At 36.4% G+C, this 139840-nt stretch overlaps 1 protein-coding gene across 1 annotated transcript; it reads right to left on the reverse strand.

Moving 5' to 3' along the window:
* Window positions 1–50651: 50651 nt before the first annotated feature.
* On the reverse strand, window positions 50652–92406 carry CHIC1 (cysteine rich hydrophobic domain 1). The gene is made up of 6 exons (XM_030847190.2): window positions 92024–92406; window positions 81215–81269; window positions 75296–75451; window positions 58670–58726; window positions 58355–58414; window positions 50652–57030 (listed from the first exon to the last, which is right to left on the reverse strand). Exons 1-6 carry the CDS (start codon window positions 92308–92310, stop codon window positions 56980–56982), a joined length of 666 nt encoding a protein of 221 aa, XP_030703050.1. The 5' UTR covers window positions 92311–92406; the 3' UTR covers window positions 50652–56979.
* Between the last annotated feature and the right edge of the window lie 47434 nt (window positions 92407–139840).

The following is a 139840-nucleotide window of genomic DNA, read 5'->3' on the forward strand; positions in this document are numbered from 1 at the left end:
ACTCAATGGTGAAAGACTAACAGCCTAATTCCATTAGATGAGGATGTTCATTTTTACCACTTCTATTCAATATTGTTATATAAGATATAGCCAGAGAAATTAGCCAAAAAAGAAATAAAAAACATCCAGATTTGAAAAGGAGAATGTAAAACTATCTTTATTCACAGTTGACATATTCTGTTTTTGCATTTTAATTTTTAATTTTTTGAATTTTTATTGTAGTATAGTTCATTTAATGTGTTGTGTTAGTTTCTGCTGTACAGCAAAGTGGATCCATCATACATACATGTATATCCACTTTTTTTTAGATTCTTTTCCAGTATAGGTCATTACAGAGTACTGAGAAGAGTTCCCTGTGCTATACAATAAGTCCTGATTAGTTATCTATTTTACATATAGTAGTGTGTATTTGTCAATCCCAATCTCCCAATGTATCCCTCCCCCTCTTCCCCCCCACCCCCCCCGGTAACCATAAATTTGTCTTCTACATCTGTGACTCTATTTCCGTTTTGTAAATAAGTTCTTTTGTACCATTTTTTAAATTCCACATATAAGCGATATCATATATTTGTGTTTCTCTGTCTGACTTACTTCACTCAGCATGACAATTTCTAGGTCCATCCATGTTGCTGCAAATGACATTATTTCATTCTTTTTTATGGCTGAGTACTATTCCATTATATATATGTACCACATCTTCTTTATTCACTCCTCTGTCGATGGACAGTTAGGTTGCTGCCATGTCTTGGCTATTGTAAATAGTGCTTCAATGAACATTGGGATACAACAGATGACATATTCTTATACAGAGAAAAGTTTTAAAAATCCACAAAAATTATTTCAGATTATAAACACATTCAGCAATGTTGCAGGATACAAGATCTACATATAAAACTCAGTTGTATTTCTATACACTAGAAATGATTAATCCAAAACTGAATTGAGGAAATTCGTCCGTTAATAATAGCATAAAAAGAATACAATATTTAGGAATAAATTTAATCAAGGATATGCAAGACTTGTAAATTGGATACTACATAACAGTGAAAGAAATTAAATAAGGTCTAAATAAATGGAAGGACATCCAATGACTATGGATTGTAAGAGTTAACATTGTAGATGGTACTACTTCCCAAAGTTATCTACAGATTCAATGCAATCTGTATAAAAATCTCTACTGTCATTTTTACAAAAAAGAACAAGCTGATCCTAAAATTCATATGGAATTATCAGGGACCCCAAACAGTCAACAGAATGCTGAAATAGAATGTAGTTAGAGTACCCATAATTCTTGATTTTAAAACTTACTACAAAGCTCAGTAATCAAATCTTGGTGATATAGGCATAAGAATAGACATGTAGATCAATGGAATAGAATTGAGAATCCAGAAAAAAACCCATGCATCTGTGGTCAACTGAGTTTTGACAGGGTGCCAAGACCATTAAACCATCGAACCATCAACAAATGGTGTTGGGATAACTGGATATACCCTTGAAAACGATGGAACTGGACTCTTACTTCACACCCTATTCAAAATTAGCTCAAAATGGACCAAAGACTTAAATAAAAGAGCTAAAAGTATAACAAAATTTAGAAGAAGATGTCCAGGTAAATCTTAATGAACTTGGATTTGGCAGTGGATTCTTAGATCTGACACCAAAAGGACAAGCAACAAAAGAAAAACAGATAAATTGGAGTTCAGCAAAATTAAGAATGTTTGTATATCCAGATAACAGAAGTTGGTGAGGATGTGGAAAAAAGGGAACCCTTGTACACTGTTGGTTGGGAATGTAAATTGGTGCAGCCACTACAGTTTCTCAAAAAACTAAAAATAGATCTACCATATGATATATCATATAGCAAATGATATACCCACTCCTGGGTATATATCTGAAAAAAACAAAAACACTAATTCAGAACGATACATGCACCCCAATATTCATAGTAGCAGAATTTATAATTGCCAAGATATAGAAGCAACCCAAGTGTCCATCAACAGATGAATGGATAAAGAAGATGTGGTATATATATGCAATGGAATACTACTCAGCCATAAAAAGATGAAAGATTCCCCATTTGCAGCAACATAGATAGACTTGGAGGGCATTATGCTAAGTGAAATAAATTAGAGACAGACAAATACTGTATGATATCACTTATATGTGGAATCTAAAAAAATACAACAAACTAGTGAATACAACAAAAAAAGAAGCAGACTCACAGATATAGAGAACAAACCAGTGGTCACCAGTGGGGAGGGGGGAGGGGCAATATAGGGGTGGAGGATTGGGAGGTACAAACTATTGGGGGTAAGATAGGCTACAATGATGTATTGTACAACACAGGGAATATAGTCAATATTTTGTAATAATTGTAAATGGAGTGTAATCTTTAAAAATATATAAAAATAAAAAATAAACAGTAAAAAAAGAAAAAAGAATGTTTTTGTATCAAAGGATGCTGTCAAGAAAAAATAAGACCTATAGAATGAGTGGAAATATTTGCAAACCCTACATTTGACAAGGGTTTAGTATTTGGTATATATAATAAACACTTACAACTCAGAAAATAAAAGACAACCAACCCAATTAAAAAGTGAGCAAAGGGGCTTCCCTGGTGGCACAGTGGATGAGAGTCCGCCTGCCAATGGAGGGGACATGGGTTCGTGCCCCGGTCTGGGAAGATCCCACATGCCGCGGAGCGGCTGGGCCCGCGAGCCATGACCGCTGAGCCTGCGCGTCCGGAGCCTGTGCTCCGCAACGGGAGAGAGGCCACTACAGCTAGAGGCCCGCGTACCGCAAAAAAAAAAAAAAAAAAAAAAAAAAGTGAGCAAAGGAATTGAATAAACATTTCTCTAAAGAAGATATACAAATGGCAAATAAGCACATGAAAACATGTTCCACATCATTAGTCATTAGGGAAATGCAAATCGAAACCACAATGAGATGCTACTTCACACACAGTAGGATGGCTATAATAAAGAAAACAGAAGAAAGCAAGTGTTGACAAGGATATGGAAGAACTGATACACTCATATATTGCTGGTATGTATGTTAAATACTGTAGGTCTTGTGGAAAACCTTTTAGCTGTCCCTCAAAAAGTTAAACATAGCATGGTCATATGACTCAGCAATTCCACTCCTATGTACGTACCCGGAATTGAAAACTGGTGTTCAAAGAAATAGTTGTAGACATATGTTCATAGTAGCACTATTCACATTAGCAAAAATTGAAAACAATCCATATGTCCATCCACTAATGAATGGATAAACAAAATGTAAATCCATACAGTGGAATATTATTCACCCATAAAAGGAATGAAATACTGATATATGGTACAACAAAGATGAACCTCAAATACTTTATGGTGAGTGAAAGAAGCCAGACACAAAAGTCCATATATGATTTCATTTATATATGAAATGTTCAGAATAGGTCAAATTAATAAAGACAAAGTAGATTAATGGTTGTCAGAGACTGGGGGGAAGGGGAAATAGGTAGTGACTGCTTAATGAGTATGAGGTATTTTGGGGGGGCAGTGATGAAAATGCTCTGAAATTAGACTGTGGTGATAATTGTACAACAATGTAAATGTTCTAAAAACCACTGATTTGTTGACTTTAAAATGGTAAAAATGGTGACATTTATGTTATATAAAGTTTACTTAAATAAACAAATGCACTGAGTATTCCTGCAATTAACAGAAAAGTAGTTTGGTTTTGTTTAGCTGATAGATCAAAAATTAATATATAGGATACTCTATATTCATCATCCTAAGTAGGATAAACACAAAGTAATATATATCCAGACACATCATAGAGAAATGTCAAAATCCTAAAACAAAGAGAAAATTTTGAACAGAGCAAGAGAAAAACAACTTGTCATGTACAATGTGTAACCCCAGTAACATTCATAACTCTCTAGTAATCAGAAACAATGGAGGCCAGGAGGCAGTGGGATGACATACTCAAAGTGCTGAAAGAAAAAAACCCATCAAACAGTAATGTTTATCTCTCAAAACTATCTCTTAGAAGTGAAGGTGAAATAAAGACAGTCCTAGAAAACAAAGACTGAGAGAATTCACTGACAACAGATCCTCCTTATAAGAAATAATAAAGGAAATTCTTCAAGCTGAGAGAGCAAGTGTGATAGGCTGAATAATGGGCTCCCCAAATATGTCCATGTCCTAATTCCCAGAATCTGTTAATATGTTACCTTACATGGTAAGATACTTTGTGTGATTAAGTTAATGATCTTGAGTTGGGGAGATTATTCAGGAATATATGGGTAAGCCAGGTATAATCACAAGAGTCCTTGTAAAAGGAAGTCAAGAAAGTCAAACATAATAAGAAATGTGACAGTGGAAGCAAGAAGCTGCAGTAATATGAGGAAGGAGTAAAGAATCAAGGATACAAGCAGCCTTTAGAAGATAAAATAAAGGATTCTCTCCTGAATTCCAGAAGGAACAGAGCCCCCTGAACCTTGATTTTAGAATTCTGATCTCCAGAAATATGAGAACAAATTTGTGTTGTTTTAAGTCACTAAATTTGTGGTAATTTGTTACAGCAGCAATAGGAAACTAACAAAACACATAAACACAGACACAATTCAAATTCACATTAAAAAAAAGAGTGCAGTAAAAGTAATTATGTTAGCAATTCCAAAAGACAGTGTAAATATTTCCACTCCGTTCTTCTCTTAACTGATTTAAATAGCAATTGAATGAAATAATTGTTATATAATTGTATTGATGATTCTATATAGAAATATATTTGGCAATAACAATGTAAGGGAGGTGATTAAGGACAAAGTTTCATTTGAGTAGCTAAATGATACCAGATTGTAACTCAAATCCAGAGGAACAAATGAAGAGAACAAGAAATGATAAATAAAAAAGTTAATATAAGAAAGTATCAATATACACTTCGGTCTATCCTCAGCTTTTTAAAAGACATAAAAGTATATGATACAAGTTATAACAAAATATTGTTGTTTTTTATAAAATACACAGATGCAATATGTATAACAATAATAGGACACAAAAAGAGACAAGAGCTGAGTTGCATAAGAGTATCATTTGTGTATCTCACTGGAATTAAGTTAATATAAATATAAAATAGATTTCCATAATTTCAGATGTATAAGCCCCAAAGCAAACACTGAGAAAATGAGTCAAAAATACAGTGCATAAAATGTTAAAGGAATTTAAATATTACACTAGAAAATATTTACATAATACAAAATAGGTAAAGAAGTAAAGCAGAAAGAGGAACAAGAAAAGACATGGGGCATATAGAAAACAAAAAGTAAAATGGCAGAAGTGAATCCAACTATATCAAACTTAACATTAAATGCAAGTAGATTAAACAATCCAATCAAAGGAGATTGTCAGGTTGATAAAAATAAAACAAGAACCTACTATATACTGTCTACAGTAGACACAATAGATTCAAGGATGCAAATAGGTTGAAGATAAAGGACAGAAAAAGCCATATCATGCAAACAGCAACCATAAGAAACCTGGAGTGGCTTTAAAACAAACAAAAAAACTACTACTATGATAAAGAGGGACATTCTATAATGATAAACAGGTCAATACATCAGGAAGGTATTATAAACCTATATACACTTAACAAGAGAGCTACAAAATACATGAAGAAACCAGTGACAAAAATGAAGGAAAAAATGGACAATTTAATGATAATATTTGGCATTTTCAATACTACACTTTCAAAAATGGATAGAACAATTAGGCAGAATATCAACAAGGAAATAGAAGACTTGAACAACAATGTAAATCAACTAGACATAACAGATATCTACAGAACAACAGAACTCTACTCAACAATGGTAGAAAAACCCTTCTTCTCAAGTGCACATGGAACATTCTCCAAGACCACAAAATAGGGCATAAAATAAATCTCAGTGATTTTTAAGGAACTGAAATCATACAATGTATGTTCTTCAACCACAATTGTATGAAATTAGAAATCAACAACAGAAAATTTGGAAATCCACAACTATGTGGGTTCTAAACAACACATTCCCAAATAACCAATGGACCAAAGAAGAAATCAGAAAGGAAATTAGAAGATACTTTGAGATGAGTGAAAATGAATACACAATGTAACAAAACTAATGGAATTCAATGAAAGCAGTAATTAGAGGAAAATTTGTAACTGAAAATACCTGTATTATAAAAGAAGAAAGATTTCAAGCCAGTAACCTAACCTTCCAATTTAAGACACTGGAAAGAAGAGCAAAATAGCCTAAAGCAAGCAGAAGAAAGAAAATAATAAAGATTTTAGGGAAAATTAATGTAGAAAATTAATAGGGAACATCAATGACACCAAAAGTTGGTTCTTCGAAAAGATCAACTTAATTGACAAATTTTTAGCTAGACTTAGCAATTAAAGGAGATAACAAAATCAGTAATAAAATGGAAAATGTTACTACCAATATTACAGAAATAAAATGATTATAAGGGAATATTATAAACTGTATTTCAACAAGTTAATAACTTATATGAAGTGGAAAAATTACTAGAAAGAATGTACCAAAACTGACTCAAGGGAAAGTAGAAATAGACTCATAAAAACTAAAGAGATTGAATTAGAAATTGAAAACTATCCACAAAGAAAAGCCCATGTCCATGACTTCTCTGGTGAATTCCACCAAACCCTTAAAGTGGAACTAGTATCAATCTTTACAAACTCTTCAAAAATATAAAAGAGCTAACACTTCCAAACTCATTCTATGAGGCCATTGTTACCCTGATACCAAAACAAAACAAAGGGATCTCAAGCAAAGGAAAACTGTAGACGAATATTCCATATGAATACAAAGGTAAACATTTGTGAAACAGTAGTAACAAGCTGAATCCAACAACATTAAAAAAGATAATAAACTATGACCAATGGGGATTTATTCCAGGAATGTAATGTTGGTTTATTGTATGAAAAAGCAATCAAGGTAATACAACACACTAATCGAATGAAGGAAAAAAAACTACATGATCATCTCAATTGATGCAGAAAAAGCATTTGATAAAATCTAGCATTCTTTCATGATTAAAACACACACACACACACACACACACACACACACACACACACACACACACGCTCAACAAACTATAGAGAGGTGAACTTCCTCGACCTGACAAAGGATGTCAATGAAAAATCCACAGCTTATATCATATTCACTGCTGAAAGACTGAATGTGTTCTAGCTACAACTAGGAACAAGGATATATACCATTGCTACTTTTATTCAACTTTTTATTGTAGGTTCTAGGCAAGGCAGTTAGGTAAGAAAAAGAATTTAAAGGTATCCGGATTAGAAAAGAAGGGGTAAAACTGTATTTGTAGATGACATGATCTTATATTTAGAATATCATATGGAATCCAATAAAAACATATTAGAAGTAATAAACAATTTCAGCAAAGTTACAAGATACAAAAGTCAACATATAAAAATCAATTTTATTTCTATACACTAGTAATAAAATCTGATAGAAAATTCTATTTACAATGGCATAAAAAAGAATAAAATACTTAGGAATCAATTTAACAAAAAAGTGCAACACTTCTGAAAGAGGGGTCCAAGATGATAGCATAGGAAGACCCTGAGGTCGCTTCTTCACATATAGAGCAATTCCTCCTGAAGAACAACTGAATGATTGAGCAGCTACTGCATAGAGAAGGATCACATAGAAATGGGTAGGAGAGATGGGAATATAGTATCCATGAGGACCCATCCCTGATGTAGAGACCTGAAATAGGGAGGGATATTGCTGAGAGGCCTGGGCACAGACTCACCCACCTTGGGACACAGTGAAAAAACAGCAATTTAAAGGGTACCTAGACTATAAGGGAAGGAAATCTATGCATTAACCCTAGAACTTTGGCTGAATGGGCAGGGAAGAGTTGGAACCCTCTCCAGGGTTGGAGGTATCAGTGAATGGCATTGTTTGAGTTCCATAGGCACTCCCCCAGGCCCATGCCCTCTCCAGCTCCAGCCATCCCACCAAGGCAGCCTCAGGTGAAGTATGCCCCCAGACACTCCCAGGCCTGTGCCTGATCCAGCTCCAGCTGTTCTGCCATGGAGGCCTTGGTGCAAAATTTCCTGAGACTGCCCCCAGCCAAGGCCCACCCCAGCCCTAGCTGCCCTGCCAAGGTGGCCCCAATGTGGCACTCCCCAGGGAATTACCCTGACCCAGGCCCACTCTATCTCCAGCCTTCCCACCAAGGTGGTCTCAGGAACAGCAGTCTCTGGGGACCACCACCAGCCCAGGCCCACTTCAGCTCAAGCCACCCTGTCAAGGCTGCCTCAGTTCAGCACTCCCCAGGGACTTCTCCTGGCTCATGCCCATTCCAGTTCTAACAGTTGGCCAAAGTTTCCAGGTGCAACAAGTCTACATGAGGGATGCTCCCACACAAGGCCACTCCTTCAAGAACAAGAAAGGTAGCTGTTTCACCTAATTCATAGAAGCAAAAACAAAAGTCACACAAAATGAGGAGTGTCATAGGAATATGTTCTAAATGGAGGAACAAAAAAAAAAATCCCAGAAAAAAATCCCTAATGAAATGGAGATAAGTAACTTACCTGATAAAGAGTTCAAAGACATCTTTGTCTGGTTTTGGTATCAGGGTGATGGTGGCCTCGTAGAATGAGTTTGGGAGTGTTCCTCCCTCTGCTATATTTTGGAAGAGTTTGAGAAGGATAGGTGTTAGCTCTTCTCTAAATGTTTGATAGAATTCGCCTGTGAAGCCATCTGGTCCTGGGCTTTGGTTTGTTGGAAGATTTTTAATCACAGTCTCAATTTCAGTGCTTGTGATTGGTCTCTTCATATTTTCTATTTCTTCCTGGTTCAGTCTTGGCAGGTTGTGCATCTATTTACAATAGCCAAGAGATGGAAGCAACCTAAGTGTCCATCATCAGATGAATGGCTAAAGAAGATGTGGCACATATATACAATGGAATATTACTCAGCCATAAAAAGAAACGAAATTGAGTTATTTGTAGTGAGGTGGATGGACCTAGAGTCTGTCATACAGAGTGAAGAAAGTCAGAAAGAGAAAAACAAATAACATATGCTAACACATATACATGGAATCTAAGAAAAAAAAATGGTCATGAAGAACCTAGAGGTAAGACGGAAATAAAGACACAGACCTACTAGAGAATGGACTTGAGGATATGAGGAGGGGGAAGGGTAAGCTGTGACAAAGCGAGAGAGAGGCATGGACATATATACACTACCAAACGTAAAATAGATAGCTCGTGGGAAGCAGCTGCATAGCACAGGGAGATCAGCTCAGTGCTTTGTGATCACCTAGAGGGGTGGGATAGGGAGGGTGGGAGGGAGGGAGATGCAAGAGGGAAGAGATATGGGAACATATGTATATGTATAACTGATTCACTTTGTTATAAAGCAGAAACTAACACACCATTGTAAAGCAATTATACTCCAATAAAAATGTTAAAAAATAAAGGGTTCAGGGCTTCCTTGGTGGCACAGTGGTTGAGAGTCCTCCTGCCGATGCAGGGACACGGGTTCGTGCCCCAGCCTGGGAGGATCCCACATGCCACTGAGCGGCTGGGCCCGCCTCCGGAGCCTGTTCTCCACAGTGGGAGGGGCCGCAATGGTGAGAGGCCCGCGTACCGCAAAAAAAAGAAAAAAAGAGTTCAAAGAAACAATCATAGAGATACTCAATGAACTCAGAAGAGTGGAGGAACTCAGAACTTCAACAAAGACTTAAAAAATATAGGAAAGAACCAACCAGAACTGAAGAATTTAGTAACTGAAATAAAATATACTCTAGAGGCAATCAACAGCAGATTACATGATACAGAAGAATGGATAAGCAATCAAGAAGATACAATAGTGGAAATCACCCAATAAGAACAGAAAAAAAAAAAAAGAAAAGAAAAGCAAAGAAAAAGAAAGAATTTTTAAAGTGAGGTGAGTTTAAGGGACCGCTGGAACAACATCAAGCATACTAACATTCACATTATAGGGGTCATAGAAGGAGAAGACAGAAAGGAAGGGACAGAAGACTTATTTGAAGAAATAACGGCTGGGGCAGAGTCAAGATGGTGTACTAGGAGGATGCGGAATTCGCGTCTCCTCACAACTAAGGCACCTACCAAGTACTGGTGGGGGACCACAGACACCTAAGAGGATGGGAGGAACACCCAGTGACTGGGTAAGAGGTGGGGGGAGTGAAGGGGGAGGAGAAGTGGAGGCAGGATGTGACTGGCATCACAGGGGCAGGGATCCTATGCCCGAAGGGGGAAATTGAGGAACCATTGGGAGGGTAGAGTATCAAAAGTGGGCATGGCCAGGTTTCCCCTGCCACTCGGGGCCCCAGGAACCTGCTGAGATCCCGGGCCAGATCCTCTGCCCACTGAGGCCCCCTCCAGCCACGTGGGTCCTGAGGGAGTGGGAGGGAGGGAAGGGGAGCAAAAGTAAAGCCCAGACCTCCGGGACTGGCACCCTGAGGGGTGGCTGGGGGAGGGGAGGAGTTCCTACACCCAGCGGGACCCACCCATGGTTAGGGGGTCCAGCAGTGATGGGAGAGACCCTGGGGGAGATGGTGTGGGAGGGGTGCAAAGGAAGGGAAGGGAATGCAGCCAGTGCTTTCCCTGTCCACTTAAGCAGCAGGGAGCCTGTTGGGCTCCTGGGTCTAAATCTCTGCCCTCAAAGCCTCTTTCCTGCTGCACAGAACCCAAGCCCCGCCCCTACACCCCCATCCAGGACCCTACCTCTACACTTGGAGACCCCCTACAGTGAGCTGGGCCTAAACCCCACCCACACACCCACAGCCAGGGCCCTATCTCTACACTCGGAGACCCGAAACAATGTGCTGGGCCTAAACCTCACCTACACAGCCTCACTCAGTGCCTTACCTCCAAACTCCAGAATTCCACACTCCAGAGGCCCTCTTCTGGACCTGCTGCCTTTCCCCTTCTGTGCAGGTCCTAAGCAGAGGCCCCGCCCCAAGCTTGAACATCGCCCTGCCTAGGCCCTGCCCCACCCAAAACACTGCCCCTGTCTAAGTTCAAACCCCACCTAAACTCCACCCCCATAGCCAAGGCTGTTTTTTTTTTCCTTTTTCCTCTTTCAGATTGGGGTTCTCTTTTACCTTGTTGATTCATTGTTGTTGATTCTTTTATATTTTTATTTTTCCCAATAAATCTTTTAATTTTCTAATTTTATTTTATTTTTTATACTTTGTTATTGTTCTCTCCTTTTGGCTTGTTCCGTGACCTACACTTGTTTTTGTTTTTCTTTCTGTTTTCTGTTGTGGTTTTATTTTACCTTGTTGCAGTTGTTCAGTTATAGTTTTATTTTTTTGTGTGTGGTACGCAGGCCTCTCACTGTTGTGGCCTCTCCCATTGCAGAGCACAGACTCTGGACATGCAGGTCCAGCGGCCATGGCTCACAGGCCTAGCTGCTCCGTGGCACATGGGATCTTCCCGGACTGGGGCACGAACCTGTGTCCCCTGCATCGGCAGGTGGACTCTCAACCACTGTGCCACCAGGGAAGCCCTATCTTTCTACTTTTATTTTGTATTTTATTATTTGATATTGTACTGCTCCTTTTTCCTTTCTTCCTTTTCTTTTTTTAACCATACCATGAAGCTTGTGGGACCTTGGTTCCCAGGCCAGAGGTTGGGCCCAAGCTCTTGTGATGGGAGCTCCGAGTTCAAACTGCTGGACTAACAGAGAGCCTCAGACCCCAGGGAATATCAATCAGAATGAGTCCTCCCAGGGGTCCTCATCTCAGCACAAAGACTGGGTTCTACCCAATTGCCTGCAAACTATGGTGCTGGAAGGTTCAGGTAAAACAACCAGTAAGACAGGACTACAGAACAACCCATCAAAAAAAAAAAAAAAAAGGAGAAAAAAATGAAATGACAAAAATATGTTACAGATGAAGGAGAAAGGTAAAAACCTAAAGAACAAATACATGAAGATGAAATAGGCAACCTACCTGAAAAAGAATTCAGAGTAATGATAGTAAAGATGATCCAAAATCTCAGAAACAGAATGGAGAAAATACAAGAAACATTTAACAAGGAACTAGAAGAACTAAAGAGAAAACAAACAGTGATGAACAACACAATTACTGAAATTAAAAATACTCTACAAGGAATCAATAGGAGAAAAACTGAAGCAGAAGAATGGATAATTGAGCTGGAAGATAAAATGGTGGAAATAACTGCCAGGGAGCAGAATAAAGAAAACAGAATGAAAAGCATTGAGGACAGCCTCAGAGATCTATGGGACAACAAGGAATGCAACAACATTCATATTATAGGGGTCCCAGAAGAAGAAGAGAAAAAGAAATGGTCTGAAAATATCTGAAGAGATTAGAGTTGAAAAGTTCCCTAACATGGGAAAGGAAATAGTCAATCAGGTCCAGGAAGCACAGAGAGTACCATACAAGATAAACCCAAAGAGAAACACAGAGACACATATTAATCAAACTATCAAAAATTAAATACAAAGAAAAATATTAAAAACAGCAAGGGAAAAGCAACAAATAACATACAAGGGGATCACCATAAGGTTAACAGCTGATTTTTCAGCAGAAATGCTGCAAGCCAGAAGGGAGTGGCAGGACATATTTAAAGTGATGAAAGAGAAAAACCTACAGCCAAGATTACTCTACCCAGCAAGGATCTCATTCAGATTTGAAGGAGAAATTAAAACCTTTACAGATAAGCAAAAGTTAAGAGAATTCAGCACCAACAAACCAGCTTTACAATAAATGCTAAAGTAACTACTCTAGGCAGGAAGCAAAAGAGAAGGAAAGGACCTACAAAACCAAACACAAAACAATTAAGAAAATGGTAATAGGAACATACGTATTGATAATTACCTTAAATGTAAATGGATTAAATGCTCCCACCAAAAGTCACAGACTGGCTGAATGGATACAAAAACAAGACCTGTATATATGCTGTCTACAAGAGACCCACTTCAGACCTAGGGACACATACAGACTGAAAGTGAGGGGGTGGAAAAAGATATTCCATGCAAATGGAAATCAAAAGAAAGCTGGATTCTCTATGTATAGCATCATGTTATCTGCAAACAGTGACAGTTTTACTTCTTTTCCAATTTGTATTCCTTTTATTTCTTTTTCTTCTCTGATTGCAATGGCTAGGACTTCCAAAACTATGTTGAATAATGGTGGTGAGAGTGGACATACTTGTCTTGTTCCTGATCTTAGAAGAAGTGCTTTCAGTTTTTCACCATTGAGAATGATGTTAGCTGTGTGTTTGTCATATATCACCTTTATTATGTTGAGGTAGGTTCCCTCTATGCACACCCTCTGGTGAGTTTTTATCATAAATGGGTGTTGAATTTTGGCAACAGCTTTTTCTGCATCTACTGAGATGATCATATGGTTTTTATTCTTCAATTTTTTAATATGGTATATCACATTGATTGATTTGTGCATATTGAAGAATCCTTGTATCCCTGAGATAAATCCCACTTGATTATGGTGTAAGATCCTTTTAATGTGCTCTTGGATTCTGTTTGCCAGTATTTTGTTGAGGATTTTTGCATCTATATTCATCAGTGATATTGGTCTGCAATTTTCGTTTATTGTAGTATCTTTGCCTGGTTTTGGTATCAGGATGATGGTGGCCTCATAGAATGAGTTTGGGAGTGTTCCTTCCTCTGTAATTTTTTGGAAGTTTGAGAAGGATGGGTGTTAGCTCTTCTCTAAATGTTTGGTAGAATTCATCTGTGAAGACATCTGGTCCTGCACTTTTGTTTGCTGGAAGATTTTTAATCGCTGTTTCAATTTCATTACTTGTGATTGGTCTGTTCATATTTTCTATTTCTTCCTTGTTCAGTCTTGGAAGGTTGTGCTTTGTTAAGTATTTGTTTATTTCTTCCAGGTTGCCCATTTTACTGGCAGTGTTGCTTGTAGTAGTCTCTTAGGATGTTTTGCATTTCTGTGGTGTCTGTTGTAACTTCTCCTTTCTCTATTCTAATTTTACTGATTTGAGTCATCTCCCTCTTTTTCTTGATGGGTCTGACTAAAGGTTTATCAATTTTATCTTCTCAAAGAACCAGCTTTTAGTTTTATTGATCTTTGTTATTGTTTTCTTTGTTTCTATTTCATTTATTTCTGCTCTGATTTTTGTGATTTCATTCATTCTACTAACTTTGGGTTTTGTTTGTTCTTCCTTCTCTAGTTCCTTTAGGTGTAAGGTTATATTGTTTTTTTGAGATTTATCTTGTTTCTTGAAGTAGGCTTGTATTGCTATAAACTCCCCTCTTAGAACTGCTTTTGCTGCATCCCATACATTTTGGATCATTGTGTTTTTGTTGTAGTTCGTCTCTAGGTATTTTTTGATTTCCTCTTTGATTTCTTCAGTGATCTCTTGGTTAACAACCAGAAAACTACTAGAGCTAATCAATGAATTTGGTAAAGTTTCAGGATATAAAACTAATGCACAGAAATCTCCTGCATTCCTATGCACTAATGATGAAAAACCTGAAAGAGAAATTAAGGAAACACTCCCATTTACCACTGCAACAAAAAGAATAAAATATCTAGGAATAAACCTATCTAGGGAGACAAAAGACCTGTATGCAGAAAACTATAAGGCACTGATGAAAGAAATTAAAGATGATACAAACAGATGGAGAGATATACCATGTTCTTGGATTTGAAGAATCAACCTTGTGACAATAACTATACTACCCAAAGCAATCTACAGATTCAGTGCAATCCCTATCAAACTACCAATGGCATTTTTTCCAGAACTAGAACAAAAAATTGCACCATTTATATGAAAACAGAAAAGACCCCATATAGCCAAAGCAATCTTGAGAAAGAAACATGGAGCTGGAGGAATCAGGCTCCCTGACTTCAGACTATACTACAAAGCTACAGTAATCAGGAGAGCATGGTACTGGCACAAAAAGAGAAAGATAGATCAATGGAACAGGATAGAAAGCCCAGAGATAAACCCACTCACATATGGTCATCTTAACTTTGATAAAGGAGGCAAGAGTATACAATGGAAAAAAGATAGCCTGTTCAATAAATGGTGCTGGGAAACTGGACAGTTACATGTAAAAGAATGAAATTAGAACACTTGCTAACACCATACACAACAATAAACTCAAAATGGATTAAAGATTTAAATGAAGGCCAGACACTATAAAACTCAGAGGAAAATATATGCAGACCACTCTATGACATAAATCACAGCAAGATCCTTTTTGATCCACTTCCTAGCATAAGGAAAATAAAAACAAATATAGACAAATCAGACCTAATTAAACTTAAAGGCTTTTGCACAACAAAGGAAACCATAAACAACATGAAAAACAACCCTCAGAATGAGAGAAAATATTTGCAAATGAAGCAACTGACAAAGGATTAATCTGTAGAATATACAAGCAGCTCATGCAGCTCAATATCAAAACAACAAAGAACCCAATCAAAAATGGGAAGAAGGCTTAAATAGACATTTCTCCAAAGAAGATATACAGATTGCCAACCAATGCATGAAAAGATGCTCAATATCACTAATCATTAGAGAAATGCAAATCAAAACTACAATGAGGTATCACTTCACCCCAGTCAGAATGGCCATCATCAAAAAATCTAGAAACAATAAATGCTGGAGAGGGTATGGAGAAAAGGCAACCCTCTTGCACTGTTGGTGGAAATGTAAATTGATAGAGCCTCTATGGAGAAAGTATGGAGCTTCCTTAAAAAACTACAAATAGAACTACCATATGACCCAGCAATCCCACTACTGGGCATATACCCTGAGAAAACCATAATTCAATAAGAGTCATGTACTACAATGTTCATTGCAGCACTATTTACAATAGCCAGGACATGGAAGCAACTTAAGTGTCCATGGACAGGTGAATGGATAAAGAAGATGTGGCCCATATATACAATGGAATATTAGTCAGCCATAACAAGAAACAAAACTGAGTTATTTGTATTGAGGTGGATGGACCTAGAGTGTGTCATACAGAGTGAAGTAAGTCAGAAAGAGAAAACTAATACTGTATGCTAACACATATATATGAAATCTAAGAAAGAAAAATAGGTTCTGATGAACCTAGGTGCAGGACAGGAATAAAGATGCAGACATAGAGAATGGACTTGAGGACACGTGGAGTGGGAAGGGTAAATTGGGAAGAAGTGAGAGAGTGGCATCGACATATATAAACTACCAAATGTAAAATAGATAGCTAATGGGAAGCAGCCACATATCTCAGGGAGATCAGCTCTGTGCTTTGTGACCACCTCGAGGGGTGAGATAGGGAGGGTGGGAGGGAGACTCAAGAGGGAGGGGATATGGGGATATATGTATGCATATAGCTGATTCACTTTGTTATACAGCAGAGACTATTACCGCATTGTAAAGCAATTATACTCCAATAAAGATGTTCAAAAAAAAAGAAAAAAAGAAATAATGGTTTAAAACTTCCCTAATCTGGGGAAGGAAACAGACATACAGGTATAAGAAGCACTGAGAGTCCTAGTAAGATGAACCCAAAGAGATCCACACCAAGTCATATCACAATTAAAATGGCAGAAGTTAAAAATAAAGAGATAATCTTAAAGGCAGCAAAAGGAAAACAACTAATCACATATAAAGGAAACCCAATAAGTCTATTAGCTTAATTTTCAGCAGAAACTTCATAGGCCATAATGAGGTGAAAGGATATATTTAAAATGCTGAAAGGGAAGAAAAATCTTACAACCTGGAATAATCTATTCAGCAAGGTTGTCATTCATAATTGAAGGACAGATAAATATTTTCTCAGATGTACAAAAATTAGAGGAGTTCATCACCACTAAACTGGACTTTTACGAAAATGTAAGGGACAACTTTAAGTGTAAAAGAAAAGGACACTACTAGAAATAAAATATATGAAAGAAAATATGTCACTGAAAAATGCAAATATATAGGAAAGGCAGTTGATCAGCCACTTAAAAAGCTAGTATAAAAGTAAAGACAAAAGTTGTACAATCAACTATAACTAAAAATAGTTAAGGGCATGGCAAAATCAAAAGGTGTAAAATATGCCATCAAAAACATAAAACGTGGGTTGGGGAATAAAAATGCAGTACTGTTAGAATGCCTTCAAATTTAAGTGGCTGTTAGCTTAAAATAGATGGCTACATCTACAGGATGGTATATATGAACTTCATGGTAACCAGAAACCAAAACCTACAATGAACACACGAAAAATAAAGATGAATGAATATGAACATAACACTAAAAGGTTAGATGACATGTTAGGCCACAAAAGAATTCTCAATAAATTTAAGAAGATTGAAAGCATGTCAAGCATCTTTCTTGACCACAATGCTATGAGACTAGACGTCAACTACAAGGAAAAAACAGGAAAAAACACAAATAAGTGTAGACTAAACAACATGCTACTGTACAAACAGTAGGTGAATGAAGAAATCAAAGTGGAAAAGAAAACTTTAGAAAATTGAAAATGGAGATACAACTGTCCAAAATCTATGGGATGCAGCAAAAGCAATTCTAAAAGGTAAGTTTATAGTAATACAGGCCTACCTCAAGAAAGAAGAACCTTAAATAAACAATCTAAATATACTTTTAAAGGAACTAGAAAAAGAAGAACAAGCAAAACCCAAAGTTAGTGGAAGGAGGGAAGTAATAAAAATCAGATTTGAAATAAATGAACTAGGAAGTAAAAACAATAGAAAGGATTAAAGAACTAAGAGTTGGTTCTTTGAAAAGATTAACAAAATTGAGAAACCTTTAGCCAGGTGAGAGAGAGAGGGCAGAAATAAATAAAATCACAACTGAAAGAGCAGAAGTTACAATCAGCACGACAGCAATACAAAGAATCATAAGAGAATATTACAAACAGTTATATGACACAAATTAGACAACCTAGAAAGAAATGATAAATTCCTAGAAACATACAATGATTCCAAGAATGAATCATGAAGAAATAGATAACCAGAATAGACTGATTACTAGTAACAAAACTAAATCAGTAATTTTAAAACTGCCAAAAACCAAAAATCCAGGTCCAAAGGGCTTCACAGGTGAATTCTATCAAAGATTTAAGAAAGAATTAATATCTATTCTTCTCAAATTATTCCAAAAAATTGAAGAGGAAGGCAAGTTCCATACTCACTTTATGAGGCTAACATTATCCTGATACCAAAACTAGACAAAGACACCACACACAAAAAATATTACAGGCCAGTATCCCTGATGAACATAGATGCAACAATCCTCAACAAAATATTAGCAAACCAAATTCAACAACACATTAAAGGATCATATACCATGATCAAGTGGGATTTTTCCCAGAGATGCAAGGATGGTTCAAAATCCACAAACCAATCAACATGATACACCACATTAATAAAATTTTTTAAAAAACATATGACATCTTACTAGGTACAGAAAAAGCTTTTGACAAAATTGAACATCTGGGACTTCCCTGGAGGTCCAGTGATTAGGACTCAGTGCTTTCACTTCTGTGGCCCTGGGTTCAATACCTGGTCTGGGAAGTAAGATCCCACAAGCCACACAGTGCAACAACAACAAAAAATTGAACATCCATTTATGACAAAATCTCTAAATAAAGTGGGTACAGAAGACATAATATAATAAAGGCCAAATATGACAACTCACAGCTAACATCATACTCAATGGTGAAAAGCTGAAAGCTTTTCCTCTAAGATCAAGAACAAGATAAGGATGCCCACTCTCACCACTTTTATTCAACATAGTATTGGAAGTCCTAGCCACAGCAGTCAGAGAAGAAAAAGAAGTACAGGAATCCAAGTTGGAGAGGAAGAAGTAAAACTGTCACTATTTGCAGATGACATGATATTATATATAGAAAACCCCTAAGACCAAAATACTATTAGAACATAAAAATGAATTCAGTAAAGTTGTAGAATAGAAAATTAATCACAGAAATCTGTTGCATTTCTAAACGCTAACAATGAACTATTATAAAGAGAAAAGAAGAAAACAGTCCCATTAACAAATGCATCAAAAAGAATAAAATACACAGGAATAAATTTAACGAGGAGGAGAAAGACCTGTACTCTGAAAACTATAAAAAACTGAGGAAAGAAGTTGAAGAAGCCACAAATAAATGGAAAGATATATTATGTTCATGGTTTGGAATAATCAATATCATTAAAATGTCCATAACTACCCAAAGCAATCTACAGATTCAATGCAATCCCTATTAAAATACCAATGACATTTTCACAAAACTAGAACAAATAATCCTAAAATTTGTATGGAACCACAAAAGACCCAGAATAGCCAAAGCGGAAAGAAGAACAAAACTGGAGGTATCATGCTCCCAGATTTGAAACTATACTACAGTACCATAGTAATCAAAACAGTATGGTACTGGCACGAGGACAGGCACAGAGATCAATGGCACAGAATAGAGAGTCCAGAAATAAATCCACACTCATATGGTCAATTAATCTACAACAAAGGAGGCAAGAATATACAATGATAAAAAGACAGCCTCTGTGGTATATGGTGTTGGGAAAACTGGACAGCTACATACAAAAGAATGAAACTGAATGACTTTCTTACACTATGTAAAAAAATAAACTGAAAATGAACTAAAGATTTAAATATAAGACCAGAAGACTCCTAGAAGAAAACATAGGCAGTAAGCTTTCTAACATTGGTCTTATCAATATTTTTTGGATATGTCTCCCCAGGTAAGGGCAAAAAAAGCAAAAATAAACACATGAGACTACATCAAAATAAAATCTTCTGCACAGCAAAGGAAACCATAAACAAAGCGAAAAGACAACCTACAGAAACGGAGAAAATATTTGCAAACAATGCAACCAACAAGGGGTTAATAACCAAAATATGCAAACAGCTCACACAACTCAATATCTAAAAAACATACCAATCAAAAAATGAACATAAGACCTAAATAGACATTTCTCCAAAGAAGACATACAGATGGCCCACAGGCATAAGAAGGGTGCTCAACATCACTAATCATCAGGATACTGCAAATCAAAACCACAATGAGATACCACCTCACACTTGCCAGAATGGCTATTGTCAAAGACAAGAAAGAAAAAATGTTGGCAAGTATGCAGTGAAAAAGGAACTTTCATGCACTGTTGGTGGGAATGTAAACTGGTGAACCCCCTATGGAAAACAGTACAGAGGTTCCTCAAAAAAGTTGAGAATAGAACCACCATATGATCCATATATTCCTCTTCTGGATACTTATCCAAAGAAAATGAAAATGCTAATTTGAAAAAATATAGGTACCCTTATTTTCATTGCAGTATTATTATTTTTTTTACATGGATCATCATAGCATCTTTATTTTTTTTTCATTGCAGTATTATTTACAATAGCCAAGATATGGCAGAAACCTCAGTGTTCATCTATATGGATACAGAAGATGTGGTATATATATATATATATATATATATATATATATATATATATATATATATATATATAATGATATATTACTCAGCCATAAAAAAGAATGAATTCTTATTGTTACCAGAAGTGGGGTCTGGCTGCTTGCTGCTCAAAAGCCAATTAAGAGGCAAAGTTGATGGAAAGGAAAGTTTGCTTTGTTTTGGATGCTGGCAACTGGGGGTATGTGGGGAGGGCGGGTGAGAGCTTTTATAGGCTAAAGGAGGGGGCTGGATGCAGAAACAGCACAGTCAGCTCTGACAGTCATCTTGAAATTGGTCATCAGTGGTCTGATCAGTGTCATCTTGATTGTTTTTTTTTAATGTTTTTTTTTATTGTGGTAAAAGTCACATAATATAAAAGATACTATTTTAACCATATTTAACTGTACAGTTCAGTGGCACTAAGTACATTCACATTGTTGTGTAACTCTCACCACTATCCATTTCCCGAATTTTTCAACTTCCTAAACTGAAATGCTGTGCCCATTAAACACTATCTCCCCATTCCCCCTCTCCACCATCCCCACCTCCCAGGCCCTGGCATCTAGCAATGTACTTTCTGACTCTATGAATGTGACTATTTTAGGTACCTCATATAAGTGGAATTAAGCAGTATTTGTCTGCACCTAATGTATATAGGAATACATTTTTAAGGTTAACTTAATATAGGTCTGGCAAACAGATTGTACCTTCTGTTTTTTCCCCTGTGCTATACAGTAGGCTGTCACCAGCCATTTAATTCATACATAGTAGTGTACATATGTCAATGCCAATCTCCCAATCCATCCCACCCCCCACCCCCACTGGTGTCCATACATTTGTTCTCTACGCCTGTGTCTCTACTTCTGCTTTGCAGATAGGTTCATCTGTACCATTTTTCTAAATTCCACATGCATGTGTTAATATACGATATTTGGCTTTCTCTTTCTGACTTACTTCACTCTGTATGACAGTCTCTAGGTCCATCCACGTCTCTACAAATGACACAGTTTCATTCCTTTTTATAGTTGAGTAATATTCCATTGTACATATGTACCACATGTTCTTTATCCATTCCTCTGTTGATGGACATTTAGGTTGCTTTTATATCCTGGCTATTATAAATGGTGCTGCAATGAACATTGGGGTGCATATATCTATTGGAATTATGGTTTTCTCCAGGTGTATGCCCAGGAGTGGGATTCCTGGGTAATATGGTAGTTCTATTTTTAGTTTTTTAAGGAACCTCCATACTGTTCTCCATAGTGGCTGTATCAATTTACATTCCAGTTAAGAGTGTAAGAGGGTTCCCTTTTCTCCACACCCTCTCCAGCATTTATTGTTTGTAGATTTTCTGGTGAAGGCTATTCTGACTGGTTTGAGGTGATACCTCATTGTAATTTTGAATTGCATTTCTCTAGTAATTAGTGATGTTGAGCAACATTTCATGTGCCTCTTGGCCATCTATATGTCTTCTTTGGAGAAATGTGTATTTAGGTCTTCCACCCATTTTTTGATTGGGTTTTTTTTTGATATTGAGCTGCATGAACTGTTTGTATATTTTGGAGATTAATCCCTTGTCAGTTGCATTGTTTGCAAACATTTTCTCCCATTCTGAGGGTTGTCTTTTCATGTTGTTTATGGTTTCCTTTGCTGTGTAAAAGCTTTTAAGTTTAATTAGGTCTCATTTGTTTATTTATGTTTTTATTTTCTTTACTCTAGGAGGTGGGTCAAAAAAGATCTTGCTGTGATTTATGTCAAAGATTGTTCTTCCTATGTTTTCCTCTAAGAGTTTTATAGTGTCTGGACCTACATTTAGGTCTTTAGTCTATTTTGAGTTTATTTTTGTGAATGATGTTAGGGAGTGTTCTAAATCATTCTTTTACATGTAACTGTCCAGTTTTCCCAGCACCACTTATTGAAGAGACTGTCTTTTCTCCATTGTATATTCTTGCCTCCTTTGTCATAGATGAGGTGACCGTAGGTGCGTGGGTTTATATCTGGGCTTCCTATCCTGTTCTACTGATCTATATTTCTGTCTTTGTGCCAGTACCATACTGTCTTGATTACTGTAGCTTTGTAGTACACTCTGAAGTCAGGGAGCCTGATTCCTTCAACTCTGTTCTTCTTCTCAAGATTGTTTTGGCTATTCAGGGTCTTTTCTGTTTCCATACATATTGTAAATATTTTTTGTTCTAATTCTGTGAAAAATGCCATTGGTAATTTGATAGGGATTGCATTGAATCGGTAGATTGCCTTGGGTAGTATTGTTGTTTTCACAGTATTGATTCTTCCAATCCAAGAACATGGCATGTCTCTCCATCTGTTTGTATCATCTTTAATTTCTTTCATCAGTGTCTTATAGTTTTCTGCATACAGGTCTTTTGTCTCCCTAGGTAGGTTTATTCCTCGGTATTTTATTCTTTTTGTTGCAGTGGTAAATGGGAGTGTTTCCTTAATTTCTCTTTCTGATCTTTCATTGCTAGTGTATAGGAATGCAAGATATTTCTGTGCATTAATTTTGTATCCTGCAAATTTACCAAATTAGTTGATTAGCACCAGTAGTTTTCTGATACCATCTTTAGGATTTTCTATGTATATAGTATCATGTCATCTGCAAACAGTGACAGTTTTACTTCTTTTCCAATATGGATTCCTTTTATTTCTTTTCCTTCTCTGATTGCCTTGGCTAGGACTTCCAAAACTATATTGAATAATAGTGGTGAGAGTGGACATCCTTGTCTTGTTCCTGATCTCAGAGGAAATGCTTTCAGTTTTTCACCATTGAGAATGATATTTGCTGTGGGTTTGTCAGATATGGCCTTTATCATGTTGAGGTAGTTTCCCTCTATTCTCACTTTCTGGAGAGTTGTAATCATAAATGCGTGTTGAATTTTGTCAAAAGCTTTTCTGCATCTATTGAGATGATCATATGTTTTTTATTCTTCAGTTTGTTAATATGGTGTGTTACATTGATTGATTTGCATATTTTGAAGAATCCTTGCATCCCTGGGATAAATCCCACTTGATCATGGTATATGATAATTTTAATGTGTTGTTGGATTAGGTTTGCTAGTATTTTGTTGAGAATTTTTGCATCTATGTTCATCAGTGATATTGACCTGTAATTTTCTTTTTCTGTGGTACCTGTGGTTTTGGTATCAGGGTGATGGTGGCCTCATAGAATGAGTTTGCAGTGTTCCTTCTCTGCACGTTTCTGGAAGAGTTTGAGAAGGACGGGTGTTAGCTCTTCTTTGATAGAATTGGCCTGTGAAGCCATCTGGTCCTGGACTTTTGTTTGTTGGAAGATATATAAGCACAGTTTCAATTTCATTACTTGTGATTGGTCTATTCATATTTTCTATTTCTTCCTTGTTCAGTCTTGAAAGGTTATACCTTTCTAACAATTTGTCCATTTCTGCTAGAATGTCAATTTTTTTGGCATATAGTTGCTAGTAGTAATCTCTTATGATCCTCTGTATTTCTGTGGTGTCAGTTGTAACTCCTCCTTTTTCATTTTTAGTTTTAGTGATTTGAGTCCTCTCCATTTTTTTCTTGATTAGTCTGGCTAAAGGTTTATCAATTTTGTTTATCTTCTGAAAGAACCAGCTTGTAGTTTCATTGATCTTTTGTATTTTTTTTTTCTGCTCTATTTCATTGATTTCTGCTCTGATATTTATGATTTCCTTCCTTCTACTCACTTTGGGTTGTTTTGGTTTTTCTTTCTCTAGTTGCTTTAGGTGTAAAGTTAAGTTGTGTACTTGAGATTTTTCTTGTTTCTTGAGATAGGATTTTATTGCTACGAACTTCCCTCTTAGAACTGTTTTTGCTGCATCCATAGGTTTTGGGTCATTGAGTTTTCATTGTCATTTGTTTCTAGGTATTTTTTGATTTCCTCTTTATTTCTTTAGTTATCTCTTGGTTATTTAGTAGCATATTGTTTAGCCTTCATGTGTTTGTTTTCACAGTTTTGTTTTTCTTGTAATTGATTTCTAATTTTATAGCACTGTGGTTGGAAAAGATGCTTGATACAATTTCAATTTTCTTAAATTTACTGAGGCTTGATTTGTGACCCAAGATGTGCTCTATCCTGGAGTCTGTTCCATGTGCACTTGAGAACAAAGTGTATTCTGCTGTTTTTGGATGGAATGTCCTATTAATATCAATTAAGTCTTTCTGGTCTAATGTGTCATTTAAGGCTTGTGTTTCCTTATTAATTTTCTGTCTGGATGATCTGTCCATTTGTGTAAGTGATGTGTTTAATTTCCCCACAATTATTGTCTTACTGTTGATTTCACTTTTATTGCTGTTAGCATTTGCCTTATGTATTTAAGTGCTCCTATGTTGGGTACATAAATAGTTATAATTGTTATATCTTCTTCTTCGATAGCTTCCTTGATCGTTATGTAGTGTCCTTCCTTGTCTCTTGTAACAGTCTTTATTTTAAAGTCTAGTTTGTCTGATATGAGTATTGCTACTCCAGCTTTCTTTTGATTTCTATTTGTATGGAATATCTTTTTCCATCCCCTCACTTTTATTCTATATGTGTCCCTAGGTCTGAAGTGGGTCTCTTGTAGACAGCATATATGAGGGTCTTGTTTTTGTATCCATTCAGCCAGTCTGTGTCTTTTGGTTGGAGCATTTAATCCATTTACATTTAAGGTAATTATTGATATGTATGTTCCTATCACCATTTTCTTAATTGTTTCGTGTTTGTTTTGGTAGGTCTTTTTCTTCTCTTGTGTTTCCCTCTTAGAAAAGTTCCTTTAGCATTTGTTGTAAAGCTGGTTTGGTGGTGCTGAATTCTCTTAGCTTTTGCTTGTCTGTAAATCTTTTGATTTCTCCATTCCATCTGAATCATATCTTTGCTGGGTAGAGTGAACTTGGTTGTAGGTTTTCCCTTTTCATCACTTCAACTATATTCTGCCACTTTCTTCTGGCCTGCAGAGTTTCTGCTGAAAAACCACATGATAACCTTATGGGTATTCCCTTGTATGTTATTTGTTGCTTTTCCCTTGCTGCTTTTAATATTCTTTTCTTTGAATTTTATTTTTGTTAGTTTGATTAATATGTGTCTCGGTGTGTTTATCCTTGGGTTTATCCTGTATGGGAGTCTCTGCACTTCCTGGACTTGGGTGACTATTTCCTTTCCCATGTTAGGGAAGTTTTCGACTATAATCTACTCACATATTTTCTCAGACCCTTTCTCTTTCTCTTTCTGGGACCCCTATAATTCAAGTATTGTTGTGTTTGATGTTGTCCCAGAGTTCTCTGAAACTGTTCTCATTTCTTTCCATTCTTTTTCTTTATTCTGCTCCTCTGCAATTATTTCCACCATTCTATCTTCCAGCTCACTTATACTTTCTTCTGCGTCAGTTATTCTGCTATTGATTCCTTCTAGTGTAGTTTTCATTCCATTATTGTGTTGTTCATCACTGTTTGTTTGTTCTTTACTTCTTCTACCTCCATGTTAAACGTTTCTTGTATTTTCACAATCCATGCCTCCATTCTATTTCTGAGAGTTTGAATCATCTTTAGTATCATTTCTGTGAATTCTTTTTCAGGTAGATTGCCTATTTCCTCTTCATTTATTTGGTCTTGTGGGGTTTTACCTTGCTCCTTTGTCTATACCATATTTCTCTGTCATCTCATTTTACTGATGGGTGGGGCTGTGTTCCTATGTTGCTGGTTGTTTGGCCTGAGGAATCCAACACTGGATTTGCAGGCAGTTGGGTACAGCTGGGCATTGGTGCTGAGATGAGGAACCCCAGGAGAGCTCACAACAATTAATATTCCCTGGGACCTGACGTTCTCTGTTAGTCCAGCAACTTGGACTCAGTGCTCCCACCACAAGGGCTCAGGCCCAACCCTGGGCCTGGGAACCAAGACCCCACAAGCTGCATGGTGTGGCAAAGAAACAAACAAACAAAACCAAAAACCCGACAACTACAACAAAAGAGCAGAACAATAACAAATAAAAAAATAATAAAATTAGAAAAATAAAAATATATTAGAAAAATAAAACTGAAACAACAAAAACAGAACAAAACAACAGCAACAGAAAAAGAAAAAAATTGAAAAAACATAAATAAACAAAAATGAAGAAATTAAAAAAAATAACAATTCCTTGGTGCATCCACTATCAGTGTCTTTGACCCCAAAGTGAGCTACTTACAACCTCCGCCTCCCCAGGAGGGCCTCCAAGACCTGTAGGTAGGTCTCTGGCCCTGCTTTGTCATCCCCACCTCTGCATGTGTTCCTTTCACCAACATCTGCTGCTGAAACTGGCCTGAAGCACACATACCCATGCAGGCTGGCTGGGGCACAAGCTTCCACAGGAATGTCCACAGCAGCTGGAACAGGTGGAGGAGGCTTTGGAGGGGGGCAGTGCTTGGCCTGCCTGGACCCATTTGGGCAGAGGAGACTTTGTCAGTGGTGGCATGCAGAACACTAGGATCTGTGCAGCCTACAGAGGCTTTGGGGGATGCAGTTCTCATGTCCACTTGGACCTGTGCAGCTAGAGGAGGCCTTGGTAGGGGTGGGGCTGAGGCCCAGGACCCATGCGGCTGGAAGAGGCTTTGTCAGGGGTGGCAGGTGGGCCTCCAAGACCTGCGTGGCTCTCGGAGGTTTTGGTGGGGGCAGAGCCCAGGCCCAGAACCCTAGCAGGCTCACTGGGGCTTGAGGGGCAGGTGAACCTGCTCAGGTGCGTGCCCCTCCCACTGCACAAGGAGGCCAGGCTGGAGGGCAGGGAAGGGGACCACAATAGTGGCTCTGCCCTTTGCACATCACTGAACAATGGCACCCCACTTCCCTGGTGGCCCCAGCCTCCTCCGCCACCCTTTCTGGCTGTGGAGCCCTTCCAACATGCTTCCTCAGGCCTTCCTCCCCACCAGGAGACACACGACCTAGCCTGGGGTGTGCAGGGCTGCGGCATGGACCACCGGCCCCTCTCCATCCTGCCCCCTACAGACCAGTAGCCGCATTCCCTTCCAATCTCCAGAAAGTTCCCCTCTGTCCCTGCCAATCCCCCCACTGCTGCGAGTGCCCCCCCCGAGTACAGGAGCCTCTCCTCTCCCCTAGCCCCTTTCCAGGGGCACCAGTCCTGTGCCATTTTACCCCTCTTCACTCCCTCCTTCCTTCCCATGTCCCACCCAGTGGCACAGGGACCCCTCTTGTCCACTTAAGTGTCTGAGGTCCACAACTAGCGCCCAGCAGGTGCTCCATGAGAACTGCTCGGACGCTCCCCTGTTGTACCTGTGAGGAGACATGAACTCCACGTCCTCCTACTCCACCATCTTGACTCCACCCCTTGATTGTTTTAAGTACAGTTAATCGTCAGTTCCAGGGTTGTTTTTATTTTTTATTTTTAACAACAATGTGGATATATTTATTACGGAATGGTACACTGAAAAAAAATGGTTAAGATGGTACATTGTATGTTATGTGATTTTACCCCAACTGTAAACCAAGCAATCAGTAAAACACATGCTTTTGAAATAAACACGAAGGATACAAAATCTACACTCCACTTCACAAATCTACTACACTCCACTCCACTCCACTCCACTCCACTCCACTCTACACTCTACTTCACAAATCTACACTCCACTCACAAATCTACTACACTCCACTACACCCCACTACACTCCACTCTACACTCCACTTCACAAATCTACACTCCACTCACTGAATTCAAAGGTGTTTACAATAAAGGTCACAGCCTTAAACAAAATCTTTTGTTTTTCTTAATGTCCTTCCTACATGTGTAAATCTCCCTAACCCAGTATTGGTTTTGAACTTTTTTTTTTTACATCTTTATTGGAGTATAATTGCTTTAAAATGGTGTGCTAGTTTCTGCTTTATAACAAAGTGAATCAGTTATACATATACATATGTTCCCATATCTCTTCCCTCTTGCGTCTCCCTCCCTCCCACACTCCCTATCCCACCCCTCTAGGTGGTCAAAAAGCACCGAGCTGATCTCCCTGTGTTAAGCGGCTGCTTCCCACGAGCTATCTATTTTACGTTTGGTAGTGTGTATATGTCCATGCCACTCTCTCGCTTTGTCACAGCTTACCCTTCCCCCTCCCCATATCCTCAAGTCCATTCTCTAGTAGGTCTGTGTCTTTATTCCTGTATTACGCCTAGGTTCTTCATGACATTTTTTTCCTTACATTCCATATATATGTGTTAGCATACAGTATTTGTCTTTTCCTTTCTGACTTACTTCACTCTGTATGACAGACTCTAGGTCCATCCACCTCATTACAAATAGCTCAATTTCATTTCTTTCTATGGTTGAGTAATATTCCATTGTATATATGTACTAAATCTTCTTTATCCATTCATCCGATGATGGGCACTTAGGTTGTTTCCATCTCTGGGCTATTGTAAATAGAGCTGCAATGAACATTTTGGTACATGACTCTTTTTGAATTATGGTTTTCTCGGGGTATATGCCCAGTAGTGGGATTGCTTGGTCATATGGTAGTTCTATTTGTAGTTTTTAAAGGAACCTCCATACTGTTCTCCATAGTGGCTGTACCAATTCACATTGCCACCAGCAGTGCAGGAGGGTTCCCTTTTCTCCACACCCTCTCCAGCATTTATTGTTTCTAGATTTTTTGATGATGGCCATTCTGACTGGTGTGAGATGATATCTCATTGTAGTTTTGATTTGCATTTCCCTAATGATTAATGATGTTGAGCATTCTTTCATGTGCTTGTTGGCAGTCTGTATATCTTCTTTGGAATGTCTATTTAGGTCTTCTGCCCATTTTTGGATTGGGTTGTTTGGTTTTTTGTTATTGAGCTACATGAGCTGCTTGTAAATTTTGGAAATTAATTCTTTGTCAGTTGCTTCATTTGCAAATATTTTCTCCCATTCTGAGGGTTGTCTTTTGGTCTTGTTTATGGTTTCCTTTGCTGTGCAAAAGCTTTGAAGTTTCATTAGGTCCCTTTTGTTTTTATTTCCATTACTCTAGAAGGTGGGTCAAAAAGAATCTTGCTGTGATTTATGCCATAGAGTGTTCTGCCTATGTTTTCCTCTAAGAGTTTGATAGGTTCTGGCCTTCATTTAGATCTTTAATCCATTTTGAGCTTATTTTTGTGTATGGTGTTAGGGAGTGATCTAATCTCATACTTTTACATGTACCTGTCCAGTTTTCCCAGCACCACTTATTAAAGAGGCTGTCCTTTCTCCACTGTACATTCCTGCCTCCTTTATCAAAGATAAAGTGACCATATGTGCGTGGGTTTATCTCTGGGCTTTGTATCCTGTTCCATTGATCTATCTTTCTCTTTTTGTGCCAGTAGCATACTGTCTTGATTACTGTAGCTTTGTAGTATAGTCTGAAGTCAGGGAGCCTGATTCTTCCAGCTCCATGTTTCTTTCTCAAGATTGCTTTGGCTATTCGAGGTCTTTTTTGTTTCCATACAAATTGTGAAATTTTTTGTTCTAGTTCTGTGAAAAATGCCAGTGGTAGTTTGATAGGGATTGCATTGAATTTGTAGATTGCTTTGGGTAGTAGAGTCATTTTCACAATATTGATTCTTGCAATCCAAGAACATGATATATCTCTCCATCTATTTGTATCATCTTTAATTTCTTTCATCAGTGTCTTATAATTTTCTGCATACAGGTCTTTTGTCTCCTTAGGTAGATTTCTTCCTAGATATTTTATTCTTTTTGTTGCAATGGTTAATGGGAGTGTTTTCTTGATTTCACTTTCAGATTTTTCATCATTAGTGTATAGGAATGCAAGAGATTTCTGTGCATTAATTTTGTATCCTGCAACTTTACCAAATTCATTGATTAGCTCTAGTAGTTTTCTGGTAGCATCTTTAGGATTCTCTATGTATAGTATCATGTCATCTGCAAACAGTGACAACTTTACTTCTTCTTTTCCGATTTGGATTCCTTTTTTTTACTTTTCTACTCTGATTGCTGTGGCTAAAACTTCCAAAACTATATTCAATAAGAGTGGTGAGAGTGGGCAACCTTGTCTTTTTGCTGATCTTAGTGGAAATCCTTTCAGTTCTTCACCATTGAGGGTGATGTTGGCTGTGGGTTTGTCATATATGGCCTTTATTATGTTGAGGAAAGTTCCCTCTATGACTACTTTCTGCAGGGTTTTTATTACAAATGGGTGTTGAATTTTGTCAAAAGCTTTCTCTGCATCTATTGAGATGATCATATGGTTTTTCTCCTTCAGTTTGTTAATATGGTTTATCACATTGATTGATTTGCGTATATTGAAGAATCCTTGCATTCCTGGAATAAACCCCACTTGATCATGGTGTATGATCCGTTTAATGTGCTGTTGGATTCTGTTTGCTAGTATTTTGTTGAGGATTTTTGCATCTATGTTCATCAGTGATATTGGCCTGTAGTTTTCTTTCTTTGTGACATCCTTGTCTGGTTTTGGTATCAGGGTGATGGTGGCCTCGTAGAATGAATTTGGGAGTGTTCCTCCCTCTGCTATAATTTGGAAGTGTTTGAGAAGGATAGGTGGTAGCTCTTCTCTAAATGTTTGATAGAATTCGCCTGTGAAGCCATCTGGTCCTGGGTTTTTGCTTTTTGGAAGATTTTTAATCACAGTTTCAATTTCAGTGCTTGTGATTGGTCTGCTCATATTTTCTATTTCTTCCTGATTCAGTCTTGGCAGGTTGTGCATTTCTAAGAATTTGTCCATTTCTTCCCGGTTGTTCATTTTATTGGCATAGAGTTGCTCTTAGTAATCTCTCATGATCCTTTGTATTTCTGCAGTGTCACTTGTTACTTCTCTTTTTTCATTTCTAATTCTATTGATTTGAGTCTTCTGCCTTTTTTTCTTGATGAGTCTGGCTAGTGGTTTATCAATTTTGTTTATCTTCTCAAAGAACCAGTTTTTAGTTTTATTGATCTTTATTATTGTTTCCTTCATTTCTTTTTCATTTTTTTCTGATCTGATTTTTATGATTTCTTTCCTTCTGCTATCTTTAGAGTTTTCTTGTTCTTGTTTCTCTAATTGCATTAGGTGAAAGGTTAGGTTGTTTACTCGAGATGCTTCCTGTTTCTTAAGGTGGGCTTGTATTGCTATAAACTTCCCTCTTAAAACTGCTTTTGCTGCATCCCATAGGTTGTGGGTCGTTGTGTCTCCATTGTCATTTGTTCCTAGGTATTTTTTGATTTCCTCTTTGATTTCTTCAGTGATCACTTCGTTATTAAGTAGTGTATTGTTTAGCCTCCATGTGTTTGTATTTTGTACAGATTTTTCCTGTAATTGATATCTAGTCTTATGGCGTTGGGGTTGGAAACGATACTTGATACAATTTCAATTTTCTTAAAATTGCCAAGGCTTGATTTGTGACCCGAGATATGATCTATCCTGGAGAATGTTCCATGAGCACTTGAGAAAAATATTTATTCTGTGGTTTTTGGATGGAATGTACTATAAATATCAATTAAGTCCATCTTGTTTAATGTATCATTTAAAGCTTGTGTTTCCTTATTTATTTTCATCTTGGATGATCTATCTATTGGTGAAAGTGGGGTGTTAAAGTACCCTACTCTGAATGTGTTACTGTCAATTTCCCCTTTTATGGCTGTTAGTATTTGCCTTATGTATTGAGGTGCTCCTATGTTGGGTGCATAAATATTTACAATTGTTGTATCTTCTTCTTGGATCGATCCCTTGATCATTATGTAGTGTCCTTCTTTGTCTCTTGTAATAGTCTTTATTTTAAAGTCTATTTTGTCTGATATGAGAATTGCTACTGCAGCTTTGTTTTGGTTTCCATTTGCATGGAATATCTTTTTCCATCCCCTTGTAGACATAATATATATGGGTCTTGTTTTTGTATCCATTCAGCCAATCTGTATCTTTTGCTGGGAGCATTTAGTCCATTTACATTTTAGTTAATTATCGATATGTATATTCCTATTCCCATTTTGCTTTGAGTTCGTTATTGTAGGTCTTTTCCTTCTCTTGTGGTTCTTGCCTAGAGAAGTTCCTTTAGCATTTGTTGTAAAGCTGGTTTGGTGGTGCTGAACTCTCTCAGCTTTTGCTTGTCTGTAAAGATTTTAATTTCTCCATCAAATCTGAATGAGATTTTCGCTGGGTAGAGTAATCTTGGTTGCAGGTTTTTCTCCTTCATCACTTTCAGTATGTCCTGCCACTCCCTTCTAGTTTGCAGAGTTTCTTCTGAGAGATCAGCTGTTAACCTTATGGAGATTCCCTTGTGTGTTTTTTGTTGTTTTTCCCTTGCTGCTTTTAATATGTTTTCTTTGTATTTAATTTTTGACAGTTTGATTAATATGTGTCGGCGTATTTCTCCTTGGATTTATCCTGTATGGGACTCTCTGTGCTTCCTGGACTTGATTAACTATTTCCTTTCCCATATTAGGGAAATTTTCAACTATAATCTCTTCAAATATTTTCTCAGTCTCTTTATTTTTCTCTTCTTCTTCTGGAACCCCTATAATTCGAATGTTGGTGCATTTAATATTGTCCCCGAGGTCTCTGAGACTGTCCTCTGTTCTTTTCATTCTTTTTTCTTTATTCTGCTCTGCAGTAGTTATTTCCACTATTTTATCTTCCAGGTCACTTATCCATTCTTCTGCCTCAGTTATTCTGCTATTGATCCCATCTAGAGTGTTTTTCATTTTATATATTGTGTTGTTCATCATTGTTTGTTTCATCTTTAGTTTTTCTAGGTCCTTGTTAAATGTTTCTTGCATTTTATCTATTCTATTTCCAAGATTTTGGATCATCTTTACTATCATTATTCTGAATTCTTTTTCAGGTAGACTGCTTATTTCCTCTTCGTTTGTTAGGTCTGGTGCATTTTTATCTTGCTCCTTCATCTGCTGTGTGTTTTTCTCATTTTGCTTATCTTACTGTGTTTGGGTCTCCTTTATGCCAGCTGCACGTTCATAGTTCCCATTGTTTTTGATGTCTGTCCCCAGTGGCTAAGGTTGGTTCAGTGGGTTGTGTAGGCTTCCTGGTGGAGGGGACTAGTGCCTGTGTTTTTGTGGATGAGGCTGGATCTTGTCTCTCTGGTGGGCAGGTCTATGTCTGGTGGTGTGTTTTGAGGTGTCTGTGGACTTATTATGATTTTAGGCAGCCTCTCTGCTAATGGGTGGTTTTGTGTTCCTGTTTTGCTAGTTGTTTTGCATAGGGTGTCCAGCACTGTAGCTTGCCGGTCGTTGAGTGCAGCTCAGTGCTGGTTTTGAGATGGAGATCTCTGGGAGATTTTTGCCTTTTGATATTTTGTGGAGCTGGGAGTTCTCTTGTTGACCAGTGTCCTGGAGTTGGTTCTCCCACCTCAGAGGCACAGCACTGACTCCTTGCTGCAGCACCAAGAGCCTTTCATCCACACGGCATATCAGAGCCCCTGTGGATTGGTGTGTGGCACTTTGTAACTTGATCCTGCTTAAAAACTCAACCACAGACCCCCAACAGCTGGGCCCTCAAGAAACTTGGTGGCAGGCATCAGGAAAACTGTAGCTGTCTTTTTAGTATCCTCCTCAGGTTTCTTATGAGCAATGTCTAGCTTCCCATTCAAGATTCGCCCTCTAGTTCCCCAGCTCCAGGACTCCGCATCCACTCAGTCTGGTCTCCACGTAGCGCTTCCTTGGCTATCAAGCCACAGATTTAGAGAAAATATTTATAAAAGAAGTATCTGATAAAGGACTATTATCCAAAATATACAAAGAACTCCTGAAACTCAATAATAAGAAAATGAACAACCCTCAGTACAAATTGGCAAAAGACCTGTACAGCTCACCCAAGAATATATACAGATGGCAAGGAAGCATATGAAAAGATGTTCCACATCATATGTCATCAGAGAAATATGAATTAAGAAAACGAGATACCAGTATACACTTATTAGAATGGAATGCTGACAACACAAAATGCTGGTGGGCATAAGGAACCAAAGTAACTCTCATTCATTGCTGGTGGGAATGCAAAATCATACAGCCAGTTGGAAGATAGTTTGCCAATTTCTTACAAAACTAAGCAGTCTTACCAATGTAATCTAGCAATTTCATTCCTTGGTATTTACTCAAATAAGTTGAAAACTAATGTCCACTAAAAAATCCACATGTGGATGTTTATAGCAGCTTTATTCATAACAGCCAAAAGTTGGAAGCAACCAAGATGTCCTTTAGTAGTTGAATTGATAAATAAACCATGGTACATCCAGACGATGGATTGTTATTCAGTACTAAAAAGAAATGAGCTATCAAGCCATGAAATGACATGGAGGAAACTTAAATGTACATTACTAAGTGAAAGAAGTTAATTTGAAAAAGCCCACATACTGTATGATTCTAAGTTTATGACATTCTGGAAAAGGCAAAACCATGGAGACAGCAGAAAGATCAGTAGTTGCTGGAGTTGCGAGAGGAAGGGATAAATAGGCTGAGCACAGAGGTTTTTCAGGGCAGTGAAAATATTCTGTATGATACTATAATGATTGATACATGTCATTATAAATATGTATAACCCCACAGAATGTACACCAACAGTGAATCTTAAAGTATGGACTTTGGATGATTATGATGTGTCAGTATAGGTTCATCAGTGATAACTAATGTATCATTTTGTGGGTGATGTTGATAATGAGGGAGACTATGCATGTGTTGGAGTAGAGTGTATAGGGGAAATCTCTGTTCTTTCCTCCTAATTTTGCTTTGAATGTAAAACTCTAAAAGTAATATTCAAAATGAAATTTAAAACAAGACAGTGAATTGTCTTAAAAATCTTATATGAGTTATAAGTAGCATTGGAGTTGTGAGTATATGGCAAAAGTTTTTAGTATGGTACTTGGACGACTTAGAGTATGAACAACTACACTACAGACCTATGCAGTAAAGATTGTTGACTATCCAGCCATAACTGTGAATTAAAGAATTGTTGCACTTACTGCAGGCATATACAGTATGGAATATCTTTTTGTCATCTCTTCACCTTGAGCATATGAGTGTTCTTAAAGCAAAGTGGACCTCCTATAGGCAGCATGTAGGTTAAAATTGTTTCTATCCACTAAGCCACTGTATGTCTTTGGATTGGAGGGTATAAGCTATTTACATGTAGAATAATTATTGATAGATAAGGACTTACTAATGTCATCTTACTAATAGTTTTCTGGTTGTTTTATAGTTCTATTGTTCCTTTCTTCCTCTTGTGCTGTATTCCTTTGTGAATTGATGATTTTGTGTAGTTGTGTGCTTTGAGTCCCTTCACCTTTTGTGTATCTACACAAGTGTTTTGCTTGTCGTTACTATGAGGTTTACTTTATATTTATATAACAGTATATTTTAAGCTGACAACAACTTCAATTGCATAAAAATTCTACCCTTTCTCTCCCTCCTTTTATGTTTAAAATTTTTTAATACAATTTTTAAAGGTTACACTCCATTTATAATTATTACAAAATATTCGTTATATTCCCCGTGTTGTACATCTTTTTTTAAAATTAATTAATTAATTAATTAATTTTTGGCTGCGTTGGGTCTTCAGTGCTGAGCACGGGCTACTCTTCATTGTGGTGCGTGGGCTTCTCTTGCTGCAGAGCACAGGCTCTAGGCACGCAAGCTTTAGTAGTTGTGGCATGTGACCTCAGTAGTTGTGGCTTGAGTGCTTAGTTGCTTCATGGCATGTGGGATCTTCCCAGACCACGGCTCGAACCTGTGTCCCCTGCATTGACAGGCGGATTCTTAACAACTGCACCACCAGGGAAGCCCTACAATACATCTTTGTAGCCTATCTTACACCTAACAGTTTATACCTGTCCATTCTCCACCCCTATATTGCCCTTCCCCTTCCACTGGTAATGACTAGTTTGTTCTCTATATCTGTGAGTCTGCTTCGTTTTTGTTATATTCACTAGTTTGTTGTAGTTTGTAGATTCCACATATAAATATTACACCATATTTTTCTTTCTCTGTGTGACATTTCACTTAGCATAATGCCCTCCAAGTCCATCCATGTTGCTGCAAAAAAAGAAAATTACAGGCCAATATCGCTGATGAACATAGATGCAAAAATCCTCAACAAAATATTAGCAAATTGAATCCAACAATACATTACAAGGATCATACACCATGACCAAGTGGGATTTATCTCAGGGACACAAGGATTTTTCAATATCTGTAAATCAATGTGATAAAACACATTAACATATTGAAGAATAAAAACTATGTGATCATTTCAACAGATGCAGAAAAAACTTTTGACAAAATTCAACATCCATTTATGATAAAAACTCCAAACAAAGTGGGTACAGAAGACACATAACTCAACATAATAAAGGCCAAATATGACAAACCCACAGCTAACATCATACTCAATGGTGAAAAGCTTAAAGCTTTTCTTCTATGATCAAGAACAAGACAAGGATGCCCACTCTTGCCACTTTTATTCAATATGATATTGGAAGTCCTATCCATAGCAATCAGAGAAGAAAATGAAGTAAAGGTATCCAAATTGGAAAGGAAGAAGCAAAACTTTCACTGTTTGCAGGTGACATGACACTATGCATAGAAAATCCTAAAGATGCCACCAGAAAACTAGTAGAGCTCATTAATAAATTCAGTAAAGTTGCAGGATACAAAATATACAAAAATCTGTTGCATTTCTATACACTAACAATGAACTATCAGAAAGATAAAGTAAAGAAACAGTCTCATTTACCATTGCATCAAAAAGAATAAGACACTTAGGGATAAATCTACCTAAGGAGGTAAAATACCTGAACTCAGAAAACTATAAGAGGCTGATGAAATAAATTGAATATGACACAAACAAATGGAAAGATATAATGTGTTCTTGAACTGGAAGAACTAATATTGTTAAAATGACCATACTACCCAAGGCAATCTATAGATTCAATGCAATCCCTATCAAAGTACCAATGGTATTTTTCACGCACCTAGAATGAAAAAAATTTAAATTTGTATGGAAACAGAAAAGACCCCAAATAGCCAAAACTATCTTGAGAAAAAAGAACAGAGTAGAAGGAATCATGCTCCCTGTTTTCAGACTATACTACAAAGCTACAGCCATCAAAACAGTATGGTACAGGCACAAAAACAGACACATAGATCATTGGAACAGAATAGAAAGCCCAGAAATAAACCCATGCACTTATGGTCAATTAATCTACAGCAAAGAAAGCAAGAATATACAATGGAGAAAAGACAGTCTCTTCAATAAGTGGTGCTGGGAAAAATGGACAGCTAGATGTAAAAGAACGAAATTAGAACATTCTCTAACACTCTACACAAAAATAGAGTCAAAATGGATTAAAGACCTAAATGTAAGACTGATACTATAAAACTCCTAGAGAAAAACATAGGCAGAATGCTCTTTGACATAAATCGCAGCAGTATTTTTTATTTTTGGATCTGTCTCCCAAAGTAAAGGAAATAAAAGCAAAAATATACAAATGGGACCTAATTAAAGTTTAAAGATTCTGCACAGTAAAGGAAACCACAAACAAAATGAGGATGACCTACTGAATGGGAGAAAATATTTGTAAATGATATGAATGATAAAGGATTACTATCCAACATATATAAAGAGCTCATACAACTCAACATCATAAAAAATATGAAACCCTATTAAAAAATGAGCAGAAGACCCAAATAGACATTTTTCCAAAGAGGACATGCAGAAGGCCAACAGACACATGAAAGGATGCTCAACATCTATAATCATCAGGGAAATGCAGATCAAAACCACAGTGAGATATCACCTCACACCTATCAGAATGGCTATCATCAAAACACAAATAACAAATGTTGGTGAGGATGTGGAGAAAATGGAACTGTTGTACACTGTTTGTGGGAATGTAAATTGGTGCAGCCATTATGGAAAACAGTATGGAGGTTTCTCAAAAAACTAAAAATAGAACTACCATATGACCCAGCAATTCCACTCCTGGGTACATATCTGAAAAAAACAAAAACACTAATTCAAAAAGATACATACACTTCAATGTTCACAGCTGCATTATTTACAATTGGCAAGAGATGAAAGAAACCTAAGCATACACCAACAGATGAATGGATAAAGAAGATTGGTATATATGGAATGGAATACCACTCAGCCATAAAAAAGAATAAAATTTTGCCTCCTTTTGTGTTTTTCATGTCACAATTTATCTCTTTTTCTATTGTGTATTTATTGACAAATAATTATAGGTATAGCTATTTTTAATACTTCATCCCTTAATCTTATTAGTAATATTTAAGTGGTTAACACACTTCTATATTACAGTATTAAGATATTCTGAATTTGACTATATACTTACATTTACCAGTGCATTTTATATTTTTTATATGTTTTCATGTTACTAATTAGCATACTTTAATTTGAGCTAGAAGAACCCCTTTCAGCATTTCTTATAAAAAAGTTCTAGTGGTCATGAACTCCCTTAGCTTTTGTTTATCTGGAAATATCTTTATCTCTTCTTCATTTCTGAAGGACAACTTTGCCAGTTAAAGAATTTTTTTAGACATTTTTTTTCTTTTAGCACTTTGAATATAGCATCCTATTTTCTCCTGGTTTGAGAAATCTGATGATAGCTTTATGGGGGTTCCTGTGTAAGTGATAAGCTTCTTTTCCTTTGATGATTTTAAGATTCTCCTTGTGTTTGATTTTTTTTTTTTTTTTTTTTTTGCGGTATGCGGGCTTCTCACCATTGTGGCCTCTTCCGTTGCAGAGCACAGGCTCCGGATGCGCAGGCTCAGCGGCCATGGCTCACGGACCCAGCCGCTCCGCAGCGTGTGGGATCTTCCCAGACCAGGGCATGAACCCGTGTCCCCTGCATCGGCAGGCAGACTCTCAACCACTTTGCCACCAGGGAAGCCCCTTGTGTTTGATTTTTGACAGTTTTATCGCAAAGTGTCTTGGAGAAGATCTTCTTGAGTTGTGTTTGTTTGGGGACCTATTAGCTTCTCAAACTTGGGTGTCCAAATTTCTCCCCAAATTTGGGATGTTTTCAGCCATTATTTCTTTAAATAAGCTGTCTGTTCCTTTTCCTTCTCTTTTCCTTCTGGGACTCCAATAATTTGCTCATTGCTTATTTTCATTATAGTGCATGGTTTACATAGGCTTTCTTTACTTTTTTTTTTTCATTTCTTTTTTTTTCTTCTCTGGCTGGGTTATTTGAACAGTCTGTCTGCTACTTCACAGATTTTTTTTCTTCTTGATCCGTTCTGATGTTGATGCTCTCTATTGCATTTTTCATTTTATTCACCATATTTGTCAGCTCCAGAATTTCTGTTTGGTTCTTTCTTTTTTAAATGATTTTGTTATCTCTTTGTTATATTTCTTATTTTGTTTGTGTGTTATTTTCCTGATTTTGTTGAATTGTCTGTGCTTTCTTGTAGCTCATTGAGTTTCCTTAAAACAGCTATTTTGAATTCTTTATGAGGTAAATTGACTAACTCTATGTCTTTGGGGTTGATTACTGGAAAACTATTGTGATCCTTTAGTGGTGTCATGTTTCCTTGATTTTATGTGTTCCTTGAAGTCTTGCATTGCTATCTTTGCATTTAAAGTAGAAGCCACCTCCTCCAGTCTTTACTAACTGACTTCAGGAGAGAAATACCTTCTGTCGTCTTATTAGAGATTCTAAGGCTTTCTCAGACCTTCTATGAATACAGCTGCTTTGTGCCTCTTGCTCCCTCTTGTGGAAGAATTCTTAAGCTTGTATGCTTTCTCTCAATCCTGCAATGTACCAGTCCAAGTTCTGGCAGCCTCCCTTTTGCTTTCCCAAGGGTGGTACTAAATGCCCAGATTGTGGTCTCTCCCTGGCCTGCAGATTTGGACAGGATTTCTGTACATGCTCACTAGCCAGCTGCGAAAATTCACTCTTGCTGCCACTGGGAGCACTCAGAGGGGGTCAGTCATGAGGCGGAGGGTGATGTGGGTGAGGTATATAAAACACTGGGATAACCTTCAGCTACCTGGGGAGATCTACACAGAAGAAGTCTCAGGGGCTCATTTGAGGGCCTCCCAGTGTAGTCCATGATGTCATTATTAGGATTCTGTTCCTTTGATACTTTCCAAACACTGGCTGCTGTTCTCCCAGCTGCTCACTGCCCCTTAGTTGTCCAGCTCACAACTCAGGACTCTAGATGGAATGAGAGAGAAATGGGTCTCTTTGGCAGTGTTCTGCACAACTGGAGAAGTCACGCACTCACACACTCTCACTTTTCCCTGCAGGAGAAATCATGAGCCAAGGACTCTCTTGGCATTGAACACTGGTAAAGTCAATGTGTTCCTCACCCTCCCCAATGCATATAATCTCTGATTTTTTTCTCCAAAAGTGTGCTGGGACTTCTCCACTGGACTTCCACAAAGGCTCTCTCATTTGTGGGTGATTATCTAAGTGTGTTTGTTCTCCAGGGGCTCTCAGACAATGGCCTAGAGGGGCTGGAGTTGGTTCATGGTGCATTTCAGGGTCCACAGCTGGGACCAAGTACTGTATGTCTATTATCGGACATATGGGTGGGCAATATTCCTCCTGGGCCCTTAGGCATCGGGTGCTGGATCCCACAGCTCCCACAAAGGTACTTTTGTCCATAGATGGATGCCAAATTGCTGTTGCTGAGGGAGGTATACAAGTGAAGGACATGTTTTTTCCTTCCAGTTTTATTGAGATATAATTGACATAAAGCATTGTATAAGGAGTACAGCATAATGATTTGACTTATATATATCATGAAATGATTAACACAATAACTTTAGTAAATATCTATCATCTGATATAGTTGCAAAGTTAAATAAATTTAAAAATTTTTTCTTGTGATGAGAACTCTTAGGATTTACTCTCTTAACAACTTTCATATATAACACACAGCAGTGTTAATTGTATTTATCATGTTGTGTATTACATCTGTAGTACTTATTTATCTTATAACTGGAAGTTTGTACCTTTTGAATGCCTTTATCCAATTCCCCCTCCCTCCACCCCCTCCTTTGGTAACCACAAAGCTGATCTCTTTTTCTATGAGTTAGTTTGTTTTTGAAGTACAATTGACCTACAACACTGTGTTAGTTCCTGTTACACAACATAGTGATTTGGTATTTCTATACATTTCAAAGTGATCACTATGATAAGTCTAGTTATGATATGTCACCATACAAAGATATTACATAGTTATTGACTATATTCCCCACACTGTACATTTCATAGCTGTGAATCATTTATTTTGCAACTGGAAATTTGTACCTCTTAATTTCCCTTACCTATTTCTTTCTTCTCCCCACGCTCCTCCCCTCTGTCTACTACCTGTTTTTTCTCTGTATCTATGGCTCTGTTTCTGTTTTGTTATGTTTTCTTTTGTTTTGTTTAAAGTCCACAAGTGAGATCATACAGTATTTGTCTTCCTCTGTCTGACTTATTTCACTTAGCATAATACCCTCTAGGTCCATCCATGTCATTGCAAATAGCAAGGTTTCATTCTTTTTTATGACAAGTAATAATCCATTGCATATATATATACCACATCTTATTCAGCCATCTCCCTGTCATCACTCCCACTTCTTTCCCTTTAAATTACTTTGATGGACTTTCTCTGGTCCTAGGTTTTTTCTTCATGTCTCTCTTCAAAGTATGACAGTTCCAACTGCTTGGGTTCTTACTAGGCCAAGGAGTTCTTGGTTGTTTTAACATTACCAGCCACAGTGTAAATAAGGAGTAATGAAAGCATTAGTTTATGCCATATCTACACTAGACATCAAGGCAATTGAACTGACCCACTATGGGAATCAAACATTTAGCGCCCATTAGGATCTATGATATCGTCTAATTTAATTTTCACATTTGACTTACAGGAAATAGAAGGGAAAAAGGGGTTCTCTCCCAGACCACTCTGGACTACTAATAGAACTCAGGTCTTCTGTCTCCCAACCCAGTGCTCTTTTAATTATATATTGCTTATAAATATATTTCTTAAATTTATCAAATATATGCATGGCAAGAATCTGACTGCCATTTTGAAAAAGGAAAATCTAGTCTTTGGCATTGCTGTACCCAGGGGCTCTCATTGGGAGATTATCCTATATTCTGGGCTTCCCCCCCATAATTTATTAATATATCTTTACCCTGAGCTCAGTTCTTCAGAGCTCTGTCTGCTGCTTTCCCAGGTGACAGCAGGTGTGTTAATAGCTCACCCTCTATTCCTTGCTATATAATTGACCTTCTGGCAAGACTGCCCTAACCTAGAAGAATGATTAATAGTATAAACTTTAGACATTGTGGCAGGTAAGCTAGAGGGATGTTTAGGGATGAGGCACCCTGCAATCGTTCTCAAATCATACTATGTGTAGTGATGTCAAGGTTTTTCACATTCAGGGTCAGAACTTATAATATTAGGGGTAAAGCAAAAGGATCTTTGCAGTTGATAGAGACATGTCATTCGTCAACCTTATCAGCCTTTCTCTTTATGGCTGGAGGCATATGAGGAATGAAAAATGATAGACTATTTAGCAGATTTTGGGACATCTCATAGAGGTGTGGAGAAAAGGGAAACTTGGTACACTCTTGTGGGAATATAAATTGGTGTAGCCAGTATGGAGCTTCCTTAAAAAACTAAAAATAGAACTATCATATGACCCAGCAATCCCACTCCAGGCCATATACCCAGAGAAAACCATAATTCAAAAAGACACATGCACCCCAGTGTTTATTGCAGCACTATTTACAGTAGTCAGGACACAGAAGCAACCTAAATGTCCATCAACAGAAGGATGGATAAAGAAGATGTGGTATATATATACAATGGAATATTACTCAGCCATAAAAAGGAATGGAATTGGGTCATTTGTAGAGATGTGGATGGACCTAGAGACTGTCATGCAGAGTGAAGTAAGTCAGAAAGAGAAAACCAAATATCGTATATTAATGCATATATGTGGAATTTAGAAAAATGGTACAGATGACCTTATTTGCAAAGCAGAAACAGAGACAAAGATGTAGAGAACAAATGTATGGATACCAAGGGGGAAAGGGGGGTGGGAGGAATTGGGGGATTGGGATTGACATATATACACTATTGATAGTATGTATAAAATAGATAACTAAGGGAGGTACCAGGAGAATTCCCATTCTCCTTTGCTAGCACAGATTTATTTGTTGACTGTTTCCAGTACTTTGAGCAAAAAAAATGTTGAGACAGAGATGAATAAAAGCCAAAGTTGAGACAGAGATAAAAGCAAACAGGAAGATAAATAAAATTAAAGATTTTATAATACAATGTTATAATTTATTACTCATTAAGCTCTTTTACTGATATTAAAAATATCATGGAAATTGGGGCTCAGACTGTAGGTAGGTTTCCCTTCAAATATGGATGTTAAGAGAATCTAGTTGAAAGGTTCATATATTTGAATTTTCCCCTTCAGCCAGAAGAAAATGGGTCACTGAAAATTTCTCCAACACCCAAGATTAACAGCCCTTGTTTGTAATTCATCACTCTTGCTGTCTGGCCCCCATTGTGTACATCCTATCTTAGTTCATTGAAAATTCACTAATCATTGAAAGCATTTCAAGGTTTCCTTTGATCTCCCTCTGCCTATCATTCTGATCATCATCTATGCCACTCTGAACATCTGCATTCCTGCCCACTTTTCATCTGTGAAACCCCTCGCCAAACCATAAGCATTTCCCAGACAAGAGAAATAAAGACTGGATTCCCAGCTATCTCAGAGTTCTGCTTGTTGATTGGCTTCACTCCTGCCCTCTGCCTCCTACCAAGTGACTCAGTTCTAATCCAAACTGCTTAAAACATTAAAAAAAATCACAACAAAAGGAGAATGCAAAGTTGATCTCAGGAATAATGTTTTTGCTATTTAATCTACTTTATTGTGCATATATATAAAATATAGAAATGTGTACATGTGTATACTCATAAGCAGTACGTGATGTCAGAATAGCATGGTGATTAAGAACATAGGCTTAAACAAAACAGTGTAGGAAGAATGCTTAATGCTGAACCTGGCACATATTAAATGCTTACTAAATACCGACTGAATAAATGAAAGAATGAAATAACGAAATGTGCCACCTTAGAAGTTAGCTCCCAGAAGGTAGAGATCACATGCTGTGTAGACATGGCAGGGGCCATGCACATGACAGGTGTACAAAGAATGGCAAAAGAACCTGAGGAGAACCCCTAAGTAAAAAGAACTAAGACCCACTACCTTGGTGGAGTTTTGAATGGTCAACATGTTTAATATAAGCAGTGTAGACAATCCTGATGAAAGAATTGGATTAACATACCGATCAGAAGGCATAGATTGTGAAATTACTCTTCACTAGAAACAAAAATATTGTGATTTGGTATCTTCCCAGCTCTTTCGCATAATTGTTAGTCCTAACAATTATCTTAGGTGTAATTATTCCTGTCACACCAAGGCTAAAAGAGTTAAACTACTTTCCCAAGATTGTCTAGATGGAAATGGCAGGCAGGAAGCATAAGGTCAGGTCTACAATAAATATAATATAAATCCAATGCTTCTTTCTCTGAATCATGACAGCCTTCCTACAATTGGTAAAGTGTTAAGAGACAGCAATTTCAAGGGAGTGAGAACGCTATAGGAACACAGAATATGGCGAATAATTTGTGACTAAAGTCTCTTCCATAAAGTCAAATTTAAAAAGCTGTCAAGGGAAGCAGTAGGCAAACATGGCGGTCGAAGCCTGTGGTCGATGTTTGAGAGGGAATTAGGCAGCTTGCTTTCCCATCTGACTGCTGAAAGAAGGGAGTGGAGATAATTCTAGACTGTCACAAATTGTATTTGCTGATGCTTTTCATTGAGCTATCAGAGGTCTGTAAATCATAGAATTTGAGAGCTGGTGACTTCCTTCAAGGGATAAGGCCACTAGCACCTACTTTTACGGACAGCTCTGCAGGGCTGAGGATGGTGTTCCACGTGCCCTCGATTGGAGGAGAAAGGATCCTCTGTTCTATTTGTAGCTGCTGGGGATGCCAGTTTGATCCTTCCAATTTTCGCCAGTACCCCATCTCAATTAGCACCTCTAAGTGTGTGTGTGTATTAATAAGTAGTGTGTCTATATTAATTCCTGCTCTTAATTCTCCCCATCTATCCAGAGGAAGACAGAAATACTCAGTTTCTGTGTGTCATATCTCTCATGCCTCTCCTAAAGCAATTTTGAAATATATACCAAGAGCTATAAAGACTTCAAACCTTTCACCCAATTATCAATTTGTAAAAATATATCCAAAGGAAATGATCAGATTCTGGTAAGGATTTATGTATAAAGATGCTGATGAAGTCATTATTTATAATAGCAAAACACTGAAAACAGACTAAATACCAAAGCAAAATGACTAAATTATGGCATATTCAAACATTGTTCTGCTGTTAGTTTCAAAGATTATGTACTGACATGGGAAAATATGAAAGTGTAAAAGCAGCATACAATATAATTAAAACTGTAAAAATTGCACTATACACACATATAAAAATGTTATGCAATTTAAAGATATTAAAATGGAAGCATATGGTAAAATTATGGGAGATTTTAATTTTATTCTTCATACTTCTATTTCATATATTTTCTAGTGGAAGCAAGTATTTTTATAATAAAGAAAAAGTTATCTTAATGGCCATACTTTCCATCCATCAGACCCTAATACAGACCCTTATTAAATCATAAACTGACAGTTCTGGTTGCATTATCTAAACATATTGAGTCTAAATTATGTTTGAAATGTCTTTTTCAAAAAAAATTAATATCATTTTGGTTCAACATAGTGTGAGAAAAAAACAATCAGGAGTCCTATCTAAATAACAATACATAGGACAGGTTTTATAGATTCCTACCTAGAGTTCTTAACATGGTGTTATCACCTTGGGCAATATTACTCTTGTGAGATAACAAGGCAGGTGCTGCTTTGGATGGATGACCAAATTTTGTTGAAAGTTATGAAGTAAAGGTCAGTTCTAAAATAACATGTTGGTCCTCCCTGCTTGTGGCTGTTTCACTAGATGGGGTCTTTGATGCCACTATTGTACTTGGAAGTGTGACCAGTTTTATTAACACCAGCAACTCATCATCATATACAGACCTTAAAAGGCAAATAATTTGAAATATACCAATGTTATAAAATCACCTCATGGACACTCAGAATGTCAGAATTAAATGAGGCTTTACAGATTGTCTAGTTTATGGAATCATTAAATCAAGTGTCCATTATCACCAGGTAACATCAATGAATGCAGTAGGTGTCAATGGAAAAAAAATGCACAACCTAAAAGTTGAGAATTATGTTTTATTTGGTGGACAAAACTGAGGTCTTAAACCCAGAAGACAGCCTCTTAGAGAGCTCTGAGGGACTGATCTGAAGAGGTAAGGGAGGAGCCAGGATATATAGGAGTTTTGCAATAAAAACTAGGTAGTCAGAACATCAAAAGATTACAGTTAAATAAAGAAAGCTGGACATCTCAAGTTAATGAATTTAGCTTTTTTTCTATATGGGTAGACGCAAGAGTCTGGGCTCATTGAAATCATTCTTTTGATAAGCAGTATCCTGCTTTTCTCCATCTTGAATGCCCTCAGGGTGCACAGTTGGGGGTGGCTGCAGTGGTTGCTGGTTTGATGACTGCAACATCCTCTGTTTACTGTTATGGCAGGCAACAGTTTTCAACCGCATAGGTCATTTGTAAGAAAACACTTCCTTTCCACAAAAAAGGCACTCTCTCCATCCCCCATCCCACCAAATATTAAAAAATAATACACGTAGCTATCATAGTCTGTATTTTTCCCATAATTTTGAAAGAGATATGGGTTCAGGAAATATATTGCTTCCTTTCTAACTATACCATAAGACAAACAAAATAACCTGAGTTTCAGGGAGACAAGAGGGAATAGTAATGATATTGGAAAAACAGAAAATAAATGCTCCAACCTCACACAAGTCAGAATGGCCATCATCAAAAAGAATAGATGCTGGGCTTCCCTGGTGGTGCAGTTGTTGAGAGTCTGCCTGCTGATGCAGGGGACACGGGTTTGTGCCCCGGTCCGGGAAGATCCCACTTGCCGCAGAGCGGCTGGGCCCGTTAGCCATGGCTGCTGAGCCTGCGCGTCCGGAGCCTGTGCTCCGCAATGGGAGAGGCCACAACAGTGAGAGGCCCACATACCGCCAAAAAAAAAAAAAAAAAAAAAAAAGAACAGATGCTGGAGAGGGTGTGAAAAGGGAACCCTCCTACACTGTTGGCAGGAATGTAAATTGGTGCAGCCACTATGGAAAACAGTATGGAGGTTCCCTAAAAAACTAAAAATAGACTTACCATATGATCCATCAATCCCACTTCTGGGGATATATCCAGAGAAAACTCTAATTCGAAAAGAAACATGCACTCCAGTCTTCATTGCAGCACTATTTACAATAGACAAGACATGGAAGAAATTTAAGTGTCCATCAACAGATGAATGGATAAAGATGTGGTATATATATATATATATATATATATATATATATATAGGAATATTAGCCATAAAAAGAATGAAATAATGCCATTTGCAGCAACATGGATGGACCTAGAGATTATCACACTAAGTGAAGTCAAATATATCACTTATATGTGGAATCTAAAAAAAAACGATATAAATGAACTTATTTATAAAACAGAAAGACTCACAGACATAGAAAACAAACTTATGGTTACCGAAGGGGAAAGCGGGAAAGGGATAAATTAGGAGCTTGGGATTAACAGATACACACACAATATATATAAAATAGAAAAACACCAAGGTCCTACTGTATAGCACAGGGAACTATATTCAATATCTTGTAATAACCTATAACGGAAAAGAATCAGAAAAAGAATATATATATAATAAAATAAAAAGAATATATATATATATTTATATAAAACGGACTCACTTTCCTTACACCAGAAACTAATACCACATTGTAAATCAACTATACTTTAATTTAAAAAAAAGAAAAAAATAAACCAAAACACAAATTGATAGCATTGCATTGTGTGAATGTACAGAAATTTACTTACCTGGTACCTCTTAATGGCTATATTTTCCAAATGTTCTGTTATTATAATGAGTAATGCTGATGTCAATATTCTTATTACACATGTATTTGCACAAATGTTCTCCACACCCATTTGTTGGCATTGTCTTTGTTGGTGGCATGTGTAAAGATCAATTTTGCTTCAACTCTACGTGGTCAAGTTTATCAATCATTTCCCCCGGCACCCCCCGCTACAAAAAAAGTAAGAAAATGAATGCTCCATCAAAAAGGGGCAGGTTGCTATTCAGCTCTTGCTGATTGTTCACATGTGGAATTTCTCAAGGGAAGCCAGAAATCTGGATTTCTTTCTTTCTTTCTTTTTTTTTTTTTGTGGTACACAGGCCGCTTACTGTTGTGGCCTCTCCCGTTGCGGAGCACAGGCTCCAGACGCGCAGGCTCAGCGGCCATGGCTCACGGGCCTAGCCGCTCTGCGGCATGTGGGATCTTCCTGGACCGGGGCACGAACCCCTGTCCCCTGCATCGGCAGGCAGACTCTCAACCACTGCGCCACCAGGGAAGCCCAGAAATCTTGATTTCTATGTGAAGTCTCTTAAATGCTGGCAACTAATTCAAAATGTGTGAAAAAAAATTCTGCAGGTCAAAAAGACACGTGTGTCTGAGGACTGGTTATAGCTTAGTTTGCAACCTTGATCTAACCCAACCTCTTACCTTGGAGATGATGGATAAAATCAGGCTCACTGAGTGTCCTGATTTTTGCTAGAGGTCACTCAGGTGATAGAACAGTGATTACAACTCAGATTTATGGTAATTACAACTGAAGAATTCTCTATCTCCCAGAGAATTTCCTACATTTAGGTAAGTGAAGCATCCCATAAAGTGGTAAATGTTATTTAATGACAGATTTAAAGGCATGTGGCTTCTGCCCTCAATACTATTAAATGCAATGTAAAAGTATTTCCTACATAGCATATCCTACTCCACATCCAAGAAGTTATCAACGAAAAGTATAGATTTTTATCCATCCACATAGTAAAGTTTCAAAAAAGAATTTTTTTTTTTTTTTTTTTTTTTTTTTGCGGTACATGGGCCTCTCACTGTTGTGGCCTCTCCTGTTGCGGAGCACGGGCTCCGGACGCGCAGGCTCAGTGGCCATGGCTCACGGGCCCAGCCGTTCCGCGGCATGTGGGATCTTCCCGGACCGGGGCACGAACCCGTGTCCCCTGCATCAGCAGGCGGACTCTCAACCACTGCGCCACCAGGGAAGCCCCCAAAAAGAATTTTAAAACAAAACATGAAACCCCTCTGTAGGTTTAAGTGTGTCATCTCTGCTTTAACATTTTAAAATTTATAGTCTTTTTGAAATATTCAGTACAATTACCAAAGATACTGGGAAACTTCATACAGTTTTTCTTATTATGTTACATTTGCTGTTTTGCTAAATTTGCAAAAGTTTGGGATAAGTTTTTAAAAAATCTAATATTATTGCATGTTAATCACCTTGAGTAATAATAACTCAAGTAGAATGTTAACACTTGAGTGTCTTATATAGTCTGCTAACAAGAGTCAAAACTTTTGCCCCAAGTAGCTTCACATTTCAACATTTCTTGCACTAAAACATTATGCTTGGTAAGGTGGAACTCCACTTGTACTTTTATTATTTTTTTTTTTGGCAGTACGCGGGCCTGTCAGTGTTGTGGCCTCTCCCGTTGCGGAGCACAGGCTACGGACGCGCAGGCTCAGCGGCCATGGCCCACGGGCCTAGCCGCTCCGTGGCATGTGGGATCTTCCCGGACCAGGTCACGAACCCGTGTGCCCTGCATCGGCAGGCGGACTCTCAACCACTGTGCCACCAGGGAAGCCCTGTACTTTTATTTTTATAGTTCACAAGTAGGCATGCAGGGTGAACGCAAAGTTGTTTAGAAACAAATTCCTACTTAGCCAAATGCCAAACGCCGGGGACAACAAAGGCCCCCAAAGCCAACAGATAGCATGAATTACTTACAGGGTTAGACATAACACTAGCAAATGTGGGAAGGGGCAATATGCAAAACAAACATTTTAAAAGGAATCCTTAATTACTTTATAATGATGAAAGCAGGAAATGGAAGGAAGAAAGGAAGATGCACCAAAGAACACACAATTCATTAATACAGATTTGCACTTTATTGTAATTTTGTATCCTGAGATAATAAAATTTAATATCTGACAAGTGAACAACGACAGAAGCAGCAGTGAAAGTTTCAGAGAGGCAGGTATCCTTCATTTTGGCACAGCTGTATATAGGTTGAGTTCTTCCAGGGGAGTCACTCCCGAACTCAAGGGAAAAAAATGATTCATTCCACAGGCTATATAACAATACAAGATGCATGAAAGTTCTCGGCTTAAATGGACATATTCATTTTTATCCTTTTCTGGTAAAACTGTCCCAACAGGAATCCTCTGCCAAAAAGTAGAAATCCTAGGCTTTTCAAACAAATATTTCTATCAATGCCCACCTTCTAGCTACCAGGATTTCCTGTTTTTGTAGCTGAGACTCATATTTGTACGTGGCTAGTTCAAGGATGGCAAACTAGCTTGTAGGTTATATAATTTCAAACATTTGTAACTTGTTTCAAAGTCCAGGTATTAAATCAATTTTACACTATTTGCTTACTATAAAAATTAAAAACTTAAGCAAAGACCAAAGCAAACAAAATAAGCAGGAATAAAAGGAACATTTGAGAAATTATTGCCTTGACTCATCATGTTGACTTTATAAACAGAACTACTTTGAGACTCAGATATTGATATTTACTCCAATGCTAGAACATGACATTATAACACTTTCCACATCTGCGATCCTATATGTGTGTGTATGTATGATTTACACATACACACCCAGATAAATTAGCTCAGTTATATCATCCTGAAACAGAAAAAAAATGAAGACAAATTCTAACCTGAAGTTATATAGCCCAAACTAGCCAAAACACACACACACACTCTAGCATTTCATTATTTAGGGACTAGGTAAGCAACCTGTAGAGGTCAAATAATCTTGGTTCCTTTATAAAAGTGGCTCCCAACATTTTTACCATAAGGATTCCTTTATTATTCCTTCCCCATATTTTCAAGTATTTTATTTATTAAATTGCATGTAACAATAGGCTTTCTCATTTAAAAAATTAATCAAAAGCATAACCACCATTCATAGTTTCTGATCAGTGTATGATAACCAGTGTTAGAATCAAAGAAATATAAGCAAATGTGTGTAACTCAATGTCTTAGTTGGCTTGTGCAGTAGGAATATTTTGGGTAAATGTATGGTTTCTAGTATAACTTTTTGAAATACTGAAAAAGGTTCAAGAACGACCCCACTGCTATTTTCATCTGCCCCAAGTTGAGAACCATTGGTTTATATCCACATGCTTTTCCTCCCTAAATCAAGTATTAATATAACACAGTTACCCATGTTAACATATAAGGGATTAATAACAAAAATTACAAAAAGAATAGATTAACTGCAATACTCATTCTGTAAGGTGTGACTGAGAAAGAAAACATAACAACATAGACTTAAAGGACTCTATTTAGAAATTACCAAATTATGATGTACAATATATCCTTCAGTCAATTTCAAAAGCACATTAATATATGAAAAAATCCTCAATTCCCCTGTGAGGTAGGTCCAGATTATTGTCCCCACTTCCACAATGAGGACATGAGGTACAGAGGAATTAAGCAGCAGAGCTACCAATTAAACCAGAAGTGACTTGGGTTTGACTTCTATACCACTTTCCTTTCCATCTAATATTACCAATTTGTTCCAACAGATGTTTTTGAGGAGATGGAACTAAATAAGACACTGAAGCAGATATTGGATAGGATATGAAACTCTTTTTCACATTAATGTCAAAGTGGGTCCTATCATATCTCCATTGTTGTCACAGCCATAATTCTTGCCCAGGTACCAACTGCATATAGTCAGATTCCATGTAGGTAAAGCCCATAGATCTCATTCCTCAGTTCCTAGGGAAACTGCAATCATTCATATCACTATGGAGGGGCTGAGGTCTAGCAGGCATCAGGTTGAGTCTGTGTGATATGAACACACATCAGCTAGGAGCCAGTTGGCAAATCAAACATTTACTGTGTGCAGGGCACTGAGAGTTTCCACCAAGGGTAGTAGATTTGTGAAAAATCATTCTGAGATCCTGTAAACATTCCCTAAGGATTCCTAGAATCACAGAATGTCAGGTGACCTCTAATTTTCTGTCCAGCTCTAGGTTCAATCCCATGATTTTACAGATGAAGAGACTGACATGTAATGTAAGTGACTTGCCTGGAGCCCATTAGATCATTTCCTCATATAGTATGAATCTGACAAAGTCCACAGAAAATGGAACATATTCTCAGGCTGCCATCATAAACATGAAAAGGCTGGCTCAGAATCAGGAAAGAGAAACTGGGGGCAAGATATGGAGATGTATACATATACATACATATATATGTATCTCCTTATATTCAGTCCACATATTACATCAACAGGTATTATTAATAAAATCTATTCATTTTTTTGTGGAAAATTTTTCAATAGTTCACCATTTAAAGTAACCCAAACAATTTGACAATTGTTGCAAAATGGATTAAAGCAGAATTTTATAGGCATAAGAGGACCTAATTTCAATGAATTTGAGCATCTTATCAAATTAGCAGAAAGTATTTCCACTATGTGAAATTGCTCCAATTAAATGGGTGTATACAATTTCTATATCCCCTCAGGTCAATACAGTCAATTCTAATAAAATACTAGTTAGAGGCTTTATGTTTAAGTAGTGGGGTTTGATTTTTTAAGTGGCAATTTATATGTAAACAAAATAAAATTCTAATGAGTTTTTTAAAGCTCTCTTACATTAAAAAAAATCCCTATTTGTTTGAAGGCTTACAAATGTCATGGAATTTCACTCAAATTATGAAAAAACAAGAAAAAATTTCATTAAGATGGTAGAGTGCTAAACAGTAACACAGTTTGATTAGCTGATCAGACATTAGTGTTTACAGGTCATAATAATATGAATTGCAAGTGTGTTAAATACTTAAGTAGGTTTTGCTAGAGCTTCAAAGACATTGTTTTTCCTGAACCATGTTAAATTGCATGTTTACTAGCATTAGAATTATACTAGTTATGTAAGTGACTGACAGTCCTGTTCTGTAATATTTTCTCACTAATATATCTCATGATTGGGGGAAACCAAGGAAACAAGCTTTAAATAATAAATAGAAGAAATATAATGTACTACCAAAATATTCTTAACACTTAGCTGAAAAGGATGGCTTTAAATATAATGATTTACCAATTCATTCATTCTGCTTCCTTCAGCATAAAATGATATCTTTATTCAAAGAAGACAAGGCACTTCTCCATCTACTTCTAACATTTAACTACAATGGTCTCTTTCCTAAATTAACATAGCAGGTAGAAGGGAACAAAAAGTAGCTGAAAAATGTTAAAGCTTATTTCATTTTATACACAATTTATGGAGGTGGAGATGCATAATGGAAAGTCAGAGAAGGAACAGTTTTAACTTGTAACCTCAAAGCTTTGTAAGGTACATGTTATTTTCTCTGGAAACATCTACGCAGGTTTCATAAAGAAATATTATGCAACAAAGAAATTCAAAATTAGCTTCTTCAATCTAAAAACAACGTCACAAAAATACTTTATTAACTTGACATGTTGTATCCTGAGGATGTAAGAAAAAAAGGTCAATGGGGGAGAAGTTAATGTCCACAGTGTACTCTGTCATTTTAGCATTCACTGCTGCCAATACCACTGAAACGAAAACAAATCCCTTAAAGGACTCCAAAATACTCAACTGCTAATCAGTCCCCTCCAAAGGAAAAGAGTTTGAAAAAGCAGTCATAGAAGAAAGAAAAAAAGAAAATTGCGTATTTTCTGAGTAGTTCAAGAAAATGAGTTGACCAGCATAATGAACAGTAAGATAATAAATTTAAGAGCTATTAGAGTAGGTTTTATTTTTTTTAAAGATTTTTTTTTGATGTGGACTATTTTTTAAAATCTTTATTGAATTTGTTACAATATTGCTTCTGTTTTATGTTTTAGTTTTTTGGCTGCGAGGCATGTGGGATCTTAGCTCTGCAACCAGGGATCGAACCCACACCCTCTATATTGAAAGGCGAACTCTTAACCACTGGACCACCAGGGAAGTACCCTACAGGAGGTTCTAAAATTAAGTTTACACATGCTGGTAAATGCTTTTTATGATAAATACTACTGTAACTTGAATTATATACTCTGTCACCTCCAGATGCACTCTATTTCTGTCTCATTATTTGTTTTATGGAAACAATTCACTACTTCCCGCTATTCTTTGAGCAAAACAAGTGTGATTTATACATGGCAGAAAAAGTTACTATGACCATCATATGGCCAAATTCTAAGTTTACAGGAAAAAATGAGATTATAAGGGTTGACACTTAAAAGTAATTATTCTATCAGTGATAATTAGAAATTCTGTACTATGCTAGAAATCAATTTTGGTATTAAACTGTCACAGTTTGAAGCATAAACCTGATGATACTAGCTGGAACATAAACCATAGATACAATTTTTCCCTGACCTTATCTAGAAAACAAGACATTTGGTATGCATTTTCAGAGGTTTCCACTTTGTCTATAAAAATACACCTTCAGTTTTGCAGCAGACAGACAAATGATTTTTGCAGGCACACACAATATATTAAAAGTTAGAGATTCTGGGTATGGAGGTAATAATGGGGTCCTACAGAGGGAGGTGGAAAAGTGTTTGCACAAAAAATTACAGTCACATATCAAATAGTATCTTTTTTCCCCCCCTCTTCTTTTACTGGTCTAGGACTGTGGATTTCAAATTAGGCACAAATTTTAAAAGTGGCTTTAAAAGGCTTGACCTTGTATGAAGAAATGATTGTTCTCTTTACTGGGATGAATGTTTGCCTTAAAAAGTTAACTAAAAGCAATTAAGACTAAGATGATAAATAAAATATTCAGTCCCAGATACTTTATTTTTAGCACTAAGAATTACAAATAATGCCTATATACAGGCACAAATTTGAAGTTGAATTAATGCAATGTAAAGCTTTCATTATGTTAAAAATTCAAATCTAGAAGAATTGGAGGGTGGTGCTCTCATAATAATGTGAAGAGAAATAGAGAAATATGCACATACCAATGAAAAGGCAACGTGTGGCTAATTTATAAACTAAAATACTTCTGTCTAAATACTTATCTTTCCTCATTAATAATATCCAAATGTTTACAAAGGATCCTCAAAAAGAGGATTAAGAGTATTTAATCAATTATGAATCAGCCACTTTAGGTACAGCTTTTCAATTAGCTCTCTCTCTTTCTCAAAGTAGATTATCATAACTCCAGAAAGGGGTTAGCAGTGGCTTTCATGGGGGGCGGGTCTAGACACCTCCTAAGACGTCTGAAATCTTGAAACATTCCTTAAAGGTCATAATTGTGTGTATTTCCAAATGAAGGAAAGGATACATAAAGGGAAATAAATGAGGAGACTGAGGCTATGAAATGTGTCAGATGTCAAATGAATTCTTTTGGGGGTGGGAGTAGAGGACAAAATGGGATTTACTGAATTAAATGGAAAAAATAAGGTTCTTGGTTTCAGGTGCAATGCAGATCTCAGACAATGATTTCAATTTTAATCCACTCATTACAAAGGGCAACCCTGCCCACACCTGAAATTTTTAACATACTTATTATGGCTTTGCCATAAAACAGCATGTTAACAGTCTCTACATTCAAAAGGATGCTTGCAAACTTCATTCATATTAAAATCTACGCAGAATCGTTGGCAATACATTAAGAGTTACATTACATTCTGTAAACCATGGCATATCACATTTTACATTACGCAAAGAGACAATATTTACAAGTCTTAAGGAGTTTAAATATTTTATCCACTAACATAAGTGATAATTTAGCAAAGTGCAGGACAAAACCAGTGCTATTAATTACATGTCCTTTAAAAGCAGGTAAGAGTAAAACCATTTCTAGAAGCTACCAAAAGCTTATTTATGTATGTCCAGTAAGGGATTACAGAGCATTAAGTAGCCTAGAAAAATGATGCATATTTAGAAACAGTGAGTATGAAAATTATAAGGCAGCATGCTCAGAACATGTTTTTGTTTTTTAAACACCAGCACTGATGTTTATTTTTAGTGGCAATATATATATATATACATATATGTATGTGTGTGTGTATTTATTTAAAAATTGACAGTGCAAAACACAAGCCTCATTTAACAAAAAAGATGTGCAAAATTTCTTCTTAAACCAACACAAATGAAAGTGTGAGGAGAATATTCTACCATTATAAAGAATAAGTTGAACACAGCAAAGGAGACCATCTTCATTCCAAAATCATCTACAAGGCACTAAGGGTAGGAAATGACAGGTAATACAGAAGTGACTGAATAAAATCCCTCAGTCAGGTCGGAATATGGGATATTTTGGTAAGAATTCTATTAGTATTACCTGTAAAATAAAAATAAACAAGAATATATTGACAAAATAATTTTCATTTACTATAAATTATATATAACCCAGAGAGTATATAATCATTTTTCACAGGCCTATATTTTGATCCTGTACTATAAAGTAAGTGAAATATAGAAAACAGTTACAAAAGGAACTTACCACAAATTATCATTAGACTGGCAATTAAACTGGAAAACATAATTACTTACTGTAGCTAACAGCTTTTATCACCTGATTTACAGTAACTGTTTAGGTGCAGAAAAGCAAACCCTATTACATTTTAATGTCTTTCCCATCTTCCCTCAATCCCCCCCTTTCTTTTTTAGCAAAGTCGAAGGGATTAAAATTTTGTTACGTGGATTAGAAGAAATACCTTTATATATATTACGTCCCTCTATTTTTTCAATTAAAGCAGCTAATATCGGTTGAGTATTACTATCTTTTAGAAGTTTTTTGTAAAAAATAATAAAGTGTTCAAGTGGATTAAAACATTTTAATTTAAAACAGGTTTGGAAATATAATAATAAAAACTTAAGATGTTTATAAATTTATATAAACTTACAATAGTTTATATAAGATTTTACCTATAGAGAATTTTAGATTTGTGGTCATTTGCACATTTTCCCCAAAACTATTCAAAGTAGAGAAAGATACATAATAATCCTTATTTATGAAATAGAAATGGAATGTTTATTATTAAATATATACTATATGTATATAAAAGCTTGTACATGTAAATACTACATGTATTTAAAGCTTGGATAAATTTCATATTCTTTTGAATGTTAATGATGCTGAATTTGTCACTTTGGTTATACGTGGATTTATGCTTTATGACTAAGACTGCATAGCTTTTAGCAAAAAAAAAAAAATTAGGATCTATAGTTTCTTCACTGAAAGTTAAATATCAGCTAAGAAAAAAAGCCAGGGAAAGGAATCCAGAATTCAGAAGTCAATTCCTATTTTATGTAAGTTTTGACAAGATTACATTTAGAAATATTTTGTTCAGCAGCAGCTGTGCCCATCACCATATGCGATGGTTTGCATGTATGTTAAAAAGAAGATTAAGGTTATGCAGTGTTTTCATCTGAGCATACTAGCTAAGATTTTTCTAAGATCTAAATAATTGTCAGCTTTCAAGATATTTTATGTTGGCTACAAATCTAAAAAAGGTGAAAGGAAACCTCTATGTTCCAAATGACAAAAGTCCAAGCTGAGGAGAAAAAAGGTAGAAAGAAGATTTGACAAATGATAAATATAGTACAACGTAACATTCAGGATGGAATCCAAAAAATATAATTAAAGGTAACTGCATACTTACATACTCCATCATATTGCTAGTTTCACATTTCCTTTTAGTCAACTTCCAGTGCAAAGCAAGCTAAGAAAGTAAAGTTTGTTAAGAATTTTGATAGCAATTTACACTAATTATTACCTACACATTTGAATAAATCGCCGAACAATAATCCAGGAATAAGATACAAAACATTGCATTTAAAAATACTTTGTAAAGGGTATATATTAAAAATTGAGTATTAGTTCTCTAATCCATGCTTTTGTGGCCTGAAAAATTCCCATTTTTTCAATTTATTAATGGAAGTATGAATGGGACACTTACTTGCTTAAACTTTCTTACCTTGTGATATAATCTGTTATTTTCCCACTCTAACAACTTCTGAATTGATCTTCTGGTCTAAGAGAAAGAATCAAGACTTTGTTACAAGATGAATTGAAGAGCTTTGTAAACTATGTGTATCTATATTCTTCTGCTTACTTGTAAGATCCCATTATTCTCTCCTCTTGTTTTTCTTTTCAAAATGAAATATGTACAAATTACTCTGTGTTGTGAGTCCATTCACTGGACTATTATAAAAACATTACCAGGGGCTTCCCTGGTGGCGCAGTGGTTGAGAGTCCACCTGCCGATCAGGGGACACGGGTTTGTACCCCGGTCTGGGAGGATCCCACATGCTACAGAGCGGCTAGGCCTGTGAGCCATGGCCGCTGAGCCTGTGCATCTGGAGCCTGGGCTCTGCAACGGGAGAGGCCGCGACGGTGAGAGGCCCGCGTACCACAAAAAAACCCCAAAAAACAAAACAAAAAAAACATTACCAGTACTCCTAGTAGTCCATTTATGAACGTAAATCTAGATTTTCATATACCTTTTCACAGGGTTACTTTTTTAATATACATGTAATATGCCAAGCTAATCTGATTACTCATAGAAAATTTTCCTATCAGAGCTCTAAGCACAACACCTGGCAAATAGCAGTCAGTCAATGTCTACAGGTTGAATAAAACAAGCCAACATATATCAGAATTTCCACTGAAAAGAAATATAAAAACAGCCAGTAGGAAAACTTGTATTTAGAGGAAAAACTATAAACAACAGAAGCAGCACTGTAGTAAACAGGAGGACAGAGGACAAGTTTCTCCATCTAGAGTGCATATATTTTGCAAGGAGTAAGAAAAGTTTGCAAAACCTTCAAAAACATTAAAATTAAGGATTGTTAGGCATTTTTTATTTTTAAGAAAGGGTTTATAAGGTTTCTGATAAAAAAGGCTAGTAGGCATTGTTAAATTTTAAAACTACTCGTTAAAATTAAATGATTTACAAACAGACTATATCTGACATGATTTCCAAAGCACCAACAGAAGAAACTATTCTAACTGTTCAACCACGTAAGTTAACAATGACAATTGTATTCAGGTCATCTCCAGTGGGCCAGATCAGCAACAATGCCAGTTAAAGTATACTACTGGGCCACTGTACTTGATACAATCTCTCTAAACAAAATCAGATGGGTAACAAATAAGGAAATTGAACGAGTAGTTATAAATCTTTCCACAAAGAAAACCCCAGGCCCGATGGCTTCAATGATGAATTCTACCAAACAGTTAAAGAAGAAATAATACTATGAATATAAATGCAAAATTCTCAACAAAACACTAGCAATCATTATATCATGACCAAGTGGAATTTATCCTAGGAACACAAAAACAAAATGATGTAATACATTATATTAATAGAATAAAGAACAAAACCCACATGATCATCTTCATAAATTTAGAAAAGGCAATGGACAAAATACAGTACTCATTCATGATAAAAATCCTAAAAAAACCCTAGGAATAAAAGGGAACTTCCACAACCTAATAAAGGGCATCTATGAAAAACCTTCAGCTAACATCACACTAAATGGAGAGAGACTAAATATTTTCTTCCTAATATTAGGAACAAGATAAGGATATCTCCTCCCACTACTTTTATTCAACATTGTCCTAGATGTTATAGCCAGGGCAATTAGACAAAATAATAAATAAAAGGCATCCAAATTGGAAAAGGAAAAGTGAAACCATCTCCATTTGCAGACAACATGATCTTATATAGAGAAAATTCTAAGGAATCCACTAAAGCACTACTAGAACTAATAAATAAGTTCAGCAAATTTGCAAGAAACAAGATTGTGGTAGGTAGAATTCTGGCCTCCATGATCTTCACCTCCTGGAATTACACCTGTGAATGTTACATTACATTGCAAAAGGGACATTGCTGATATAATTAAAGTTACTAGTCATTTGGCTTTAAAATAGGGAGATTATTTTAGATTATTTTGGCAGACCCAGTGTAATCTCATAAGCCCTTAAAAGCAGAGAATTTTTTTCTGGCTGATGGAAGAATAGTCAGAGGGGTTTGAAACACAAGAAGTACTCAAACCACCATTGTTGGCTTTAAGATGGAAAGGTCACATAGAAAGTCTAAGGAAGAAATGATTTCTGCCAAAACCTGAATGAGCTTGGGAGTAAATTATTTCCCAGAATCTCCAGAAAGGAATGCAGCCCTGCCAGCACCTTGATTTTGGCCTTGTGAGATCCTAATAAGAGAACACAATTGAGCCAGCCACACTGTACCGAGACTTCTGACTGTGAAATAAAAGGGTGTTGTTTTAAGCCATTAAGTTTGTGGAAATTTGTTACGCTAGATAGAAAAGTAATACAAGGTTCAACATATACAAATAAATTTTATTTCTATGTACAAGCAAGGAACAATCTGAAAATGAAAGTAAAAGATCAATTCCATTCACAATAGATTTTTTCTTTTTATATGTTAATCCCATTCTCCTAATTTATTCCTATTCACACAGATTTAAGAATAAAATATTTAAGAATAACTTTAACAAGAGAAGTATAAGATGTGTAGACTGAAAACTAAAAAACACTGCTAAAGGGAATTCTTGGTGGTCCAGTGGTTAGGACTCTGTGCTTCCACTGCCGGGGGTCCAGGCTTGATCCCTGGTCATTGCTAAAATAAATTAAAGAAGAGGTAAATAAATGGAAAATATCCCATATGTATTCATGAATTATAAGCCTCATGTAATAGCATTTACAACATATGGTGATGGGAAAATTGGATATCCAAAAGAAAAATGATAAATTTGGACTCCTATCTCACACCATACACAAAAACTAACTCAAAATGGATCAAAGACTGAATCATAAGAAATTAAACTTTAAAACAACTAGAAGAAAGCACAGGAGTACACCTCTGTAATCTTGAGTTAGGCAAAGCCCTCTTAGATATGATGTAAGAGGCACAAGCAAGAAAATTTTAAGAGATAAGTTTGACTTAATCAAATTAAAAGTTTTGTGTGTCAAAGATACCATCAAGATAGTAAGAACCCATCCAGAATGCCAATGTGAGGACCTTATGAAAGTCTCTTCCCTGGAGAGACAACTATTAAATTTGTCAGTATTAGTAAGTACAATCATTCAAATGTTCCAGAGATTGATCAAAGGGTTTACAACAGACTGAGAAGTATTCATTCAACAAAATCTATTGAAAATAAGTAAGAACAGTGGGAAGACTTGGTATTAGAGCTAGGCACTATACTCATATCCACAGCTCTGCCTTGTGGAAGAACTGTTTAAGCAAGCTTGGGAGCTCAGTGTCAGACAGTTCCCAAATCTCCCAGATACTTAGAGTGGAACGGCTCTTCTGGGTAGTTTTGGCAGATGGTGAAAATAGGCAGATCCCATTTTCCACAGCTCTGTGTTATAGAATGCCTATATCAAGTGGGTGGTGGCAGCAGGGCAGCACCCATTTCCCTACCTACAACTTCTGCAAAATAGGCAGCACAGTTGGTGAAGAGTGCAGCCCCCCTTTTTGGCACACATCCATATCGTGGGAGCGCTGTTATAGTTGGTTTGACAACTGAGTGGCAGTTCTTACCTTTCCAGCTTCCTAGGGCAGATATATTCTCGGTTGATTTGACAGATGGGGAATATTAGCAGACCCCACTCTCCCTGGTTTTAGGTTAAAAAAATATCCACAACTAACATCATACTAAATGGTGAAAGACTGTAAGCTTTTTCCTCTAAGACATGCCCATGCTTGCCACTTCTATTCAACATATTACTGGAAATTCTAGACAGAGCAATTAAGCAAGCAAAGAAATAAAAGGCATCCAAATAAAAAGGAAGAATTATCTCTCTTTGCAGGTGACATTATCTTATGTGCAGAAAACCTTAAAGAATCCACAAAAAATCCTGTTAGAGTTGATGAACAAATTCAGGAACATTTCAGGATATGAAATCAACATGCAAAATTCAGTTGCACTTCTATACAAGAACAGCAAACAATTCAAAAGAGAAATTAAGAAAACAATTACATTTCCAATAGTTTCAAAAAGAATAAAATACTTAATAAATTTAAGCAAGGAGGCAAAAGACTTGCACACATAAAGTTACAAAATGATGCTACAAGAAATTAAAGACCTAAATAAATGCAAAGAATCCTGTGTTCATGGACTGGAAGACTTAATATTGTTAAGATGACAATATCATCCAAAATGATCACAGATTCAATGCAATCCTTATCAGAATCCCAGTGACTTTTTCTATAGAAATAGAAAAATCCATCTTAAAATTCATATGGAATCCCAAGAGACTCCTATTAGCCAAAAAAATCTTGAAAATGAGAAACAAATATGAAGGACTCACATTTCCTGATTTCAAAACTTACTAAAAAGCAACAATAACCAAAAAGAATATGGTACTTGCATAAAGACATATAGACCAATGGAATAGAACAGAGAGCCCAGAAATAAACCCTCGAATATCCACAACAGATTTTTTTAAATAAAATATTCTTTTTTAAAAAAAATTTACTTTATTTATTTTTGGCTGGGTTGGGTCTTCGTTGCTGCACGCAGGCTTTCTCTAGTTGTGGAGAGCAGGGGCTACTCTTTGTTGCGGTGTGTGGGCTTCTCATTGCTGTGGCTTCTCTTGTTGCAGAGCACAGGCCCTAGGCACACAGGCTTCAGTAGTTGCAGCACGTGGTCTCAGTAGTTGTGGCTCAGGGGCTCTAGAGCACAGGCTCAGTAGTTGTGGCACACAGGCTTAGTTGCTCCGTGGCATGTGGGATCCTCCCAGACCAGGGCTCGAACCCAGGTCGCCTGCATTGGCAGGCAGACTCCCAACCACTGCACCACCAGGGAAGTCCTCCACGACAGATTTTTGACCAGAGTACCAACCATTCAATGGGGAAAAAGGACTTTTCAATAAATATTGCAAGGAAAACTGGATATCCATATGCAAAAGAATTAAGTTGGATCCTAAATTTATGCCATATGCAAAAATTAACTCAAAATGGATCAAAGAACTAAACATAGGAGTGACGACCATAAAAGTCTTAGAAGAAAACATAGGAGACAGTCTTCATGACACTGGATTTTGCAGTTATTTCTTACATATGACAATGAAAGTCCAGGCAAAAAGGGGAGAATAGTTTAACTGAACTTCATCAAAATTAACATCTTTTATGCATCAAATGACACTGTCAATAGAGTGTGAAGAAAATCTAGAGGATGGCAGAAAATATTTGCAAACCACATATCTGATAAGGAATTAATAACGAGAATATATATAAAACACCCACAACTCAACAATAAATAAACAAACAAGCTAGTTACAAAATGGGCAAAGTAATATACAAATACCCTAACCTAATATACAAAGGGCCAATAAGCAAATGTAAAAATGCTCAACACCACTAGTCATTAGAGAAATACAAATCAAAACCACAATGAGATATCACTTCATACTCATTAGGGTGGTTATTATCAATAAAATGGAAAATAATGAATGTTGGTGAGGATCTAGAGAAACTGGAAACCTTGTGTACAATTTACCAGAGTAGAAATGCAGGAGAGGAAAACTTTGTGGGAACTAGGACTAGGATAGCAATACCGGAACTTAAACTGATGAACTGTTGGAAGCTCAGTGGGACAAGTTTGAGAGTTCAAAATTCCAAAGGGGCCCAGTCTTGGCAGAGACTCCCACACTTTTATGACTTTTATTACCAGAAGCCCTATCAGGTTCTCACAGTGATTTCAGAAAAATCCCCTCATCTTCTGGCAGGAGAAAGGGAAGAAGAGTCATGTTTAAATATGCCCAGAACATTCTGTTCTTCTTAACAAAGCCTGCTCTCAAGAGAAACTATTGTACCAGAGCCTAACCTACTGGGGTATTACCAGAGCCCAACCAATCTTGGAGAAGGGAAATACACAATTCTAGAACCCTCTAGCTTTCCTGTCCCATGTAAAGGGGAAAACAAAACAAAACAAAATTGAGAAGCACTTGTGTAGAGCACAGCCCAGGAACACAGGCTAAATAAAAACCTTAAGCCTAATCACAATACTATAGAACACTTCTAGTCCCCCAGCACCTTGCCACTACATCAATAAGGCTTCTGTATTATAATATGAGGAATACAACTGAAAGAACTGTGCATCTCAGATGATATCTAAGAAGTCTATAGGGAAATCCAAGGAAAATAGGCCAGACAAAATCAAGGACTCCAAGGAACGTTTAGCCTTCAATTTCCAACAGCTACAGCAAACAGTAAACACAGCCAAATGAAAATAAAGCCTCACTTTAAAGGCCTATTTACCTCAGTTCCTTTCACTAGTGCATCATGTGTAGTTTTCAAACAAAAATTAGAAGTCATACTAAAAGACAAAAAAAGTTTGAAAAGGCAGAGCAAGAATCAGAACCAGACTCAGAAATGGCAGATGTAGAAATGATCAGACTGGGAATATAAATAAACTATGATAAATATACTACTTGCTCTTATGAAAAAAGTGGACAACATGAAAGAATAGATGGATAATGTTAGCAGAGAAATGGAAACTGTAAGAAAAATATCAAAAGGAAATGGTAGAAAGCCAAAATATCATAACAGAAATGAAGAATGCCTTTGATGGGCTCATCAATGACTGGACATGGCTGAGGAAACCATCAATGAAGATTGAAGAAATATCAGTAGAAACTTCCAAAACTAAAAGAAAAAAAAGAAAAAAGTACAGAATATCTAAGAACTATGGGACAATTACAAAAGGGGCAATAGACCCATAATAGAAATATCAGAAGGTAAAGAGAGAAAGGAGCCGAGGAAATATTTAAAGCAATAATGACAACAGAATCTCCCCAAATTAATGAAAGGCATCAAACTCATAGATTGAAAAAGCTCAGAGAATACAAAACTGGATAAATACCCACAAATCTACACTTAGTTATCTCATATTCAAACTGCAGAAGATCAAGGAAAAATCTTGAAAGAAGCCAGAGGGGAAAAATACCTTACATATAAAGGAGCAAGGATAAGAGTTGTATCAGACATCTCCTTAGAAACTATGCAAGCCAAGAAAAGAATGGAATGAAATATTTAAAATGTTAAAAGAAAAGTACTACCAACCCGGAATTCCATCCGTACCCAGCAAAATTGTCCTTCAAAGATGAAGGAGAAATAAAGACTTTCTTAGATGAAAAATTGAGGGAATTTGTCACCCATAGACCCACCTTGCAAGAAATGTTAAAATAAGTTCTTTAGAAAGAAGTAAAATGCTACAGATAAGAAACCTGGATCTATATAAAGGAAGAGTGTTAGAGAAGGAATAAATGAAGGCAAAATAAAATCTTTTATTTCTTCTATTCTCAACTGATCTAATGGGTAACAGTTTGTTAATAAAACTAATGTATTCCATGATTACGGTTTATGGATAAGTAATATGAATGGCAACAATGTTATAAGGAAGGGATGGGGGTAGGAATTATAAATATTCTGTAATAATGTAATTATTCTACCTGGGAAGTGGTATTGTGTTATTTGAAAGTGGACCTGGATTAGTTGTGTATGTATATATATTGCAAACTCTCTTTAGTGGGCAACTACTAAAAATATTAAAAAGTAGGATTATTGATATACTAAGGGAAGATAAAAAATGGTGTCATATAAAAATACTTAATTAGAACCAGAGAAGACAGAAAAAGACTGTAAGATAAAAATAGGAATAAAGAACAAGAGTAATGAATAGAAAACAGTAACAAACATGGTAAATATTAATAAAATTATATCAATAATTACTTTAAACATCAAAGGTATAAATACATCAATTAAAAAACAGATTGTCAGAATGGATCAAAAAATAAGACAACTACGTGCTGTCTACAAGAAACCTACTTTAAATATAAAGACTAAAAGTAAAAGAATGGAGAAAGATATACCATAGTAACATAGTAACAATAATCAAAGGAAATCACTTTAGTAATTTTATTTTTTTATTTTTTATTTTTTTTTTGCAGTACGCGGGCCTCTCACTGTTGTGGCCTCTCCCATTGCAGAGCACAGGCTCCAGAAGTGCAGGCTCAGCAGCCATGGCTCACGGGCCCAGCCACTCTGCGGCATGTGGGATCTTCCCAGACCGGGGCACAAACCCATGTCCCCTGCATCGGCAGGTGGACTCTCAACCACTGCACCACCAGGGAAGCCCCACTTTAGTAATTTTAGACAAAGCAGACTTCAGAGTAAGGAAAATTATCAGACATAAAGAGAGGTATTACATAATGATAAAGGGTCAATTTTCCAAGACATAACGATTCTTAATGTATATATGCCTAACAAAAGAGCATCAAACTATGTGAGGCAAAAACTGACAGAACTTCAAGGAGAAATAGAGGAGTTGACTATATAGTTGGCGACCTCAACAGCCCTCTATCAGAAATAGATCAAGTAGGCAGAAAGTTGGTAAAGACACAGATGAACTCAACAGCACCATTGATCTACTGGATATAACTGACATCTACAGACGACTTCATCTTACAACAGCAAATGACAGATTATCCTCAAGTTGATGTGGAACATATACCAAGACAGACCACATTCTGGGTCATAAAACACATCTTAACAAATTTCAAAGAACAGAAATCATACAATGTATGCTCTCAGACCACAATGGAATTAAACCAGAAATCAACAACAGAAAGATAGCTGGAAAATCCCCAAAACACTTGGAGATTAAACAGCACACTTCTATAACACATGACTCAGGAAGAAATCTCAAGAGAAATTTAAAAATATTTTGAACTAAATGTAAATGAAAGCAAAACTTATCAAAATTTGTGGGATACAGTTAAAGCAGTAGCATTGAATGCATAGAGTAGGAAAGAAGAAATACCTTAAATCAATCATATATGCTTGCACTTTAGGTAAAAAAAAGAGCAAATTAAATCTAAAGTAAGAAGAAAAGAAATAATAAAAATTAGAGTAGAAATCAATGAAACTGATAATGGGACTTCAATAGAGAAAATCAACAAAATAAATAACTGGTTCTTTGAAAAGTTCAGTAAAATTAATACACCTCTAGTCAGGTTAACTAAGAAAAAAAGAGAGGAGACAAAAATGTTACAAAGTTTCAGAAATGAAATAGGGGTTATCACTACTGATGCTATGGACATTAAAAGGATAATACAGGAATATTATTAACAACTCTATGCCCATGAATTTGATAAGCTAGATGAAAAGGACTGATTATGTGAAAGACACAGTCTACTAAAACCCACACAAGGAGAAATAGACAATCTGGATAGGCCTATATCTATTAAAGAAATTGAGTCAATAATTAATAACCTCCCCAAGTAGAAAGTACCATGACCAGATGGGTTCAAACATTTAAGGAAGATATTATACCAGTTCTCTACAATCTATTCCAGAAAACAGAAGCAGAGGGAGTATTTCCTAATTCATTCTATGAGGCCAGTATTACCCTAATACCAGAACCAGACATAGGTATTATATGAAAAGAAAACTGCAGATCAATATTTTTCGTGAACATAGATGCAAAAACCTGTATAAAACATTAGCAAAGAAATACAACAATGTATATACTACAATAAGTAGGGTTTATCTCAGGTATGCAAACCTGGTTCATCATTCAAAAATCAATTAATATGTAAGCCATCACATCAACAGGCTAAAAAAGAAAAATCACATAATCATATCAATAGATGCAGAAAAAACATCTGACAAAATCCAACACTCATTCATGATAAAAACTCTCGGCAAACTAGGATGGGGGAACTTCTTCAAGTTGATAAAGAACATCTTACAAAAAACCTACAGTTAACATCATACTTGATGGTGAGAAACTCAGTTTCCCACTAAGATCAGGAACAAGGCAAGGATATTCCCTCTCACCATTACTTTTCAACATCATTCTGAAAGTCCTAGATAATGCAATAAGACAAGAAAAAGAAAATAAAAGGTGTATATACCGAGAAAGAAGAAACAAAATTATCTTACTTCATAGATGACATGATTGTCTATGTAGAAAATCCTGAAAAATCAAAAGAACTCCTTGAATTAATAAGCAATTATAGAAAGGTTGCAGGATACAAAGTATATTGGTATATATGATGATAGATTGGTATACATGATGGATACATGTCATTATACATTTGCCAAAACCCATAGAATGTACAACATAAAGAGTGAACTCTAATGTAAACTAAGGACTTCAGTTAATAATAATGTGTCAATATTGGCTCATCAGTTTTAACAATTATACTTCGATAGAGCAAGATGTTAATAATAGGGAAAACTGGGGGTTGACTGAGGGAGATATATGGGAACTCTTTTTTTCTCAATTTTTTTCTGTAAACCTAAAATTGTTCAAAAAATAGGTTATTAATTAAAATATTATAAATAAAAAGTAAAGATGAAATGAAGATACTCTTAGATAAAAACTGAGAGGATCCAGTCCCTGCAGACCTACCATATAAGAAATATTATGGGAAGTTCTTCAGGCTGAAACCAAGGTACGTCAGGTATTATTTTGAGTCCACACACAGGAAATGATACACTGAGAAGCTCAATGAACTCCAAGTAGGATAAACTGAAAGAGACCCATACTGAGAGAAACTATATTCAAACCTTTGAAAGCCAAAAACAAGAAGAAAACTCTTGAAAGCCGCAACAGAGAAGCAACTTGTTATGTACAAAGAGATACTCAATAGGATTAACAGCCAATTTCATATCAGCAACCATAAGGTTCAGAAGCAGTGGGATGACATATTTAAAGTGCTAAAAAGAAAAAAAACCCTGTCATCCAAGATTTCTATACTTGGCGAAACTATCCTTTCAAAAAAAGGAGAAATTAAGACATTCCCAGGTAAGCACTGAGGGAGTTCACTGCTATTAGAATTGCCTGTAAGAAATGCTGAAAAGAGTCCTTCAGGCTGAAATGAAAGAACACTGGACAATAACTCAAGCAACATGATAAAGTAAAGAACACTAGTAAAAGTAACTGCATAAATAAATATAAAAGCCAAAATTGTTCTCTTTTTGTTTTGGAACTTCTATTTTCTTCCTATATAATCTAAAAGACAAATGTATAAAATGATAATTATAAATCTATGTTAATGGACACACAATATATAAGATGTAATTTGTGATAAAACATATATGGGGAGGCATGTAGATGCACAGGAGCAGAATCTGTATATTACTGAAGTTAAAGTGGTATTATTAATTCAAACTAGTGTGTTACAAGTTTAAGATATTAATTATAATCCCAAGGGTAACAACTAAGAAAATAGCTAAAAATATATACAAAAGAAATGAAAAGGCACATGGTGCACTACAAAAATCAATTAAATATAAAATAGGGAAGTAATGGAGTTGTTTTCCAGCTCCATTATCAGAAATGACAAAAGACAAAATGGCAAAAGTCCTCCCTTATCTGTTACAGACTGAATTATGTTCTCCCAAAATTCATATATTCAAGTGTCACAACCACCAGTACCTGAGAATGTGACCTTATTTGGAGATATGGTTTTTAAAGTGGTAATTAAGCTAAAATGAGATGATCAGAGTATGCCCTAATCCAGTATGACTGGTGTCCTAGTAAGAAGAGATTAGGACACAGACATATATAGAGGGAAGGCCAGGTGAAGACCCAGGGAGAAAAATGGCCATCTACAAGCCAATGGGAGAAACCTCAGAAAAAATACATCAACTTTCCCAACACCTTGACCTCAGACTTACAGCCTCTAGGACTGTGAGAAAATACATTTCTGTTGGCTAAACCACCTAGTCTGTAGTACTTAATTAAGGCAGCCCTGGCAAACTAATATATTATCATCAATCATTTTAAAGGCAAATAGATTAAACTCTCAATTAAAAGGGAGAGATTTGCAGAATGGATTTAAAAACACGATCCATTTAAAGACCTAAATGTTAAGACCCGGACACTATAAAACTCTTTAGAGGAAAACATAGGAAGAACACTCTGACATAAATCACAGCAAGACCTTTTCTGACTCACCTCCTACAGTAATGGAAATAAAAACAGAAATAAACAAATGGGACCTAATGAAACTTAAAAGCTTTTGCACAGCAAAGGAAACCATGAACAAGATGAAAAGACAACCCTCAGAATGGGAGAAAATAGTTGCAAACCAATCTATGGACAAAGGATTAATCTCCAAAATATACAAACAGCTCATGCAGTTCAATATCAAAAAACAAACAACCCAATCAAAAAATGGGCAGAAGACCTAAATAGACATTTCTCCAAAGAAGACATACAGATGGCCAAGAGGAATATGAAAAGATGCTCAACATCACTAATTATTAGAGACATGCAAATCAAAACTACAATGAGATATCACCTCACACCAGTCAGAATGGGCATCATCAGAAAATCTACAAACAACAAATGCTGGAGAGGGTGTGGAGAAAAGGGAACCCTCTTACACTCTTGACTGGAATGTAAATTGATACAGCCACTATGGAGAACAGTAGGGAGATCCTTAAAAAACTAAACATAGAATTACCACATGACCCAGCAATCCCACTACTGGGCATATACCCAGAGAAAACCATAATTCAAAAAGACACATGCACTGTAATGCTCACTGCAGCACTATTTACAATAGCCAGGTCATGGAAGCAACCTAAATGTCCATCAACAGAGGAATGGGTAAAGAAGATGTGGTACATGTATACAATGGAATATTACTCAGCCATAAAAAGGAATGAAATTGGGTCATTTGTAGAGATGTGGATGGACTTAGAGAGTGTCATACAGAGTGAAGTAAGTCAGAAAGAGAAAAATGAATACCGTATGCTAACACATATATGTGGAATCTAGAAAAATAGTACAGATGAACCAGTTTGCAAGGCAGAAATACAGACACAGATGTAGAGAACAAACGTATGGACACCAAGATGGGGAAGGGGGGATGGGATGAATTGGGAGATTGGGATTGACATATTTACACTAATATGTATAAAATAGATAACTAATGAGAACCTGCTGTATAGCACAGAGAACTCTATCTACTTCACTTTGCTATACAGTAGAAACTAACACAATGTTGTAAAACAACTACATCCCAATAAAAAAAGAAAAAATATCTTAACATAACATGGTAACACAAAAACAAAAAAACAAACAAACAAAAAAATATGATCCATGAGTCTACATGAGACTCAGTTTAGATTCAAAGACACAAGTAGGTTGAAAGTGAGAGGACAGAAAAAGATTTTCCATGTAAATAGTAACCAGAAAAAGAGCTGGGATAGATGATATCAGACAAAATAGATTTTAAGTAAGAAAAAATGTTACAAGAGAAAAAGATGGACACTATATGTCTTAATATGCTCAGGCTACTATGACAAAAGACCATATTCTAGGTGGCTTCAACAACAGTTCTGGAGTATCGAAGTCTTAGATCAGTGTGTCAGCATGGTTTGTTGGGTTCTGGTGGAAGCCCTTTTCCTCATAGAAGAACAACTTATAGTTGTCTATAAGTTCCTTATAGACAACTTCCTTGTTGCTCACACGGTAGAGAGATAGAGAGCAAGCTCTCTATTTTTTTCTTATAAGGGCACTAATTCCACCATGAGGACCCCACCCTCATGACTTCATCTAAACCTAAGTACCTCCCAAAGGCCAAAATACCAACCACCCCCAAATACCATCATATTAGAGGGGAGGGCTGCAACATATGACTTTTGAGGGAACACAAACATTAATTCCCTAACAATATATATTGATGAAAATATAAATCTTTCAAGAAGAAATGACAATGATAAATATATACACAACTAGCAACAGACCTGCAAAATACATGAAGCAGAAACTGACAAATCTGAAGGGAGAAATAGATATTTCTACAATAATAGGACTTCAATACTCCACTTTCAATAATGGATAGAACAACTTTGCAGAGCAGTAAAGAAAGGCAGGACTTGAACAACACTGTCAACCAACTAGATCTAACAGACATATACAGAACCCTCCACCCCACAACAATATAATACAAATTTATTCTTAAGTATACATGGAGTATTCTCCAGGATAGGCCATATGTTATGCCACTAAACAAGCCTCAATAAATAAAAAAAGATTAAAACCATACAAAGTATCTTCTCCAATAACAATGGAATGAAATTAGAAATCATAAGGAAAACAACATTATGTTCATGTTGTAAGACTGAGATAACAGTCCCTTCCCTCTGAACATCCCTCTCAGTTTAGCAAATGTTATAGCAAAAAAGGTAAATGTTAAAAGTAATATCAAATTTAAGGATGGTGGCAGGATTAGGCCTGAAAATTGACTATAATAACACAGTGGTAAATGTAAGAATGGGTAAACAAAGACCTTCATTTCATATGTCATGTAAGCTTAGAATCCTACCAGAGCCAAGAGAGACTAAGAGCAGCTCAGGGCATTCTGGTCTGTATTTCTTTTCTTTCAACTAATTTGCTGGAAAAAAATGTCCATGACGTATACTGGCCAAAAAAAAAAAAAAAAAAAAAAAAAAGTTCACAAGGCAGACTGTTTACAAAGAAGTTCTTTTCTTGGAAACATTTTACAATCATTCATTTATACAGCAACCTTGTGACACAGGGCAGATTAATCATATTATTTCCATTTTATTTTGTGGATAAACACAGACGTGACTTCTATGAAGCTAGATACCCCGTTAGAAATGGCTAGAGCCATTTTTAAATTGTTGTATTTTATTTTTTATTTCTCCATGTGGACAAAAAAAAGCAGTGATGGGCCTTAAATCTCTTCATCATCACAACCACCATAAAAGTAACTAATATTATCTGGATTTTATAGGTGAGGAAATTGAGGCTCCAGAAAGGACAGTGCTTGTACAAGGTTACCAGCATGTGCTTGGTGCTTCATTGTCTAGTGTGTTAACATAGTATGTACAAAATCAACGGCCATAACTATAAAGTGTACAGAGCAAGGCAGATAATGTAAATGCTGCGTAGTTCTATGGTGAACCAGAGACCACGTGTCCTATTTAAAGGAAGGAGCCACCACTCAGCAAGGGCTAATTGCTGAAAGATAGGCATGTGGGTTCAATACTGTCAGAGCTTTAGATTTTACAAGAGACGCTGGCTGTTTCAAATTTTACTTTAAATATTCTAATTTTTAAATGCTGGCAACTGATTTAAATGTTTAAAAAACAGAGTGGGCTGGATTTAGCCCACAGGACAACTGTTTGCATATCTGTACTAAATAAACTTTTTAAAACTGACAGATTAGTGATCTAAGAATACACTGATGCCTCAATTTCAATATGAATTCCTAACCAAAGTAGTGGGAGATGGGAAGAAATCACAGCATCAGTATTAATTTCATATCAGTAGTGATCATAGTAAAATACATGACTGAATAAATTGTTTCTATTTCAGGCCTTGTGGCGGAGGTATTAATAAAGAGGCAAATACGTAAACAGGTCATCAGAAAAAAAGATCCTGGATAATATTAAAACCAAAAACTCTTCTTAAGTAATTGAAATTGGCTATATTTGTGTGATGAAAAAATCCCATAATTAATTCACATTGAGGCTTTAAAAATAATGAGGATGGGTAGGAGTTATTGATTTGTAACTTTTAAAAGATATGACAATTAAAGAAAGAAATTTATGCTGTCATTTTTTTTAACTTACAGAAAGCCATTTGAGAACATTGTTCAAGCTTTGACAAACAATAAACTAAGCTCTATTTAAAATAAAGCACTGATCTACTGGTAGTGACCAAGAGAATTAATAAAATGTCTAATTTTCCATTCAAAAAGTTATAGGGGTGACAGTATTTTATTATTTGTTTTTTTGAAGTAGACATTAAAGAGGGCAAGAGAAAGATGGAGGGGAAAATGTAATGAGTACTTGTTGGGAATCTTTTTGGTTTATGAAACAACTGCATCACTAATTATACCCCCACAAGGTGCTGTGATGTTGAATATGGTTCAGTAGGCTAATTATTATTTAGAAGTTTAAATGAAATCATCAATGTGGTACAGGGAAAATAACTGTAGGTAAAATGAATTAATTTTCCTCATTGGCTTCAATTAAAAAGTTTAAAAATATCTTCCCACTGGGGGAAAATCATTCTAAAGATCAAAATAAAATTTTAAAGAAGACGAGATAAATGTAGTAGTCTTAAATCCATGACATAACTGGTAATGTCATGTCAGAATGTTATTTTGACATGTTCAAAATTAACAAGGATTTCCCCTACCAACTTTGTAGATTACTCTCACTTCTGCCTTTCTTCAGATCAGAAGAAACTCTCCCATATACCTGTGGCTTGGAAATACTTTAAATCATAGCTTCAGGTTTTGTAAAAAGAATAAGTAGCCCAGTCACATTTATATTTACTTAAGTACTCCACTTACTTTGCACTTATTTAAAATAATGATTGAACCCATATTAAGTGATAAAGCGTTGATAAAGGTTGGACAAATGACTTAATCTCTCTGACCCCGAGTTTCTTTATATCTAGAATGAGGACAGCATTGTTATGAGAATTTAATAAATTCTGTAAAGTACTTGGCACACAGCAAGTGTTCAATAAACGTTAGCTCATTATTATTACACAATAAAATGGTTACTCACTCTTTTGTTGAGACAAATAACGGGCCACAGGCTGCAACCCAGTGTGCAACAGCAGCAGAGACAACCACACAGCAGCCATTTCACATTGACTGGGAGAGCCTTTTTCAAACATGCATTCACACGGCCAATGCTGGTCTTAAATTCTTCTGGGGCCACCTACAACAAGGGTGCAATCTTTAACAATCTGTGGGCAGCTTTCTACTATTTGTCTCTAAATCTAAAGAAAATGTTTGTCTTATTACAAGTACTTTAAGGAATTACACGTCTAAATATATTTCCTCCCTATCTTTCCCTCGGTGCTTTGTGACCGCCTGGAGGGGTGGGATAGGGAGGGTGGGAGGGAGGGAGACGCAAGAGGGAAGAGATATGGGAACATATGTATATGTATAACTGATTCACTTTGTTATAAAGCAGAAACTAACACACCACTGTAAAGCAATTATACTCCAATAAAGATGTTAAAAAAATAAAATACCAAAAAAATATGTATTACATACTCCTGGATGACATTAGAAAGCAAAACAATATAATTTCATGTTTACAGAACTTATTCTCATGTTCGAAAACAGTCTTTTGAAATTATCAACAATAAAATGACAACAGTAACATTGGTGGTAAAGGATACCTGTTAAGCAGTTTTCTTACAAATATTCTCATTATTAAAGCAATATTATTTATAGTCTCCAGTCACTCAGACTAAAGGTAGAGTAAGACTAGAAGCATAATACAACAATAAAACCTAAATACTACCAGAGTAAATAGAATTAAATTTAGACCTCAGCAATATTTCTGGATTATCTTTAAAAAGGCAACTCTCAAAGCTTTTCTCCCTGGCAAATTTGCAAGATAACAATTTTAACACTTGCCATTGTTTGTAGGGAAAAGCTACACTAACAAAAGACAGTGAGGAGTGATCACATTCAAAACACAGTCTTAATATTAGTATAAAATGGACTCATAGCTGCTATAAATTTTAGAAGTTCAGAGATCCTTAAATATACAAATTTAATATTTTTAATTACTACCTCCATTCCTGGAAGTGGCTGCTTGTGCCTCTCTGTAAACAATGACAAAGTTCAAAGGCAAGAGCATGACAGGCATAATTAGATTTATACAAAAAACTCTGCTTGAAGGTTATACAATTCAAAGGTATACTAAAAATAGTTTGCTTTCAGTGAAATCACATTTCTGGATCACAAAAATGATTCCCTTTCATTTAGAAAGCTGTCACACTGTAAAATCTATGGGAAAAAAATTCTGCCATCTGGTTGTGCAAGCAAAAATTATGAAATTACTAGGAAAAATAAGCTGCTGTAAAATAAAAACCCCACTAGCATGTTTGGTATCAAAAATACAGAGCTTTATAACTCTTCCAAGTAAAAATTGTATTACAGGAATCAATTTATTACATTTTTGTCTTTTAATAAACATGTCTTAGAATCAATACTACAATACATACCTATTAGCAGACGTTAGAAAGATACATGACCACAGAATTCAGTACCATCATGATTTAAACATTAAATAATTATACTAGCTTTATTAGAATTGTTCATGCCACCCAATAATGTTAATCGCTTAACCTATAAATTAGATTTTCTTCCTAATATGTTAACAAGTTGTGAAATTGTAAGGCTCAAAACTGTATTTACAGGAGGAAACTAAACTGATTTCATTCTCCAATATGACCTAAAGACAATCACTGAGTGAAAAGAATTCCAAATAAATGACTAAATATCTGGAGTAAATATGAAAGTAAATTCAGAGAACCATGGCTTATAATTGAAAATAGAAAACACCAACAGGCTAAGCACATTAAGACAACAAGTCAAGATCTAGATTCTAGTCTCTTATTAGTTATAAAAAATCCTAGGTAAGTTCATTTAATTTTTGTGAGTTTTAGTCTCCCATCTATAAAATGAAATAAATAATTTTTCTATTACATACCTCACAGGGAATGGAAATTATACCTTAGAAAGGACCTCCTAACTAGAATGCTTTGAGAAAGGAAGTCAGAGAATCGTATTTGACTAGATTTGGAGAAAGAAAAGCAAAGCTCTTTTTTGCATCGAGTATCACCTGAAGGTTTGTATCAGGTAACTTAATACTCCACAGCTTTGCTACACAGTCTATTATAAACAAAAGGATAAACTGCTACATTTTGAATGCAAATTTAATGCTTTTCAATTCTTAAGAGAAAAGATGTTCTTTGTAAAATCAAGGTACTAAGTTGCTATCTTAAAATTTACCTCTCAAAGAGTGATATTCAACTTCTTTTTTCCTAGTGAGCCACTGAGCAAGCAAATGGAAGTTAAAATAAGGAAAATATATTTATGTATTTAGCTGTAATCTGTAATATAACATTATTATCAATTTTCTTTAAACTGTGTATCCAGAAACACTAATACATTTTTTAAATATGGCAAATTTTGATATAAACTCATAAAATTATTAAATCTGTCCATTTACAAATTTAAGTGCTTGTAAGTAGAATTTAAATGTATGTTTAAAAAGTAAAATTTTTATTTAAAACTTTTATTTAAAAGCGTGTAAGCACAGATGAGAAAAAGTAAAGAATGAGGCTAAAGTCAGAAATGAATCAATCCAAAATGTAAAATTTGATTTTTGTTTAAAACACTGTGAATGAAGTAAATTATATGCCAAGGTATATAAAATTTGTTATAAGATTTATCTTTCATTACATGCTTCTGGAAATGAATTAACAAAAGCATTTCTAAAATGTGGCAATTTTCCTTCTTCTCCACCAATACTTTCCACTTTTAACATATAATATTCACAGTTTGTACTCTCTTACTATGGACAAATTAAAAACTAAAACATTCAAGTTACTAAAAGTGAGAGTTCAAATTTTTTGAAGTAATAACAGAAACATATTGAAAAGAAAACTTTTACTAGAATTTCAAAGAATAAACTGAAATCTTCATTTTGACTTTAAAAGGAAGCCAGAATTGTCTTTGAAAAAAAAATCTGTATTTGAATAACAGTAAAAGTCATAAAACAGAGATAAAGGCATAGGAAATGAGAATTGGTTAACTCCCGATTTTAAACAATGTGAAAGAAATGTTTAGTTAACTGTGTGGAATCAGAGTTAATAACATTTTACTCATTTACTTCCATATAATTGAGTATTTCTAGTAATGAAGGTTAGATGGAAGCCCTTTACTTTGTAGCTGAATGGCAGGTTGTAAAGAAACATTTAATTCCTTTTGACTTTCTTAGAAAGAAAAAAGAAAGCCACATCATAAAGGTGGGGGAAAGGGTCATAATATTTTATAACAGGATGCAAGAGACTTTGCAAACAGAAGAAAATCTAAGCAAAACCCAGCAGGACTGATTTGCCTCCTTCAATCATGGGGAACACAACCCAATCAATCACTTGTCATACTGGATCGCAATAGTAAAGGTGGATTTTATGGTTTATGGTTCCCAACACTGCACACTAATCTCCCTGTAACACCATTTAATTGTTTCAAGCTGAGGGCCGGAAGCTTTTATTTCTTTTCTGAAGTTTTGTGGTTCTTTCATTTTCTGGTCACCAGAATCTGTATGTATACACCTGTTTGATATGTCCTATCACGACAGGAGGACTTATCTTCAGTGAAAGGAGGAAACAATCTTTCCTTAACTTAATATAAAAGATTATCTTTTTATTTATATTAAAAGCATTAATACATAAGAAGCACAAAATTAATACTGAGTCACAGAACTTAACAAAATGGCTTTTGAGGTTTTCAGAATTCACTCCACAATTTTGCTTAGTTTAGGCATAAATGCTATATAGAATTCCACTCATGCTGGAATACTGGTTTTGTAAAATGCAGATTTATTTTTCTATTTTACCTACTGCATTTATTCATTTTGAAATATACTTACACTGCTGCTAAGTCTGGAATTCAAACCTTTTTTTTCTTTTAGATTTTTTCTGAAACATGCAAATTCTTTCTTGCCTCTCAAGACCCCACAGTTATCAGAGATGCATTTTGATAATCCAAAATAACCTATACAAATGAAATAGTGCCTACCGGAGAAAAATAATCTCATTAAAGAGAAAATAAATAAAGAGAAAATAAAGTTATCATGTGACTTTGAAAAAAAATCAGACTTTCAGAATTCCTTTTAGTTTTTTTCATCACCAAACACTAAACTAGGAAAAACATCACTGTATCATTTATGCCTCATTCAATTTATGAGAAATTTTGTGCATTTAAATAATGCACACTAGAATAAATATCCAATCATTATGTGTTACGAAAACGGTCACCTGAAAAGAATGGATATCTTTAAGAACAGTTCATATCCAGATCATTTAGGTTGTGTGAATGCATACCAAAGGCAGCTTAATATTCCTACTTCCCTAGTTTAAAAAATGACTATCTTTTATGCTGGTGGAATTTCTAGTTTTAGAAGGCTTGGAAAGAAATGAAGAGGTGTGAAGAAATATTCTGAAGATTCCTCGAGCACATAAAAGTGGCCAATTTCAAAGATAGATAATTCTTACACCTGGGAACTCTATTCTCTGACATATTTTTTGATTATTCATTTTCTAGAGTTACTTGTATTTATAATTCAAACTTTTTTTAACTAAACCAATAATAAAGCTGGATGTAACTGCCCAGACAACACATGCAGCAGCATCAAGGGAAACATAAAGAACAAGTTTTCCACTGGAGATGCTTTAATTCACATTCTCTTTAATATTGAATTTGCCATCTTTCCACAGACAAATTACTATTCAAGAGATTTTTTTCCCATAGCTATTTTTTCCCTTGGAAAAAACATTTATGATTAATTCATATACACAAATCTAAATCTGAACTGCTGCTTAAATTGGTGAATAATTCTAAATGATCAGGATAGGAAGGTAGAACATACTAGAGAGTGAGGCCAAAATCTCAAACCAAAGGGCTCTTTGTATCCTAAAAAGATAAATGGCCACATATTTTCTAATGTTCACTTACCTAGGGACTATCACCACTTGTTTAGTACTATATGGAATGATTTGACATTATATATCAGGAGAGACAGAAAAGGTCAACAATCAAAGAGAACAAATTATCGATGGGACCAAGAACAAACAATTACTCAGATGAAGAAGGTTAAAGTAGCAAAAGCAATTAAAATTGAAAGCTGGTGAGTAGAGAAAAGTGGAAAAACAATCAGGGTGAAACTGGGATATACTGATGAAGAATTATCAATAACAACCACAAACTTACATTGTGAAGCTAATAAGTACCTGACAATACGCTAGGAGTTTTATATATTCTTTTTGCCTTAGTCAGAGCTTTTTCCTTTGGGTTTAGAAGTTAACATTACTGTTGTAAGAGGATTTTCCAAACAGTTTTGAATCCTAGGAAGTCTTTGAATATTGAGCCTCGATGCTAGAAGATACTACTGGGTGTAGAGGAACCAGGAAACAAAAAGGTAATAACAATTTATTGCAGTGAATCCAATTGTAGAAGCTCAAGCTATCTAAATGACAGAAAAATGTCCAACCAAAAATTTGATTTTTTGATGTATAACAAATCACATCACAGGACACTAAAATTCATAGAGTGATACAAATTTGAACACTGATAACTTCGTTAACTCTAAAATCATTGGAAATTACTGACCTAAATGAAAACAATTACAGCTACCAGTGCTGAGAAAAAAGGCAAAACTGGAAAAACTGAACAGATAAGTAAGTAATGGCTGGCATTAATGGACATGAACAAAATAACTGGTCATATGCTAGTAGTCATGGAGACAGCTTTCAGTCACTAACGACATAGCCTCCAATTACCCTGACCTCTTATTATCAGACTTCATTACAGTGAGTCAAAGCACTTGTCATAACACTAAATAAGTCATAAAACAATGCTTTTAGAATTGAAAAGTTCAATGCAAACTCTCACTTACCTTCCCTGTTAGAACTGAGGGAAATTCAGTATCAAACTTGTTGCTCAAGCCAAACCTTAAAAACAAAGACAGAACAAAATATATTCTACCCAGCATATTTAACTCTTGCCCTTAAAAAAAGTTACAAAGCCATGCATTTTTCTTTTGATGTTGTGACCTAAAAGCACGTCCTAAAAATAATTTGATATTTATAGAAAATACACCTTTGACTATTAATCCAAATTAACAGTAAAAGAAACTTAAGGAGCCAATGTTAAAGTAGGATTCTAACTAGAACCATGATATGAGATTAAAAAATAATAGAGAAACACTGACATACAGCTGGAAATATCACAACTTTTGATTGAAACATCTCTGTTAAAACCCATTTTAATTGATAACTGTTGGAACTGGCTGATGGGTTATATATGGGAGTGGATTATACTATTCTTTCTACTTCTGTGGATATATGAAAATTCCTAATAAAAACTAATGTAACCTTTGGAACTATAGAGCTTGACAACTTATGATCAGTTACTATTCAGATACTCAAAGGTTGATCCTTATGAATGGCTTTTATGTATATGTTCAACCAATTTTGAGAAAACAGATCCCAGCCTCAAAAGCTCTGACTTTTTTCAAGTACACTCACTGAAATCTGTACTAAGTCAAAATGATTTTTTATAAGCCTTCTTTCACCTACTTGGTGATTGATTTTGGTAGGAATAACAAAGGTCACTTCCTGCATGTTAGATGATATATCAGAGTGACTACAATTTTATGTTAGTGTAAGCAAAAAACACTAACATTTAATAAGAACTCCTTTTGAGGTAGACAATAATAGTAACAGTTACCAGTAACTATCTACTTACCATGGGTTAGACACTGTGTTAGGTAAATACATTACCTCTAAAATTCACAACCCTTCAAGAGGGGTATTGTTATCTCTGTTTTACAGAGAAGGAAGCTGACACTCAGAAAAAATTTTTTCAAAAAGTAATCAAATGACTTGCCCAAAGTCACATAGTAAGAGGAGGCAACCAAAATTCAAATGCTAATCCCTAAATTCTTTCTGTCCTATATTAAGCTCCTTGAGAACAGAAACTATGGCTTATTTACTTTGCTATCTTCCACTATGCTTCCACTAGCACAATGGAATCTAGTAGGTGCTTAATAAAAGTTTGTTGAATAATAAGCTACTGTATGTCCTGTTTGATTCTACTGATTTATTGCACTTTGGTCTTAGGGTCACTTTAAAGACATCTTAAGAATCCAACGTCCTATTAAAACTCTCTGTGAGAATCACAGTCTCCTTGTATCATTTATGTTAACAGCTCCTCTTCAAGGACACAAGCCAATCCTTGTGCTCTTTTTGTGCAAAAGACTATATTTAGCAGCTAGCAGCAAGGTACATATCTGTACATAAATATATTTTACCTTGCATGTTTAAAATGTATTTTAAAACAACAAATTCTATACTTTAAAAGAGTTGAGAAAATTAATTAGCAATTATAAAAAGAACTTCACTTCATTAAAAAACTTCATTACTTCTCTAGGTGTCAGTACAACACACAACGAGAGCATAACATTTTTATAATAACATTCTCATAACATTCCCCTTAAATCTATACATAGAGGAGTATAACCAAACTTAAAAATAAAATGGTACTCTTGTACATGAATTTTTATGGCAACTTTCATGTGCTGTTTGAGAAACTGATACTCTAGTATTAAATATATATTTGTAATTATGTACTAACTAAGCAATCAGTAACATGACAAATATTTAATAGAGCAAGAAACATATTTCATTCAAATCATATTTAGGTAAATAGTGACCTTATCACTAGTCAAGAAGATGTAATTGAATTCATTATTCCACAGTTAATTCTTATTGCGTAACAAAGAAATATATACAGGTTTCATTTATAGAAAGTAGACATGATACATTTGAAAGCAGAGCTCTATTTCCATTCGTACAGCTTGTCTTCTATTTTTTAAAATTAGGGCTTCCCTGGTGGCACAGTGGTTGGGAGTCCGCCTGCCGATGCAGGAGACACGGGTTCGTGCCCCGGTCCGGGAAGATCCCACATGCCGCAGAGCGGCTGGGCCCGTGAGCCATGGCCGCTGAGCCTGTGCGTCCAGAGCCTGTGCTCCGCAACGGGAGAGGCCACAACAGTGAGAAGCTCGCGTACCGCAAAAAAAAAAAAAAAAAAAAAAAATCCAATTTATTTATTTATTTATTTTTGGCCGTGCAGTGCAGCATGTGGGGTTTTAGTTCCCTGACCAGGGATCAAACCTGTGTCCCCTTCAGTGGAAGCACTGAGTCCTAACCACTGGACCACCAAGGAATTCCCCTTTTGCCTTTTAGATACAACGTTAATAATATGTTCCTACCTCCATTAGAGACTGCTGCCATTATAGCTTTTCCCAGTTGCCATTCTTTTACTACATATCAAATACATACAGAATATAGACAGATGTATTCCTCAAAATGCATAGAATATTTCTATTATTTAAAAAATTTTTAGCTTTGCTATTCTCTTTGCATTTATCACCAGACAAATGAACTTTCGTTGCCACTGTTTCCATTTCCTTAATATTACCCCTTCCTTTCTTAACCTTTTGAATGAACATGCTGGCTTTTTTTTTTTTTTTGGCTGTGCCGTGTGGTATGTGGGATCTTAGTTCCCCCACCAGGGATGGAACCCGTGCCCCTGTGTTGGGAGCGTGGAGTCTTAACCACTGGACCACCAGGGAAGTCCCTAACCTTCTGAAATTTCTCTTTTGATGCTGTTACTATACTGAAAATAATCCCTTATTTGGTAAATTTATTTAGAAAGACAAGTTCATCTTATTTAGTGCCAAATTCAATGTCCTCTTCTCAGAACTTTCCCCCCGACTTTGCAGCCTATGATGCTGTTCACCACTCCTTCCTAACGTTCTCCGATTCATTCACTCTCTCCTAACACTCTTTTCTTTTCCCAAAGTTTAGCTGTTAGTCATCTGCTCCTCTTTCTAAAGGAATTACAACAGTTCATCTATTTTTAATAGCCTTGACAATCACTTCTATGCCAAATCTATATCTCTAGTTCTATATTTCCCAACATGCTCTAGTCCCTCATCTCTAATTGCATACTAAAAATTTCCATTTGGAAATAATGCCATTTGTAGCAACATGGATGGCCCTAGAGATTATTATACAAAGTGAAGTAAGTCAGAAAGAGAAAGAGAAATGCCATATGATATCACTTATATGTGGAATCTAAAATATGACACAAATGAATTTATCTATGAAACAGAAACAGACTCACAGACATAGAGAACAGACTTGTGGCTGCCAAGGGGGAGGGTGGGTGAGGGAGGGATGGAGTGGGAGTTTGGGGTTAGCAGATGTAAACTAGCATATATAGAATGGATTAACAACAAGGTCTTACTGTATAGCACAGGGAATTATATTCAATATCCTGTGATAAACCATAATGGAAAAGAATATGGAAAAGAATATATACATATATATAAATGAATCACTTTGCTGTACAGCAGAAATTAACACAACATTGTAAATAACTATACTTCAATAAAATAAATTAAAAAAAACAACAAAAATAACTATTTCCATTTGGATATCGTGCTACAAAATAATACACCTCAAGTGAACACGTCTAAAATTAAAAGTTACCTTTTATTGGAAACTGGCTCCCCCCTTCCAAATTCCTCATCTCTATCAATGGCACATTGACTCTCTTTAACCTAGACCCTGGTATTTTTTGGACCTTCCCTCTCCTATTTTTTGCAACTTGCTTATATCCAGGTGGTCCCAAGTCCTGTTATTTGTTCCTTTGAAATCATTCTCATATCATTTCCTTCCTTTCCATTGCCACTGCTGTGTTGGCTCGTCTTTGCTCATGTGGTTTCTCTTGCTTCCTCTCCCTAGTTTCAATCCAATGCAGTCCTCAAAACTCAAGTCAACCCCTGCTGCAAGCCTTCATGGATTTCCCTTTCTCTGAACACTCATAGCCAACTTTAATCTGTACTACACAATTCAAAATTTAATAAAATATTTTCTTTTATTCTTCGCTGATCCACACCAATTCCTTAAAGGAGATTTTCCTGTTAGCTTTGTAAACCAAGACCTGTACTTTCTTTTTTCTGTATTCTTCATAGTGCTTAGCCCAGTGCTCAGGTTCTCAAAAACTGCTTGCTAAATTCACATTACAAATTTTCTTCTCTAATATAAAAATGGATTGTATTTTCTAAAATATAAAAAGTATATTAGAAATGGTAAGGAGGGAATACCCTGGCAGTCTAGTGGTTAGCACTCTCTGCTCTCACTGCCAAGGGCCCAAGTTCAATCCCTGGTCGGGGAATGAAGATCCCACAAGCTATGCAGTGTGGACAAAAATTAAAAAAAAAAAAAGAAATGCTAAGGAAAGTGTCATTTTACTTCTTAAAACACTCCATTATGGCCTACATTTATCTACTTCAAAAGGTATAAAGATAGGCAAACTAGGCCCAATATATTCTCATAATTTGGGCTAAAAGGTAGTAGCAATTCTGTTCTTGCCTACCAGGGATTTCTTTCTTTAACTTCTCCATTAGATATTCAGCACCTAAAATGAGTACTTAAATAATCTTAGGCACAACATTTTACTTAGTAGCTACTAGGAAAATGTTGAAATGGCTCCTGCTAAATGAACACCTCAGCTTTGTTTCATAAGTAAACCATTAAGTTAAGAACTGTGAGTCCACAGAGGTTAGACAAGCTCATCTACCCATTACTGATCAGTGACAGACATGAGTCAAGATGTGGGGTTCTTCAGCATTAGACAAAGGCACTTGGGAACTGCTCACACTGTCATTTTATCGGCTTCATTAAATATAGAGCCTATTATGTGTTTGAAGCTGACACAGCTGGTGGTTCTTAATGATTGTATTTTATTTGTTAAGTGTCTCCAATGCCCCAAATTTTAATTTCTTGGACAATTCTTTGGAGTAAAGGAAACTGAGGTAAAGAAGGATGGGTCCTCTAGATGCTCTTCCCTCTTTTCTCCCTCCCTATACCCCTTACTGTTTTTAATTCTTTTGAAAATGACTATACATCAGCCTTTGAAAACCTTGCTCAAATTTAAGTTTATGTGTTCAGGTTATTTAAGAAAACACATCAAAGTGTAGTAAAATTCTGCCAACAAAAACCATTTCACTAGAAAACTATGCACTTATAGTAACACTGATTCTGAAGAACCTGCACTGATCTCTATTTACTATAACAAGAAAAAGGAAAGTCTATGCCCTTCAATTAAAAGAGATTTTAAAAAATTAAATTTCTTTTATCTTCCATATGGAAATAATCATGTCTTGCTGCCCTGTAAAATGACAAGTTACCATAGCTTCAGTATTCTCAAAGCCTAAAATCTTATAAAATACTTACCTTATACAAACACAAATTAACAATGCTTCACTGTAATTCCTCAAAGACAGCTGTTTACAGAAAAGGCATTCCATTCACTGATTAGAGAAGTATCAATATTTGTAGTGCTCTCTAACTTTCTGCAGAAATGCACTGTTTGGCAAATTTGGGCATCTTTTTTCAATTCTGTATATAATCACTTCAGCTCTTTTAGATTAATTTTAATGAGAATTTTATATATTTCTGAGAATTGGTAACCTCTTATCTCTACTAACTTCTATACAGCTGTATTATCAAGGGTAAATATCTATATATTTTAAGTAATATAAAGAGTGTGGTAATACCTATAAATAAGAAAAAAAATCTCATGAGATGTAAGATCCAAATATTCATCCTAAAAATATCAAGATGAAAAATGATAGACACTAAGCTACATCACTCAAATGTATAGTATTTCTGAAACAATACTTACAAGAGACATTTCATTATTTCTGTTTCTAAAACCTCAAATCTGTGGGAGTTAATTTAGCCATTTATATATATATTAAAGGCATTCTTGTATCTTTTAATAAAATATTTTAGGTGTGTTATACAATATTTAAATGGTAGTGCCCATCATACTGGCATACTGACACACAGAAGATGGCAGTTACTGTTCTTTGTGCTGGGTATATATACAGCAATGAGTAACACATCAAATATATCTGCCTTAATGACACTTTAAAAAATTTTTAATTTGAAAAAAGATACCCAAATATCCATTTATGATCATCATCATCTCAGATTTGGAATTACAATTATTCTGGTTAGGTCATTCGACTTCTCAAAAAATTATAATTGATTGATAAGACATTAAATGATATCTTGATAAGTAACGAGAAAACCAACGTGTAAAGATGATATAAGCACACAGGGGTATTCTGACACATAAAGTCTTGCTCAACAAACCTTTCAGAGGTAAGGACATGCCATAACCCCCACCCCAAATCTGGTAGTATTGTATCTATGCTCAGAAACACAAATACTCTCCAGAGGATGATTCAACTAACTAGCATTTGTTGAGGGCCTATAATACAGCACACACTATGGTGGGCATATTTTTACTAAAGTGAACCAGTATTTATTCAACTCACTTTTACTGAGTGTCTACTTCAGGGCAGGCACTGTGTTAAGCACTGAGAATTCAGAGGGAACCAGTGATTGTCCTGCCATTTCTGCTTCCAATTTATTCAGGGCAGAGAAGACTTGCAGGAGGTGGTGACTTATGAGGTAAGGGTGGTAGGTACTGGGATTCTAGATGAAGGCCCCAGCTTGAGCAGAGGCAAAGAGATAAACAGCATGCTGTGAATAAGAAAATACAAGCAGTAAAGGGAAATGTCAAAAGATTAGGCTGATAGATAGGCAGGGTCCAGTTCTATATTCCATGTTATAGAGCTTAGACTCGATCCTATGGATGAAGGGGAAACCACAGAAGTCTTAAACAGGAAAGTGGTGTCTCCATTGAGCAGCAGGCTGAGGAATAGATTTGGAGGTGACAAGGATGAAGGCAAGATAACTAGTAGGGTGGTGAAAGGGGCTTGAATCAGGGAAGTGGTGGTAGGGAGGAAAAGAAGAAATTTTTAGGTCATACATTACTAATACCCACTGATTGCTTAGCTGTGAGAAAACTGAGTGGGAAAGAGGAACCACTGATGAATAATGGGATAGGAGGAGGTCCATTTAACTGAGTTGGAGAACTCAGAAATAGGAGGAATTTTTTGAGGGGTTGGGATGGGGGTGTGAGGGGATGCGAGAGGGGGAGGATGAGTTTTGTTTTGAGTACGTTGAATTTAAGATGTCAGTGAGCCATTAGGTGAGGAAGTCCAGATAAGAGTCAGAACAGAGTCTGGTATAGAGATACTGATACATATTTGGGAGACATCAGATAATTGAAACCATGAGAGTCAAGATGAGACCATCTAGATAGAGCAGGGAATGAGAATAGTGGGCTGAGAACAAAACCCTGGAGATCACTAGTATTTAAGGAGCAAGAAAGGAAAAGAAACCCATGAATGAGGCAGTTAAGGAATAACCAGAAAAATATAAGGAGAACCAGGAAGAGTGAAATGGCCAAGGAATTCCTAGATTTGTCTGGCTGGCAAAATGTTTTTTTTTAAATCAGAATTTGAATACCTTTAGGCAAAACATATACCTTCCAGTTCAACTAAGGCCCCATCATTACTCATGCTGCACTATTTTCTGTAACCTGTCTCGCCTCTGAAGGCCAGTGTGTTTGTGACCCCTGGAGTAAAAGCCTCTGAGAAAGAGGGAGTCATTATATGCAGCAGAGAGGACCAGAAAGATAGGAAATTGAAGATGCCCACTAATTTAGCAACAGGAGGGTCATGGTGATCTTAATGATACCAGTTTGTCTGTGGTCATGGTGGCAGAATCCAGATTACAGAAGGGTGAAGAGGAAATAGATATGGTGAATGTAGCTACTCTTAAGAAATTTGGAGAAAGAAGGAAGAGAGATTAGACAATAGCTAATGGGGAATGTAGGTCTAGGAAGGCTTTTATTTTTAAAGAATTAGAGAGACTGAATATGTTTACAGGCTGAGCCAACAGAGAGGCTGAGTGAGGTAATATATAGAGAGGTGCTGCCTGGGAGGAGGCTGGAAGAGAAGGATATGGAAAGCATAAATGGAGGGGTGAGTTTTGAACAAGCAGAGGGACTCCATGATCTCTGAGGGTGGAGGAAGAGAGCACAGGAATTCAAACCTAATTAAGATACAGTGCAGGTGTTTCAGCAGGAAAGTGACATGATTAAACCGTGTTTTACGAAAATTAGTTTGGCACAAGCATGCAGATGGATTGGGGTGGGGAGAGGTGGCAGACTGTGGCCGCAATTCAAGCAGGAGATGATGGCAACCCAAACTAGAGAGGTGCCAGTAGAAATGGAGAAAATGAATGATCTAATAGACCTTTTAAAAGGCATGATGACATAATTCTGGGACAGACTGGCAAAGGGCAATTCAAGGAGAAGGAAGAGTTAAAAATGACTCAAGGACTTGAAATATTACCCTGGAAGATTGGAATGGCAGTATCAGGGTCAGAAATGGGGAAACTGGAATGCACAGACAATCTGGGGAGGGAAAATAAATTGGGTTTAAGATATACTGAATTTGAGGTGATGGTTCTCAAATTTTAAACTTTGAAAAGAAACAACATCCTCTAAAGAACAGATGACTGCATGAAGAATGAAAAAAAGAAGAATGGGAGAGAATAAGAAATATTTCATTCAGATAGGGCAACTAACACTCCCATGCCAGAAAAAAATTAAAGAGGCTGATATTTTAGACGTCTCAGAATTAGATTAACTATTTCCTAAGGATCTTACTTTACCTGTTGTAAGGAAGGTTTTCCTATCATAGAAAGACCAGTTTCTCATTTAACATCAAACACGCTTTCTAGGTCAGAGAATGTGTACAATACAACTAAGTAATTTTCCAAACTATGTACGCTGGTTAGCAATTCAAGTACTGGTTTGCTGCTTTTCAGGTTTTGGCTTCAATTAATACCAGCAGTTACTATGAGCACCATTATTTCACACTCCTTATTCCAGAATTTTTAAGCTGAGAAGGTCATTACACCTATCATAAGGGCCTGGGCATGGCAAGTGTCAGTGCTTTGCTTTTAATTGAAAATAGGTTGTTAAGTACTTCACCATGGTTGTGTGAGGAGTAGAATGGAACCACAAATAAGTTTCAGGGAACCTAAACTCTGTTTTCTTCCCTGTTCCTTGTTTTCTGAATTTTAGGAAAAAAATGAAGGGGAGGAATGCTGGAATATAAAATTATAGACTGGAATAAAAAGCCTTTTTCTGTTTGATCATATGAAATAATCTGCATGAAAGTAACCTTTGGTACCAGAATCATAATTAATTTGAGTAATAAATTGTTTCCCTAGTGATGAAAGGAATGGAAATAAAACAGCGCAGTAAGCTGGCGTCTGAACATTGTAGGCTATCTGCAAAATTCTTGGACCAAGAAAAATTGTGTTAAAATTGCCTAACCAAAAGGCAGGTCTAAAAATCTCCCCACACTCTTCCACAATTTCGAAATCTTCCTTAATACTTTTCATGCAAAGATCACAAAAGTATATTACAATTAAAATACTCAGCATGTTAAAATTAAAAGCTAACATGACGGGGGGAGGTGGTGCATAATATATGATTTCAGATAATATGAACTCAACTGAAAGAGGGGTAGGTGAGCCATTATCAAAATTACAGGCAGCATGACTTGATAGGAAAAAATAGTCCTATTTTGAAAACTCAGTAAATGATAGCATAATTAAGAGGATGAACATGACACAATATTCAAACTTCCAAGTATTTACTGTCCAAGCACATAAAAACGAGAAAGCACTCTTCAAAGACCAGAGAACCATTAAATTTTTCTTGTGCTTTGACAACTACTACTCTATGAGGTCCCTCCCCCTTTTTATTTTCTCAAATATGATCCAAGATGTCAATTTAAAAAAAAACTCCGTATGAGTTTTCAAAAAATCATTCTCAGCTCCTAGGGGACTAATTTCCGTATATATTTAATGTTTGCATATTTAATACTTGGGAATACAAAATCTCCTGCAGGTATGTTAAATTATTTCAGAGCTGAAAGGCTTTAAAAACCATCTACTCCAAACCCCTCATTTTACCAATGGAGAAATCAAGGCCCAGAAATGGGAAGTAACCTGACCAAGGTCACAGGGCCAGTAAGAAGCAGGGCTGGGACTAACATACAAGAGCCCTCACTCTCAATCCATTGCTCTTTCTACGTTTCATAGCTACTTCTCAACCTGAACCTCTAATTGTGTGATATTTAAGAAACGTCAGAATGAGGAGTGATCAAGACACGGAAAGGATTATTGAATTCATTTACAAAGGGATTAGATAGGAAGAAAGGATGGATGAATACATGGATGGGTGGATATTCTATAATGTTATTCACAAAATATATTATGTTTCTGTTTTGAAGAGTCCAAGCCTAGGTCTCGTCACTTGTTACAGCTGTCACCGTGTTCCACCAGACATCAATCTTGGCGGCAAAGAGTCCGCTGGTACATCCTGCAGTTTAAAGACTGTTCATCGCCAGCATACACAGAAGCAAGGAGACTCACCCCTACTCCAATCCCTCTGGCTCCCAACCCCCTAACTTCCCTGTCCTATACTCACTTTTTACCCGGTGTTGGTGCATCACATTTGCTTTCTCCTCACTTCCTTTACACTTGTCTCCCTCAGTTTCCCCATTTAGACCAGGTGTCCTTTCCTAACTATATGCCTCAGTCAGCCCTCCCCCACTCCACAGGCCCCTCGATTGCCTTATTCCTCTGTCGCCAAATCTCAGCCTTTTCAAACCCCATGGCTCCCTCTCGCTTACACAGTGATGTGGCCGGCGCCCCGCACCAATACAGGGTCGGGGGCATATCTCCGCAGATGCTCTTCGCTCACTACCCGAGGCGGGGGCGGCGTATCCTCCACCTGCTCCTCTTCTTCTTCCTCCTCCTCCTCTTCTTCCTCCTCCTCCTCATCTTCCTCGTCATCGTCGGGCCCCGATACCGACGACGACGACGACGGCGACGACGACGACGTTGCCGCTTCTTCTTCCTCCTCCTCCAGTTCCGAGATCGTGTCGAACTCCGCCATGTTGGGCAGCAGGATGCTCATCACGTGACCTTTCGATCACCGCCACCCTCACGCAGAAGAGTTTGAACCTGCTGAGGTGCTGGAAGAGGAGGGGGAACGAAATGCAGAGAAAGATGAGGGGGGTAGGGACAGGATTTAAGGAGATGCGCCTGCGTGGTGGGGTAGACCGGGGGGTGGGGTGGGGGGGGCGGAGGGTGTTGGAGGCGGGGGCATGAGGGAGAGAGGAGCAAAATCAGTGTACGCTTGCGCGGCTCCAAGGGAAGGGGGGCGTTAGAGGTGAACTACTGGGAATTGTCGAGGTACGGTATGCGGGTGCTGCTCTTAATACTGCTGTTTGGGCGTCTGCTGCTTGTTTCCCGCGGACGTATCTTCTGGTTTTATTTCCTATTAATTAATAATGGGTATTATTACCCCCTTCCCTCCAGTGCAGGGAAGGGATATTCTATAAAAGTGAGGTTAGAACTTTGCCCCATATATCTTAAGGTATACACCAATCCCTTACGTTTGTTCAGCATTACAGTTTAAAAGACTTTTACAGCAGAACTTTGCCACACCCTGGGAGGCATTTTTATTAACATTTTACTGAAGAGGAAACTTTCTACTACTTCTACTATGCAATACTTATGGAGGACTTACTAAGTGTCAGGGACTGTGCTAAGTGCTCTATGTGCATATCTCATTTAATACTTCACAACCCTATGAGATATGTACCATGATGATCTCATTTTACCGGTGGGAAACCTAGATGCAGAAAGGGTAAATAACTTGCCCAAGGTCATGAAGTTACTAAATGGCAGACCTGGTTTTAAACTTGGGTGGTCTTTTCTAATTCCAGAAGCCCAGCACTCTTAACCAAAGGGCTATACTGCCTGAAGTTGTTTGGAAGGGCTTCGTAGAGTGGTGCCTTTTGGGCATCTTGAAAGATGTTTGAATTTTGGAGTTTTCGGGGGCGGGGGAGGAGGGAAGTGGAGGGAGGACTCCAACCCTAGGAAACATTAATTAACACCATCCATTTTCCAGACACTGGGCTAGACTCTTTCACATACAATATCTCAGTTAACCCTTAAACAATCCTGTGAGGTAAGCATCATCATTATCTATTTTATAGATAGCAAAGCAGTCTCGGGAAGTTTAAGTAATTTATTAAGGTCTCTGGTGACCTTTTGTCCAAGATTTTCCATTTCAAATATTCTATCTTCCCCACACCCACTAAAATGTTACAGAGATCACATATTTTGAGTTTCCAATCCATGTCTCAAACTATTTCATACTTGGCAGCAGCACAAAAATCCATGCCATAATTCAGGGATCATTAAGACAATAAATTCACACAGCTGCTAAGTAATAAAACAAATACTGTAATCCAGGTATTCTAATGTTAGCTTCACTGCTCTTTCTGCTACACTAGCTGCATCACAGTTAGTTGATGAGACAGGAAACAGATATAGCCACACTTGAATTTAGGGTGAGCATTTTATTAACAGTATAGCAGTAAAAACAAAGCATTTAGGATGTATGAGGGAGGAAGAAATTAGATCTGTGAAAGGCACTGATCAAACCATCATCATTATCAAGGAGGTTGCATTATTAAAATGGAAAAAAATTTGTTGTACTCAAAAGCTTGATTATTTAGGAACTTTAAAAGTAAGTTGCAGCACTATCAGTGAGCAACAAAATCTAGTATTTTATAGCAGAGAGAACTTTATCTACTAGCCAGAAATTATAATTAAAGATAGAACCTTAAAGTATTTTATAATAGCCTTCTGGTATGTCTTTTCTTGGGCATTAATAAATAATGTCATGTCATTTATCAGAGCAAAATACCTTAGACTTAAGATCAAATCAATATTCTGCATCAGTTCTTCTCTTTCAAAAAGCAAAAAAGCCATAGGCAATACTAAAAATGTTTCAAATATCTTATATTATCTGTAAAGTTCCACTAAGTCAATCTCTAGAGGGAAGTATTGTGCTATTACTGCTTAAGTGGTAGTTCACTACTCAGGATTAGCCTAGGTAGGGATATTTGAAGGGAAAGTATAAGGAGTGGACTTGTGTTAAGTGTAAATGAGATATTGGAACTATGGTAAAAGTGAAGAAATGATGGTTGTAGGAGATGGGAGGGAAGGAGAGGGAGGGTGAAATTCCATAATCAAAATGGAAAGAGACCCCTGACACTTAGATATCAAAAGGATGAAAGAGTTAAGAGAAGTGCTATGCTTGGAGAAACTCACGAGTATAGTCAAATCTGCTTATCTGTTCTCCTGCATATACAGTGGACTAAAAAGGTATATATGATTCCAAAGGTAATTTGTTTTGCTAAACTATAGGAGAATTTGGAATTGGAAAAGCTGAGAAAAACAAAATTTGTCAGCAACGCAAGAGACAACATGATTTTTAAATGATACTTTAGCAACCATCAAGGATAGTAAAGCTAGGAGTGAATGAAACAGAAAGCACACCATGTAACTTTCCGTCTGATGTGCTAAGCAGGGAATGGAGGTAATTCTCCCATATGAGGCAAAAGGTCACAGGTTTAACCATTTGAGGCGGGAAATTTCAACATAAAACAGCCGAAAAGAATTGCAACATTTTTATTGGAGTATAATAGCTTTACAATGGTGTGTTAGTTTCTGCTTCATAACAAAGTGAATCAGTTATACATATACATATGTTCCCATATCTCTTCCTTCTTGCGTCTCCCTCCCTCCCACCCTCCCTATGCCACCCCTCTAGGTGGTAACAAAGCACCGAGCTGATCTCCCTGTGCTATGCGGCTGCTTCCCACTAGCTATCTATTTTACGTTTGGTAGTGTATATATGTCCATGCCACTCTCTCACTTTGTCACAGCTTACCCTTCCCCCTCCCCATATCCTCAAGTCCATTCTCTAGTAGGTCTGCGTCTTTATTCCCGTCTTACCCCTAGGTTCTTCATGACATTTTTTTCTTAGATTCCATATACATGTGTTAGCATATGGTATTTGTCTTTCTCTTCCTGACTTACTTCACTCTGTATGACAGACTCTAGGTCCATCCACCTCACTACAAATAACTCAATTTCGTTTCTTTTTTGGCTGAGTAATATTCCATTGTATATATGTGCCATATCTTCTTTACCCATTCATCTGATGATGGACACTTAGGTTGCTTCCATCTCCTGGCTATTGTAAATAGAGCTGCAATGAACATTTTGGTAAATGACTCTTTTTGAATTTTGGTTTTCTCAGGGTATATGCCCAGTAGTGGGATTGCTGGGTCATATGGTAGTTCTATTTGTAGTCTTTTAAGGAACCTCCATACTGTCCTCCATAGTGGCTGTACCAATTCACATTGCCACCAGCAGTGCAAGAGTGTTCCCTTTTCTCCACACCCTTTCCAGCATTTACTGTTTCTAGATTTTTTGATGATGGCCATTCTGACTGGTGTGAGATGATATCTCATTGTAGCTTTGATTTGCATTTCTCTAATGATTAATGATGTTGAGCATTCTTTCATGTGTTTGTTGGCAATCTGTATATCTTCTTTGGAGAAATGTCTACTTAGGTCTTCTGCCCATTTTTGGATTGGGTTGTTTGTTTATTTGTTATTGAGCTGCATGAGCTGCTTGTAAATTTGGAAATTAATCCTTTGTCAGTTGCTTCATTTGCAAATATTTTATCCCATTCTGAGGGTTGTCTTTTGGTCTTGTTTATGGTTTCCTTTGCTTTTCAAAAGCTTTGAAGTTTCATTAGGACCCATTTGTTTGTTTTTATTTCCATTTCTTGAGGAGGTGGGTCAAAAAGGATCTTGCTGTGATTTATGTCATAGAGTGTTCTGCCTATGTTTTCCTGTAAGAGTTTGATAGTTTCTGGCCTTATATTTAGGTCTTTAATCCATTTTGAGCTTATTTTTGTGTATGGTGTTAGGGAGTGATCTAATCTCATACTTTTACATGTACCTGTCCAGCTTTCCCAGCACCACATATTGAAGAGGCTGTCCTTTCTCCACTGTACATTCCTGCCTCCTTTATCAAAGATAAGGTGACCTTATGTGGGTGGGTTTATCTCTGGGCTTTCTATCCTGTTCCATTGATCTATGTTTCTGTTTTTGTGCCAGTACCATACAGTCTTGATTACTGTAGCTTTGTAGTATTGTCTGAAGTCAGGGAGCCTGATTCCTCCAGCTCCGTTTTTCATTCTCAAGATTGCTTTGGCTATTCGGGGTCTTTTGTGTTTCCATACAAATTGTGAAATTTTTTGTTCTAGTTCTGTGAAAAATGCCAGTGGTAGTTTGATAGGGATTGCATTGAATTTATAGATTGCTTTGGGTAGTAGAGTCATTTTCACAATGTTGATTCTTCCAATCCAAGAACATGGTATATCTCTCCATCTATTTGTATCATCTTTAATTTCTTTCATCAGTGTCTTATAATTTTCTGCATACAGGTCTTTTGTCTCCTTAGGTAGGTTTATTCCTAGATATTTTATTCTTTTTGTTGCAATGGTAAATGGGAGTGTTTTCTTGATTTCATTTTCAGATTTTTCATCATTAGTATATAGGAGTGCCAGAGATTTCTGTGCATTAATTTTGTATCCTGCTACTTTACCAAATACATTGATTAGCTCTATAGTTTTCTGGTAGCATCTTTAGTATTCTCTATGTATAGTATCATGTCATCTGCAAACAGTGACAGCTTTACTTCTTCTTTTCCAATTTGGATTCCTTTTATTTCCTTTTCTTCTCTGTTTGCTGTGGCTAAAACTTCCAAAACTATGTTGAATAAGAGTGGTGAGAGTGGGCAACCTTGTCTTGTTCCTGATCTTAGTGGAAATGCTTTCAGTTTTTCAACATTGAGGATGATGTTTGCTGTGGGCTTGTCATATATGGCCTTTATTATGTTGAGGAAAGTTCCCTCTTTGCCTACTTTCTGCAGGGTTTTTAACATAAATGTGTGTTGCATTTTGTCGAAGGCTTTCTCTCCATCTATTGAGATGATCATATGGTTTCTCTCCTTCAATTTGTTAATATGGTGTATCATGTTGATTGATTTGCGTATATTGAAGAATCCTTGCATTCCTGGAATAGACCCCACTTGATCATGGTGTATGATCCTTTTATTGTGCTGTTGGACTCTGTTTGCTAGTATTTTGTTGAGGATTTCTGCATTTATGTTCATCAGTGATGTTGACCTGTAGTTTCTTTCTTTGTGACGTCCTTGTCTGGTTTTGGTATCAGGGCGATGGTGGCCTCGTAGAATGAGTTTGGGAGTGTTCCTCCCTCTGCTATATTTTGGAAGAGTTTGAGAAGGATAGGTGTTAGCTCTTCTCTAAATGTTTGATAGAATTTGCCTGTGAAGCCATCTGGTCCTGGGCTTTTGTTTGTTGGAGGATTTTTAATCACAGTTTCAATTTCAGTGCTTGTGATTGGTCTGTTCATATTTTCTATTTCTTCCTGATTCAGTCTTGGCAGGTTGTGCATTTCTAAGAATTTGTCCATTTCTTCCAGGTTGTCCATTTTATTGGCATAGTGTTGCTTGTAGTAATCTCTCATGATCTTTTTTATTTCTGCAGTGTCAGGTGTTACTTCTCCTTTTTCATTTCTAATTATATTGATTTGAGTCTTATCCCTTCTCTTCTTGATGAGTCTGGCTAATGGTTTATCAATTTTGGGTCCTTCTTTGTCTCTTCTAATAGTCTTTATATTAACGTCTATTTTGTCTGATATGGGAATTGCCACTCCAGCTTTCTTTTGTTTTCCATTTTCATGGAATATCTTTTTCCATCCCCTTACTCTCAGTCTGTATGTGTCCCTAGGTCTGAAGTGGGTCTCTTGTAGACAGCATATATAAGGGTCTTGTTTTTTTGTCCATTCAGCCAGTCTGTGTCTTTTGGTGGGAGCATTCAATCCATTTACATTTAAGGTAATTATCGATATGTATGTTCGTATTCCCATTTTCTTAATTGTTTTGGGTTTGTTATTCTAGGTCTTTTCCTTCTCTTGTGTTTCTTGCCTAGAGAAGATTATTTAGCATTTGTTGTAAAACTGGTTTGGTGGTGCTGAACTCTCTCAGCTTTTGCTTGTCTGTAAAGGTTTTAATTTCTCCATCAAATCTGAATGAGATCCTTGCTGGGTAGAGTAATCTTGGTTGCAGATTTTTCTCCTTCATCACTTTAAATATGTCCTGCCAGTCCCTTCTGGCTTGCAGAGTTCTGCTGAAAGTTCAGTTGTTAACCTTATGGGGATTCCCTTGTGTGTTATTTGTTGTTTTTCCCTTGCTGCTTTTAATATATTTTCTTTGTATTTAATTTTTGACAGTTCGATTAATATGTGTCTTGGTGTGTTTCTCCTTGTATTTATCCTGTATGGGACTCTCTGTGCTTCCTGGACTTGGTTATCTATTTCCTTTCCCATATTAGGGATGCTTTCACCTGTAATCTCTTCAAATATTTTCTTAGTCCCTTTCTTTTTCTCTTCTTCTTCTGGGACTCCTAAGAATTGCAAGTTTTAAAAGACAACTTCCTTCCTCCCTCCTCCCTCCCTCCCTCCTTCCTTCTTTTCTCCCTCCCTTCCTTCCTTCCTTCCTTGCTTGCTTGCTTGCTTGCTCTCTATTTAGATATCTATTTATTTAAACATATGATTCAGTGATTATAGTGAATTTACAGTGTTGTGCAGCTATCACCGTAACCTAATTTTGGAACATTTCTGTCACATTCAGAAGAAATCACACTCCCATGTTCAGTTATTCACCACTCTTTACCCATAGCCCTAGGAAATAATAAATCTACTTTCTGCCTCTAAGTTTTCTTTTCCGGACCTTTCAAATAAATTAGATTGTACAACATGTGTGCTTTTGTGTCTAGCTTCTTTCGCTTACCATAGTGTTTTTGAGGTTAGCCAGGTTGTGTCTTGTATGAGTACTTCGTTCCTTTTAATTGATGAATAGCATGCCATTGTAAGGATATATCATATTTTGTTTATCCATTCACCAAATGATGACATTTTGGTTGTTTCTACTTTTTAGATATTATGAAAATGCTGCTATGAAAATTCACATACAAGTCCTTGTGTGAACATATATTTTAATTTCTCTAGGTTAGGTACCTATTAGTGGGATTGCTGAGACATGTGGTAAGACTGTGTTGAATTTAAGAGAACTGCCAAACTGTTTTCCAAAGTTTCTCAATCAGTTTACATTCCCACCAGCAATGTATGAGGAGTCCATTTTCTCCACATCCTCTCCAGCATTTGTTATTGTCTATCTTTTTGATTATAGCTATTCTTGTGGGTATGAAGTGCTATTACATTGTAGTTTTACTTTGCATTTCCCTAATGACTAATGATGTTGAGCATCTTTTCATGTGCTTGTTGTCCATGTGCTTGTATACCTTCTTTGATAAAATGTCTATTCAAATCTTTTGCTCCATTTAAAAAATTAAGCTTTATTTTAAGATAATTGGAGATTCATATATAGTTGTAAAAAATAATACAGAGAAGTCCCATTTAGCCCTTTACTCGGTATCCCTGAATGATAACATCTTCCATAACTATAGTACACTATCACAGCCATGAAACTGACATTGATACAATCCACCCATCTTAGGTTTCCAGTCATACATGTACTCATTTGTGTATGTGTATTTATTTCTATACAGTTTTATCACAGATGTAGGTTGGTAATAACCACCATAGTCAAGATGGAGAAGAGTTACATCACCACAAGGATCCCTCTTGTTATCCTTTCATTACCACCACCCCCTCCTCACAACCATTAAATTTTCTACCAGCTATAATTGTTATAGTTTCAAGAATATTATGTAAATTTTATCATACAGTATGTAACCTTTGGGGTTTGGCCTTTTTCACTCAGTATACTTCCGAGAATCATCTAGGTTATTGGGTGTATCAATGGTTCATTCCTTTTTATCGCTGTATAATATTCCACAGTACAGATGTACCACAGTTTGTTTAGCTATTCACCTACTGAAAGACATCTGGATTTTGCCCCAGATTTTAACTGTTATAAGTAAAATTGCTATGAACATTTGTGTATGGCTTTTTGCCCTTTTAAGAATTTGGTTATTTGTTTACTTATTATTGAGTTATAAGGTACCTTTTCTATATTCCAGATAAAAGTTATTTATCAGATATATGGTGTACACATATTTTCTCCCAGTCTGTGGCTTGCCTTTTTATGTTGTTAATGGTGTCTTTTGTTAGTTTTTTTTTTTTAACATCTTTATTGGGGTATAATTGCTTTACAATGGTGTGTTAGTTTCTGCTTTATAACAAAGTGAATCAGTTATACATATACATATGTTCCCATATGTCTTGCGTCTCCCTCCCTCCCACCCTCCCTATCCCACGCCTCCAGACTGTCACAAAGCACCAAGCCAATATCCCTGTGCTATGCAGCTGCTTCCCACTAGCTATCTACCTTACTACGTTTGTAAGTGTGTATATGTCCATGACTCTCTCTCACCCTGTCACAGCTCACCCTTCCCCCTCCCCATATCCTCAAGTCCGTTCTCCAGTAGGTCTGCGTCTTTATTCCTGTCTTACCCCTAGGTTCTTCATGACATTTTTTTTCTTAAATTCCATATATATGTGTTAGCATATGGTATTTGTCTTTTTCTTTCTGACTTACTTCACTCTGTATGACAGACTCTAGGTCTATCCATCTCATTACAAATAGCTCAATTTCGTTTCTTTTTAAGGCTGAGTAATATTCCATTGTATATATGTGCCATGTCTTCTTTATCCATTCATCCGATGATGGGCACTTAGGTTGTTTCCATCTCCGGGCTATTGTAAATAGAGCTGCAATGAATATTTTGGCACATGACTCTTTTTGAATTTTGGTTTTCTCAGGGTATATGCCCAGTAGTGGGATTGCTGGGTCATATGGTAGTTCTATTTGTAGTTTTTTAAGGAACCTCCATACTGTTCTCCATAGTGGCTGAACCAATTCACATTCCCACCAGCAGTGCAAGAGTGTTCCCTTTTCTCCACACCCTCTCCAGCATTTATTGTTTCTAGATTTTTTGATGATGGCCGTGCTGACTGGTGTGAGATGATATCTCATTGTAGTTTTGATTTGCATTTCTCTAATGATTAATGATGTTGAGCATTCTTCCTTGTGTTTGTTGGCAGTCTGTATATCTTCTTTGGAGAAACGTCTATTTAGGTCTTCTGCCCATTTTTGGATTGGGTTGTTTGTTTTTTTGTTATTGAGCTGCATGAGCTGCTTGTAAATTTTGGAGATTAATCCTTTGTCAGTTGCTTCATTTGCAAATATTTTCTCCCATTCTGAGAGTTGTCTTTTGGTCTTGTTTATGGTTTCCTTTGCTGTGCAAAGGTTTTGAAGTTTCATTAGGTCCCATTTGTTTATTTTTGTTTTTATTTCCATTACTCTAGGAGGTGGGTCAGAAAGGACCTTGCTGTGATTTATGTCATAGAGTGTTCTACCTATGTTTTCCTCTAAGAGTTTGATAGTTTCTGGCCTTACATTTAGGTCTTTAATCCATTTTGAGCTTATTTTTGTGTATGGTGTTAGGGAGTGATCTAATCTCATACTTTTACATGTACCTGTCCAGTTTTCCCAGCACCATTTATTGAAGAGGCTGTCCTTTCTACACTGTACATTCCTGCCACCTTTATCAAAGATAAGGTGTCCATATGTGCGTGGGTTTATCTCTGGGCTTTCTATCCTGTTCCATTGATCTATATTTCTGTTTTTGTGCCAGTACAATACTCTCTTGATTACTGTAGCTTTGTAGTATAGTCTGAAGTCAGGGAGCATGATTCCTCCAGCTCCTTTTTTCGTTCTCAAGATTGCTTTGGCTATTCGGGGTCTTTTGTGTTTCCATACAAATTGCGAAATTTTTTGTTCTACTTCTGTGAAAAATGCCAGTGGTAGTTTGATAGGGATTGCATTGAATCTATAGATTGCTTTGGGTAGTAGAGTCATTTTCACAATGTTGATTCTTCCAATCCAAGAACATGGTATATTTCTCCATCTATTTGTATCATCTTTAATTTCTTTCATCAGTGTCTTATAATTTTCTGCATACAGGTCTTTTGTCTCCTTAGGTAGGTTTATTCCTAGATATTTTATTCTTTTTGTTGCAATGGTAAATGGGAGTGTTTTCTTGATTTCATTTTCAGATTTTTCATCATTAGTATATAGGAATGCCAGAGATTCCTGTGCATTAATTTTGTATCCTGCCACTTTACCAAATTCATTGATTAGCTCTATAGTTTTCTGGTAGCATCTTTAGGATTCTCTATGTATAGTATCATGTCATCTGCAAACAGTGACAGCTTTACTTCTTCTTTTCCGATTTGGATTCCTTTTATTTCCTTTTCTTCTCTGTTTGCTGTGGCTAAAACTTCCAAAACTATGTTGAATAAGAGTGGTGAGAGTGGGCAACCTTGTCTTGTTCCTGATCTTAGTGGAAATGCTTTCAGTTTTTCAACATTGAGGATGATGTTTGCTGTGGGCTTGTCATATATGGCCTTTATTATGTTGAGGAAAGTTCCCTCTGTTCCTACTTTCTGCAGGGTTTTTATCATAAATGGGTGTTGAATTTTGTCGAAAGCTTTCTCTGCATCTATTGAGATGATCATGTGGTTTTTCTCCTTCAATTTGTTAATATGGTTTTTCACATTGATAGATTTGCGTATATTGAAGAATCCTTGCATTCCTGGAATAAACCCCACTTGATCATGGTGTATGATCCGTTTAATGTGCTGTTGGATTCTGTTTGCTAGTATTTTGTTGAGGATTTTTGCATCTATGTTCATCAGTGATATTGGCCTGTAGTTTTCTTTCTTTGTGACATCCTTGTCTGGTTTTGGTATCAAGGTGATGGTGGCCTCGTAGAAGGAATTTGGGAGTGTTCCTCCCTCTGCTATATTTTGGAAGAGTTTGAGCAGGATAGGTGTTAGCTCTTCTCTAAATGTTTGATAGAATTCGCCTGTGAAGCCATCTGGTCCTGGGCTTTTGTTTGTTGGAGGATTTTTAATCACAGTTTCAATTTCAGTGCTTGTGATTGGTCTGTTCATATTTTCTATTTCTTCCTGATTCAGTCTTGGCAGGTTGTGCATTTCTAAGAATTTGTCCATTTCTTCCAGGTTGTCCATTTTATTGGCATAGTGTTGCTTGTAGTAATCTCTCCTGATCTTTTGTGTTTCTGCAGTGTCAGTTGTTACTTCTCCTTTTTCATTCCTAATTCTATTGATTTGAGTCTTCTCCCTTTTTTTCTTGATGAGTCTGGCTAGTGGTTTATCAATTTTGTTTATCTTCTCAAAGAACCAGCTTTTAGTTTTATTGATCTTTGCTATCGTTTCCTTCATTTCTTTTTCATTTATTTCTGATCTGATTTTTATGATTTCTTTCCTTCTGCTAGCTTTGGGGTTTTTTTATTCTTCTTTCTCTGATTGCTTGAGGTGCAAGGTTAGGTTGTTTATTCGAGATGTTTCCTGCTTCTTAAGGTGGGCTTGTATTGCTATAAACTTCGCATTTAGAATTGCTTTTGCTGCATCCCATAGGTTTTGGGTCGTTGTGTCTCCATTGTCATTTGTTTCTAGGTATATTTTTATTTTCTCTTTGATTTATTCAGTGATCACTTCATTATTAAGTAGTGTATTGTTTAGCCTCCATGTGTTTGTATTTTTTACAGATCTTTTCCTTAATTGATATCTAGTCTCATGGCGTTGTGGTCAGAAAAAATACTTGATACAATTTGAATTTTCTTAAATTTACTAAGGCTTGATTTGTGACCCAAGATATGATCTATCCTGGAGAATGTTCCATGAGCACTTGAGAAAAATGTGTATTCTGTTGTTTTTGGATGGAGTGTCCTATAAATATCAATTAAGTCCATCTTGTTTAATGTATCATTTAAAGCTTGTGTTTCCTTATTTATTTTCATTTTGGATGATCTGTCCATGGGTGAAAGTGGGGTGTTAAAGTCCCCTACTATGAATGTGTTACTGTCGATTTCCCCTTTTATGGCTGTTAGTATTTGCCTTATGTATTGAGGTGCTCCTATGTTGGGTGCATAAATATTTACAATTGTTATATCTTCTTCTTGGATCGATCCCTTGATCATTATGTAGTGTCCTTCTTTGTCTGTTGTAATAGTCCTTATTTTAAAGTCTATTTTGTCTGATATGAGAATTGCTACTCCAGCTTTCTTTTGGTTTCCATTTGCATGGAATATCTTTTTTCCTTCCCCTTACTTTCAGTCTGTATGTGTCTCTAGGTCTGAAGTGGGTCACTTGTAGACAGCATATATAAGGGTCTTGTTTTTGTATCCATTCAGCCAATCTGTGTCTTTTGGTGGGAGCATTTAGTCCATTTACATTTAAGGTAATTATCGATATGTATGTTCCTATTCCCATTTTCTAAATTGTTTTGGGTTCGTTATTATAGGTCTTTTCCTTCTCTTGTGTTTCTTGCCTAGAGAAGTTCCTTTAGCATTTGTTGTAAAGCTGGTTTTGTGGTGCTGAACTCTCTCAGCTTTTGCTTGTCTGTAAAGGTTTTAATTTCTCCATCAAATCTGAATGAGATCCTTGCTGAGTAGAGTAGTCTTGGCTGCATGTTTTTCTCCTTCATCACTTTCAGTATGTCCTGCCACTCCCTTCTGGCTTGTAGGGTTTCTGCTGAGAGATCAGCTGTTAACCTTATGGGGATTCCCTTGTGTTTTATTTGTTGTTTTTCCCTTGCTGCTTTTAATATGCTTTCTTTGCATTTAATTTTTGACAGTTTGATTAATATGTGTGTTGGCATATTTCTTCTTGTATTTATCCTGTATGGGACTCTCTGTGCTTCCTGGACTTGATTAACTATTTTTTCCCATATTAGGGAAGTTTTCAACTATAATCTCTTCAAATATTTTCTCAGTCCCTTTCTTTTTCTCTTCTTCTTCTGGAACCCCTATAATTCGAATGTTGGTGCATTTAATGTTTTCCCAGAGGTCTCTGAGACTGTCCTCAGTTCTTTTCATTCTTTTTTCTTTATTCTGCTCTGCAGTAGTTATTTCCACTATTTTATCTTCCAGGTCACTTATCCGTTCTTCTGCCTCAGTTATTCTGCTATTGATCCCTCCTAGAGTACTTTTAATTTCATTTATTGTGTTGTTCATCGTTGCTTGTTTCATCTTCATTTCTTCTAGGTCCTTGTTAACTGTTTCTTGCATTTTGTCCATTCTATTTCCAAGATTTCGGATCATCCTTACTATCATTATTCTGAATTCTTTTTCAGGTAGACTGCCTATTTCCTCTTCATTTGTTAGGTCTGGTGCATTTTTATCTTGCTCCTTTATCTGCTGTGTGTTTTTCTGTCTTCTCATTTTGTTTATCTTACTGTGTTTGGGGTCTCCTTTTTGCAGGCTGCAGGTTTGTCGTTCCCGCTCTTTTTGATGTCTCTCTCCAGTGGCTAAGGTTGGTTCAGTGGGTTGTGTAGGCTTCCTGGTGGAGGGGACTAGTGCCTGTGTTGTGGTGGATGAGGATGGATCTTGTCTCTCTAGTGGGCAGGTTCACGTGTGGTGGTGTGTTTTGGGGTGTCTGTGGCCTTATTATGATTTTAGGCAGCCTCTCTGCTAATGGGTGGTTTTGTGTTCCTGTTTTGCTAGTTGTTTGGCATAGGTTGTCCAGCACTGTGGCTTGCTGGTCGTTGAATGAAGCTGGGTGCTGGTGTTAAGATGGAGGTCTCTGGGAGATTTTCGCCGTTTAATATTATGTGGAGCTGGGAGGTCTCTTGTTGACCAGTGTCCTGAAGTTGGCTCTCCTACCTCAGGGGCAGAGCCCTGACTCCTGGTTGGAGCACCAAGAGCCTTTCATCCACACGGCTGAGAATAAAAGGGAGAAAAAGTAGAGAGAATTAGTAGAAATATGAGGAAAGAAAGAAGGAAAGGAGGGAAGGAAGGAAGGAAGAAAGAAGCAAAGAAAGAAAGAAGGCAAGAAGGAAAGAAAGGAGGGAGGGAGGGAGGAAGGAAGGAAGAAAGGAGGGAAAGAAGGAAAAAAGACAGAAAGAAAGAAGATATAGTAAAAATAAAATAAAATATAATAAAGTTATTGAATTAAAAAATATTTAGAAAAAAAAAGGGACGGATAGAACCTTAGGACAAATGTTGGAAGCAAAGCTATACAGAGAAAATCTTACACAGAACCATACACATACACCCTCACAAAAAGAGGTAATGGGGGAAAAATCATAAATCTTGCTCTCAGAGACCACCTCGTCAATTTGGGGTGATTCGTTGTCTAAAGGAGGGAAAGAAAGAAAGAAAGAAAGAAAGAAAGAAAGAAAGAAAGAAAGAAAGAAAGAAAGAAAGAAAGAAAGAAAGAAAGACAAAGAAAGAAAGACAAAGAAAGAACGAAGGTAAAGTATAATAAAGTTATTACAATTAAAATTATTAAGAAAAAAATTTTTAAAAAAAACCATGGACGAATAGAACCCTAGGACAAATGGTGGAAGCAGGACTATACTGACAAGATCTCACACAGAAGCATACACATACACATTCACAAAAAGAGGAAAAGGGAAAAAAATCATAGATCTCGCTCCTAAAGTCCACCTCCTCAATTTGGGATCATTCCTTGTCTATTCAGGTATTCCACAGATGCAGGGTATATCAAGTTGATTGTGGAGCTTTAATCCGCTGCTTCTGAGGCTGCTGGGAGAGATTTCCCTTTCTCTTCTTTGTTCTCACAGCTCACAGGAGCTCAGCTTTGGATTTGGCTCTGCCTCTGCGTGTAGGTCGCTGGAGGGCGTCTGTTTTTTGCTCAGACAGGACGGGGTTAAAGGAGCCGCTGATTCGGGGGCTCTGGTGCACTCAGGCCGGGGCGGGGGGCACGGAGTGCGGGGCGGGCCTGCGGCGGCAGAGGCCGGCGTGACGTTGCTCCAGCCTGAGGCCCACCGTGCGTTCTCCCGGGGAAGTTGTCCCTGGATCCCGGGAACCTGGCAGTGGCGGGCTGCACAGGCTCCGCGGAAGAGGGGTGTGGAGAGTGACCTGTGCTCGCACACAGGCCCCTTGGTGGCGGCAGCAGCCGACTTAGCGTCTCCCGCCCGTCTCTGGGGTCCGTGCTTTTAGCTGCGGCTCGCGCCCGTCTCTGGGGTCTGCGCTTTTAGCCACAGCTTGCGCCCGTCTCTGGGGTTCGCGCTTTTAGCCGCGGCTCGCGCCCGTCTCTGGAGTTCCTTTAAGCAGCGCTCTTAAACCCCTCTCCTCGCGCACCAGGAAACAAAGAGGGAAGAAAAAGTCTCTTGCCTCTTCGGCAGGTGCAGACTTTTCACCCGGACTCCCTCCCGGCTAGCCGTGGTGCACCTACCCCTTCAGGCTATGTTCAAGCCGCCAACCCCAGTCCTCTCCCTGCGCTCCATCTGAAACTGAAACCGAGCCTCAGCTCGCAGCCCCGCCCGCCCCGGCGGGTGAGCAGACATGCCTCTCGGGCTGGTGAGTGCCGGTGGGCACCGATCCTCTGTGCGGGAATCTCCCCGCTTTGCCCTCCGCCGTTAATGGTGTCTTTTGAACTGAAAAAGTTTTCAATCTGGATGAACTACAGTTAATCAATTTTTCTTTTGTCACTTGTGCCTTTGATGATATATCTAAGAAATTTTTGTCTAACATAATGTCAAAAATTGCTTTTTGTTTACTTCTAAAAGTTTTTTTTAATGTCTGTTATCCATTTTGAGTTCATTTTTGTGTATGGTATGTAGTAAGGGTTTAAATTCATATTTTTGCATGTGGCTATTGAATTGTCCCAGAACCATTTGCTGAAGACTATCTTTTTTCTGTTGAATTACCTTGATACCTTTGTTGAAAATGAATTAGCCATAAATGTATGGGTTTATTCCTGGACCCTTAATTCTATTCAGTTGATCTGTATGTCTGTCTTTATGCCAGTACCACACCATCTTGAATACTATAGTTTTGTAGTAAGTTTTAAAATTGGAGCATGTAAGTCCACCAAATTTGCTCTTTTTCAATACTATTTTGCCCCCCCCCCGGAGTCGTTCATATTTCCAGAAAAATTTTAGGATCGTCTCATCAATTTCTTCTAGAAAAACCAGCTGGAATTTTGATAGGAATCACATTGAATCTGTATATGAATTTGGGAATATTGCCAACTTAACAATATTGACTCTTTTGATCCATGAACACACCTCTTCATTTATTTAGATCCTTAATTTCCTTCAATAATGTTTTGTAGCTTTCAGTGTAAAAAAATTGTAATTCTTTTGTTAAATTTATTGCTAAATGATTTTGTTCTTTTTGATACTATTGTGAATGGAATTTAGTTGATTAGTTTATGGTAATACAATTTATTTTTGTATATTGATGTGTAGCCTGTGACCTTACTGAACACATTCACTAGTTCTAATAGATGTGTGTGTGTATCTGTGTGTGTGTGAAAACCTTAGGATTTCTACATATAAATTCATGTAATCTGTAAATAAGCATAGTTTTACCTGTTCCTTTTCTTTTCCTTCCCTTTCTTTCTTCTCTCCTTCTTCTTCTCTTCCTCCTCCTCCTCCTCCTCCTTCTCTCTCTCCTCCCTCCCTTCCTTCCTCCCTCCCTCCCTCCCTCCCTTTGCTGCCTGATTACATGGCCTTGAATTTACAGTACAATATTGAACAGAAGGGTTGAGAGCAGAATTCCTTGACTTGTTCCCAATCTCAGGAAAAAAATGATTCAGTCTTTCACCATTAAGGATGATGTTAGCTGTAGTTTTATTCTTTTGTAAATGTCCTTATTTAGGTTGAGCAATTTTCCTTCTATTCCTAGATTGTTGAGCTTTTTTTTTTTTTAATCAGGAATGGGTCTTTGGTTTTTGTCAAATGCCATGTCAATTGAAATGATCATGGAGTTTTTGTTCATTATTCTCTTATATGTTTTATTACATAATATGATTTTCAGTTCAGTTCAGTTTTTTTTTTGCCATGTCTTGTGTCATGTGGAATCTTAGTTCCCTGACCAGGGATTGAACCCGTGCTCCCTGCAGTGGAAGTGCAGAGTCCTAACCACTCGACCAACAGGGAATTCCCTGATTTTCAGTTCTTAAACCAACCTTTCATTCCTGGGATAATTCTCCTTGGTCTTAGTGTATAATCACTTATATATGTGGGTGGATTCAGTTTCTTAATATTTAAGTTTTTGCATTTATATTCATGAGGGATATTGGTCTCTATTTCTTTCCTTGTGATATCGGTTTGGATTTGGTATTATGGTAATGATAGCCTCTTAGAATCATTTGGGGATTTTTCCCTTTTCCTCTATTTTCTGGGAGAATTTGTGAAGAATTTTTATTTTTCTTCTTTAAATGTTTGAAGGAATTCACCAGGCCTAGGCTTTTTTTTATGGGTAGTTTTTAAATACTAATTCAATCTCTTTGTTACAGATCTATTCAGATTTTATATTTCTGCTTAAGTCAGTTTCAGTACGTTTTGTCTTTCTAGGAATTTATCCATTTCATATAAGTTGTCTACTTTGTTGGCCTAAAATTTTCCAGAGCATTCTATTGTAATCCTTTTAATTTCTGTAAGATTAGTAGTGATATCTCCTCATTCATTATGGCTTTAGTAATTTATATGTTCGCTCTCATTTTTCTTGGTCAGTCTAGCTACAGGTTTTTCAATTTTGTTTATCTTTTCACAGAACCAACTGTTGATTTCACTGATTTTAAACTACTTTTTTCTATTATCCATTCCATTGATTTGTGTAGTAATTTTTATTATTTCCTTCTGATTTCTTTGGGTTTAATTTGCTCTTTTATTCTAATTTATTAAGACAGAAACATAGGTGATTGATTTGAGATCCTTCATGTACATTATAGATATTAACTCCTACAAATTTCCTTCTAGGGACTGCTTTAGCTGTATCTGAGAAATTTTTCTGTGTTGTGTTTTTGTTTGCATCCAGCTCAAAATATTTTCTACTTTCCCTGGTGATTTTTATTTGACCCATTTGTTATTATGAAGTGTGTTGTTTCAATTCCATATATTTGAGGATTTCCAAAATTTTTGTCTGTTGTTGATTTCTTTTTTAGTTGTTGTTGATTTCTAATTTAATTCCACTGTTGTTTGAGAACACAAATTGTGTGATATCAGTCCTTTTAAATTTACTGAGACTTGTTTCATGGCTTATCATATCATTTATTTTTGAGAAAGTTCCATGTATATTACGCTCTTGTTGATTGGATTGTTCTAAAAGTGTCAGTTAGGTCTACATTATAGTGCTGTTCATGTCTTCTATATCCTCCTTGGTTTTCTGTCTCATTTTGCTGTTCATTACTTAGAGGTGGGTCACTGAAGTCTCCAAATATTATTGTTAAATTTTCCACTTCTTATTCATTTTTGTTAGGTTTTGCTTCATGTACTATGGGGCTCCTCTGTTAGGTGTAACTATGTTTACATACTCTATTTTAAATTGATCCTTAATAATTATATAATATCCCTTTATATCTCAAGTAAAAATGTTAGTTTATTTTTTGTATTGATATAGAAACTCCAACTCTCTTATTGTTACTGTTTGCATCATACTATGTGCATCATATTGCACATTCTTTTATTTTTCTAATTAACATTTTAATTGAAATATCATTGACATAAAACATCATGTAAGTTTAAGGTGTACAACATATTGACTTCATAAATTTGTATTGCAATAATATTGCCATTGTAACATTAGGTAACACCTCTGTTGTGCCACATAATTATCATTTCTTCTAGGGGGTGGGAACAATTAAGATGTACTCTCTTAGTAAGTTTAATGTTTATAATACAGTTTTGTTGTTTGTAATCACTGTACTGTATATTAGATCGCCAAGATTTACTTATTTACTACTTTCAAGTATGTACACTTAAACAACGTCTCTCCAATTCTGACTCCCCAGCCCCTGGTAATCATTATTCCACTCTCTATTCTTTTGAGTTCAGTTTTTTTTTTTTAAGATTCCACATTTAAGAGATATCATACAGTATTTGTTTTTCTCTGTTTGACTGATCTCAGGAAAATGTATTCAAGGTCCATCCATGTTGTTGCAAAAGGCAGAATTTCCTTTTTTCTCAAAGCTGAATAGTATTTGTATATGTACACCAAACCTTTATCCATTCAATCACTGATGGACACTTAGGTTGTTTTCATGTCTTTGCTATTTCGAATAATGCTACAAAAAACCTGGGAGTGCATATATCTTTTCAATAACTTGTTTTCATTTCCTTTGAATATATACCCAGAAGTGGGCTTGCTGGATCATATGGTAGTACTAGTTTTAATTTTTTTTCAGAACCTCCATACTGTTCTCCATAGTGGCTGAACCAGTTTACAATCCTACCAACAGTGTACAAGGGTTCCCTTTTCTCCACATCCTCACCAACACTTGTTATCTCTTGCCTTCTTGATAACTGCCATTCTTACAGGTGAGAGGTGATATCTCATTGTGGCTTTGATTTGTATTTCCCTGATCAATAGTAATGTTGAGTACCTTTTCATGTACTTCTTGGCCTGTTGGACATACCTGTTGGATTCTTTAGAAGAATTTCTATGTAGTTCCTCTGCCCATTTTTAATTAGATTGAGTTGTATGAGTTCTTTATAAATTTTGGATATTAACCCCTTATTCAATACATGCTTTGCAAATTTTTTTTCTTATTCCGTATTTTTCATTTTGTTGATTCTTTTATGTGGTGCAAAGTTTTAAAGTTTTTTTCAGCATATTATGCTTTATTATTTCAAGAAAGGTAAAAATGCAACTGAAACACAAAAAAAGATTTGTGCAATGTATGGAGAAGGTTCTGTGACTGGTCAAATGCATCAAAAGTGGTTTGTGGGGACTTCCCTGGTGGTGCAGTGGTTAAGAATCCACCTGCCAATGCAGGGAACACGGGTTCGAGCCCTGGTCCGGGAGGATCCCACATGCTGTGGAGCAACTAAGCCCATGCACCACAACTACTAAGCCTGCGCTAGAGCCCACGAGCCACAACTACTGAAGCTCGCATGCCTAGAGCCCATGGTCTGAAACAAGAGAAGCCACCGCAATGAGAAGCCTGCGCACTGCAATGAAGAGTAGCTCCCGCTCGACACAAACAGAGAAAGCCTTCCCACAGCAATGAAGAACCAACATAGCCAAAAATTAATTAATTTTTTTAAAAAATATTTATTTATTTATTTATTTATTTTTGGCTGTGTTGGGTCTTCATTTCTGTGCGAGAGCTTTCTCTAGTTGTGGCAAGTGGGGGCCACTCTTCATCGCGGTGCGCGGGCCTCTCACTATCGCGGCCTCTCGTTGCGGAGCACAGGCTCCAGACGCGAAGGCTCAGTAGTTGTGGTTCACGGTCCTGGTTGCTCCACGGCATGTGGGATCTTCCTGGACCGGGGCACGAACCCGTGTCCCCTGCATTGGCAGGCGGACTCTCAACCACTGCGCCACCAGGGAAGCCCAAAATTGTTTCCTCTTGATTCAGTCTGAGCAGGCTGTATGTTTCTAGAAATTTGTCCATTTCTTTTAGATTGTCAAATTTGTTTGCATATAACTTTATTCTTGCATATACAGTATATGCATAGACAGTATTCTCTTATGTTTATTTTGTATCTTTGTGATACCAGTTGGTATTTCTCCTCTTTCTTTTCTTATTTTGGATCCTCTCATTTTTCTTCTTCATGAGCCTGGCTAAAGATTTATCAATTTTGTTTATCTTTTCAATAAGCAGCTCTTGGTTTCCTTGATCTTTTCTACTGTTTTTTTAAATCTCTATTTTATTTATTTCCTCTCCAATCTTTATTATTTCCTTCCTTCTGCTAGTTTGGGCATTGTTTGTTCTTATTTTTCTGGTTCTTTTAGGTGGTAAGTTAGGTTGTTTACTTGAGATTTTTCTTGTTTCTTGAGGTAGGCCTGTATCACTATGAACGTCCCTCTAAGAAATGCTTTTGCTGCATCCCATAGATTTTGGAAAGTTGTGTTTCTATTTTCATTTGTCTCTAGGTATTTTATGAATTCCTCTTTGATTTCATGATTGCCCCACTGATTTTTCAATAGTATGTTGTTTAGTCTTCATGTGTTTGTTCTTTTCTCATTTTTCTTTCTGTAGTTGATTTCCTGTTTCACGTCATTGTGGTCAGAAAAAATGCCTGACATAATTTTTATCCTCTTAAATTTGTTGTGGCTTGTTTTGTGGTCTAGTATGGGATCTATCCTGGATAAAGTTCCATGTGTAGTTGAAAAGAATGTGTATTCTTCTATTTTTGGATATAATCTCTTGGAGATATCTATTTGTCCAACTGATCTATTGTGTCGTTTAAGACCACGATTGCTTTCTTGATTTTCTGTCAGTGTGATCTGTCTATTGATGTAAGTGGGGTGTTAAAGTCCCCTACTATTATTTTAGTTATATCTACTTGATTTAAACTGATAGTCATTTAAGTTCAAACACACTCCAAAAGGTCTACATTTTTTACTCCCTTTCCCCACATTTTTGTTTTTGATGTCATACTTTATATATTTCTGCTTATTATTTTACTATTTATTGTATTGAGTTGGCCAAAAAGTTCATTCAGTTTTAAGTAAAAATAAAAGACACATTTTTCATTTTCACTAAGAAATTTATTGAACAATGTATTCACTAACCAAATGAACTTTTTGGCCAACCCAATAGTTTTAGTTGCCTTTACAATTTTTTTTTTTTGTCTTTTAATCTGTGTGCTGTCTTATTTAAGTGATTTTCATTTCTTACTATATATTTGCTTTTCCTACTGGGATTTTCTCTTTGCTGTAGTTTCTCACTTCTTTTCATTTAGACAAGACCCTTCAACATATATTTTAGGGTAGATTTAGTACTGATGAATTCTTTTAGTTTTTGCTTGTCTGAGTTTCTTTCTCTTTCCTATTCTAAATGATAATCTTGCTGGGTAAATTATCCTTGATTGCTGATTTTCCCCTTTCAGCACTTTGAATATATCATTCCACTCTCTTCTGACCTGCAAACTTTGTGCAGAGAAATCAACTGATAGCATTATGGGGGCTCCCTTGTATATGACTCTTTGTTTTTCTCTTTCTGCCTTTAGAATTTTCTATTTATTTATTTAATTTTAACTTTTGCTGTTTTGATTATATGTCTTGGTGTGTGTGGGTCTGTTTGTATTCATCTTGCTTGGGACCCTCTGTGCTACCTGTACCTGGAGATCAGTTTACTTCTTTAGGTTTGGGATGTTTTCTGCCATAATTTCTTCAAATACATTTTCAATCCCCTTCTCTCTCTCTTCTCCCTCTGTAACCCCTGTAATGTGACTGTTGACATGTTTAATGTTATCCCATAGATCTTTATGTTACTTTCCTTTTTTTCCATTTGTCTTTCTGTCTGTTGTTTGGATTGGGTCATTTCCATTATTCTATCTTCCAGATCACTTATGCATTCTTCTGTGTCATTTAGTCTGCTATTTATTGCTTTTAGAGTGTTTTTTAAATCTCAGATATTGAATTATCTATTTTTGATTGAGTCTTCTTTATATTTTCTAGTTCCTTATAAAATTGATCTGTGTTTATATCAACTATTTTCCCTATTTTAGTTAGCATTTTTATTACCAATGTTTTGAATTCTTTATTTGGTAGATAAACCTTTCCCAGGTTCTGGATGCCCTAGATCCAGTGCCAAGTTGTGGCATGGGGTGAGCAGTGCTGGGGCGTTTGCTCAGTTCAGGTTGGGCTGCATGTCTAGGTGGCAGCCAGTGAGTCAGACCTCTCTGCCCTGCCCGGGGGCAAGCCAATACTCTCGCATTCCTCATGAGTTCAGTGTAGGCTTCTCCATCCCTTCTATCCATTTCAGTGGTTCTCCAAGTAGCTAAGGGGCTTGTCTCTTATGTGTAAGACCCCAGGACTGGGATGCCCAGACTGTGGCTTGATCTGCTCACTCCCCAGGGAGAGTGTCCACCCTTGTGATATACTTTTTCCTCTGAGTCCCCTATCTGGGGCACAGGTCCCAACCCAATCACTCTTCTTCTCTTCCTACCTGATTACGTGTGTATCTTTCTTACAACCTTGGTTGCACAGGAGTCCTTCTGCCAGTTTCCAGTTAGTTTTCTGTGAGTGTTGTTCCACATGTATACATATTTTTGATGTGTTCATGGGGAAATGTGAGCTCCGTGTCCTCTTACTCCACCATCTTGATCTCCCTGGTCTAAAAACCTATTCTGATGTAGAGTTGCAATTTTCTGACTCTGTCTGTATACTTATCACCTTACTACAAGTTTTGTGTACTTTTTGCCTTTTTTTCTCTGATAGAATAGCTCCTTTCAACGTTTCTTATAAGGCAGGTCTAGTGTTGATGAACTCTCTCAGCTTTTGTTGTTCTGGGAATGCCTTTATTTCTCCTTCATATCTCAATGATACCTTTTCTGAATAGAGTATTCTTGGCTGACATGTTTTATCTTTCAGTATTTTGAGAATGTCCTTCCACTCCCTCCTGGCCTGTAAAATTTCTGGTCAGAAATCTGCTGATAGCCCAACAGGGGTTCCTTTGTAGGTTCCCATCTCTTTTTTCTCTGGCTGCTTTTAACATTCTTTCTTTGTTGTGGATTTTGACAGTTTTAATATAATGTGTCTTCAAGAATATATTTATGTGTTGAGACAATTAGGTGTTTTCTTAGCTTCTTGGACTTGTATATTCATTTCCTTTCCCAGGTTTGGGAAGTTCTCAGCTATTATTTCTTTAAATAAACTCTCTGCTCCCTTCTCCTCTTCTTATTCTGGGATACCCATTACCATAATGTTACCCTTCCTCAAAGGGTAGTTCTCATAGGATTTCATTTTTCAAAACGGTCTTAATTCTCTTTCCTCTTCTACCTATTATCATTTCAAGATTTGTAACTTCGAGCTCACTAATGCTCTCTTCTTTATGGTATGCTCTATTTCCAATGCTTTCTAATGCATTCTTCCTCTCAATTATTGTGTTACTCAGCTCCAGAATATCTGTGTGTTTCTATTTCAACATTTCAATATCTTTGGTAGGACATTAACTCTATTCATTAATTTTATTCCTGAGATCATCAAATTGCCTTTCTGAATTTTCTTATATCTTGTTGAGTCTCTTCATGACAGCTATTTTAAATTCTCTATCAGTTAGATCACAGTATTCCACGACTTTATCTTTTGTTTCTGGAGAATTGTCATTTTCTTTTTATTATAACTCTTACTGTGGTTCTTCATGGTGCTGATGAGTTAGTTATTCCTTAGCCTGACATTTGAAGTATCAAACACGTTTCTTCATTATGTAAAGCTTTTATTTATTTATGTTAAAACTTGATTCTAATAATTTATCAGGTTAGAAATTAAAGACCTTTCTTTTATTTTCCAGTAGGTGGCAATATAGTACAAGTTTTTGGTTTCTCTTAACCTGCGCTGCCTCTGATTATATTTAATAGTGGGCATTTTCTACCCTGTCAGAGGTGTTGCCAAGCATCCTTGTTATTGCTGCTCATGCCTCCAGGGTTATTGGTGCCTCGCTGTTGCTGGTGTCGTTGCGTGAGGCCATGAGATGACAGGCAGTTCCACTGCTTTCAGTATCTCCTGAGTCACAGACTCTACCATTGCAGGGGGCAACCAGGGTCACAGGTGCCTCTAACCATGTTGGGTGTTGTTGGATTCACAGGTGCCACCTGTGAAGGGCAGAGGGCCAGAATCATGGTCACCTCCCTGCCTGAAGAGATGGGGTTACAGGACCTGCTGCTACTGCTGCCTAGTTACTTGTGGATGTGAGTACTGGAGTCATGTGCTCTGCCTCCCCTGCTTCTATGGGGTTCTCTGGGCTCTGGGCTGCCATGGCTGAGGGACAGGATCTCAGGCACCACCTCTACTGTTTCTTCATTTCTGTCTCCTCTATGTATTCTAGTCCATCCACCTTTAGACATACAGATGTGTGGAACTCTTTGGCATCCTGTTGTGTTGGTGGGCAGAGGCACCTTTGTTGAGTTGTGGATGTTTTACTGGCTGTATATTGGAAGGTGGAGACAAAGAGAGCATCTCACTCTGCCACCATGCTGTTGTCACAGCCTGTTTTATGCATTTCTTATCCATTTTCCCCTCTTTATCTGCTTTCTTTACTTTAATTGAGCATTTTTATTTTTCCATTTTATCTCTTTTATTTATTATTTATATTTCTTTGTAAAAATGTTTTAGCGTTCTACCTTGGGTTTACAATATGCATTTGAAATAATCTAAGTACACTTTTGAATAATATTTCACTGCTTCATGTGTAGTGTGAAGACATTTTAAGAATATATTTCCAGTTCCTCCTTCTCTCCCTTGTACGATTGTTGTCATATATTTCACTTTACGTAATCTATAAGTATCTAATACATTGTTAATATTTTTGCATTATGGTCAGTTATACTTAGAGCAATTAAAAGTAATAAAGTATTTTACCCTCATTTATTCTATTTCCTATGCTTCTACTTCTTTTTGTAGGTGGAAAATTTTGACATATCATATTCCTTCTGCTTGAAAAACTTAAAAAATATATTTTTGTAGTGTAGGTATGTTGGCAATAAATTTCTTCAGTTTTTATTTGTCTAAGAAGTGTTTCTTTTGACTTTTGAAATATTTTTTAAAACTTTATATAGAATTCTGCATTGACAGTTTCTTTCAGTAATTTAAAGATGTCACTCCATTTTCTTCTTGTTTGCAGGATTTCTGATGAGAATTCTGCTGGAATTCTTATGTTCTGTAGGGTTTTTTTTTTTTTTGGTCTGTTTTTGTTTTTTTGGTCTGGCTGCCTTCAAGATTTTCTCTTGCTTTGTCTTCACTAGTTTGAATATGATATGTTTCTATGGATGTTTTTGTTTGTTTGCTTGGCATTTGTCCTGCTTGGTATTCTCTGAGCTTCTTGGACAGAACATTCTGCCCAATATCGGTATAATATACACTCTTCTAAAATGTGCACATTTTGCAGTAGATCATATGTTAGACCACAAAACAAGTCATCAAATTTAAGATTGAAATCATATCAGGTATCTTTTCCAACCATAATGATTTGAAACCAGAAATCAATAACTGGAGGAAAATTGGCAAATTGGCAAATGTCTATTCAGGTCCTTTACCCATTTAAAAAGTGGGTTATTATTATTGTTGTTATTTTGCTATGGAGTTGAGTTCCTTATACAGTTTACTTTACTCTGTTGATTATTTCCAGTGTTGTGTAGAAGTTTTTAGTTTGATGCAATCTCGCTTGTCTATTTTCACTTTTGTTGCCTGTTTTTCTGGGGTCAAATACAAAAATTCATATTTTTCTCTTATGATGTTTTCTAGGAGTTTTACAGTCTTGACTCTTACATTTAAATCTTTAATCCACTTTGAGTTGATTTCTGTATATGGAATGAGAAAAGTGTCTAATTTCATTCTTTTGCATGTGGATATCCAGTTTCATAATACCATTCATCCTGTTTCCACTGAGTGTTCTTGGCACTTTTGTCAAAGATCAGTGGACCATAAATGTATAGATTTATTTTCTGGCCTCTCTTTCCTGTTACTTTGTTCTATATGTCTGTTTATATGCCAGTACCATACTGTTTTGATTACTATAGCTTTGTAGTATATTTTGAAATCAGGAAGTATAATTGCTGAAACTTTATTTTTCTTTTCAAGATTGGTCTGACTCTTCAGGTTCTATTATGGTCCCATATGAATTTTATGATTTTTTTTTTGTTTCTTTGAAAAATGTCATTGGGATTTTGATAGGGATTGAATTGAATCTTTATATCAGTTTGGGTATTATGGACATATTAACAATATTAATTCTTCCAATCAATGAACACAAAATATTGATATATTTCCATTTAATTGTGTCTTCTTTAATTTCTTTCATCAGTGTTTTGTACTTTTCAGTATACAGATTTTCACCTCTATGGTTATATTTATTCCCAAGTATTTTATTCTGTTTGATGCTATAGTAAATTGGATTGCTTTTGTAATTTTTTTCAGCTAGTTTGTTGTCAGCGTATAGCAAGACAACTGATTTTTGTATGTTGATTTTGTTTTCTGCAACTTTAATGACTTTATTTATTAGTTCTAATAGGTTTTTGTTGAAGTTGTTAGAGTTTTCTGTATATAAGATCAGACAATTTAAAAACAAAATTTTACTTCTGCCTTTCTGATTTATATGACTTTTATATTTTCTCTGCCTAATATTTCTGTCTAGGACTTCCAACACTATGTTGAACAGAAGTAGCAAGAGCTGGCACTCTCGTCTTGTTCTTTTTTTTGTGTGTGTGGTATGCGGGCTTCTCACTGCTGTGCTGTGGCCTCTCTCATTGCGGAGCACAGGCTCCGGACGTGCAGGCTTAGCAGCCATGGCCCATGGGCCCAGCCGTTCCGTGGCATGTGGGATCTTCCCAGACCAGGGCACGAACCCGTGTCCCCTGCAATGGCAGGCGGACTCTCAACCACTGCGCCACCAGGGAAGACCCTCTTGTCTTGTTCTTGATCTTAGAGGAAAACCTTTCAGCATTCACTGTTTAGTATGATGTTAGCTGCGGGTTTCTAATATGTGATGTTTATTATTTTGAGCTACACTCCTTCTATAACTAATTTGTTGACAGTTTTTTAAATCATAAATGTATTTCGAATTTTGGAAAATGCCTTTTTTGCATCTATTAAGAAGGTCATAAACTTTTAAACCTTCATACTGTTAATACGGAATCACAATTATTGATATTGCAGTTGAACCACTTGTACACCTGAGGGATAAATCCCAGTTGGTCATGTTGGGTGATCCTTTTGATTTGCTGGTAAATTTGGATTGCTAGTATTTTTCAAGGGTTATTGCATTTATGTTCATTAAGGTATATTGGCCTGCAATTTTATTTTCTTGTAGTGTCCTTTCCTTGCTTTGGTATCAGGTAATTCTTGCCTCATAAAATAAGTTTGGAAGAGGGGAGGTCAAGATGGCAGAGTAGGAGGATGTTGAGCTTACCTACCCCCATGAACACATCAAAAATACATCTATAGGTGGAGCAGCTTTCACTGAAAACAAACTGGAGACAGGCAGAAAGGCCGTTCTACAACCAAGGCTATAAAGAAAGATCCACACGGAGTTGGGCAGAAAGGCAGGAGAAGCAATTAGGTCAGGATCCATACCCCTAGCAGGGGACACAGAAGAGGAAGGGGATATCATGGGTTCAGAGATCCTGCCTGGGGAGTGAGTGGTTGAGCCTCATATTGGGCAACCCAGCCCTGAGGTCCAACACCAGGAAGGTGAGTTTCCTTAGCTGGTTTGAAAACCAGTGAGACTTACTGGAGGGCTGTAAGAAACCGAGACGCCCTGCATGAAGTATGCACACACACACTTGGTTACTCCCAGCACCAAGGTGGAGGAAGCAGATTGAAAATTCCCTGGGGTTCTGACTGGTTTCCTGTGACCACCTCAGCATGCATCCCAGCTCGCACTGGGTGCCTGCTCCAGCCCCTCTTACTCTGGTGCAGTTCCACACTAAGGCAAAGGCTGCCCTTGCTGAGGAGAGTACACACATGGAAGGGATGGGGCCACCTGGACCCAGCACTGCATCTGAACAGGATGAGGGTAACCATTGCTGGTGCAACTATAGGCAAAAACTTGGGAGCAACTTGGGGCTCTGACTGGCATGCTGGGACCTTCCTAGCATGTGGGGCAGCCTGTACCAGGTACCCACTCCAGCTCCTCTTGCTCGGGCACTGTTCCTCACTGGGGTGAAAGTGCTGTTTGCTGGGGAGCTGCATGCACTTGGAGGAAGCAGAGATCGCTCAGACCTGGCCCTGCCTCTGAATAGGGTGGGGTCAGCCATTGCTGGTGAGCTGTAGAGGCAGCAGATTGGAAATAGACTGGGGCTCTGACTGGCTTGATGGGATCATCCCAGAATAAACCCCAGCTTGCACCAGGTACCCACCCCAACCCTTCTTTTTCTGACACTGCTCTCCACTAGAGTGGAAGTGCCATTGTTGGGGGAAGAGTGCACACTTAGAAGGAGTGGAACCAGGGCCTCCTCCCTAGCTCTTGGGGTCCCAATCCCACCCCCCTGATAAGGTGATGATGGCCATTGAGGATAGGAAAAGCCCCAGCTCACACCTGGCTCTGGCTCTAGCCCCTCCATCTCCAGCCTTACCTTCCACCAAGGTGGTAGCTGCCAGCACACCCAAAGGGAAGATGGAACCTGTGCTCACTTCACATCCAGCTCTCCAGTGGCAAAAGCCACTGGGCACATACAGATTGCATAGGGACATACCCACATAAGGACACCATTTTAAGATCAGAATAGGTAACAGTTCATCTAACTTCATAGCGACAGAGAAAGTTAAACAAAATCAGAAGACAGAGGAATTTGTTTCAAACAAAAGAAAAAGGAAGAAAAAACTGAAAAAAACCCTAATGAGACACAGAGAAATAATTTACTAGATAAAGAGTTCAAAGCATTAGAATAATAAGAATAGCATTAGTAATAAGAATGCTAACTGAACCTGGGCAAAGAATAGATGAACACAGTGAGAATTTAAACAAGTAACTAGAAAATATAGAAAATAACCAGTCAGGGCTGAAGAATACAATAACTGAAATGAAAAAACACTAGAAGGAATTAACAGACAGACTAGGTGATACAGAATAGTACATAAGCAATCTGGAAGTTAGAAAAATGGAAATCACCCAATCAGAACAGGAAAAAGAAAAAAAAAATTTAAAAAATGAGGATAGTTTAAGGGACTTTGGGAAAACATGAGGCATACTAACATCTGCATTATAGGGGTCCCAGAAGGAGATAAGAGAAAGAAAGGGGTAGAAAATATAGTTGATGAAATTATGGCTGAAAACATCCCAAAGCTGAAGAAGGAAACAGATTTCCAGCTAGAGGAAACACAGAGAGTTCCAAAAAAGATGAACCCCAAAAGACCCACATAAAGGCATATCACAAATAAAATGGCAAAAGTTTAAGATAAAGAGAGAATTTTAGGGACTTCCCTCGTGGTTCAGTGGTTAAGACTCCAAGCTCCCAATGCAGGGGGCCTGGGTTCAATCCCTGGTCAGGGAATTAGATCCCACATTCATGCTGCAACTAAGAGTTTGCATGCCACAACTAAGGAACCAGCAAGCCACAACTAAGGATCCCACATGCCACAACTAAGGCCCAGTGCAACCAAATTAATTAATTAAAAAAAGAGAATTTTAAGCCAGCAAGAGAAAAACAAAAAGTCACATGCAAGGGAACCCCTATAAGGCTATCAGCTGATTTTTCTGCAGAAATTCTGCAGGTCAGAAGGGAGTGGAATGATAAATTTAAAGCACTGAAAGGGAAAAAACCTACAACCCAGGATACTGTACCCTGGGTTAGAGTATCACACAAAGTTATCAGTCAGAATTGAAGAGAGATGAAGAACTTTTCAGGCAAGCAAAAACTAAGAGTTCATCAATATTAAACTGACCCTAAAAGAAGTGTTAAAAGATCTTCTCTAAGTGGAAAAGAAAAGGCTACAACAAGAAATAATATGTAGGAAAGGAGGAACCACACTAATAAAAGCAATATATAGTAATCGCTGTGGATCAACCACTTAAATAAGTAAGCACAAAGATTAAAAGACAAAAATTGTAAAATCAAATATAACTACGATAAACAGTTAAGGGATAGGCATGAAGATGTATAGTATAACATCAAAAACACAAACTTGGGGGAGGGGAATAAAACATGTAGATCTTGTAGAATGTGTTTGAACTTAAATGACTATCAGTTTAAAACAAATAGATATACTTATAGGTCAACATATATGAACCACATGGTAACCACAAATAAAAAACCTATAACAGAGACACAAAAACAAGAGAGAAAACATCACAAGCATACCACTAAGGAAAATCATCAAACTACAAGGGAAGTAGCTAATGAAGAAGAAAAGAGCAAATAAGAACTACAAAAACAACCAGAAAACAAGTAACAAAATGGCAGCAAGTACATACCTATCAATAATCACTTTAAATATCAATGGACTAAATGCTTCCATCAGGAGACATAGGGTGACTGATTGGGTAAAAAACAAGACCCATCTATATTCTGCCTACTAGAGACTCATTTCAGAGCTGAACACACACACGGACTGAAAGTGAGGGGATGGTAAAAGATATTTTATGCAAATGGAAATGACATGAAAGCTGAGGTAGCAATACTCATATCAGCCAAGCAGACTTTAAAACAAAGTGTATAAGTAAAGACAAAGGAGGACATTAAGTAATGATAATGGAACTGAAACAAGAAGAGGATATGACATTTCTAAACATATATGCTCCTAATACAGGGAGAATTTAATAAATCAAGCAAACATTAACAGACATAAAGGGAGAAAATGACAATAATGCAATAATAGTAGGGGTGTTAACACCTCATTTATATTAATGGACAGATCTTTCAGATAGAAAATGAATAAGGAAACAATGGCCTTAAATGACACATTAGACCAGTTGGAATTAGTAGATATCTACAGGACATTTCATCTCAAAACAGCAGAATACACATTATTTTCAAGTGCAAATGGAATGTTCTCCGAGAGAGATCACATGCTAGGCAACAAGAAAAGTCTCAATAAATATAAAAGGATATAAATAATATCAAGAAATTTTTCTGACCACAGTGGTATGAAATTAGGTATAAATTACAGGAAGAAAAATGGGGAAAACACAAACACATGGAGATTAAACAACATGCTACTAAAAGAAAAATGGTCAGTGAAGACATCAAGGAAGAAATCAAACAATATCACGAAACAAATGAAAATAAAAATGCAAATTTACAATATCTATGTAATACCACGAAAATAGTTCTAAGAGTTTATTGCTATACAGGCCTACATCAAGAAACAAGAAAAACTCAAACAAACTAACTAACCATCTAAAAGAATTATAAGAAGAAGAACAAAAAAAAAAATAACCCAAAGTAAGCAGAAGGAAGGAAATAATAAAGATTAGAAAGGAAATAAATATAGACCAAAAGAACAGTAGACAAGATCAGTGAAATTTGAGCTGGTTTTTGTAAGGAGAAAAAAATTGATAATCCTTTAGCCCAGCTCATTAATAAAAAATTAGTAGACCCAAATAAACAAAATAAGAAATAACAGAGGAGAAATTACACCTGATATCACAGAGATGTAAACAATTGTAAGAGAATACTGTGTACAGTTACATGCCAACAAATTGGACAACATAGAAGAAATGGATAGACTAGAAACATATAATCTTCCAAGACTAAATCAGGAAGAAATAGATAATCTGAATAGACTGATCACTAGTAGTAAAATTAAATCAGTAATCAAAAAATCTCCCACCAAACAAAATCCAGGGCAAAACAGCTTCACAGGGGAATTGTACAAACATATAATGAAGAGCTAATACCTATCCTTCTCAAACTATTCCAAAAATTTGAAGAGGATGGAACACACTCAAATTCATTCTATGAGGCCATATTACCCTGGTACCAACTGCAGACACTACAAAGGACACTACAAAAAAAGAAAATTGTAGGCCAATATCTCTGATGAATATAGACGCAAAAATCCTCAACAAAAAACGAATAAAATTCAACATATAAAAAAGGATCATACACCATGATCAATTGGGATTTATTCCAGGGATGCAAGGATGGTTCGATATTTGCAAACCAATCAATGTGATATACCACATTAACAAAAGGAAGGATAAAAATCACATGATCATCTCAATAGATGCAAAAAAACAATTGGACAAAATTCAACATCCATTCATGATAAAAATTCTCATCAAAGTTGGTATAGAGAGAATATATCTCATAACATATGTAAATATTTATGACAAACCCACAGCTAACATTATACTCAAGGATAAAAAGCTGAAAGCTTTTGCTGTAAAATCAGGAACAAGACAAGAATGTCCACTCTTGCTACTTCTATTTAACATATTATTCCAAATCCTAGCGACAACAATCAGACAAGAAAAAGAAATAAAAGACATCCAAATTGGAAGGGAAGAAGTAAAACTGTCACTATTTAGATGACATGATACTATATATAGAAAACCCTAAAGTCCCCACCAAAAAACTATTAGAACTAATAAATGAATTTGGTAAAGTTGTAGGTTACAAGATTAAGATACAGAAAACTGTTGCTTTTCTATACACTAGTAATGAACTGTCAGAAAGAGAAAGCAAGAAAACAATCCCATTTAAAATCTCATCAAAAAGAATAAAATACCTAGGAATAAACTTAATGAAGGAATGTGAAAGACCTATACTCTGAAAACTATAAAACATTGGTGAAGGAAATTGAATATGATATAAAGAAATGGAAAGATATCCTGTTTTCATGGACTGGAAAAATTAATATTGTTAAAATGTCTATTGAAAGCAATCTACAGACTTAATACAGTCCCTATGAAAATACACATGACTTATTGCATAGATCTAGAACAAATAATCCTAAAATTTATATGGAACCACAAAAGACCCTGAATAGCCAAAGCAATTTTGACAAGAATGTAGAAAACTGGAGGTATCACCTTCTTTGAATTCAGACTATACTATAAAGCTAAATTCATCAAAACAGTATGGTACTGGAACAAAAACAGACAGATCAATGGAACAGAGAGATAAACCCATGCACATATGGTAAATTAATCAACAACAAAGAAGGCAAGCATATACAAAGAAGTCTCTTCAATAAGTGGTATTTAGGATAACTGTGCAGTTACATATAAAAGAACAAATTTAGAATATTTTGTCACACCATATACAAAAATAAACTCAAAATGATTTAAAGACCTAATTATAAGACTGGAAACAATAAAAATCCTAGAAGATAGCATAGGCAGTACAATCTCTGACATAGGTCTTAACTATATATATATATATATATATATATATATATATATATATATATATATTTGGATCTGTCTCCTCAGCAAGGGAAACAAAAGCAAAAATAATCAATTAGTACTATATCAAACTTAAAAGCTTTTGCACAGCAAAGGAAACCATTGACAAAATGAGAAGACAACCTACTGAATATGAGAAAATATTTGCAAATGATATGTCTGATTAGAGGTTAATATCCAAAATATATAAACAGCTCATACAACTGAATATCAAAAAAAAATAACACCCCAATGAAAAAATTGGCAGAAGACCAGATTGGACATTTTTCCAAAGAAGACATGCAGATAACTAACAGGCACATGAAAAGATGCTCAGCATCACTTATCAGGGAAATGCAAATCAAAACTGCAGTGAGATATTGCCTCACACCTGTCAGAATGGCTATTGACAAGCTTCCATAAATAACGAATGTTGGCAATGATGTGGAGAAAAGGGAATCCTAGTACACTGTTGGTGGGAATGTACTGTGGTGCAGCCATTTTGGAAAACATTATGGAGGTTCCTCAGAAAACTAAAAATAAAACTACCATGTGATCCAGCAATTTCACTCCCACGTATATTTCAGAAGAAAATGAAAACACTAATTGAAAAGATATATGCACTGCTATGTTCAAAACAACATTGTTTACAATAGCCAAGCAATGGAAGTAACCTGTGTCTTTCAACAGATGAATGGATAAAGAAAATGTGGTTTATGTATAAAATAGGATATTGCTCAGCCATAAAAAAGAATGAAAATTTGCCATTTGTAGCAACATGGAGGGACCCTGGAAGTTATTATGCTTAGTGAAGTAAGTCAGAAAGAGAAAGACAAATACTGTATGTTATCATTAATGTGTGGAATCTAAAAAATAAATGACTAAATATAACAAAATCAAAACACACTCACAGATGTAGAGAACAAACTAGTGTTTACCAGTGGAAAGGGAAATGGTGTAGGGGCAAGTTGGAGGTAGAGGATAAATAGGTACAAACTACTATGCCTAAAATAAACAAGCTACAAGGATATTTTGTATAGAGAATATAGCCAATATTTTATAATAACTTTAAATTGAGTATAATCTATATAAATATTGAATCACTGTGTTGTACAAAAGAAATTAATATATTATAAATCAATTAAACTTTAATTAAAAATTAGAAAAAATAATGAAAACTATTATTTTTCAGTGTAGCATTGAATTTAAACCAAATGAGCCCAGGAGAACCGTATCAATTTAATTTATATTGCTTTTAAAATAATGAACTATATATTAGCATTCCTTGAAAAAATATGATGAAATGAGTTTGGTAGTTTTCCCTCTTCTTTTTTTTTTTTTTGGAAATTTTGAGAGCATTTTCATTATTTCTTTAAATATTTCATAGAATTTATTGGTGAAGCCATCTTGTCTCAGGTTTTACTTTGTTAGCAGGTTTGTGTTAATTGATTCAATCTATTTACTCATCTGTCCATTCAGATTTCCCATCTCTTCATTATTCAGTTTTTATAGGTTTTATGTTTCTAGGAGTCTGTACATTTGTTCTAGGTTATCCAACTTGGTGACATATAATTGACTTATGACCCTTTTTATTTCTGTGGTATCATTTTAATATCTCCTCTCTCATATATTTTATTTGAGTCTTCTTTTTTATTAGTGAGGTAAAGGTTTTTCAATTTTGTTTATTTTTTAAAAACTTCCAGCTCTTAGTTTTGTTGATTTTTTCTATTATTTTTCTAGTCTCTAGTTCATTTATTTCTGCTCTTAGCTTTATTATTTCCTTCCATCTGCTAATTCTGAGCTAAGTTTGTTTTCTTTTTATATTCCCTTGAATTATAAAATTAGATTGTTTATATGAGATATTTTTCTTTTCTTTTTTAAAGATCTATTGAGATATTATTGATGTATAACATATGTTAAAGACAAACTACGTGATGATTTGATACACATATATATATTACAAAATGATTACCACAAAAATGTTAGTTAACACCTCCATCCCCTTCAATAATTTCCACTTTTTGAAAGAAGATAACATTTAAGAGCTACTCTCTTAACATTCAGATATATAATACAGTATACTTAATTATGGTCAATATGTTGTACATTAGATCCCCAGAACTAATCATCTTATAGCTTGGAATGTGTACTCTTTGATCAACATCTCTCCACTACCCCCACACCCCCAACACCTGGCAACCACAATTTTACTCTCTGTTTTTATGAGTTCAGCTTTCATATATTTTGTATATATGTGAGAATATACAGTATTTGTCATTCTCTGACTTATTTCACTTAGCATAAAATACCCTCAGGTTCCATCCGTGTTGTTACAGAAGGCAGGACTTCCTTCTTTCTCGTGACTGAATAATATGCTATGTTATAGATAGATAGATATCTATATCTTCCTATCCACTCATCCACTGATGAACACGTAAGTAATTTCACATATTGGTTGTTGTGAATAATGCTGCAGTGAATCTGGGAGTGTTCATTGTGTTAAGCATTGTTCTTTCTCAAAATTGCTTTAGCTCTTTGGGGCCTTTTGTGGTTCCATATGAATTTTAGGATTGTTGTTTCTATTTTGATCCAGAAACATGAGATATCTTTCCATTTATTTGTGTTTCTTTAATTTCTTTCATCAATATCTAATAGTTTTGGTGTAGAGATCTCTCACTTTCTTGGTTAAGTTTATTCCTAAGTATATTATTGTTTTTGATGCTATTATAAATAGGATTTTATTTCTTTTTAGATAGTTCATTTTAGTGTATAAAAGGCAACTATTTTTGTGTGTTAATTTTGTATCCTGCAAATTTACTGAATTCTTTTATTAGTTCTAAAAAGTTTTTAGTGGGATACTTGAGATTATATATATATATATATATATATATATATATACATACATACATATAAGATCATGTAAAAAGCAAACAGATAATTTTATTTCTTACTTCCCCATTTACATGCCTTTAAAAAATATTTCTTGCCCAATTGCTTTTAGTAGAACATCCAGGTCTATCCTGAATAAAGTGATGAGAATGAACATCCTTGTCTTATTCCTGATCTTAGAGGGAAGGCTTTCAATCATTTACCATTGACTACGATGTTTCCTATAAGTTGTTTATTTGAGATCTTTCTTTATTCTTAATGTAAGCTTAAAAAAATCAGTATTGGCCTGGCTCTTAGCATTGATTTTACTGTGTTCCATATGTTTTGGTATGTTATCTTTCTATTTTCTTTTGTTTCAAGATGATTTTTGATTTTCCTTTCTTCTTCGTCACATTGGTTAAGAGTGTGTTGTTTAACTTATATATATTTGTTAATTTTTCAATTTTTCTGCTCTTTTTATTTCTAGTTTTATACCATTTTGGTGGGAAAAGTTACTTCAGATGATATCAAAGTTCTTAAATTTGCTCAATCTTATTTTGTGGTATAACACATGATGTATCCTGGAGAATGTAACACATGATCTCTCCTGGAGAACGTTATATCAGAACTAGAGATAATGAGATAATGTGTATTCTGCTACTGTTGGTTGGAATGCTCTGAATATATCTAAGTCCATTTTGTGTAAAGTATGGTTCAAGTCTATTATTTCCTTACTAACTTACTGTATGGACAATACATCTATTGTTGAGAGTGATGTATTTAAGTTCACTGCTATTATTGTATTGCTGTCTATTTCTCCTTTTAGATATGTTAGTACTTGCTTAATATGTTGTTGTGGTTTGATGTTGGGTGTATATATTTGGTTGGCCAAAAAGTTCGTTGGGGTTTTCCATAAGAGCTTACAAGAACTGAACTGAACGAACTTTTTGTCCAACCCAATATTTTTAAAATGTATTTTATTGAGGATAGTTGATTTACAGTGTTACATGATGTACAACATAGTGATTAACAATTTTAAAGTTTATATGTTTATAGTTATTATAAAATATTAGCTATATTCTCTGTGCTGTACAACATATCCTTGTAGCTTGTTTATTTTATACATAGTAGATTGTACCTCTTCATCCACTACAACTAACTTGCCCACACTCCTTTCCCTCTCCCACCTGGAAACCACTAGTTAGCTATCTATACCTGTGTCTGTTTCTTTTTTCTTATATTCAATAGTTTGTTTTATTTTTTAGATTCCACACATAAGTGATATCATACAGTATATGTCTTTCTTTGTCTGTCTTATTTTGTTAAATATAAACCACTCCATATTGCAAATGACAATTTTTTATTCTTCTCTATGGCTGAAAAGTATTCCATTGTATATATGTACCACATCTTCTTTATACAATCGTCTATTGACACATACATTGCTTCCATACCTTGGCAATTGTAAATAGTGCTGCAATGAGCATGTGGGTGGATATATCTTTTCAAATTAGTGTTTTTGTTTTCTTCAGATATATACCCAGAAGTGGAATTTCTGGGTCATATGGTAGTTCTATTTTTAGATTTTTGAGGAACCCCCCCCCACTGGTTTCCACAGTAGCTTCTCCAATTTACATTCCCACCAATAATGTACATGTGTTCCCTTTTCCCCACATCCTCACCAACATTTGTCATTTGTGGTCTTTTTGATGAAGCCATCCTGTTGGTTGTGAGATAATACCTCATTGTAGTTTTGATTTTCAGTTCTCTGATGATTAACAATGTTGAGCATCTTTTCTTCTGCCTGTTGGCCATGTGTAATTCTTCTCTGGAAAAGTGCCTATTCAAATCTTCTGCTCATTTTTTAATGGGTTGTTTGTTTTTAATGGGTTGTTTGTTTTTCTGATGTTGAGTTTTATGAACTGTCCATATATTTTGGATATTAATTGCTTATCTATCATATCATTTGCAAATATTTTCTCCCATTCTGTAGGTTTTCTTTTCATTTAAATTAAGGAAACAATCCCATTTACTGTCACATCAAAAAGAAGAAAATACATAGGAATAAACCTGTACTTGGAAAATTATAAGACACTGATGAAAGAAACTGAAGCAACACAAACGATGGAAAGGTATACTGTGTTCTTGGATTGGAAGAATTAATATTGTTAAAATAACCATGCTACCCAGGGAAATCTACAGATTTAATACAATACCTATCGACACACCAAAGGTATTTTTCATGAAACTAGAACAAATAATTTTAAAATTGGTATGGAAACAGAAAAGACCCCAAATAGCCAAAACACTCTTGAGAAAGAACAGAGCTCAAGGAATCATGCACATTTACTTTAGACTATACTACAAAGCTACAGTAATCAAAACAGTGTGGTACTGGCACAAAAGTAGACACATAGATAAATGGAACAGAATAGACAGCCCAGAAATAAACCCAAACACTAATGGTCAATTAATCTATGACAAAGGAGGCATGGCTATATCATGGAGAAAATACAGTCTCTTCAATAAGTGGTGCTGAAAAACTGGACAGTTACATGTAAAATAACGAAATTAGAGCATTTTCTAATACCATATACAAAAATAAACTCAAAATGGATTAAAGACCGAAATTTTAGACCAGAACCATAAAACTTCTAGAAGGAAACAGACAGAACACTCTTTGACATAAATTGTAGCAATATTTTTTTTGGATCTGTCTCCTAAAACAAAGAAATAAAAACAAAAACAAACAAATGGGACCTAATTAAACTTAAAAGCTTTTGCACAGCAAAGGAAATCTTCAACAAAACGAAAAGGCAACCTACAGAATGTTTCAAGATTTTTTGTTTATTTTGGCTGTACAGCTTGTGGAATCCCAGCTCCCTGACAAGGGACTGAACCTGGGCCCTCAGCAGTAAAAGCGTGGAGTTGTAACCAATGGATCACCAGAGAATTCCCTCAAGTTATTTTTTGATTTCCCTTTTGATTTCTTCTTTCACCCACTGATTGTTTAGAAGTGCGTTGTTTAATTTCCACATATTTATAAGTATTCCAGCTTTACTTTGTCATTGATTTCTAATTTCATTCCACTGTGGTTGAAAATGATAGTTGGTATGATTTTGTAACTGAGTAGGACCCTATGGGGCCTTCATGGGACAGACACTTCCCCTCCCCACTTTGGCCCAATGCCCTCCACCTGCCTCTTGTTTGCAGAGAAATTTCAGCCTCCTAAGCCTTCCTCAAGTTCCAAAGAATACATTTAATCAGAGAAATGAGAAAATGCAGAAGCAAAGGAAAATAGTCAAGCAAGACAAAATAATAATAGTTTAGCCATTAAACAAACTCAAGGACTTTTAGTTCCTATTCAAGGACTATAAATAATATCCTGAGACACATTATTTGAGCTGTTTTGCAGATACTGAAACTCCCACCAGGTGGAAGAAGTTAACTACATGATGACCAGACTGTAGCTATGACATAAGCTGCTCCATCTTACACAATTGCAATAACTGGCTTCAAGGAAGTGGGAACAAACCAACCCTGGAATTGAAGATTAACTGTACTTAATCAAGATGATGCTGATCAGACCACCATATGACCAATTTCAAGATGATTGTTGGAGCTGAATGTGCTCTTCTACACGTAGAAACCCCCTCTCGCCTATGTACCCCTGAAACTCCCCTTTAAAAGCTCTTGTCCCCTGATGGGCAGTGAGGAGTTGGATCCTTGGCACATGAGTTCACCTTCTGCCAAGTGTTGCCAGCTTTCTCAATAAATCTACTTTTTCTTTTACCCAACACTTATCTCTCAGTACAGTAAGTCCCCTAGATGTGAATGTGTTCCATTCCAAGAATGTGTTCATAAGTCCAATTTGTTCATAAGTCCAGCAATGTTAGCCTAGGTAACCAACTAACACAATCAGCTATATAGTATTGTACTGTAATAGGTTTATAATAATTTTCACACAAATAATACATAAAAAACACAAAAAATAAAGAAAAATTTTTAATCTTACAGTAAAATACCTTGAAAAGTACAGTAGTACAGTGCAACAGCTGGCATACAGGGGATGGCATCGGGCGAATAGGCAAGAAGAGTTACTGACTGGAGGTGGGAGATGGTAGAGCTGAAGGATCGTCAGCAGTAGGAGATGGAGGGCAAGCTGCAATTTCACTCTCGCCTGATGTTGATGGCCCAGGTTCTGGGTGCTTGCTGGATTCAATTCTATCTACCCTCTTGAAAAAATGATCCAGTAATATCTGGGTAGTGGCTCTTTTTTTCTCATCATAGACGACATGGTAGCACTGGATTGCATTCTGAATGGCTGCTGCAACTTTTGTATACCATTCTACATATGGGTCCTATGCCTCAAAAACTAACAGTGCCTAATCAAATAAAGAAAATCCCCTTGCCATTTCCTGCATCTTGAATCTCTTTGGTTCTTTGGTTACTTCTTCCTCTTGTCTCTCTTCATCCTTTCTCTGGTCCTCCAATTCCAACAGGTCTTCATTAGTAAGCTCCTTGTGTTGTACAGCAAGGAGTTCAATGAAGTCATCCTCTTGCAGATCTAGCTCCAGCTTCTTGCTGTGGGTCACTAAGTTGCTGAAGACCTCTTTGGACTCCTCATTCACCTTCTCAAATTCACGAAAATCATGAACAAACTGCAGGCAAAGGTTCTTCCAAACCCCATTCATGGTGACAGCCGTAACCTCAAACAAAGTCAATGATTTTATGGCCTTGTAGATGTTATAGTCCTCCAAAATTGTTGTAATGTTGTTCCTGATTCATCTCTCGCCTTTACTGTCTGAGGAAAAATGTGACGTAAATAATATTTCTTGAAAGTCGCTATAACTCCCTGGTCCATAGGTTAGATGAGCGTCATAGTATTAGGTGGCAGATGCACTACTTTGACGGTGGGATGAATGTCGTTCACGAATGGGGGGCGGCCCGGAGCATTGTCAAGCAGTGAAAGAATGTTGAATAGGACGTGCTTTTCCAAACAATATTTCTGTACCTCCAGGATAAAGTGGTGGACAAACCAGTCCTGAGAAATGGCCTGCGTAACCCAGGATTTGGGGTTACTCTTCCACACAAAATGAAGAGAGCCCTTGGCTATGTATTTAAGGGCTCTTAGGCTCTCTGAATGATAAAGAGAGGACTCAGCTTCACATTGCCAAAAGCATTGCCATCAAACAACAGAGTTATCCTATCCCTTGCTGATTTATAGCCTGACATAAACTGTTCCACCTTACTGATTTAACTTCGGTCTGGCATCTTCTACCAGTACAGTCTTGTCTCATCCATATTAAAAACCTGCTTGGGTAAACACATGCCTTCATCAATAATTTCTCGAAGCATTTCAGGAAATTACCGGGCAGCTACTGTATCTGCACTCCCTGCTTCACGACTTACTGTTTTTTCTTTTTTAACATCTTTATTGGAGTATAATTGCTTTACAATGGTGTGTTAGTTTCTGCTTTATAACAAAGTGAATCAGTTATACATATACATATGTTCCTATATCTCTTCCCTCTTGCGTCTCCCTCCCTCCCACTCTACCTATCCCACCACTCTAGGTGGTCACAAACCACCAAGCTGATCTCCCTGTGCTATGCAGGTGCTTCCCAATAGCTATCTATTTTACGTTTGGTAGTGTATACATGTCCATGCCACTCTCTTGCTTTGTCACAGCTTACCCTTCCCCCTTCCTATATCCTCAAGTCCATTCTCTAGTAGGTCTGTGTCTTTATTACCGTCTTACCCCTAGGTTCTTCATGACCCTTTTTTCCCCCCTAAATTCCATATATATGTGTTAGCATACAGTATTTGTTTTTCTCTTTCTGACTACTTCACTCTGTATGACAGACTCTAGGTCTATCCACTTCATTACAAATAGCTCAATTTCGTTTCTTTCTATGGCTGAGTAATATTCCATTGTATATATGTGCCACATCTTCTTTATCCATTCATCCAATGATGGACACTTAGGTTGCTTCCATGTCCTGGCTATTGTAAATAGAGCTGCAATGAACATTTTGGTACATGACTCTTTTTGAATTATGGTTTTCTCAGGGTATATGCCCAGTAGTGGGATTGCTGGGTCGTATGGTAGTTCAATCTGTAGTTTCTTAAGGAACCTCCATACTGTTCTCCATAGTGGCTGTATCAATTTACATTCCCACCAACAGTGCAAGAGGGACCCCACACCCTCTCTAGCATTTATTGTTTCTAGATTTTTTCATGATGGCCATTCTGACTGGTGTGAGATGATATCTAATTGGAGTTTTGATTTCTCTAATGATAAATGATGTTGAGCATTCTTTCATGTGTTTGTTGGCAGTCTGTATATCTTCTTTGGAGAAATGTCTATTTACATCTTCTGCCCATTTTTGGATTGGGTTGTTTGTTTTTTTGTTATTGAGCTGCATGAGCTGCTTTAAATTTTGGAAATTAATCCTTTGTCAGTTGCTTCATTTGCAAATATTTTCTCCCATTCTGAGGGTTGTCTTTTGGTCTTGTTTATGGTTTCCTTTGCTGTGCAAAATCTTTGAAGTTTAATTAGGTCCCATTCGTTTATTTTTGTTTTTATTTCCATTTCTCTAGGAAGTGGGTCAAAAAGGATCGTGCTGTGATTTATGTCATAGAGTGTTCTGCCTAAGTTTTCTTCTAAGAGTTTGATAGTTTCTGGCCTTACATTTAGGTCTTTAATCCATTTTGAGCTTATTTTTGTGTATGGTGTTAGGGAGTGTTCTAATCTCATACATTTACATGTACCTGTCCAGTTTTCCCAGCACCACATATTGAAGAGGCTGTCCTCTCTCCACTGTACATTTTTGCATCCTTTATCAAAGATAAGGTGACCATATGTTCATGGGTTTACCTCTGGGGTTTCTATCCGGTTCCACTGATCTATATTTCTGTTTTTGTGCCAGCACCATACTGTCTTGATTACTGTAGCTTTTTGTATAGTCTGAAGTCAGGGAGCCTGATTCCTCCATGTCCATTTTTCTTTCTCAAGATTGATTTGGCTATTCGGGGTCTTTAGTGTTTCCATACAAATTGTGAAATTTATTGTTCTAGTTCTGTGAAAAAGGCCAGTGGTAGTTTGATAGAGATTGCATTGAATCTGTAGATTGCTTTGGGTAGTAGAGTCATTTTCACAATGTTGATTCTTCCAATCCAAGAACATGGTATATCTCTCCATCTATTTGTATCATCTTTAATTTCTTTCATCAGTGTCATAATTTTCTGCATACAGGTCTTTTGTCTCCTTAGGTAGGTTTATTCCTAGATATTTTATTCTTTTTGTTGCCATGGTAAATGGGACTGTTTTCAGAATTTCACTTTCAGATTTTTCATCATTAGTGTATAGGAATGCCAGAGGCTTATGTACATTAATTTTGTATCTTGCTACTTTACCAAATACATTGATTAGCTCTATTAGTTTTCTTTTTTTTTTTAACATCTTTATTGGGGTATAATTGCTTTACAATGGTGCGTTAGTTTCTGCTTTATAACAAAGTGAATCAGTCATACATAAACATATGTTCCCATATGTCTTCCCTCTTGCGTCTCCCTCCCTCCCACCCTCCCTATCCCACCGCTCCAGGCTGTCACAAAGCACCGAGCCAATATCCCTGTGCCATGCGGCTGCTTCCCACTAGCTATCTACCTTACTACGTTTGTTAGTGTGTATATGCCCATGACTCTCTCTCGCCCTGTCACAGCTCACCCTTCCCCCTCCCCATAACCTCAAGTCCGTTCTCTAGGAGGTCTGCGTCTTTATTCCTGCTTTACCCCTAGGTTCTTCATGACATTTTTTTTCTTAAATTCCATATATATGTGTTAGCATATGGTATTTGTCTTTTTCTTTCTGACTTACTTCACTCTGTATGACAGACTCTAGGTCTATCCACCTCATTACAAATAGCTCAATTTCATTTCTTTTTATGGCTGAGTAATATTCCATTGTATATATGTGCCATATCTTCTTTATCCATTCATCTGATGATGGGCACTTAGGTTGTTTCCATCTCCGGGCTATTGTAAATAGAGCTGCAATGAACATTTTGGTACATGACTCTTTTTGAGTTTTGGTTTTCTCAGGGTATATGCCCAGTAGTGGGATTGCTGGGTCACATGGTAGTTCTATTTGTAGTTTTTTAAGGAACCTCCATACTGTTCTCCATAGTGGCTGAACCAATTCACATTCCCACCAGCAGTGCAAGAGTGTTCCCTTTTCTCCACACCCTCTCCAGCATTTATTGTTTCTAGATTTTTTCATGATGGCCATTCTGACTGGTGTGAGATGATATCTCATTGTAGTTTTGATTTGCATTTCTCTAATGATTAATGATGTTGAGCATTCTTTCATGTGTTTGTTGGCAGTCTGTATATCTTCTTTAGAGAAATGTCTATTTAGGTCTTCTGCCCATTTTTGGATTGGGTTGTTTGTTTTCTTGTTATTGAGCTGCATGAGCTGCTTGTAAATTTTGGAGATTCATCCTTTGTCAGTTGCTTCATTTGCAAATATTTTCTCCCATTCTGAGGGTTGTCTTTTGGTCTTGTTTATGGTTTCCTTTGCTGTGCAAAAGCTTTGAAGTTTCATTAGGTCCCATTTGTTTATTTTTGTTTTTATTTCCATTACTCTAGGAGGTGGGTCAGAAAGGATCTTGCTGTGATTTATGTCATAGAGTGTTCTGCCTATTTTTTCCTCTAAGAGTTTGATAGTTTCTGGCCTTACATTTATGTCTTTAATCCATTTTGAGCTTATTTTTGTGTATGGTGTTAGGGAGTGATCTAATCTCATACTTTTACATGTACCTGTCCAGTTTTCCCAGCACCACTTATTGAAGAGGCTGTCCTTTCTCCACTGTACATTACTGCCACCTTTATCAAAGATAAGGTGTCTATATGTGCATGGGTTTATCTCTGGGCTTTCTATCCTGTTCTATTGATCTATATTTCTGTTTTTGTGCCAGTACCATACTGTCTTGATAACTGTAGCTTTGTAGTATAGTCTGAAGACAGGGAGCCTGATTCCTCCAGTTCCTTCTTTCGTTCTCAAGATTGCTTTGGCTATTCGGGGTCTTTTGTGTTTCCATACAAATTGCAAAATATTTTGTTCTAGTTCTGTGAAAAATGCCAGTGGTAGTTTGATAGGGATTGCATTGAATCTATAGATTGCTTTGGGTAGTAGAGTCATTTTCACAATGTTGATTCTTCCAATCCAAGAACATGGTATATCTCTCCATCTATTTGTGTCATCTTTAATTTCTTTCATCAGTGTCTTATAATTTTCTGCATACAGGTCTTTTGTCTCCTTAGGTAGGTTTATTCCTAGATATTTTATTCTTTTTGTTGCAATGGTAAATGGGAGTGTTTTCTTGATTTCACTTTCAGATTTTTCATCATTAGTATATAGGAATGCCAGAGATTTCTGTGCATTAATTTTGTATCCTGCCACTTTACCAAATTCATTGATTAGCTCTAGTAGTTTTCTGGTAGCATCTTTAGGGTTCTCTATGTATAGGATCATGTCATCTGCAAACAGTGACAGCTTTACTTCTTCTTTTCTGATTTGGATTCCTTTTATTTCTTTGTCTTCACTGATTGCTGTGGCTAAAACTTCCAAAACTATGTTGAATAAGAGTGGTGAGAGTGGGCAACCTTGTCTTGTTCCTGTTCTTAGTGGAAATGGTTTCAGTTTTTCACCATTGAGGATGATGTTGCCTTTGAGTTTTCATATATGGCCTTTATTATGTTGAGGAAAGTTCCGTCTATGTCTACTCTCTGAAGGGTTTTTATCATAAATTTGTGTTGAATTTTGTCGAAGGCTTTCTGTGCATCTTTTGAGATGATCATATGGCTTTTCTCCTTCAATGTGTTAATTTGGTGTATCACATTGATTGATTTGCGTACATTGAAGAGTCCTTGCATTCCTGGAATAAACTCCACTTGATCATAGCGTATGATCCTTTTAATGTGCTGTTGGATTCTGTTTGTTGAGGATATTTATATCTATGTTCATTAGTGATATTGGCCTGTAATTTTCTTTCTTTGTGACATCCTTGTCTCGTTTTGGTATAAGGGGGATGGTGGCCTCGTAGAATGAGTTTGGGAGTGTTCCTCCCTCTGCTATATTTTGGAAGAGTTTGAGAAGGTAGGTGTTAACTCTTCTGTAAATGTTTGATAGAATTCGCCTGTGAAGCCATCTGGTCCTGGGCTTTTGTTTGTTGGAGGATTTTTAATCACAGTTTCAATTTCAGTGCTTGTGATTGGTCTGTTCATATTTTCTATTTCTTCCTGATTCAGTCTTGGCAGGTTGTGCATTTCTAAGAATTTGTCCATTTCTTCCAGGTTGTCCATTTTATTGGCATAGTGTTGCTTGTAGTAATCTCTCATGATCCTTTGTATTTCCGCAGTGTCAGTTGTTACTTCTCCTTTTTCATTTCCAATTCTATTGATTTGTGTCTTCTCCCTTTTTTTCTTGATGAGTCTGGCTAATGTTTTATCAATTCTGTTTATCTTCTCAAGGAAGCAGCTTTTAATTTTATTGGTCTTTGCTATCATTTCCTTCATTTCTTTGTCATTTATTTGTGATGTGATTTTTATGATTTCTTTCCTTCTGCTATCTTTGGGGTTTTTTTTTTTGTTCTTCTTTCTCTAATTGCTTTAGGTGCAAGATTATGTTGTTTGTTTGAGGTGTTTCCTATTTTTTAAGGTAGGATTGTATTGCTATAAACTTTCCTCTAAGACCTGCTTTTGCTGCATCCCTTAAGTTTTGGGTCATAGTATGTCCATTGTCATTTGTTTCTAGGTATTTTT

The sequence above is a fragment of the Globicephala melas genome, chromosome X (assembly GCF_963455315.2).
Source record: "Globicephala melas chromosome X, mGloMel1.2, whole genome shotgun sequence".
Taxonomy (NCBI): domain Eukaryota; kingdom Metazoa; phylum Chordata; class Mammalia; order Artiodactyla; family Delphinidae; genus Globicephala; species Globicephala melas.

Bases quoted from the DNA above. Each gene is read 5' to 3' on its own strand.
- CHIC1 (XM_030847190.2), bottom strand. From the start codon at position 92,310: ATGAGCATCCTGCTGCCCAACATGGCGGAGTTCGACACGATCTCGGAA. The intron at 81,270-92,023 runs GTAAGCGAGAGG...TTTGTTTTTAAG, and splicing joins GGCGCCGGCCACATCACTGT to GTTTGGCTTGAGCAACAAGT. The intron at 57,031-58,354 runs GTAAGTATGCAG...TTTATTTTACAG, and splicing joins CTAGCAATATGATGGAGTAT to GTAATACTAATAGAATTCTT.